Raw genomic sequence first — 144,179 nt, 5'->3', positions numbered from 1 at the left:
ATTTTTCATAAAAAAAATAAAACAACCGCAACTAAAGTGGAAAACCGCTACCCATAAGTAGTCTGAAAATGGGTAGATTTGCATATTTGCAGCGTTGCCTATTTTTAAATTTGTCCGTATTGGATGCCTAATGTTAGTCCCTTTCCCTCGCCTTTTTTTAAAAAGAAGAATGGGATAGGGGAAGTGCATTTATAGGAAGGGGTAATAATCTCTTTTTGTGCGTGTCCTATGGGCCACATCTATGGGCAGCGGTCGCTTCGCCATTTCGGTGGTATTACATGACCGCTTGCTCGTTTGCCACCTTGTGATATTAATAATAGGTACTAATGCTATAAATGCGAAAGTTTGGATGGATGGATGTTTGTTAGAGTTTGCAGCCTAAACAGCTGAACAGATCTGAATGTAATTTGTCATAGATGTAGAACGTAGTCTGAAAGAACATATAGGCTTACCTTTGTTTTTTTTTATTTCACACGGACAGTCGCGTGCAAAAGCTAGTATATATATAATCTCCTTACAGAGACACAGTCGTCACCGCGTGAACCCGGCTGAATGCTTGCGGTTCAGTGTGGAGGAGCGCGTGGTATGCGGCGCGTCCGGCGGCGTGCGCTACACGCGCCGCGCAGAGCACCACCTGCCGCTGCCCGTGCCGCTCGCCGCCGCGCGCAACGCGCCGCAAGTGCGCGACTACGAGCAACGCCGGGCCGCGGCCGAAGCTACGGGACAGAGACTGTTAGTGACACAGACGGCGCCAAACGAACTAATTCGCCTAAAATACGAAGTGACCAATGTCCCCAGACAGTAATAGTGGTGCCTACCCTTAATAGACTTGAAGATGATATAAAGATATATCCCCTCCCGATGCGTCTCCACAAACACAATCCACTTTCACAATGAAAAAAAGGTTGAGAAAAGGGTTTAAAATTGGGCGTCCAGAATGCATACTCATCAAACTGTACGCGGAATCGCTTCTACTTCACCTGTCTTCTGTGTGGTCGTGATATTTCGGGGGGGGGGGGGCGGACCGGCCCTACGATATAAAGATGTTAAACCAAGCACTACAATTGTTAAAGCAAAAAATACCCAAAATATATCGAAATTCTTAAATGTTCAAAAAAAACGGATAATAGAATTTCGTAACATTGGGCAAAATTTAACGCTTTCAAGATATTGTTAATTTACAAAATTGTCTACTACCATATGATCCTTGGTCTATACAACTGGCGTAATGTCAACATTAACTGGCACCAGTCGGCCTGAACTGTCCATACCTATTTACGTACGTGCATGAACACACGATCTTGAGCAATAAATAATAAAGTACATCTACTAAAAGTAATTGTGATACTTGTTTATGGTTGTCACATTAATGTCCATAATTTGAGCGGCGGTCAAAGGGTTAAAACGCCTATTTAACTAAATAGTATTTTTTTGCGATAACGATATATAATAAACTTGATTTTTATGTAAATTAAACGATTTTGTCTAATTTCCAGAGATCCATCGCAGTTAGTGCGGCCTGAGATCCCATTCAGCGCGTGTCTGGAGAGCTTTATGCGTGAAGAAACTCTCGAACAGTTCTTCAGTACCGCAGTCAATGAAAAAGTCACAGCGCAAAAGTAACTACAATGTTGTTATTTTACAAAACTACAGTAGAACAAGTTTTAACTATAAAATACTACTAATACTAGCTTTTCCATGCGACTTTGATCTACGTTGTTATTTTCCAAAAACACAATAGAACAGTTTTAGCTACAAAAAACTAGCTTTTGTATGCGACTTTGTTCGCACTGAATTAAAATAAAATCGAATTAGACATAGCTTATATCACTCTCTAATAATGTAGCTTTCTAATGGTGAAATAATATTTAAATTCGGTCCAGTAGTTTTGGAGTTTATTCGTTACATGCAAAAAATAGAAATCGTTGCTCTGTAATATAAAGCCCGCTGCAGACGCTAAGTTCGAACAGTTTTATCTGAATACCCGAACTGTTCAGTTAAAACTATGTTGTATTTGTGCAAAGTTTTAACTATAAGTTGAACTGTACAGTTAAAGTTGCCTACACACTGTTTTAACTAAATTCGACAGTTTAGTTAACAGAACTGCCCGTCTGTAGCGGCCTATAGTTTTAAATAAATAGACTAGTTATAAATAAATAATAACTAAAATAAAACACCATTTATTACCTAAAAAAAACGGAATTTACAAAATATATTAACTTGACAGAATAACTCGCCTGGCGACTTTCCCCGACTACCTGCTCATCCAGTTAAAGAAGTTTACCATCAAGGAGGACTGGACACCCGCCAAGCTGGACGTGGCCGTCGACATGCCTTGGGAGGTACACTAATCATATCTACTGTCTTGACACCATGCCAGCAAGCCAGCCCAAACTACCAAACGTCACTATACAGTACACTTACAGCCTTACAAATAAAATCTGTACTAATATTTTCTTATACTCAGTTTATTCCTAAGTTTAACTTTATACCGGGTTTTTTTTTCCGAGCCTGTTAGTCCTTTTGTATTTCTCTGGTTCTTACTAAATTGATATTTTCTAGTGACTCTTTACTATTACATTATTAGAAAATGTTCGTGCGATATCTGCATAGTAAAGTTTTTTTTATTTTTAAAATTGCGTAAACCTTTTTAAATATATTTCTAAGTAAATATCATAATTCAAAGATTCAAACGACAAAAGGCTCTTGCTATTAACTAAGGATTTAAATAAATATAGAAACCTTGATTCTTTGATGCTATTGGTCGAGAATTTAACTAACCATAACAATAATTTTAAATAACAAAATTATTACCCAGTAACACTTTTAAATTTTCTTTTATTGTTTTTGTTTAATATGTATACCCTAATTTTAATTAACGTGGTGGTTAGTTGATTCAATGTTGAATTGAAAAAGTAAAACATCATTTTCTTGTGAGCGCTGTGTACGCCTTTTCTGTATGTTCTTCTGCTTCTTTGTTTTTCATTTTCTACAGTATAATAATTAACTTTGAACATGCAGTTAGTGTAAAAAAAAAAATCAATAATTGTTTATTGGTATCGGCTTGTAATTTTTGTCCTTTTCTTATAAAGCAATCTTTATGTTAAGGTGGACCTAAGCTGTCTCCGCGGGCGCGGGCCGCAGCCCGAGGAGACTCAGCTGCCGGACTCCAGTCCGCAAGCCGCGCAGCCGCAGTACGACGAGGCGGTACTGGCGCAACTCGTGAGTATAAAACATTCATTTTTAGATACATAATTTGGTTTTATCACTAATCAAAGTAGACCAAAAAATATATATTTAGATCTGAACTGAATAATCTATATTGAATATTTTACTTTAAATTAGGGTAGATCTTTAGAACATGATCTATTTTATAGTACGATAGGTTTTTATCTGCATTCTCTATACAAAATATTACTTCTTAACCCCTTAATTCTACATGGTTTTAAAAAGTTCACTTTTTTGGTTATGTCTTCAAAAATGTTAGATTTTTTGGATATAAAATAAACTAGTTCATTAGATTTTTTAATCATTCTTGGTCGTCACACTGGACATTATGAATTAAGGGTTAAGAATTTCACCAGATTTTTTTGTTTACTTACTAATAATTATTACCTTTCTGAGCTACAGAACTAAAAGATATCCTTTATTAATATCTCTTTGTGGAAATTGTCTATACTTTTAGACAACTTATTTAATTGATACTGTCGCTTTAAACTCAGAGTAACACTTCTCGTCAGGACTCAGCATTCGCGCCAATCTATCCATACTTCTAGTGACATTGACAGCTGTCAGTTAGGGATGTGACATTTATGCCGATAATCTAGAGTTGCGCCAATTCTACAGCACAGTACTAATTTTGTTCTTAACAATACATATATAATTATTGTTGTGTAGTTGGACATGGGTTTCCCCGGGGAGGCGTGCAAGCGCGCGCTGTACTACACGGGCAACGCCGGCCTCGAGCCCGCCTCCAACTGGCTCATGGAGCACCTCACCGACTGGGACTTCGCCAACAAGTTCGACCCGCCCGGCGCCGCACCCGCAGGTACCACGTATCACATAAACTAATACCACGACCACACAGAAAATAGGCGTGAAGTGGAAGCAATTCCGCGTTTCGACTAATGAGTGTGGTGCCGGACGCCTAATTTTAGTCCCTTTCTCTTTCCACAATTTACTTAAGAGAAAAGAATAGCGAGCAAAAGTGTATTTGACGGTGGAGGAGATGCACAGGAAGGGAAAATGTCCTATTGATGTGCGTCTCCTCCTCCGTCGATTAAGATTAGGCATCTGTAACTGCGGATGTTTATGGGCAGTGGTCGCTTTCCATTTCGGCGGATTCAGGTGACCGCTTGCTCGTTTGCCATCTTATATCTTACTAATATTATAAATGCGAAAGTTTAGATGGATGAATGGATAGATAGATGGATGGATGTTTGTTAGGGTTTGTAGCCTAAACGGCTGAAGGAGTCTAGATGAAATCTGGCATAGATGTAGAGGATAGTCTGGAAGAACACATAGGCTACATGCTTTTGTTTTTTTTTAAATACGTGCGGACGGAGTCGCGGGCGAAAGCTAGTTATAAATAAAAATATATATGTGATGTGTCAGGTGGCAGCGTGGCATTGGAGGAGTCGAGCGTGGGCAGCATAGTGTCAATGGGGTTCACGCGCGCGCAGGCGGAGCGCGCGCTGCGGGCCACGCAGGGCGACGTGGGCCGCGCGCTCGACTGGATCTTCAGCCGCGCGGACCAACTCGACGAGGACCACCCGCCGCCGGAGGACCGCACGCTCGGCTGCAGGGATGGTCCAGAGAGTAAGACTACTGTACTTGCATCAATACTGACACGAATCTTACACTTTGTAGGCGCTGATAATCTGATAGACGATTTTAATGGATTTTTTTGTGACTGAATGGCCACTATCTGCCTTGAAGAAGCATTTACAGATACACCGGGCTTGAGGTGGTCGAGCGCAGATGGCGCTTAGCCTAAACCTCGTTTATGTGTAACTAAGCGCAAGGGCTCCCTCAGGAACCTAGGCACCAGCCGTTACTTCGTTATTATTACCGGATTGGTAGGCCACCGAGCTCTTAGATCGCTTCGGTGGACGCTCGATGAGGTGACTAGATACAAGGGCCCCCGAGAGGGAACTTCGGCTTGGACTGTCACTCAGTACGCGTTTAGCATTCCGATTCAAGGGTGCCCGAGGGGGCCGAACCTCGGCTTGATCGTTATCGCTGGTTTTTAATGGAATTTAATTATTATTAACACAATGTTACATATTTAATTGTTGTTTCAGTGTTAGGCCAGTCACTCTAATCCATTACTTTATTCGTTAACTTGCTCACAATTTTCTCCGCGTGAAATTAAAAAATAATAAAAAAATGTAGCATATGTTAATCACAGATAATGCAGCTTTTTATTAAGTTTTTAACATTAGTTTTTAAGTTATTTCAATACATACAAAAATACAATTTTTTCCCCTATGTTAGTATAGATATGAAAATAAACCAAATTCTAAGTTTCATTATATTAAAAATCACATTATGTAAAAAAAAATGTTTACATGTATGTTTTTATAGTAGTAAAGTATACTGAAAAAAAGTTTAGTTCAATTTAGCGTTCTATGCATATTGCCTATTATTATAGAAATATATTAAAAAATGTCAATATTTTAACATTACCGGTTAAAGTTCAAGATTCGTTTCAGTTCTTGGCTGATAACTTAAATGTTTTAATTGATTTGTGAAACATTGCACTGCAGCGGTTTAAAATATACATGTGCAGAATACAAGCTGGTGGCGTTCATCTCCCACATGGGCACGTCCACGATGGTGGGTCACTACGTGTGCCACGTGCTGCACGAGGGACGCTGGGTTATATTCAACGACAACAAGGTAACATCACTGTCCTTGCTTTCAAACAAACTTTAAATTTTTTTTTTTCAATTTAACTATTACGTAATCTTTTTGTAAAATTTGCACTGAAGTATTTTTGCTTTTATATCTCTAAATTTTACATAAACTGCCTATCCCTGTGCGTCTTAATCCGCTTGGCATTTAAAAAACTTTTTTAAAATAAAAAAATAAAATAATGTTTAATCCTTTGTCAACACTACAACTATGAAAAAAAAAAATATTAAACTCAAAATAATGAGAAACATAACTAATAAAAAGAAAAAGGAATATTTAAAATTAGTGTTGCAATGCTGACCGGATTGGGCCCTCGCTCAGCTATAAATGCTGGATGCTCCTATTGAAGTACTAAGTTTTATTGTCTATATTTTTAAAACTTTCATATGAAAATGTTAAAATTTATTGCACAAACGACAAAGGCCTTTGATATTGGATAATTACTAGTATCATGGCAATTTTGCATCTTTGCTATTTTTATTCCTCCCCACATGTTTTTTCCAATTTATTCGCGCTCTAAATTAAATAGCGTGTTAACATATAACCTATAATCGTAACTAGTTGTTAAAAAAACAAACAGACGAATTGAAAGCCTCCTCCTTTTTGAAGTTGGTTAAAAAGGGTTATTCAAAAAATTTGCTGTGAGTGCTGACATCTTTCCTAACAAAGTGTGTTTATTATTAATATTTTATGAAGTATATATTCACGATTTTCATTAAAAACAGGAACATAGTTTTCATGAATGTTTTTATTTTCAGGTTGCTCTCTCAGAAAATCCACCAAAGGATTTGGGATACTTATATCTCTATGAAAGGCTGTGATCTCATAACGACTGTAGCTTGTACTGTCTAAATGACTACTGCATAGGATGTTTAACATAACCTAAGAATTAATTAATATACCAGATAAAGTGTTTTAAACAAAGACTAGCTGTTGCTCGCGACACCCGCTATTTAAAAATGTTGCCTATATTACTCACAGATAAATTACCTTTCTAATGGTGAAAGAATTTTTAAAATCGGCCCAGTATTTTGTGTTAATATTAAATTAAAAATACATACAAAAATACAAATCTTTCCTCTTTAGAATACCAAGTATAGATGTAGATGGCAATTTTGCAGCATAAAGAATGTTAAATACACCGGGTAGGAAATTTATGTCCTTAACCGTAAATGCCATAAATGGCTGTTAATCTTAACCATTTATTTATGATTATTTACCTTTAAAAAATACATGAGTACTAAATTTCTTTGTTTAAAACATTTTATGTATTAAGTAGTCAAAATTTACTTAGTTAAAAAGCAAGAATAATAAAATTTGAGTAAGCATTCGTCTTAAGTAAGTTATATGTGAATTAAGATTCAATCGTTTTTTGATATATGAGTTAAAAAATATATGCAAATTTGGCAGTGCTCTTATTTTGTAGAAAATAGTTAATGCATTTTTCTCTTCTGGTTATTTTGCTCTTTTAATACAGCTTAAATAACATAATGAATTTAAATGTACAGAAGCTTCTAGCAGAATATACTGACATGAACACCATTAGACAACGAAATAAATTATAATAAAAATACCGGTCTTTTATTTAACATGTGTAACTAATATTTTATTTTTATTAATAATTTGTCTACAGATTATCGTTTAAATCTATCAGTGGGTTTAGGAATTCTCCACATGAAGATTGTTTTCTCATCAAAGTATGTGTTGAACTTTTTGTACAATCTCCGCTTCTTTGGATCCTTTTGGCAGTTGTCTGGAGTGAGATTGATCATGAGGCCTGCAACAATGTAACATTTATATAAGATTATTTATAGATAGAACTATACAAGAATAGAAAAATGGTGAGTGATCACTTAGTGAGCAAAAAAATGCAGTTGGTGATAATTAAAATTAATAATTCAGATAGAAATAACTTTCATAACAACCAAGTTGGAATTAAGCAAAAGCTGTCATATTAGACCAATTTTCTACAGTACTAAGTAGGAAATGCAAGCAGACATCTTCATGGGCTAAATAGCAAAACAACTGCTTCCTGGAGACAACTACATGCAGTCACACAAAAAAAGCCCTACTTATAGATATCTAGCAAATCCACATTACCTTCCCATCCTATCTTTATACGAAAAGGGAAGACAAACATTTAAATTTAACATTACCTGCTTTTTGGGCCATTGTCACTAGTTTGCCAATCTTTTTCTGTTGTCGCTTACAAAGTCCGGTAATACGACGCGGCAGCATGCAGCCATCAGATCGCACGAACTGACTGAGGATAAGCACATCTGTGTGCTTCACATCTAATCCTAATGAGCACATATAGCAAGGTTTTTCTGTCGCTCCTTCTTTTGGTTCGAAACCAGCTAAATTTTCAGCTCGAACAAGCAAATTTGTCCGGGGGGACGGCACAGTTACACCTTCAACAACTAATGTTGAACCCTCGGTATGTTCCCGCACTAAAACAGTTAAACATACCTGTTTTATGTTTGACGAAACAAATTTTAAGGTTATAACACAAAATAAATTGTAACCAAAACTTACGCTCTTTTAGATTTAACTGTCTTGTTGTAGTAATAGACCGAATAGATGATGATAGAACTGCATTTTTGGCAAATGAAAAACTTGCACGAATTAGCGAATTCATTTTACATAACTATAATAACAATCTTAAAACAACAAAAGAAATCTTGAAATTGATTTTATTTTTAACGTCAAAGTCAATTGAAATGTCAGGACGCTTCATAGAGTAAATGTACAGTGTAAAAATAATTTTTTAACTGCGAAACTTAAAAAATATTTAGGAAGTTTTTTTTCTTACACTTATTTTAAATACCCCAATAAAAATAATAAGAATTGTTTTTATTGTTAGTAATTTAGTATTGTATTACTAGTAATTTAGTATATTAAGAATTTGGTTTATTTATTATTAACTAATGAAAGTATTTATAAATATAACTAAGTAAAAATTGATCCTATTTCAAATTAAATTGAACACTTATCATTTTTATTTACAAACATGTCAGACTTTGGTCCTGAAATAAGATAAACGAAGGTGTTACGAAGGTTTTTTAGCCATGGGTGATCGAACCTAAGCGATTAATGATAATTTCATTAGAGAAACCGCACAAAGGCATCGCCAGCTGATGATCTGGCTGGGTTTCTAAAGTCGTGGTTCCAAAAAAAACAACAACATGGATGGCAATGCATTTATTAAATAACAAAACTTACAGAATTTTTGAAAAATAGCTTTCAACGACGTAGCACATGCCTACAACATAAAATTCACAACATTCTATAAAACCAATTATTTTGTGTAAAAATCCATGATTATACAATGTAAATATTTTTTAATCTATTGCATTGATATAATATATATATAAAATCGTATCACAAAATATAAAAAATATGTACTATTTATCTGCTTACAAACTGTATTATACAAGAATGAATTGAAATATATTTATGAATATAATAAATATTTGTGTAATTTTGCCTCAATAACATGTATAAATAAAACATTTTTCAGTGTCTATTTGAGTATTTCATAAATAAAGGCAATTTTTACGGACGGTTTAAGCCAAGCATGTTATAACAAACTGCAAGCCAAAATGCAATTTAAAAGAACATTTACCTTAACATAACTTATACTATTTACAACTAGACGAGTACATACATAGAGATTTAATAACTAAGCAAAATGTATACATTTAACATTGTATACATTTTAAGCAAACATTAAAATAATGTATACATAAATAATAGCAAATTTTACTTTGTATATAAGTAACAAATAATTGTACCTGAAATTGCATATTCATAGAAATGTGCACATATAATTAAATAAAATGAAAATAAAATGAACGGGAAATCCAACAGATTCGAACTATTAATTGTTATTAAATATAATAATTGAGTAACACGTTGTTTAAAAATTTCATATAACAATATTTATATATTTAGGATGTAACATTTTTTACAAATATGTTTACAATAAAATACAATACAATAATATATTTACAAAGCAGTCTGTTAGTTTCCCGGATGATTTTATGTTTTTATGAGACATTTAAGGAGTTTTTTGTTATAAAGTGTTTATTTGGGGAAGGTGGCCAGTCCCTTGCTGAGCAGTCCGGCGGCGCCCTGCGCGCCATCGTGCGCCGCGGACGAGATGTTTGTTACAAGCTGAAATAAAAAAAATCATGTAAATTCACTGTGAAAGGAAAGACAATCATAGATAAAGGTATATAAGAGTCCATCAGATAGACAGGGGCGTATACTAGAGAAGAAACATTACAGACATATGACAGAGTTTGATTTTATTTCACTTTTAAAAAAGGAATTGAATTTTAAAACATAAATACCGCATCACGCTTCTCGCTGAGGAATTTATCAGCGTCCTTGATCTTGGCGTCGACGACATTGCTGGCGTTCTTAAGACCCTGGTCAGCGGCGTCCTCCACGCGCTTCAGAGTGTTGTCGACAGTGCTGTGAACCGCATTGCTGGCGTCCGCCGCCGCTTTTTCCGCTGCCTTCTTAGATTCTTCCACTGCAGCGTCTATGAAGATGTTTTAAAATGTTCAATTACGGGTTAAAATCTCATTGTCATGGGCGATAATCGACGTCTATGAATCAATTCCAATTATATGAATATGTTTCTACAAAAACATTATTTTCAGTGCTTTTTAAAGCCTGCAATGATAACTGAAGATTAGACTTACTGGCGGCTCTCTTAGCCTCTTCCTTAGCAGCCTCAGCGGCAAGTCGCGCCTTCTCCTTGGCCTCCTCTGCAGCCTTCACAGCTTGCGCCTTCGCGTCTTCTGCTGCCTTCTTTGTTGTGTCTACAGTCGTGTTGATGGTGTCTGAGGAACAAAATTTCATTTCAACAAATCAAATATTAATATTTTTCGGGCACACTTCTAAAGCTAAAGCAAGATTTGGTCTATTATAAATAGGTTTTGGATTGTATTAGCGTTCCACACAGTTTAAAGTTACTTCTATATTAATCTTTGCATTGTTTTTTGTTGATCCAGCATTGGTAGATTCTAGGTTAACTTTTATGGTAAGTAACTATGATTGATATCGTATTATATATTCAAATATTAAATTAATCATTAAAATAGCTGAAAATATCACAAAACACGGTTATTATTGTTATCTTTCAATCACTATTGTACCAGTAGAATCTTCGGCCCAATCATCCCATACTGTTGGTACATCTTCTTTTGTAGCTCCAAATTTTGATTCAACCAAGCCTATAAATTGTAATTTAAATTACACAGAAGTTAAACACCCACATAAAAAACGTACCTTAGAAATACAGAAGCACAGGTATTATTAACACAGCATTACTAGGGGAACTTAGCACATCTATGACTAATAAGTAGGGAAAGTGTTAGTTTCCAAGAAAAGTATTAAAGAACCGCATGCATCCAGAAATATAAAGAGAATTACGAGTAGAACACCACAAAAGCATGTACCTATTAATTATTCAACAGTATCTTTTCACACCTGGGACTAAAACGATAAAAACAGATTTAATACCTTTAGCGCCTACTAAGAAAGATGACCCTTTGTCTACAACAGCACTAGCAACACCCTTCGTCGTGTCTACAGTGCTACTAATGGAACTTGAGAACGTATCTACAATAAACATAAATAATATCAAACTTAAAAATTAAAAAAAAAAGAGCACGTCTTTGAAAATTTGTGGACAAAATCAAATAAGAATACTATGATTTTTTTATTTCAAATGGATTATTGATTCTTGAAAAAATACCTTTAGCACTTCCTACAAAAGCTGCACTTTTGTCTACTGCAGATGCAGCTAGATTTTTAGTTGTATCAACTGTGCTCACTACTGTATCTACAAAGAAAGGAGATAATGAGAAAGTGCCTATATATATAAATATATATTACGTGTATTACCTTTAGCAGAACCAACAAAGGTTGCACCTTTATCTACTGCACTTGCAGCTACATTTTTAGTCGTATCTATTGTACTACCAACGGTGTTTACAACAGTATCTACGAATTAAAAGCAAATTATAGTGTCCAATAACTGTAATCCAATAACTACATCATGTATTCATGTACAGAATTTATCTATTACCTTTAGCACTTCCGGCAAAGCTAACACCTTTATCGAGTGCTGAAGCAGCGACGTTTTTTGTTGTATCTACTGTGCTGGTAACTGTATTAACTACCGTGTCTACAAAAGAAGACATTTCAAATAATAGATTTATACGTGAGTCGTTCAAATATTATGTAACTCTAATATTACCTTTGGCACCACCAACAATAGCTGCACTCTTTTCAACTGCCCCAGCAGCAGCATTTTTAGTCGCATCTATTGTGCTTCCAACTGTATTAACTACTGTGTCTACAAATGCAATGTTATTTTTAAAACATTTTCCGTAATGTTTTTTTCTATAATATATGGTGGCAAACGAGCAAGCGGTCATCTGAATCCACCGAAAGGTAAAGCGACCGCTGCCCATAAATATCCGTAATTGCAGATGCGTTGCCTACCCTTAATTGACGAAGGAGGAGAAGCACATAAAAAGGACTTTTCCCCTTTCTATGCCGCTCCTCCACCGTCAAATCCACTTTTCCTTCCCGTCCTTTCTTCTCAAGGGAAGGGTGGAAAGGGAAAGACACTAAAATCTATATAAAGACACTAGCTTTCTGTAATGTGTTCATAAGTTAAACTATACTTGGTTATATTACCTTTGGCAGTTCCAACAAAACCAACACCCTTATCTACTGCTGAAGCAGCAACGTTTTTAGTTGTGTCTACTGTACTGGTAACCGTATTAACTACTGTATCTACAAAAATAATGAGTTTCATCTTAAATACAAATATTACGTTTCTTTTCAAATACTGTCTACTAAGAACATCTAACATTACCTTTAGCGCTACCTACGATAGCTGCACCTTTGTCTACTGCTGAAGCAGCGACATTTTTAGTTGTGTCTACCGTGCTTGTGACTGTATTAACTACGGTATCTACAAATATATACAAATAAATCAATAAACAGATTCGTATGAGTACATAATTCATGATTTTCCCACCTAATTACCTTTGGCACTTCCAACAAAGCCTACACCTTTGTCTACTGCAGATGCGGCAACGTTTTTACTCATATCTACTGTGCTTGTGACAGTGTCTACAAAACAAAAGGATTTTACATTGAAGATCGTTATAACTCTACATGATGAAGACAATTTAAAACGTATACCTTTAGCAGTTCCTACTAAAGCTGTGCCTTTGTCTACTGCAGATGCAGCTGCGTTTTTAGTCGTATCTACAGTGCTACTGACAGCATTAACTACTGTGTCTACAAAAAAAAGAAACTTCAGTCTTCTAAAACAATCGTATGTAAATCTTTAAAGTCTTAAATTACCTTTAGCGGTTCCTACGATTGTTGAACCTTTGTCTACAGCAGATGCGGCTACATTTTTAGTTGTATCAACAGTGCTTTGAACTGTATTTACGACTGTATCTATCAGAGAATAATAAAAAATGTTAATAGAATTCGAATAATGTGTTTATTTTTTTTTATATTTTTAATAATACCTTTAGCGCTTCCTACTAATGCTGTACCCTTATCTACTGCTGAAGCCGCAACATTCTTGGTCGTGTCTACTGTGCTGGTAACTGTATTAACTACTGTGTCTACAGAAAGAATGTGATCAATGAAAAATTGTGCGATGTCTATACGAAGACATGTTGATACATGATGTTCAGAGTTGATACTCTGAGATAATAACGTTTCAGTGAATGAGCATAGTAATTCAAAATAAATGCTACATGGTCCTCACATAGCTGATTCTGTGCTAAATAAGCATTCGTTTTTGAACTTAAATAGAATTTACCGTTTTTTAGTCAGCTAGAATAAACAAAAATAGCAAAATTTTTATATAAGATATTTAAAGTCCTTTATTTCATTTTTTTATGCTTCTTAACAAAAAAACTATATACCTTTCGCAGCTCCGATATAGGAAATACCCGTGCCTACAGCGGTGGTGGCAGCTTTTTTGGTCGTGTCTACTGTACTGGCCACGGTATCTATCATACAAAAACTATTCGTAACGTATCATATAATAATATTCATAAAAAAGCCATCTAGTTTAATTTAATTACCTTTAGCGGTGTCAACGTAAGTCTTGCCTGTTTCAACTGCAGTTTGTGCAGCATTTTTTGTCGTATCTACCGTACTTTGGATTGTATTTTGTACTGTATCTAAAATGAAAGTATACTTTAAGGGTCCGTCCCACAATTCTTGTAAATTGTCAGATAATCAAACGTATAAAATGTATGATGGAAATATCGGATTTTACTCTGACGACACTAGCTAGTGGTGCGACAGTTTTTTAATGTTTATTTAATGATGCCTCAATAAATAATAGTAATTTCAGTCTATATTATATCTAATCTATGTCAAGTTTACAAATCGGATGGACATAGAATATTCCGTTACCTTTAGCCGAGTCGACGTAAGCCCTTCCTGTTTCGATTGTACTTTGGGCGGTTTTTTTAGTACTATCTACAGTACTTGCTACCGTATCTACAACATTTTACGTATTTAATTTCGATAAATACTTTCTAAAACATTAATAGCGATTCAATTAATGATAAGCTTGATTAAAAACAAACAAATAAGCTAGCATTTTTACCTTTAGCGGAGTCTAAATATGCTTTGCCTACATCAAGCATTGTGTTAACATAGCTCTTCGAAACATCGAAGGTGTTTTGCATCGTTAATTGTGATGATTCTAAACGAATGATTATTAAAAAAATATAAAAAAAAACAACAATTAATACTAATAAGAACATCGAACAGATAAACTAAGAAATTAGAAAAATATACTGGCAACTAAACAAATGACGATTGATATTACATTTAAAAAGAAAACATCAAATGGAAATTGTTAAAACACAAAATGTATTTGTTATTGAAAACAATAGGGATAAAGATTAAAATACCTTTAGCAGTATCTAAACAAGATTTCGACGTGTCGACAGCAGAATGTACTGCGTTTTTCGTTCCTTCAACAGTGGCGTTAACTGAACCAGTCACAGTGTCTATGTAAATAAAGTTATGGCCATAAATACGATGAACTAAACTAGTAACGACTCGCAAATGTCTTTAATATGAGTGCATTGCACAACAAGATACTTCGTTAGCTAAAGTAAAATCAAAATAAGTATTTTGATATTAACTAGTATACTTTTTTTATAACGTAGGTGACAAAAGAGCAAGCGACCACTTGAATCCACCGAAATGGCTGCCATAGACATCCACAATTGCAGATGCGTTGCCAACTCTTAATTGACAGAAGAGGAGATGCAAATATCTATACTCTATACTCTATACTATTATAATAAAGCGTAAACAATAGCCCTACACTTACGTCACGCTTTAGGCGATATATTTTCACGCCATTAAACTTAGAGGTAAATGTTTTGGATAAAAACCCTAATGTGGGAAAGAGACCATAAGTTGGTGCCAACATCAAGGAAGCAAGATTGCCAATGTTTGTACTGTCATGTCATTTTGACATTTGCTATTGATAATTTGACAAATGTAAACTAAATAAAATAAAATTTTCATAATTTCATGTGGATGAAGCCGCACGGGAACAGCTATTACAGGATATTTTCCCACCCTGTGCATCTCCTCCGCTGTCAAATCCACTAAATTCAGTATTACGTCTAACTTTTGTTTCAAAACAATAACGTGTTCAAGTCTGTGTAATCTTAGTTTAATCTTTAAAATAATTACCTTTTGCAGTAACCGCATATGCCTTTCCCGTATCAAAAGCGGACTGTGCTGTTTTTTGCGTTGTGTCAACAGTAGAATTTAATGTGTTTGATACTTTATCTAAAATTTTATAACATTTATGTAACGTACGTCATAAATTCCAAATAATCATACTAATATTATAAATGCGAAAGTTTAGATGGATGAGTGGATGTTTGTTAGAGTTTGTAGCAAGAGCGGATCCAAGGAGGAGGTAATGGGGGTCATGACCGCCGACTATGTGCCCCCCCCCCCACCTTGGCGCCAAAGCTGGATCCGCCCTTGGTTTGTAGCCTCAACGGCTGAACAGATTTTAAAGAAATTTGGCATAGATGTAGATGATAGACTGGAAGAACACATAGACTACCCACTTTTGTTTTTTTTTTTATTCCAGCGAACGGATTCGCGAGCGAAAGCTAGTGCTAAATAATTTTAATTACCTTGTGCAAAAACAGCGTAAGATTTTCCAGTATCTAAAGCGGATTGTGCAGTTTTTTGTGTGGAATCCACAGTACTACTTACAGCGGTAGAGACTTTGTCTAAAATTAAAATATAATTTCATATAATACTATATTCCTTTTTATAATGATTTAGATTGTGGATTGGAAGTTCATCGTCCATAGAAAGATACAAGAAGTGTAAGTTGGAAAAGAATATCCAGGCTCACAAACCTACGCTATTGATTCAAAAAGGTCAGAAGACAAAAGCAACGGTTCCCTTTTCAGAGCCACGGTGGCAATTGTAAGTAGTTCTAATGATCGTAGTCTTTCTAAGGAGGTGGCACTCTAAGATTTTTGTGTACCTTGAGCACTAGACGCGTAACTTTTTCCAGTATCAAAAGCGGACTGAGCAGTTTTTTGTGTTGTACCCACTGCCGCACTAATGTTTATGTCAAATTATATTTCTTTTACTTTAGTATCTTTGATTCAAAAGAAAATGATTACCTTTTGCACTTGTAGCGTACAATTTACCAGTTTCAAATGCGGACAGTGCAGTTTTCTGTGTAGTATCCGCGGCACTAGATACTGTATTAGCTACTGTATCTAAAATACAATCATATGCTTATTATAATAGAATTCACTTTTGTTTACATATATCTACTCTTGTATACCTTTTGCACTTGTTGCATACGTTTTTCCTGTCTCTAGAACTGATTGCGCGGCTCTTTGGGTCGTATCTACTGTACTACTGACGGTGTTTGCTATTGTATCTATTATCAGAACAAGATATATCAATTATTACAAGCCGATATTAATAGTAACCAGCTAAGGCGCATCGAGTAGATAAGTACTCTTATTGCCGACGTGCCAAGTCAAATGCCAGGTTAAAATATACTAAATGTACCTTTCGCACTAGCGGCATACGATTTTCCAGTTTCAAACGCCGAATAAGCGGTTTTTTGTGCTGTATCTACAGTGCTTTGTGCAACATTCGCTACGGTATCTACAAAAATATATATAATACCTTTAATAAACATACATAAATAAATAGAATTATTAGTACAATAAAAAATATACCAAATACCATAATAATAGAAATTTACATCTTTGGTTAAAAATCTCGTATAATAAAATTTGAATCATGCAAAATTCGTAAATGATTTTTCTTACCTTTTGCACTCCCAACATAACTCATGCTGGTGTCAACTGCAGATTGTGTTAAACTCTTAGTACCCTCAACCGTGCTACTTACAGTATCTATAGGAAATTAAAAAGAAATAAACTAAAAGAGGAAGGATAAGAGAAGAAAGATAAAATCAAGTAACAATAAGCACTCACCTTTAGTTGTATTGTACGCGGATTCTGCGGCTTTCTTCGTGTTGTCGACTGTTGTTGCGAGTGTGTCTAAAATCGCAAAAAAAATAATAAAGCAACTACAAAAATGCTTTTGATAAAAAGGTGTAAAATAAAAGGAAACAAAGCAGCAACTATTATACTTTAAAAAAAAAAATTCTAAATAATGCACTATTTACGTACTCGTTCTTCATTTGTTTTACGATCTTGTTCTACTCCTCCTTTTATTGTACCTAACCCTGATATTGGCAGTTCCTACATGATTAAAAAAAAACAATTCTTGTGCATATTATACCTTTAGTCGTGTCGATGACTTTCTTTCCATCAGCGACTGCCTTGTTGGCGGCGTCCACAGCCTCGCCGGCTGCCAGGGATACCTTCGACAGTTCCTTGTCTAAAGCATCGATAGCTGCATTCTTCGTGTTAGAAGCTGTTGACAAAATGATATTTGGATTTACGTATTCGTTTGTTAAAGAGAAGTATACAAGTCGTAAAACATTTGTAATGACTTGTATTTAATATATTTCTGCAAATATTAGATATTCTGTTACACAAATCAGAACCGATTTATATCACAACACAAAATTTTTGTTGTGTCAAGTAAAGAACGATCTCTTATTTGTCACTGTTAATTTAAAAAAAAAATAAACCTCACCGAAATTCAATAGATTACTAAAGAAAGACATGACGATTTAAAAATAGGTTTTAATTGAAAAAACACGACTGTCACTGTTGGTAACAGAGATGTACTAAAATACAAAAATCATAGATAATCCAACTGATAAAATGACCTTGTACGATAAACCAGTTTATTTACCCTGCACGTTGCGTGCTTGATCCTGTTTGAAATGAATCAGATTCAATTATTACGAAGAGCATAATTGTTTAATTTGAAAAAAAATCTAATGATTCTATTTCTCATAGACTAAGAGAACACTGAGACCACTTAAACGTCGCTCCTAGATTGATTATATAAGTTTTTTTAAACACGTATTTGTACAACAAACCTGCGTCAGCGGCTTGGTTAGCGTTCTGCTGAGCCCCGCCAATCATTTCTCCCGCCTTCTTTACTTGTTCTTCAACCACGTGGGCAGCCTCTTGTGCCTTCTCCGCTGCGATCTGCTCTGCATCCTTCTTCTTACGCTCGAATAGGGACGCGGTTTTCTCTCCGATGCTTCGGAAAGCGCCTGATGTAAAAATAGCGTTTAAACAATTGCTATAGTTAAATAAGAATTGTTTAGCACAGCCCTAGCAAGAGGTGTGTTATGGATGTTACAACTCGGCAGTCGGAACTTTAGGGTAAAAAATTTCATTTGGCACATCCCTAACAATGGGCATGCTAGGGCTGTACCAAATAGGACCTTAAGTCAGGCTTGATTATTGGCTTGATTTGCATGCTCATATTCTATGTAATAGTACATCTTAATAGTAGTATTGACGACCCTAACTGCTTCTTAATGTTAGTGTTTCCTTGAACATGAATAAAATACAGAAGAAGTCATTTGTTTCACATTTGCACAGATAATACAAAGTGTGTTTGTTGTCATTACTTGGTTTACTCGGGTTGAATGATGATCACATTGTGGACATATTGTGTTGTGTTTGTAAGGAAACGTACAGACAACGTAATCTTTATTTATAAAGGTTTTGTACCATTAAGAAAATATTATTAACACAAATTATGCTAGGCAGCTAAAATCAGTGAATCAAATTTCTCTTACTTAAATTATACGAAGGACGCCCTGAGTGCCTGTTAAAGCTAGCATAGTATTTTAAATTAGAGTAGGTACCGCATGTGTATTGAAATATATTTTCAGAAAGACACGAAATATTAAAAAGCAGATATTTCTTTCGAGCAAGAATTCAATGTTATACCATAAGAAACTCGTCGCAAAATGAGTAACAGCCTGTATAAGGATAGGACAGGTCCGTACCCGATGACCTTTATTACCGATACCAGGTGGTCGTCTAGCCGGTATCCTATACGAATATGTGAAAAAGAAACATTTAAATTCCCTTATTTTATTGAACGCGTACAGAAAAGTTCAATATAGTTGCTTGTTCCATTATACCTACATTAAAAAAGACAAAATAATTTACCACTGATACTACGAGATGGCGCTATTTTTACGCTTAAATAATTGTATTTCTGGCATTTAAAAAACTATTGATTTCGTTAACCAGTACTTATTTTTAATATCAAATCTCTATAAAGTATTTAATTATCTAAGCAAATGTTTTCATCATAAATATGTAAATGCAAGGTAATAAAATTAACGACCACTAACGCATGCTAGCGCTGCGGCGGCTGTAACTGTAAACTATAATAAGGTCACAGAACATTGTGGTCACTGGATGGATGTCCGTGAAAGCAGACTCTAACACTGTAAGTACAAGGAATTTCATTCTACCGGAATGATCAAGGATTTTTATTTATCTCTCAGATCAAATACACGTATAAAGTATTACAGAATAGTAGAATTTAGTAATTATAATTGAATGACATCTGTTTATAATTATTAAAAAAAAATACTGTCAAACTCAGCGTTTTTTGTTACTTTTGTAAAGTTGTTATGACGTTTGGTTTAAAAGCGCCTATGAAATTAAAGTTAGCAAATCATTAAATAACATTTTTCTATCGAAAATTAGTGCAATTCTTTTTAATGCAATTAAATTAATTAATATCATCGTTAATCTAATCTTGTGAGAGTTCCTGCGGTTAGAGCTCGACTATCTCTTATTACCTGACTGCATTGTCCCGTTGTTTCACCGCTTGTTACACCGAAACACATGGAAAACTATCTCCGTTTTCTCAAAGGAAATGAAAGGGACGACAGTATACAGTACATATGGAAACGCAATGGGGATGTTTCCTAATGTTACAAATCCAAATAAAGTTATGTTTAATATTTTAAAGACAGCATTTTATAACCTATAATAACATTTAGAGACCTTGAATGTTTGTCTCAAATTAAATATAAATTAAAAATGCTGCAATATTTTTTACCCTCCATTACTCGATCTCAAACACCAATGACGTCACTTTCTTGCATATAACATGGCAGTGTGACCAACTTCAACTTGATTGTAATAATTGAGTTTGCGTGTTTTATATTATGAGGACTCCATTATTGAGTGTTTTTATAATTACGACATAAGTTATGAGCAAAACATTTTATGAATATTACAAAAGAAAAATATATCAAAATTCATAAGAGTAGCTTATAGTACAATTTAATTTATACCTGGTCACACTGGTGTAGGACGCAGTCACTGTTTACACACAAACATAATCTTTCACGAGAAGCAACAAGTGTAATTAATACGTTAAAAGTATCACCTTCTGTTCATTTTGGTTTTTTCATTTTTATCTCCATTACTAAAAACAACTTTAGACAACAAAGATTTACGAGTATTATCAATCAATGGTTCTTTCAAATTGACAGTGACAGGCCGTGACGCGAGGTTCGTATGCAAAGAAGTGACGTCATGGGACGTTTTGGGGGGAAATGAAAGAGTTGTTTTTATTTACGTGTTTTTTTATTGAAATAATGAGTATTATATTTTATACTATTTTTTTTCGTGTTCATACATGGTTGATCTACAAAATAAAGGCTATTCCAAAAATTAGGAAACATCCCCATTACATCATCCCTTCAGGTCGCAGGCGACAGTAGTCTGTTTACGTAATTGTCCGCAGCGAGCTTTATTGATTTTCTTTTACTGCGGACAGGTCAAGGTGCTTCGATTTCTAGCATACATACATGTGTACCAGAATGTTCATATACTTATGTTACCTTCCCTTAGACCCGTTATATTCTGTTAGTTCCAGCTGAACCGGCGAACTCATCATACTAGTCATACTAGTATTATAAAGAGGAAAACTTTGTTTGTTTGAATGTAATGAAGTAACTCAAAAACTACTGGGCCGATTTCAAAAATTCTTTTACCATGAAAAAGCTACGTTGTCTGTGAGTAACATAGGTTATGTTTTAAATTAATTTTTTTTTTAATTTCACGCGAACAGAATCGCATGCGAAAGCTAGTGGTTTATAACTGTTTTTAGGCATAACTTTAACTTTACAGTTTTATTGACAAGCCATTTATTAAATACCAATTTTCATTACAAGCTGTCGGTTACATCTCAGCATCTGCTGGGAGCTTTATCTAAGTTACTTTAAACATTACGAAATTAAGTTTGAAAATTATTAAGTATCAATTCCTTGCGAAAAACGATAGAATTTGCATAAAATTTATCAGTCGTCTTGAATAATTGTTGTTTGCTCTTTATGGTCTATGACCGATTTTCCCGGAAGGATACAAATATAATAATTATTACATTTCCTCACATTTGATGGGAAATAACCTAATTATTTAGTCGCATTATCCGTTTATCACATATTCCCGCAACGTAATATATTTTGCCGCAACATGAGCGATGTCTAGACATAAAATAAATGTGTATATTAGAATCCAGTGCAAATAACATTATTACATAAGGCAGGGCAACAACCGGCCTTATAGACCCACGCCCACACCGCATTGTTATAATTTCATCGTGGGTGTGTTCCGTTATGTTCCATAAATCGCGAGTGTCACCCCGCATTGTCATTTCTCTAGGGGTTCGACACTACAGTGAAAGTAGGAATGTAACTTTAGCACTGAACGCGCTACTGTATTTCTTAGAGTACAGACTTTATAATAGCAACAAACAAGAGATTGTTGTAATGAATATAACTAGGCTTACAAATCGTACACTAAAATACATTTTTTGTTCCTTGTATTAGTTAGAACCTTCGAGAAAATAAGTGATCAATTAGAAATATATCTATACTATTATAATAAAGCGTAAACACACACTTCTTTGTTGCCTAAGATGTCAGCGATTACAGTATATTTTTAAATAATTATTTTTATTAATAAAAACCCTACACTTACGTCATGCTTTAGGCTATATATTTTCACGCCATTAAACTTAGGGGGTTAATATTTTGGATAGAAACCCTAATGTGGGAAAGAGATCATAAGTTGCTGCCAACATCAAGGAAGCAAGATTGCCAAGTTTTGTCATGTCATGGCTTTTGACATGTGTAATTGACAATTTGACACATGTTAACAATAAAATAATTTTATGCTGATGAAATCGCACAGGAACAGCTAGTCATAAATAAACATGTAGATGGTAAATAGTGTTTGAAAACATTCACAGTGTTCGTTATTGTTAACATATTGTGCTGTTAACGGTACAGGACAATTTAAAAATTAAAAATAAGAGATGAACTCACCGAGGTTCTTGTCTATCGGACAGCATGGAAATACAAACATTTACATTAATATAATTCTTTTAGTGTTGAATATATCTATTCCATGCTTCATATCAGGGGTCTTCAACTCTTGGTGTTACGGCCCGCAAGAAAATTAAACATCTCATGTCATACTTTAATATATTGGATTTAAAATATTAAAGTAATGAATCTGGACTAAGTGAGAAGACCCCTAGATAAATCTAGAATAAAACATTATGAATATAAAAATTCTAGGTATACTTATCAAAACTGTGGAATGTTTTAATGAACATACTTTATTAAAATGGGAGCTATTTCTACGTAGACTAATTGTAATAAACTAAAATGATTACTAGCTAATCGTGCAATATATTATAATACTACTACATATATAATTTTAAACTGTCGTGTTTTTTACAAATATATAGTATATATGAAATATCGGAAGCTAAAACAATTCAATCGTGGTAAGAAATCCGTATCTTACGAACATTATACTTCTACATATGTAAAAATTACTTATAAATATTGTAATGAAATTGAAGTAGAAATACCCATATAATGTATAATTTTGCAAACTGTATGGTACGTAGTTTAGCAGCCCTGTGACTTTAGGGTTGCTACTAAAACGGTTCGATTTTTTCAATATTTAGGCAATTTGTTTAGTAATGGGTTTATTAATTTATCTGCGACACATATATTGGTAGTAGTAATGTTAGGGATCATTGGTCTGTCGGGAACGTTTCGCAACGCCTTGAGTGATCGTCGACCTAAATAACTTTGAGAGCACTGGACTATACCATTCGGAAGTGCGCGCCGGTCATTTGCTTGTATGTAATTTATTGTTTTTTTTTATTACTATAAGTGACAAAGGCTGATAAGTTACCTTTAGCATTTAAATTTAATTGTTGTCCTGGTGAATTATTAACTATCTATTTACTTTATTAATCATATATTTGAAGACAGTTATGATATTATTGTAACGTTTTATGACAAAACAACCAAAAACTTCTGCCTATAAATTAACAGTGGAATTATTTACTAAAACAATGATTCCCGTATTAAGAAAACATATATTATGGAAATATGATTTGTATCAAAGACATTTTCTTAATACAGTTAGAGCGTGAACAACTGAAACTAAACTATCGCATAACTGTCTAGTCTCGCTTTGATCCCTATGAGCTTGTATGGAGGTGCGCATACTCGATTTCTTGTTGTGCAACTGAACAGTTGGATTGACTGCGAAACAATCGACAATCGCACAACATTTGTGCGATATTTCAATCAAAGGAGAGCCCGCTCTTACGAATTATGTTCTTCATATCATATTTACAATCAAATTGAATCTTGAACAGCCGTTTAAAATTCGTTGGCACATCTCCACAATGAGAACCAATGTAGTTATTTACGCGTCTTAAAAATATAGCACATTCGTTTCCACAATGTTGCCAAAGATATATTTAAAAAAATATATATTTGCAGAGCAACACTACTGACCGAATGAATGTAGTTCAAATAACTACTAACCCACATTTTTTAAAGGAGATACTCTTGCTTTTTAGGGTTATGTTACGAAGTTATTTCAATTTTTTTTATACATTTTGTCGCATGTTCAAATTATTTAGATCGTTGTCTTTTGCAGTTTTATTCTTTTGGTAGATATAAGTTTGGGACATATTGTAGAACAGCTTTCAATTAATTTTAATATTATTTTCCTAAACTAACTTAGGATTCCGCTTACAAATAAGTAAGATAAAATTCCAACTGTCATTAACTCAAGTGAAATGCACATGAAGATTTTTTAATTAGACGCTGGCATTGTGTGATGCGATGATATCTCGTAATAGTTTCTAGAGAAATTAAAAAGATAACTGTAGGAGTTAGTGTTGTAACATTGTAAAGAATTCATAGCGAATAGTCAAATTTAAAACTGATTTAGTACACAATCGGTCGATGACATGCTACAATCTAACAAAAAAAGTAAAAAAATACTATTTTCATGACAAAAGACGTAACTGTTGCTGGGTTGTATATTTTATAGGCGTTGGCTAAGTCTAGTCTACAATCTAGATCCAGGTATCGATCGCGCCTCGATGCCGGCTGTGCCCTCTGCGGAGCCATGACCTAACACGCTATACCACTTTGTTTTTATTTTACAACGGTTGGAAAAACATAAAATTAATGTAAACGTATAAATTTTGCTGCATTATGAGTATATTAATGATTATTGTCTACGTGAATTTAAGGTTAGAAAAATGTTATATTCTTTCTAGTAACTAAATTAGGATATAAGTAGCATTCCTAACCCTTTTGCTATTTTTCCAAATTGACTGTATATAACCTACTAACTAACTAAAATATAGATATTTCTTTGAATAGCAAACAAAAATCTTAATATTGTTAAGGAAAACTACGACGTATCGTACAAATTAATATTCCATTAAAAAGCTATCGAAATCGAATCGAGGAAAAAACCTTTAAAGTCGTCTATAATAAAAAGATTCTCGTTTTACCAGTTACGTTTAAATATACGTTAAAAAGGAAACATCGCATAGGCCCACATATTCAAGTCAATCTGTACCAAGCAAGTGCTTGTTTCCAAACGCAATTTACTAATTACGTGGGTATAACTGGTTATTTAGTGAAGCGAGTCGCTGGGAACAATAATTCATATCTTACGCCACAAGATTCCTAGTGTTAAGAAAATCGGTACCACGCTGGAGAACGGGGCAACACTAGATCATTGGTATAGACGTCCCATCCCTATATGACATCTGTCAATGTCATTCAGGAATAATCGCGCTGTTCTGGCGGGAGTTATTGGTCTGAGTGTTAACGTTAATTACGCTGTTACAATTATTTTAATATCTAAAATTAGCAATAAACTCTCTTAATCAGAGAGGGACACTACAGGACTTAAAGCTTTCTAGCCCAAGTAAGACCACGAAAGACTTGGAGGTGTACGTTGTTGAAGAAACGAACCAGAAACTTTAATTCTGAATAGTAGAAAATCCTACTCTTTATTAACATATTTATTTATAATATAACTAAAAACTGTCAAAGAATAAAATAAAAATTGATTTAATATATCCACGCGGTCGTCTAATAAACAAACAGTTGCAATTTTACTAATTTATGAGTCGCAGTTGTTGACGCATTGTACCATGCGCATACTACGTGCTAGGCGACCGCTGGACTGCACGTTCGTGTCATAGGTTAGTAAGAGATAAAGGTAAACTGCTAACCATCTATACATAACTGCTATAACTCAAACACGTACTATCTAGGACAATTTATATTACTTATACATTTTTACTACTTATTTTAAAGTGCAAGTATTAAAAGACCACAGAACGAAATTTATAAAATATTTAATTAGTTTCATAGTATAAAACATTTTACAAATCATTAAATAAATTGAATGTAAATTGCTTCCAAGAATTTTATCTTAATAGACGGACCCATTATTTCATTTTATCTTGCGTAGGAATGGCGTCATTTTTGTTCATATTTTCGTAAATAATACCACAACAGTGACTTCCTGGTATATTCAAGAAGTTGACGAATAGTAGATTCTTGCTATTAAGAAAAATCTAAACTGTATTCTATTTACACTTTCCTAGTGCAATTTCCATAACGCATCATAGGCACAAAAGAGACCTATCATAGAGTAAAGATGGTGTTGATAGAGTAGAATAGTAGATGTACCAGCTTTATTCGTACAAAATGTATCGGTTAAAAGTTTTTCTTTAGACTTAGGTATAGTTACAGGTGAGCAAAAATTCACGCTCCGAAAATTCATATGAGGAATTTGTTTTAAAAAAATTGAGACGAGCAAATGACTGAGTTTGCCTCTCTCGCACTGCACAAACAGGTATGTGTTGGAAGGAGACGCAGGAGACAGGTTCGGAGGCATGTCTAACACCGGGCGACCTTGATGACGTCATTTCAGCACGCTGATAATGTTTTCTTTTAGTTTTTAGTTTTAACAGTCTTTGGATAAACATTTTATTACGAAACTTTAAGGATTTCCGTACGGATTTTACTAAATCAAGTAATATGTATATTGGTATTTATTGGCATCAGGTAAATGACTTTTTTAACTCGTTTCTTTATGTTAAGACTGTTTGAAATTCGAACTTCTAACGGTCTTAATCTTCGACCAGTTTCTGGTTGTGTATATTTGACATTTAGGCATCCAGTGACGTAGAACAATGGCGTGTCCAAAAGGAGATCCTTTGGCATAACACATTCTTAGCACAATTACCGCGCAGCGTGCGAATGAATCATAAATTTTAATTCAATCACAATGTACCGCTGTTCGCTGTAAGCCCGCGATTCTCTGGTGCAGGGTTGCCAGTTTTTGTAAAGTGTTACCAAAGCAAAAAAATAAACCAAAATATAAATCGAAATTATCAATATAGGCTTCTTCACGGCTTGTTTTTCGTTACTTTCTTTACTAAGGTATGGTACAAAAAAATCCAGAAAAAAATCCGTAATGTTCTCTAGATTTCTAACCATAATACCAGCCAACTTATATTTAAAAAAAAATGCTCTGCCATGTCTACAATATTATAACCCTATGTTCAGCCAGTGTTACCGGGCTGACCTCGCTTCGGTCAGTACAGACGCACTCGGCAAACCCGCGTGTGCCTCGACTGGTCAGGCACACGCCCACGATGGCCGGCGTTCTCTTATTTACTGTAGCCAATACCACGGATAATAAACAAAATCATGGATAAAACTATTAACAATATCATAAAAATAAGGGATGTACCTAATACTTTTTACATAATAACCGCATCATTTATCAATAATGTGGATTAGCTTCGAACAAGACAAAGTAATATCAAACTTCACAATGACATTGTGTGAGGTTATCACATTTTCGGGCTTAGGTGTTTGAGCGTATCCATATGTTTAAGTTACTAATAACCTGTCCCACCACTGGCTTAAAAATGACGTGACTGTCAGATAAGGTAACAAAATCCGATTGTTATCAGACAATTTACAATTTGGTGGGACAGGCTCTAACTGTAATATAGTTACAATAAAAGTTCACCACACAATATTTCTATCTATCTCTTACTGTTTGAGAAAACAGAGATAGCAATAACGATCTTACAAAGCAGTTGAATTACCCCATCAACCTGCACATCTTCATCTTTGACATTTACAGTCATTTGTCTTTTTAACGCTATCATAAATTGAGAAACAACAACAAATTCTGCCACAGGAATTATTTCCCATTATTTAGTCTATAAACATCTATAATTATCAACATCCACAGCAATATGTGACTAACAATTTGTTGGTTTCACTCGCGTCAAATAAAACGCATATAGCACGTTGCCTAAAATAAAGATTTCTACGACGCAAATGCGCTGGATCTATAAACATGAAAGTACCTACTGCCCAGATATTTCTTGATATTTTAAATAAGGAATTGGATATGTGTATTTCGTAAAGAAACTCAATAATCACATTGTCTAAATATTTTTCTTACTACTTCCGTAAGGTCAGCGCACCAGATTTTTCTTCTAGGTTAATTCTTCCGTCATCTATTTCATTACGTCATCTATCTCTTTCTAGATGTACCTCTACTGGTGTACCCTTCACACTGTCTTTTATTTTGTCAGTTGCATTTTTAGCCAATTGGTAATATTCATGGATGTCGAGTTTCCACTTTTATTCACAACAATTAAAATTTTAAAAATATATTTCTTTGAAACAGACGACGATCCGCACGGCCTCGTTTAAATGCCCTTTGACCGACCTTGCAGAGAATCGTAGGTATGTATAGAGGCGTATTGTATATTAAATTATGCATTCCTTGTAATGAGTCATGAGTCAAATTGAATGTATGACATTTCCGGTATAATTATAACCGGTGCGTGCAAGATAATCTATTAGGTCCTTGTCTTTTGAGTTTATTATTTGGCCTAGTCCTTGCATAATAAATACACTCTTAGCGCACACCAAACAAAAATGAAAACGCACAAAGCAGTAGTGAAAAAGTCAGATTTAATTTTTGCATGTTATTGTCTTTGTGTGTGCGATTACCGGAAGTTCAGTAACAATGGTAGATTGTAACAAGACACGTACAGTCGCAACGCTTGCTAACAAGGCCTATTCTTTGAATCGAAATTATTGTCTACTTTATTGAGATAATAGTCATCGCAAGTGACTCCGACCGCTCGACATTAAAAAACCTTAGACTAATCTCTACACCTACACCAAATTTCATTGAAATCCGTTCAGCAGTTTAGGCTACAAACTCTAACAAACATCCATCCATCCACATAAAATTTCTCAATTATATAACATTAGCTTTCGCCCGCGACTCCGCCCGCATGGAATTATCAAAGCAATAGGCTATATATGTGTTCTTCCAGTCTCTACATCTGTGCTAAATTTCATTGAAATCCGTTCAGCAGTTTAGGCTACAAACTCCAACGTCCATCCAAAGGAAGTTTTTAATTTGTGCTAGATATTAAACATTCCTTCTGGTAGAATACAAGACGCGATGATACTACGTAGTTATCTAATACAAACATACGAAGAAATGTCGAGGTCAAAATTAGTATAGCCCTTACGTCACTGATCGCTGAATCATTTATGTTTATAACCAGGAAGGCATTCTGTTTGATACTTGTGGTCTATCTTGGTTCAAGAGTACTAGTGCATATATGTTAATAGCAACTAAGTATACGATGCTTATTGTAGACTAGCTTTCGCCCGCGACACCGTCCGCTAGGAATTAAAAAAAAACTAATGTCTGTAGCCTATGTGTTCTTCCAGACTACCAACTACATCTGTACCAAATTTTATCAAAATATATTCAGCCGTTTAGGCTACAAACTCTAACAAACATCCATCCATCCACCATCCATCTAAACTTTCGCATTTATAATATTAGCAAGAGATATAATTTCTACAATTAGCACCTTGGACTTTAGAATTAATTTACCTTAAAGGTAGGGCAACAATGGGCAGGTAAAGGCTGATGGTGATGATGAGATGGTTGCCTACTCAAGATTTTTATTGGTGTATTTTTGAATAGAATTATGTGATTTGTACCTTAAATTCCAAGTAACGTAATTTTTAAAATAGTTTTTTTACGTCGTCATTGTTTGAGTTGTGTGGCAATATGACCGATGGCATTGTCACGATAGATAAAATGATATAAAAAAAATTACAAGTTGCAAGTGCGTTACCACTTTCAACTAGATTGCTTTAACATTTTGCTTGATAATTTTAAGAGTTTATCCAGGATTGTCTAAGTTATTTTAAGTTATTGGGATTATTCGTTTTTTTTTTAATTATTTTTTGCTTTTCAATCTTTTTGTATGAACTCGGATTATATGAAAGTAACTTCATTTATGCCTACCCTTCGATGAACAATACAATATAGTGGTCTGTTTGTTGTAGCTTCCGGCATAAAGAACACATTAATTATGAACATAGACTTCTCTTGTTGTCGCAACATACTATGTATATACGTATGTTGTAATGAAACGTCGATTAAAACGTGCCGGAATGTTCGTTATTTTAAATAGATTTACATTCAAACACCACTAAATATTTGTACAACAAATACCGGTCAGAAATCTCAGCGCCTTTAGTAAACAAGCACGTACTAATTTAACATATTTATGTAATCACTTTGAATTTTAAGAGACAGGATCTGTCTACCATGCGCATTATCCTCTGTCTAATAAATATAAGGTTGCTGTGCTCGTCTTATTTAAGTGCGTCTTTGAGCCAATATACGTAAAGTCGTTTTAATTTTACTTGTGAGACAGTACATAAGTGATTGTCTTATTTTTTTGAACCCGGCGAAATAAAGTGTCATTTTGCCTAGTCCGTTTCTCTTCAAAGTTTAACATATTAACACATTCGTACTTGGCTAGAATATCAGACGTTAATGGAGCGTGACTCGTTCCGTTGCGTTATTTTAGTTGACACAATCAAATGACTTGGTCCAAATTAATGAGTACATCTACATATTGCGTTGTTACTTCGTACACTGACAAATTCGTAATAAAATTAATATATACAGAATTGATTTTAATACGATTTGTAATGGTGATGATGTGTCAACGAAAAAAAAAAATTACTACATCATTAAAGTTATCATATAAATTGGCTGAAAGTGGATGGCCAGCATTAACGTACATAGTTATAGTAAGACAGAAAATGAAAAAAAAACTGTCTATTCTATTCTATTTCTTGTTTATGGCTCTCCCTCAGCGGATTGGGCCAGTGTCAAATAAAAATCTGTCTTTATATATTTCAATTAATTTAATCTGTGAAAACGATTAAAGGTATAACTCAAAGTAAATAACAAGTATTGTTTATTTACATTATTATTTTATTATGAGTCATTGCGATAAAATTTATTTGCTTGCGTTAAACATAAAACAAAAGAAAACAAAGACTTATCTTGCTTGCTTTGTAATTATTCGAGGTCAAAACTGTAAGGGCCAGACCTAATAAATCTGTAAATGTGTAAAGAAAATCTAGATTTTGTTAAAATAATGTTAAACAAATGAATATAAAGAAAAATCTTGTATTTCTCCTGGACTAATTTAACGCATTTCAATATTAATGATCTTCGAGAGTCAAAGTACATCTCTGTAAGAAAACTCCTTAGAAATAAAGATATTGATTCTTATAAGACTATGTCGTCTCAACCGAGCTTCACAATCTCAGTACTTTATCGACGACCGCGCAGGCGTTGAAGCTTTTTCTACGAGTATAAACAAACGCATTGCAGTGCTATACTATTGATTTTTCTTATTAGATCTCTTTTCAACAACAATTATTAAAGTACCCTACTGGTTCTCTTATAATTTTCTCCCTGGACTTATTCCAGTCACGATGTTTTATAAACCTCAAGGTTCAGACAGTATCGCGGGCGATGGCTAGTAACTTATATACCTATGACGTAATTGCTGAGTTTATGTTATAAATATGCAAAGAAATAAATGAATCACTCGATCATTGAGATGAATGGTGCGAAAATTCAGCTCTAAAGTATATAACATTTATTTAACTATTTACTACATTTACATGCACATTACTTTATATAGGTACATGCTAAGTAAATGTGTACTGTATATATTTAGAGATACAAATAACTACTCTAGCATTACAATAAATATGGGTTTTTAAATAATTTTAAAGCATTACTCTACGATATTGATTGTTTCATATTTTATTTTTACCGTATGAAATTGTGTAATAACATGAAAATTGATTTTTACACTATTTTATATAACACAAGTGCAAACGTGGTTTATATTCAAATTTTGATAAATGTGCGAAAAATAACAATATTAAATACTTTTACACATGCCAATAAAGTTGAAGTAACTATATTATAATATAATTTAGCTTACCTGCAATTCCGCTGAACATGTTGCGGTATTTATATTGACCACAAAAACAAACACAAATTTATTTTAAAATAATGATTTCTCACTAATACGGAGATTAAACGCGCAAATACGCAATACGCCCCTTAGCGAGTCGCTAAACCTTCGTCCAAAAGAGTACGCACTGAACTGAACCGAAATACAGTATAGCAAAAAGTTCAAGTATAACAACACTTTGCTTTCCGCATTCAAGTACTGAATGACATAAAAGCCAACTGCGGCGATGATCAAATAATCGACCGTATTTTTATCCATGACGTCATAGCGCTGGGACGTTTAGATCTTGCAAAGGTAACTGCCACAGAGGATATAACTGCATGCTAACATCTTAGTAACTAACTTTTTGTTCCTCGGAACAATGTACATAATTCTTTAAAAACATTAATAAAACTGTTTTGAATATTATTTAGCATTATACCACTTTTAAAAAGGCAATTATAATATAAAAAAATCATTAGTTAATAAAATTCTGATGTTTGATAATCTGTGGCACGAAACGCTGTTGCGTAGCAACGGTAACTTGCTACAAAACAAACAATTTGATTTTAGGATGTCGATTCTGTTTGCTTGCATTAAAGTATGAAAGAACTAAATCCTACAAATTGTTATGTTATAAATATTTATTGAAATGTCGAAGGAAAACACTAACTTGCGTCTTCTAGGTTCTCCAGTAAATCTTTCATATAGAAGTAAGAAAAAGGACGATAAAAAGAACATACGAAATCGACCCCGTTCTGCTCTTCAAAGTTCTTGTGTCACACCGGTAACATATTTAAACAAAAATTACATGAAATACATTATGACGTTCACGATAACTTCGGTTTTTAAAACATTGAGTTAGATTGAGTTCTGTTGTTCACACTTAATGATCTAAAATTTTCAAGCAATATAGTCAGATTTATATGTTATGTTTTACAAAACCAAATGGAATATAACATTTATTTTAATTAAAGTAGGTCTGCTAGGTTTATACAGTTACAGTTGCACAAATATTAAACAGTAAAAAGGTGAAGGATTTCCAAATTTAAATGTGGTTTAGTTAACAAATCCTACTTATTTAAATTATTTTACAAACTAAAACTATCTAGACCTAACTCCAATCATTACAAATGATTTAACAGCAACTATATATAATGTAGTAAATTTTAACAGTCAAGAGAAAATTATATTCTAACTCTGCTAGTTTAAACCATGATTGCATATTTCTTTACAAAGAACATTTAATGAAAAATTTTATGACAGTTCAATCTATAAAACAACAAATCTGTGCTTATCTATTTAAGATTGCCGGACCCTTAACCTTAAAACTTAAACCTTATTTTGCTTTTCAATATTAAATAGCATTCCAAAACTAAAAGTAAAACATCATTTTCAGGAAAATCCAGAAAGATTCAAGCGGCCTTTTTCTGCAGACACTAAAGAGCGGGCAGGGACTACTAGATCTTTCTTAAAATCATTCAGTGCTGATTTACTTCAATCTTATAACAGTAAAGATTATTATAATACATATATGTTATTGTTTTTAGATATGTTAAAGGAAGAGGAAGACTGAAGAAACTATGAATGGATTGTGTGAAAGAGGATATGCTTAAAAAGGAGTGGTTTCAGATATGACGGCTGATAGAGATGTGTGGAAGAGCAGCACATACTGTGCCGACCCTCCGTAAGGGATAAGGGCAAGTTGATGATGACATATGTTATTGTTTTTAAACTGATGTACTAATTAAATTACTTATTTCAGATGCTTCAAATAATTTAAAAATAGTTCCACCGACAACAGTCTTACTTGGTGATACTAAACCATATGAAAATCTGAAAGTTAAAGGCAATAAAGAAACTTGTAGTAACGCCTCAGACTATGGCTCAGAAGATACATTTATTAGTTTAGGTACTAAGATAAAAACTAAAGCTCAAACACCTAAAAAAAATACAAACACAAAAGCATTGAAATACAGAAACATAGCTAAGAAGGGACGTAAAATGGAACAACCAACAGATGATGATAAAGGAAGTGAACATTATGGTTTAGAAGTCACTATTAAGGAAAGAGCAAAGTCTCAGTCCCCATGTAGGGATATTGATGCATTTTTTCACCGTAGTTCATCACCTTTCAAGAAAAGAGCCTTCGAATCATATTTCGTACCTCTTGAGGATATAAAAACTAACCATACTAATTTAAATGAACGTCAATCCCTCGATACTAATGTTCCATTAGACATAGAGAAGACAGATACATACTCAAGACGATTACCTTTAACTAAACAACAATTATCTTTAGTAGAGGAAGAGTCTACACAAGATCTTGACAGTAATCTACCAAGTTTATCACCAGAAACGTCATTTAATGATAAACACCGAAATCCAAAACAAGATTTTACTCTCCTTAATGTTAAGAAGCATACAGAGAAAGGCGAAGAGTACACAAGAAATACACAGAACTTCTCTAATGAATCAAAAACATATAGAAGCTTTTATGAAGACTTCAATAACCATGAAAACCCGTTTAGAAATAATTTTTCAAGTACTATTATTAATACAGACTCATCATCTAAGGATTCTGGCTACCCTGAAAGTGTTATGAAAGATGATAAAACTTGTGTACAAAACTATTCACTACCACCTGCAACAATACTTAGAAAAGCTAATTCTGATAACAACTTACACAATCAACCTAAAAGTTTAGATAGTGCATCTAGTGAAAGTCATGAAAAAAATTATCAGAACACCTATCCGCCTGATAAAAAGTGGTCGGAGACTCTAAATCATAGCCGTTTGCTGTACAAAGACTTCTTTTTAAAGAAGGAGGGACACTTAGCAGTCCCACCACAGAATTCACCAGATAGACCCGGCTTAATAAATAAAAAGAGTGAAGCAAATTATGCAAATACAAATTTAAATGATAATGTTGAGCGAGAGATTAGTGAATACCCAAAATATTTACTAAATAGTAGCACAAAAGCTTACACGTCTAAAGTAATTGAAGATTATAAAAGAGAAATAGAAGCAATTAACAATTTACATGAACTTACACTAAAAGACATAAAAACAGAGACAATATCACCTACACCTCTACACATTGAAACGATGTACGAACAATCTAATAATCATTATGAAGATAAACATAATTCCATTGAAAGTTCTCAAAATAGTTACGAAACGAAGGAGTCGCCCGTCGAAGACAAAACAAATAACCAAACGGATATTTCAAAAGTAACCACAAGAGAACTGATCAATAATTATTTTAAAATAAAACACGATTATCCTAAGGGGACTAAAGAAAACGTGTTAAAAAATCTAAAGAAATTTGAGAAGAAACTAAACAACCTGAAATCTGATAACAAAAGTTCTAAGTTAGATTGGAAAAACAATAAAAGTAATATTAGACCCGGGCAAGAAGCAGTCAAACATCAATCACCAAAAAACATTTTCACAACAAAAATTCCTCTAAGCTCTAGAATAGAGAGTGTACAAAATGACAAAGATGTGGAATCATGGATTTCTCTATCAGTTCCAACGCCGAGAACTATGGATGCCGTAGATAATGTAGAAACTTTAGCAGAAGTGCCTAAAGAACACTCGAGAACTGCGACACCAGAAGAAGTAACAGTACCAGTTCCAGTAACAATTGAAGAAAAACCTACAACTAACATTACGCCAAGAGAAGAAATCAAAGCAAAAGAATTGGATTCCAAAGCAACAGTACTAGATATTTATTCTATGTTGAAAGAAATTGAAAGTTACGGTGATAATCCTGTTACGACAGTTACAAATGTCGAGGAAAATAAAGAAGAGGTGCCTAAAGAAGAAAATAGAGCTTCAACGCCGAAAGATAATTTCATGTACGCGTTCAAGCATTATAGAATTTTAATTAAAACATATTGGCCTCTAGATTTATATCTCTTTATTTTGCAGGGAAATTTTCGAATTCTTAGAAAAAGTTGAACAGAGTGCAAACGATGCTTTATCTGTAGTTACGAATTCAGCACCACAAAATACACCAAAGTAAGTAAATATATCAACTTTTATAACCAAACGGGTATCAAGTGAGGTAGGATCCATAGAATCTGGTATTCAAGTCAAGTGAGAAGGTGGGACCATAGAAATAAGAGAGACCAATTTCAGTAGTACCGTCTGGGCTTTTTTTACAGAGGAGGTCCTCTAAAAAAAGTTTAGATCTTTTAAAAGCAGAGATTATTTTAGGTTAGAGGTACTTCTGAAGCTGCCACACACGGAGTTGGCACAGCGAGTAGTGACCTCGGCTTTGCAACTTGAGGAGCGATCTTGTTGCATCGCATTGCTGCAGGAAAGCCTGGCTAATCACAAGCAACAGGTATGAATTAGGTAAAAAAGGAAACTCATCACAAAAGAATCAATAAATAAACACCTATTACACGAAAGTTGATGGAAATTGCATTATGCACCCGACAAACAATCACAATTTAGTCAATTTCTCTATTTCATCTTGTTATCTACTTTTAACAGGTCTACATTTTGACACATTTCTAATTTTGCAGATGATTACAAAAGTGAGCAATCTGGAAAAGCAATCTCAACGGAATATAATGAAAGTGAAACAAGAGTGTGATGAAACTATAAAACGGCATCAGAATTTTATAGACCAGGTACCTTTGGAATAAAAGATCCAAAATTGGCGACTGTTGACTAAATAAAAAGTTCAAAGTAATAAAGAAAAAAATGTATTCCAGCTGATTAACGACAAGAAGACGTTAAACCACCGGATAGAGCAGCTTGTGGATGAGCGGCGGTCGCTGGAGGAGCGCTGGAAGAGGTCCGTGCAGACGTTGGAGGAGCGCTACAAGTTGGAGCTACGCAACCAGCACGACAAGATGGCTGCCGCGCAGCAGGTAACCCCTTACCACTAATGTGAGGACTTTGCCAGCCGATAATCAAGGTGGAACTGCCTCCTACCCGGAGAAGACCATACATTAATGTCAATTACACCCAATACAGAGCAGTGAAGCAGTTCAGTACTGCAATATGTTTTCTCAGCGTGAATGTTAACAATAGCAGTACCGCACTGTCTGCTCTGCCACGTTATTATGAACCGTGCACAAAAATTTCATACGCACGAATACAATTTGTATGACCAATGCATTTTCTCTATTTAGCTGTAATTGCAACAGAATTAGTCACATGGTCATCATTGCTTTTTATATAATTACATTGCAAATATTACCACTGTATCTAACTTGCACCTCGTTAATACACATTCCAGGTTGCTAGGCAACGATGGGTTCGACAGAAAGCTGAGAAAATAAAGGTTGGTTGTATCCAAAATGTTGAATTCTTTCATTCATTAATTAGTAGCAAAAATATTACATTTTAGTTCCACTCATTCACAATAACTTCTTTATCATACTGTACCTATCAATAGTTCCTCTCCTTTTTCTTCCATCAGCAAAAAAAATAGAACCGCAAGTAGAGAGTCTTTTGTTAAAATAATTGAGAATGTAAAGAAAATCTAATATGGAATTCCAGGAGTTAACGGTAAAAGGTCTAGAAGGAGAACTAAGAGAGATGGCAGAACGCCAGCAGAAGGAGTTATCCGACGTGAAGATGGCGCACGCGGAGCAGCTCGGCAAGATGCAGGCGAAGCACGCCGCGGACATGGAGATGCTGCGGAGGACATTGGAGGAGGAGAAGGAAGACGCCCTCGTGAAGGAGAGACAGCTGGCCAGCTCCAGGTTTTTATTACCTTGGACTTTATTTTCAACTAGCTGTCATAATTTAAAAATGTTATTGTCCTATATGTTCTTACAGAGATCAACCAGATCCGTTGAGCCGTTCTAGATATTGTAGTAAGAAATATCCATCCATCTAAACTGTCGTAAGAAGTAGAAATAACTGCGTATAAGTTTGCCGCTTTACGCTTTTAAAAACTCACCAGACGAGGCGAGAACTATAAAATCAATAGTTAAAAAATATTTTAACGCGAATTGAGGTCTTCAAGTGTTACTTAAATTGGCTAGTTTGGTTCTTATGCAGATGAATTTGACGAATTCTATGATAATATTAAAGAAAACAGCTACCTCTATGTACAAATTTCAGACTAGAGAAGCAGATGTTGGAGGTAGAGCTGACGTACCAGGAGCAGCGCTCGCGGCTGGTGGCGGAGCTGCGCGCGGAAGGGGAGCGCAACGCCACGCTCCTCGCGGACAGGGAACGACAACAGAGGGAAGACATCGGTGAAGAGACATATCTGATATCTATAGTTAACAGAGATCCATTAAACAAATATTCTTCTCTTCCATTTCTCTACGCCATTTGCAATAAGGTTGAAGGAATTAGCATATGGGCATTTTGCCCATATAGATTTGTTCGTATCAATTAATGATTTTGTATACCAAAGCAACTCTAAACGATTTTTTATGGTAGGTTTGTAAATAAGTTAATTTGATAGCCATAATAGTAAATTCAGTGGTTGACCATTTCAGAGAAATGGAAAGAAGAACAAGAGAATTTGTTGCAAAAGAAACGCGAGGATTTGGATGAAGAGATCACCGAAGAGAAATCGAGAATTGAGGTAGACGTTTGTGTTTGACAATATATTTTCAAACAGCAGGTTTCATCAAGTTATTTAGAATCACAATTTTATTTGTTAACAAAATTATTTACTTGTGAAAAATATAATTTTCAGGAACTATTAACACAAAAACGCGTTGAACTGGAAGAAGAGTTCGAGCGATACAAGAAGGACTTTGAAGCTGAGCAGCAGGTTGTGTTAAAAAAGAAGGTGACGGAGATATCCGCGCAGCACAAGTTAGAGCGGGACAAGGAGATAGAGAAGGCAATAGAGAGCATGGAGGCCGAGGCGCAAGCGGGAAGGAGAGAGCTGCAAGAAGCTCTAAGGTTTGTTTTAAGTCATGTACTCCTGGTATTTCAAGTAATTGCAAAAAAATTATGAAGATACGCTTGATTAAATAATTTTATTCATCTTGAATTATTATAACAAACTACACTTACGGTAATTAATCAATCCTTTAGTGTATTTAAGCGATAAATTAACTTTCAAGTTAGTCAAATTCATGCATGGATTATAATAAGCCAGTACAGTTGTACAGTAGCACAGGCCTGGCATGGACTATATGGGCTTACTGGCGCCAGATAGTTTCAATCCAGTAGTATGCCAGCCACAAGCTTACTGGAATAATGTAAACCAGCCATTATTAATTTCCCACAAAGTACTAGGAGATCAGAAGCACGCGTGAGTAAAATAATCTCCGTAAATTTATTATGCATCACCATTATTAATTTTCCATAAAGTACTAGGCGACCAGTAGTACGCGAGAGTAAAATAATTCCCGTATATAGAAGGAACAAGGAGCAGTACGAGACGGAGTTGAAGGAGCTCGGGCAGACGGAGCAGGCAACACTGCGCCGGTACCAGGAGGCGCAGGCGCGTGTGCGACACACAGAGGATAGATGTCAGTTACAAACTATCATTGGGTTATTGCACACATTTTAGAGCGCGCGTACACCTTTGACTAAACTATCGCACAACTGTTTTGTCTCGCTTTGATTCCTATGAGCTTACGGAGGTGCGCACACTACACGATTTTTAGTACTGACAACTAAACAGTTTACTGCGAAACAATCGACAACTGACAATCGCAAAACAGTTGTGCGATAGTTTAGTTTCAGGTGTGCACGCGCTCTACTTGTCACTGTAATGTTTATATTTTATTGTAGGCGCTGAATTAGAAGTGACCATCGGCCAGTTGGAAGCAAGGAATAAAGTACTTACAGAGGTATTCAATGTACAACTAAATAATGATAAAATCAAAAATATCTAACAAAGACATAAATCAATTTAGACATGACATAAAAAATTACCACTTATGATGAATATTTTTGTAATGTGACTACTATTTGAATATCTTCGGTTTACACTTTAGTAAAGCATCTTAAAGCGACATATTTGTCGTCACAGAGCGGGATTCCGACGTCTAAAAAGTTTCCTTGTCGCTAGAGGAGAGTTTCCTTGTCACCGGAGGCATGTTTCCATTCGTGGCAAAGTGTGTAACGCGTGATAGTCACTAGAAGTGAGCCGCGCGCCGCTCTCTTGGCCCTTTTAATACGCTGACTACGCCTACACGCGGCTTTGGCGTTACGTAGTACTCTTTACCCTAATAATTAAGCTATATGTTACTTGAGTGCGAAGGAGCCAGCTGAAAATCAGCGCAGGAGCGGCTTGGTCCGTCCTGCATACGCTGAGCTGGCTACCTTTTGCCACGATTGTGTTTCCTTTAGAATAAGTCTAATTATTCTCTATTTTGTGGCAATAAATACATATTCATTCATTCATTCATTCATTCAGTCATTCAATCATTTATTCATTCATTCCTTTATTCATTCATTCAGTCATTCATTCATTAATTAATTAATTCATTCATTCATTCAGTCATTCATTCATTTATTCATTCATTCATTCATTCAGTCATTCATTCATTCATTCAGTCATTCATTCATTCAGTCATTCATTCATTCATTCATTTACTGCCGCAATGTCGCTAGTATTGCAATGCTGGCGCTAGTGTTGCATCGTTTCCGACATCGATGTTTTTAATAGAAAAACATCCAACTGGACACGCAAGCGGAGGCGGTGCGCGCGAGCTGCGAGGCGGCGTGGCGCGCGCGGCTCGACGCACTTACCAGGGACGCAGAAGACACGCGGAACAAACACGACGAACAGATGCATCAGTTGTATGCCAAGTTAGTTATTTTATTATTCAACTAGCTTTCGCCCGCGACTTCGTCCGCGTGGAATTAAAAAATAACAAAAGTTAGTATCATTTGTGTTCTTCCAGACTATTCGCCATATCTATACCAAATTTCATCGAAATCCGTTTATCCGTTTAGGCTACAAACTAACAAACATCCATCCACCTAAACTTTCACATTTATAATATTAGTGTCTACTAGTGTCTTCTTATTTTCAGTAGGATATTTAGTAGGTATTTTTCTAATTTTTTTTACAGATCAAGATTATGATATGTCGAGTATATGTTTTTTTTTTGTCATGTATGTATGTATTTGAATCGTATCTAAATAGCATGGTTTACAATTGGAGATAAGACGGATGGATGGATGTTTGTTAGTTTGTAGCCTAAACGGGTGAACGGATCTAGATGAAACTTGTGGCATTGTTGTAGTACTAGTTACTTTTGTTTTTCTTAAATTCTATGCGAACGGAGTCGCGGGCGAAAGCTAGTAGTTATTATATGTATAATGTATGAATATTAATATTTTGTTTAATTAATGTAAGCATTGAATAGATATATAAAAGGTAAATATTATAGGGTGAAAGTGGCAGTGGCGAAAAAGGATTCCACAATCCAGGCGTTGACGCGAGAGACCGCAAAGTACCAGGAGAAGATAACTTTACTGGAGCAAAAACTGCAGCAGCAGAGGAAAGACTTTCTCAAACAGAAATGATTTATGAATTTCATAATTTTTATAAGCGTTTTCTAAGTGCAAAGAATCTGTCGATTGTTTATTTTGATTTTGTGATAATTCGAGGAATGTTTGTTTTTTGTTTCTATTTTGTTCATATTTTAATCTTAATTATTCCTTTTATACTAAAGGTGAAAGTTTGCGGGCCACATAATGTTCGAATATCGAAATGACCGCAACAAATAACTAATAATTTTTCTACCTTTAATGGTAGAAGGAAGTACGGAAAAATAGATGTTCCCTTTTTGCTAGTTATCTCCGTCCCCTAAATATACTTTCCCTTTCTATCCGTTCATATTAGAAACTCGCGGAATAGATTCTACCAATGAATTTGGTATTTATTTTATAGGTTTTTGGTATGTTCTTATTGTTTTTATTTATAATTTTGTATGTTATTTTATATGTGTTCACGTTAAATTATGCTGTGTTTATTTATTTAGCTTAATAATTTATTGTCTCCAATGTATACATTTTAATTTAAACTAATTGTCCTTAATGTTATGAATATAGCAATAAAAAGTACTTTTTCCTGTGTAGTATTTTTTTAAATCACTAGAGATTTTATATTTTAGTAAAAAGGGTACGATGGAGGTTTGAAAGTAATCTATTTTTAACCTTAGGTTTACTGAATGTTTAAAGTATGAGGAACAGAAATCTATACTAATATTATAAAGAGGAAAGATTTGTATTTTTATATTTTTGTATGTATTAAAATAACTCAAAAACTACTGAGTTGATTTTAAAAATTCTTTCATCGTTAGAAAGGTAATTTATCTGCGAGTGACATAGGCTACATTTTTTTTAAATTCACGCTTGCGAAGTCGCGAGAAACAGCTAGTAAATAAATAAGGAGAAACACAAGTAAAGATAAAAATCATCTTTTAATAAAACGTTATACCGAACAGGTAAAAAATTAAAGCTTCAATATTTGCTGCAGCAACAATTAACACTATTAATCTAAACTTATGACTATTTAAAGCTACAATATTTGTAAACGAGACCAAAATCTTTAAAGTATCACTTCTAGGGTTAAAGTGCAAGGTAATAAACAATTATTGAACAAGTTACCAACATTGAATTAATGAAAAATATATTTTTTTTGTAATATTAGGTAGCAAACGAGCAACCGTCCACGTGAATCCACTGAAATGGAATGCGACCGCTGCTCATAAACATCCGCAATTACATATGCGTTGCCTATCCTTAACTGACGGAGGAGACGCACATTATTATCAAAATTCGAAAAATATAGCACCAAGTTATTCATACTAACTGTTGAAGGTAGTAGAAGTAATTTCTGATATTTGTATTAGAATTGTCGTAAAAATATTTTATAGAATGGATCGTTAGGACAAAACTATTTTCTTAACGGCAAGAAAAGTACGAACAAGCGAACCTCAATCTACATAATATACGAGTTTCTATTGAATGATGATGTTCTTTGTAAAGTTCTTCATAAATTCTTATATAATTTGCTATTCCTAGATTTCTCTGTTGTCACCAGGGCCGCCACATTTCAGAACTACTCGACGTTCCCTGTTCAGGTGATTTGGGACGGTTGCTAGGTTCAGATTCTTTTGTTTCCTGTTTGACAACCCTGGATGTACTCGACTGTGCTAGGGATTCCGCAGTATGGCTTATCACAGATCTTTGCAAAGGGTTTAGCACAAGAGAAGGTCTTTCAACTACCGCCGGTATACTAACAGGCAGCGTTAACTTCCTCTCGTGGGCTGCTGGTATTCTTCTAAACGCGGATATTTTTTCAGGTCTGTCTAAAACAACTATCCTATCGATCTGTGTCCTCTCAGGGCTAGGAACTTTGCGTTCAGGATCCAACCGAATCAATTTCGGTACCGGTCCTATTGTTTCGGACGGTCTTTTTAATTTCTGTCTGATTGAATAGTCTACTGCGCGTTTCGGAGACGCATCTATACCGATTTTATAGTTTTCTACGTCTATCACTATCGATAATGGCTCCATAAACTTTTTAGTTCTGGAACCTTCTTGCTGTAGACTCTCCGGGGATATCGTCGTGGAGGATACGGTTGGCTTCTGTTCTGGGCTCGAGTCTTGATCGGAAGCCGATCTACTCGGTGGTGTAGGGAAGGGGAATTTCTGTACAGGTCTCGGTGGTGTTTCTAGTTCGGTTGACGAATCGCACGCGGAGTCACAGGATAACGGACTCAACGGTGGACTGGTTGGCTTCGTTGATTTGACGAAATGGAATGCGCTGGGTCTTTCGTCTTCGAGTCTGAGCGGGTCGGGTACGAGAGGCGGGTAGTCCGCAGGATGGAGGCGTTCGATGCCGGAGAGGCAGGAGTTGAGATGGTCGCCGAGGCGGTAGCGCAGGCCGGTGGGCACACTGGCTAGGCGCGACAAGTAGCGGCGCACCTCAAGCGCGCAGTCTCCGAAGCCGGACTTGAAGCGGTGCAGCACAGCGGGGTCCGCAGCGATGGCGGCTGCCAGTTGCTGTCGCTGCAACCGCTGCAGGTGCTTTACCGTCAGCTCTAGGATATCCGCCTTTTCTAACTTTGAGTGGCGAGCTGGCTGGAAATAAATAAAATAAACAGTTAGATTCAGGCGCACTTCATTATTTTAAAAATTCATTTTTTTGAGAGTAAAACAATTGCCTACTCTATTGTACTATTGTTAGCTCAGCTATGGAGACATTGTTAGAGGACCTAAAAGAGAGCTAAGGTAAGGTAGAGGTTCTCTTAATAGGGTATTACAATATCACTGAAGTACTTACGTCTTTGTCCATAGAGTCAGTGAGTAGCTCTTTCAGTTCATTGAGGCAGTGGTTGATGCGAGCTCGTCGCTTCTTCTCCATTATGGGCTTATTGGTCTAAAACAACAATAAATCCTTTAAACATAATTACACAATCACAACACATTTAAATATTTTTAAGTCACAATATGTGAAAACAAAATTCACCGTGAAATTGCACAATACATTTTTTTTATTCACTGAAATACACTTTTTAAACAATAGACACAAGCTATTCACCTTTCGAAGTTCAGCCTTCGACATTCCCTGACTCGGTTCAGACATGAACCCGGTTTGGGAATCATCATCTTCACTGCACGGCATTTTTGTTTACTTTCGAAGTCCTGTGAGGTTCAAGGGACGCTACGTGCGTCCCCGGTGACGTCCGAAGGAGTTATGAGAATTCCCGTACACGACCCGTAGTATAAAAATTATAATTCGCCCTCCTTCCCGTTTGATCCCGTTGTTAAAGCGCTCCCACAAAGTGTTTCTATCTCTTTCTGACTTAGGGATACAAAGCGGTGGGAACTGTATCGGAATGTTTTGTTTTCGTTCCGTCTCCCTCTTGTGTGCAACCAGTTGTGAATGGCGCCTATAGTTCAAATGCAAAAGGTGTGCTGTTTTTGGGTTCGATTTATGAAAAAAACGAAGATAATAATTTCAAACATTTACATACTGCAATGTTATCTAAAATGTTATACTTTTTTTGTAATCTTAAATGATGACCATTGTAAAATTAGTTACTTTTATTTGCGAAATTGTTTTTTTTTTACTTAAAGCTATAAATAGTATGTAAAATATTTATTTATGTAATTATAACGTTTTCAATTTAATTTTTTCGTGTCTTAACAATTATATTTTTTATCAATTTAAAACACAAATAAGAGTGAAGCTACACGGGTCCTCCCTTATCCTGCCCGTGTATGGGAATGTGCGACCATGCACATCAAATACAACAATTATTTAAACCCCATGCTTTAACCGTCATTGCGACAAACACCTTGATTCATCAGCATAATAACGGGAATATTATTAATTTGCAAAAATGTTACCAAAGTACAGTAGGCGGAATATTTTTTGTATAAATTGACTGAAGGTACGTAGGTTATTGCGCCCGGTGTACGCGGCGTGTTCTCACGATGTGTGGGAATGCGCAAGGGTGAGGTGAACCTGTATGTATACGTGTTTTTACACGCTATTAAATACAATAGCTCTTATTGCAAAATAAATATAATACTTAAAAAATTAATCGACGAGAATATTCGTTGATTCCTCTTAATATTATGGATAATTCATTAAAAAAAACTCTATGAAGTAAGAAGGAGTGAAATCATACATTTTATATTGCGACATTATTATTGTAACTGATAAAAGATTAAAAAATAATTAAAACAAAAGAACCACCCGATTACAAATGTAAAATGTTAATTCTTTTCCATAAATAATAATGGCCGCAACCGCGTGAAAAAAATAGACAATCCAGGTGTACCAGTGACCTTTAAACGGCGTCCCTAGTCCTTCATACCTTGAATACGTAGTTAATATTTAATTAGGTCTTCACTTTCTCCCACGGTGGTTATAATAAAATACCCATAACCAAAAATAACTATATTACAAAACGTTTTAAAGTGTACCTTATGTCCATTACGATAAGGTCTACAAATTTATTTTATTCATGCATTTATAAATTTGTATAAACTTTTGAACCACATTACTAATCTATTTGCGGTTAATATTTGCAATTTAATCTCTTATTACAATGTGGTAAGGTTTATAATTGCATTACGTTTAGTTGTGTGATGACGTAGACATGATGGCGGTCAAGCCCGTTCATATGCAACGATACTGCATGCGATCGCGTGACGACGCTAATGAATGGTGAATAATCGCTGTCAGATGTCGTTGATGTGTTAAACAGTGTAGGGTGGGCAGTGAGAACTACTTTTTTTAATTAGCTCTCCGTTATATCATCACATACTAACGATGAATGAAAATACGCGCGTGTGAAGAAGCCTTACATAAATTTGAGTAAAAAATATTTTTTATCTTCATGTTTTACGTCATTAATAAAGAGTATAGATAAAAAATAATTCGTGGATCTAATCACGACAATTAGATACAAGTACAATTAGTATCAAGTCAAGAGCTTGACAAAATATGTAAATATATTTTGTCAAGTTTTTGACCAACCAGCTCAGGGGGGGTCATGAACCCCATGACCCCCCCTTGATCTGCCTTTGTCTTCTCATGCTATATTTTAGTTAGTTTAAGTACCTACATTATGATAATATCATGATTACAGTACTTTACAGAAGTTACATGTATATAAGAGAAGAGAGAGTTGAGCGAAGACCGCGTCAATCGGATCTCTGCCTACCCTTTTGTGTTATAAGCTTAAATTATATTGTTTTGTATCTAACAATGAGTATTTATTTTGAGTACTATTTTAAATACTTATAAAATGAAAATTAAATCGAAAGTGAATCGTTTTTCATAAGAAATAAATAAAAAGAAGCTTCGTTGGCGCGCGCAGGGCGTGAGAATGCGCCTCTCATTGTATCCACGGACTTCCTTCCTGCCGGATTAAGGATATAATCTATTACAATAAGGTGACCATACTTGTAAGAAAGTGCAACGATATCTTCTAACTGTACTAAAATTATACATAACTTAAGATTGTAAGAATTTTTGGTAAAACCGTACCCTGAATGCGTTGCAGTTCAACGTACACAATTAAAAAAAAAAAACATTTTTAGAATTTGGTGTTCACCGACAGAACATATTGCAATAGCATCATTAAAACTGAATTTATAACAAAGTAACGTAGGTAATAAAACTAAAGAATGTTAGTTCAATTTCTATTCGCGTGATGTTTTAAGGAATTGTTTCAATTCCGATATTGTCACCCTATCGTAATAAAAATTTAGGGTCCATTGGCGATTAAAGTTTAGAATGAAGTCGCGTCCCACGACGAGGCTTATATGTAAAAACATAATGACTTTGCAATACCTCGTTATTTACGTCTTTTTTCAATCACGGTCACTTTGAATTATTAACTACAAATTGTTAAATTGTTATTAAAATCTAAAAACAGCTAGGCAATGATTTAGTCCGTAATATTATGTAATGGTATACTAAAAAAATATAGTAAAATCCTAGTTTTGAATTAACGATAATGTATGAATTAATCCCCTTAAAAAAACATGATGCGGTTTCGAAGATAAGCATGTAAAGAAATTTGTTGTTTTTTCGCTTTCCCACACGAATTCCCACGGAGACAGGTGCCTATAAAAACTAGTCGCCTTTTGACTATAACAGCCCTTTTTTGTGGGTTGAAAAAAATAAAATCTCAGTATCCGGCGCTGGGTTTCCGGGTCGCGGGAACCATAGACAAAAAATATCATGTGATTGATGAACTAATGTTTGTAAATATACTTCATAGATAAGAGGTTTTTTTTTGTACGGTGTATTGGCGTTTGTGGTTTGGACTTTAAATCGATATTGAATTCTTATCTTTTTAAGGTATTTTGTTGAGGGGTGTAAACTTTTGTAAGCATTTAATGCCTAGTAACATAAACACATTTTTTAAACCATCTTTTAGTAGTTAGTCATTAACAGCCTCAAATAAACTGCGTTTAGTTTTCAGGTTGTAGGTGAATTAACAATCAATCTCTTTTTACTAAAATAAACTATCCTATTTTATATTAACCATATTAGATCTTGATTTTCACACCAATTGTATTTTTATAAACAATCAAATTACACGCAAAAAGTAACTTTTATTTAAAATAAAAACCGTTTAGTTATTAAGAGGTTTAATACTTGAAGAAATATTTGTACATATTCAATTACGCACAAACCCTCTTTTTAACATTTACCTTGTTCAATATGAGAGGCTCTGTCCCTTCGTCCCTAATTCCCACGGCCGTATGTGACAGGTGTGAGCCCTGAACTTCCCTTGAAATTCTTGTACTATTTTACATTTTAAAACGATAGCTGTAAGGTTGATATTTATTTGAAGCGAATATAAATTTTGTAATATGAAGTACGGGTCAATGTAAAGAATTTGAAATAACGACACTATGGGAAAGGTTTGAGTGAAGTTATGTCTGTACTAAATTATTAATATTTTATGGGTATTTAAAGTTTAGGAATTTATAGTAAAATGAAAAAATATGTAACATTTATTTGAGGTTATATTCATAGATAATGTTAAAAAATTAGGCCATTTTCTGTAAATGGTAAATGTAATATGTTCTTTAATAAGATAAGATACGTCGCCTAATCATTTATTACATTAAATCAAAATGCCAGAGACTTTTCTTCATAAAACTTGTTCTAAAAAATAACCAATTAGAAAAACTTTTTAATCTACATTTGATCTTTTCGCCGGACATTATAAAGGGCTGTTGCAAAAAAAGCCAAGTTGTGGGAAGTATTTGCAAGGAGATTTCTCAGTGGCTCGATACTTCTTTGTTAGGTAACACCTTGACTGGGGCTTTGTATAGATTTTATGAAAAGAAAATTGCGGGTTCCTTTTGTCAATGGATACTCGAATTATGTTATGGTGGGAGTTCGCATCAATGCGCGTTACATAATTAAATGTTTTAGAGTGGTTTAATTCTATTGACACAAACTTATAAATGTCTAAAAAACATAAATCGTTTAATTTTAAGTTGTTTTAATTTTTCAAGTCTGAGTTTTCTTTAATTATATATCCTTGGTGCCTTTGCTAGATTGATCCCTTGTATTAAAGGAGCTAACGACTTCTCTTACTTTGTTTTATGTTAATACAAAATTCACAAAAACAAAATAAATATAGTATTTTACCATTATTTTTGTTTTGTTTTAATTTTCATAGACAATTAGTCGTTGTTGTTTATGATTATCATTCTAGAAATCCAAGTGATTCATTAAATTTAAAATAAAAATCATTGCAAATTGTAAAATGTAATCTTAGAGCCTGCACTACATTTGATAATGAACGCTAAAATGTTTTTATGATAAGATACGAAATGAGTATATTAGAGAAAGTTTGAGAGTACCAGTAGTAGAGAAAGTAAGGAGTAAAAGGTTAGCATCGCATGGGCGTGTTATGAGGGATGAATTGCATGTTACAAGGAGAACGTGAGTTATGAGTGTGGAAGGGTACATCGGTAGAGGTAGACCTAGAAAGAGATGGATGGATTGCGTAAAAGGTGACATGGTCAAAAAGGGAGTGATGACTGAGATGACGTATGATAGAGTTATGTGGAGGACAAAAACCCTACGGGATTAGAATAAGGAGGAAGATAATGAAAATGTTTTTAGGGGTAACTTGATTACACAGTTGGTTTTAGCCTAACGTAAGGACATAAGAATCTGGGGGCGCTTCAATCGACTTTTTTGTTCATAAATGTGTAAATAAATTATTTTCATATTTTCACAATATGCAGAGGATTTTCATATTCCTGTTCAAGTTATAGAATAAATGGGATGTAAAAAAAACGAAATCATTATTTATGTACTTTATTCAATTATAACTAGCTAATTATACTAAAAGTTGCACAATACGAGGATTCGTTTCCTAACAAAACCTCTACCATTTGTTAACGAAATAAAAATAACTCTAAACTACATATTTAATGTAACATTAGCACTGGTTTAATAAGACAAAAAAACTTAAAAATAAACTCGTATAGTGAATAAATGCACCGTTAAATGCTTTAAACGCACAACTTATATAAACGCTAACAATAATAAGAAAAATCCAAATTATGTCACCAAAGAAATTACAAATCACAAGTTAATGACAAATTGTGCGTTAATAAACATACATTATGTGGTTTTAATAAAAGACATAAAAACGCAAGTACTGACCGTAGTCAGGGAATTAAATTAGCTACCCATCAAAAAAATTATACAAATATTTTGTACGCGTGCCAAGAAACTTAGCCAAAAATGTCTATTTTACTATACGTAATAATTTTTGGTCTCAAAAGTCAATTTAGTTGCTAATAATTTGAGATTCGTAAACGATGAATTTGTATACATCTCAAGTATAATTAATAGTATACAAATATCAAATTTTGTATAATTTTCATGAATCATATTAAAAATTATCTACTGGCACTAATCTATCACAGAATTACAACTATTTGTTAATAAAAGAAAAGTAATAAATGCATGCATTATTAATAATAGTTATATTAATAAGATAATCAAGGCAAGGTATTTGTTACTATAGATAAAAAAATAACAATAGAATTAAAACAAGAATTAAGATATTGAAAAATACAATACTTATTACAAGAATTGGGGTTATTAATAATTGTTATATTTTATACTATTAGAGAGAGAAAATATGTTATTTTTGCTTGTAATCAAAAACTACTGGGTCTATTTAAAAAATTTGAAAACTACATTATTTGTATGTGACATTTATTCTAATTTTGCTCAGAAGTCGCGAGCTAAATCTATTTTTTAATAAAATAGTAAAAAATCATCTGTTTCTAGAAATTTCAGTGAATTCCAACTTACATATTCAACTTAGAAATACTTAAGTTTCGTCAATATGTTAAAAAACGTGACAAAACTTTGTCGAAATGACACTTGTATTATTTTTCTTTTTTTTTTATGGTTTATGAAAAAACATTTCAGTACAAAATGAAGCACCATAGAATCATACATCCTAACAAGTTTTGTTTTATTATATTTAGGACCTGTCCCACCAAACTGTAAATTCCAACATGTAAAATATGTGATGAAAATATCAGATTTTGTTACCTTCTCTGACAGTGACGTCATTTTTATCTGAGTCTATCAGTGGTGGGATAGGTCCTTAGTATTAATAGTATTTAAAAATTAAACCTACTATTTGGCATTTAACGGAAGCTCGTTACTTTAATTTGTTAAAGTTTAATTAGAAATGTTCCCTTCATTCGATAGTTTCTAGTAAATCGAACAACCAATTAAAAATAATCTATTTCAATTATATTCATATATGAAATAATATCCAAAAATATGAATACAAAAAAAATCAGTTTCCTTTGCTACTAAAAACTCCATCGAATCGAGGTTTAAAAGTTTTTCAATCTTTAGTCTTTACTTTTCAACATTTGTATTTATTGAATTGAATTTGACAACATTAATATTAAAAACAAAAACATTGAACATTTAAAAGTATAAAAACCCTTGTCTGTAAACGTAATCTATTTTGGTGTTATATGACATCATTAGGCCAAAATAACAAATATACGGTCCGTTTCTCCCCAATTTAATAACAAAAAAACCTTATTCTTTACATTGTAATTACAAATCAAATTGAATAGAAATCAATTTGTTTACAAGTCATTTATTGTGTATAAAATTATTTTATTTCAATTGACAATTTAAAAAGTTTTAATATGACTGTTATCAGACTTATAAAGGTAAATTTTAGATTTAATTTCATACTGTCATTTATGTCAACTTGGCCAGCAAAATAGGACAGTAGTGACTGGCTTCCAGTGGAATACTGTCCAAATGCAGACATTAGTAACACTTCACATAGGCACATCGGCAACATACTCTATCCTGAGCAGTAGGTCCAGTATGTCCTGTGCGTGGAGCCATCTCCATGGCAACGGGTCCCTGCAGCGCGCGCCCGCGCGGCTCACGTTGTACAGCGCGCACACCGCGCACACGAAACACAGCACAGCGAACACTTGCAACAGGCATTTCATAGGCTCCCTGGAATCACATACTGTGGAATTTGAATTCGGTTTGTAAAATTGCAAATGTATGGACATTATTGGAACGGGAAGGGGGCAGCTGCCATTAGTCAAAAATGTTACTAGTTTTAAACAATTCATATAACTGTTACTAGCGATATTAATTTAACACTGCACTAGAGATCTCGTCAGGAATGCGCGCGAATATTCCAATCCTTCTAATGACATTGACAGCTGTCAGCTGTCAGCTAGGGACGTGACGTTTATGCCGACAATCTAGTGTTGCATCAATTTTAGAGCACGGTACTAATTTTCTTCTTAACAGTAGTAAATTATTTAACGGCTAGAACTGACGTTCAATATGTTTATATAATAAATGAGGGTTTTTATTAATTTAATCTTACTAATGTTATAAATGCGAAAGTTTGGATGGATGGATGTTTGTTTTTGTAGCGTAAATGGCTGAAGGGATTTGGTGAAATTTGGCATAGATGTAGAGGATAGTCTGGAAGAACACACAGGCTCTTTTTTTTTAATTACGCGCGGTTGGGGTCGGGGGCGAAAGCGAGATTTTAAATAATCAAGAAATACCCACCAAAAGTATCTCCTGAGACTTCTATGCTGTAGATCAGAGTTCCGCAGCTCGCAGTCGCGGCACGGCGCCTGCGCCTGCGTCGATACTGAACAATATGCTGGAAATAACAATACTAATTTTAAAAAAAATCTTTATAAACATTGTGAAAAATGTCATTTCATTTAAAAATACATAAATACAGTAACTAAATACAATCTACTCTAATAAACAATACAATTTAATTGCTACTTAATTTTATGGTATACTAGCTTACACCCGCGACTCAGTCCGCGAGGACATAAAAAAAAAAGTGAGTAGCCTATGTGTTCTTCCAGACTATGCTCTACATCTATGACAAATTTCATCGAGATCCGTTCAGCCGTTTAGGCTACAAACTCTAACAAACATCCATCCATCCCAATAAACTTAAAATGTCCTAAGGATTTTTAACGAATTTTTTACGGAAAAGAGTATATCTTAATAAATAAAGCTACATACTTACCACAAATAGTAAATTAAAAAAATCTAATAATTAACAAATAGAAGACAATTACAAAACTACTTAAAAATACCAACACCATTATAACTACCTACATGAAGACAGTATGAAAAGCTTAAAATAAAATTTAATAGAGATGAAAAATTATAATAATTTTATTTTTTTAAAGTAAAAAACAAACCATAGATAATAAATTGTCATAGTATAAATAAAATTTTCTATTTCTATTAAATTCGAATACACATGCAGTTACCTAAAAAATCTACACATAGAAAATTATTTCATAGATTACCAGGTTCTGTTCTGTTCGAGAACAATCTATCCGACGCGTCCAATTCTACGGAACATTTCGATGCAATCTTATTTATATTACTTTGTAAACCATCAATATAAGCCTGAGATATCATATTCGCTTTATTATCCTCTTCTTCTAACTTCTGTAGATTATTCAAATATTCCTCATATCTGACAATATTCGATTGCATATCTGATACTGTCAAATTCAATTTCTTAACATCACTTTCTAATTTAGTCGCGTAATCTCTTAGTTTGTCGCATTCAATACATTTAGTGCAGTCGTAGCAAGTTTGGACTATATTATTATTACCGTAAGGTTCATTTTCTATAAGAGAATCAGTTTGTGTCTCAACATTTATATTTTGTGCTTTATTTGTATTACCACAAGGTTGATTATCATCAGTTTGTGTGGATGTTGTTTGTAGTTTGATACTGGTGTCGAAGTTTCCAGAACAATTTAATGTGTTACGTCTTGACATGTTACAGAAACTCAGTCTTATTTCGTCGAATAACGACATATTTGTGGCTCTCCCTTGATCTTCTTGCAATGCTTTTGTAAACGATTCTTCGTCTAAGAGATGGTTTTCTATTAAAAAGGTTAAGATAAGCATGTTATAAGCAGAAATGTTATACACAGAAATAAGCGTGCTGATAGAGAGAAAAGGACAAATATATACGAGTATCTCTGTCCTTTTCTCTCCTATGCAAATATATTGAAAGCTATAATAGATCTTTTAAACAGTATTTTTAGGTTATTTAATATTAAACATGAAAAGAAAACCGAAAGCGTGTAGCAAACACAGTATAGAATTGTGCAATATTTTTAAATACACAGCGAAACCCAAGCTTTAGTTAAGTTGCACAACAAGGGACTTTTCCATTTGAGAGTGCAAATATTTGTCATATCCTGAAACTACAAACTAAGCATGACATAAATTGTTTTATAGAGAATTAAGGAATTCAATGGCTCCTACGTAAAATATGGTATGTTTAAAATGCAAATTTTGAAAGGGAAAGTTTAAACATTAACACGATTTTTTACAACACATCAAACGTAAACATACTGTAGACAACGAAAATTTGATTCTTCCTAGCGTAACTTTTAAATTAACACAGAAATGAGTACAAAGGTAAAAAAAATAAATAGATGTAAACGCAAAAATGTTCTTACAATAGTTTACTTAGGAGCCGATAACTCGGATTATTCAATCAATTAAGCTAGATTTATATAGTTTTGATTGTTTGATTGGTGAGGGCAGGCGGTCGGCCGCAAAAAGGTAAGGTAGGCTAGGGTAGTAGGTAGTACGTAGGGTTTTGCCTACTGGAGTAGAATAAGAAGGAAGATGATGGTATTAACAGTGGTAGAGCCCGCTTTAATATCTCCGCACTGCAGGGCCGGCTCGCCCGGTGTAATACCACGACCACACAGAAAACAGGCGTGAAGTGGAAGCAAATCCGCGTACAGTCTGATGAGTGTGGTGCCGGAGGCCTAATTTTGGTCCCCTTCCCTTTCCACCCTTTTCTTAAGAGGAAAGGACGGGAAGGAAAGGTGGATTTGATGATGGAGGAGACGCATAGGAAGGGGAAATGTCCTTTTAATGTGATGAAATGTCCTCCGTCGACTAGGCATTTCATTTCGGTGGATTCAGGTGGCCGCTTGCTCGTTTGTCACCTTATATTATAAAAAAAATGTATTAAACAGCTTTTTACCTTGTGAGAAATGCGTGTCCAGATTGAGAGTGTCGAGTGCCGTGAGCATCTGGTCGTCAGTGTAGCTGACGTCGATGGAGCGCTCCATGCGCAGCTGCGTGCCGTTGGATTTGTTGAATACATCCTTCAACTCCATCTCCAGTAGCACCTGAAATATACAAAAAAATTATATATTAGCTGTTGGCTGCGACTTAGTCTATAGTGTTATGTTAACTACGAAAAACAATAAACTAGGTATCTCTTGGGAACTTGAATTATTTAGTGATGACATAAATCTCATGTGTTACTCAAGACATTTATGTCTGAGCAAAATTTCAATAAGATATGTAGAACCGTTGTAAAATTATTGATTAAACATTAAAAAATATAACTTACAAATATTATAAATGCGTTTAGTTTAGAGGGATGGATGAATCGATGGATGTTTGTTAGAATTCGTAGCCTAAACGGCTAAACGGATCTCTGAAATTTCGTATAGACGTAGAGTATAGTCTGAAAGAACACATAGACTACTAACTTCTATTATACTGAATCCACGGGAACGAAGTCGCGTGCGAAAACTAGTATACATATAATTCCCACAGGAAACACAGTTATTTCCGGTATCAAAAGTAGCCTATGTGTTCTTCTAGACTATTCTCTACATCATTTAGCAGTTTTGACTATAAACACTAACAAACATCCATCCATCTAAACATCTGCATTTATAGGATTAGTAAGATTGGTGTCAGCGTTTGATGCAGACGGGGAGGGGAACTAATAGTAAAAATACATTTTTCTGTCCCCCCCTCCCCCTCTGATCCTCCCCGGTGACACCCATCTTCACAAGTGGATACCTTCTCCTTGATGAGCTGCTGCATGTAGTGGTCGTGGTCGTGCATCCTGGCTGCCAGGTCGGCGTGCTGGCCGCGCAGCGTCTCGCACTCCTCCAGCAGCGCGCTCTGCCGGCTCGCGTACATCTCGTTGATACGGTGACATTCCTCTTTAGACTTCTTCAGCAACTCTTGTAATATTAGTTTCTGAAATAATTTAAGAAGGATACATCAGCATCAGCACATTAAAGTTCACAAACGCTCAAAGCCTTACTGAACTTGGGCGTGAGTAGGACATAGTGAACTATACTAGCCCACTGCGGGTTGACTTCACATTTACATTTGAATTTCCTTCAAGGTAACTTATAAACGAAATTATTTCTTACACCATCAATATACATAATTAAAAATACATTAATATATGGCGGGATACCTTGAACTACCGACGCTCTTAGCTTAAGAAATATGGTATAACGCGAAATTGTTTATATAACGGAATTACCCCAAAAGTTTAATAACTAAAGTAATTTTCAATAAACAACCACACAAAAACACACCAGGTATCAAGGTCAACTCACCTCAGATTCCAGCGCTGCGACCTGTTCCACGAGCACCCTGGCGCGTTTCCTGGTGACGTCCAGGTCGCGCGAGGCCTCGTCCAGCGCGCGCTCGCTGCAGCACAGCCGGTCACACGCATCCTCGTAGTCACGCTTCACGTGGCTCAGGGTTATGTTCTCCTCGCGCAACCTGAACGGAATCGATTATTAAAAATCGATTTGAGTCATTATTTCAGAAGTAACTACCCGAATAGATTATCAAAATCGATTAACTGAATCTGCTGCAATCGCTACATTTTCGAATAACTACATTACAACAACGATTTATGAGGTGAAGTAGCTTTAAATGACAGAAAAATGGTTCTAAAACCACTAAAAACTGACCCAGCTCTTTAAATAAAGCTAAATTTACCATAATAAATTTTTAAAAAGACCAAAGAACCTATTTACTGTGTAGAACACACAAATATACTAAAAAAAAATTAAATGCATGGTGAAAAAAGGAGGTACCGATAACCCAGGAGAAAAATACCAAATACTCAGTCTCATAAAGCTAAAACTTGGTAGACTAACATATTAAGATGTACAACTAGTGAGTCCCGCTCCGCAGTGACAGTGGCCAGTTGTTCCTCATGCTGTCTGTCGGTGAAGTCAAGCTGGCTGCGCAGCTGCTGCGCCAGGTGTGCCTTCTCCTTCAGCTCGCACTGCAACTCCTCCAGCAGTTGGAAACCTGGAGGGGTATTTATATTACAGTAGGTTATATTATACTTAATATTATATGCTTTTTGTATTTAACGAATAAACTCAAACTACAAGACAGTCAAATATTATTTTACCATTAGATAGCTATATGATCTGAGCATATAAAGGAGCGTCAGTGGCTCAGTGGTTTGAGCAAGTCTTGGGTTTGAATCCCGGCAAGTACCAATGTGATTTTTGATTATTTGAATTTTCATATGTACATAATTTACCCGATGTTCTTACGGTGATGGAAAACTTCGTAAGGAAACCTGCACATATTGGTGAAGAAATTTAAAGATATGTGAGAAGTCAACCAACCCACAGTGGGCCAGTGTGGTTGACTATGGCCTTGTCAACCTAACTTAGGGTATGCTCTGAGCCCCTCGGTGAGGACTCTAGTGGGACTCTAGTGATGAGCTATGTCATCACTACATTTATTACTAGACTTTTTTTTTAATTCTCGCCTAAAAGATAGTTCTAGAATTATATTTGGAACTACATCAATCGTTAAAAATTTTCATGAACTAGAAACTAGTCAGTCTTTGTACTTGTTATCTCTTGAGTTCAACAATTGTTTACTTTGATAAGATCCAATTATAAGTGACAAAAACCGTTATTCATTTTGAATAATCATTACTTTGTATTTACTAAGTGGATTTTTAATTTGTTGCTTTACCTTCAGTTGAAATACCGGAATCTGAGTCATGTGGGCCTTGTCCATTTTTTAAATTATAGCTGAAAAAAAAAATTGTTATCCTTATATTCAAACAACAAGTAAATGTTACAACACTATAGGTTACTGGCATCATCAAGATTATAAAAAAAATATATCTACAGAAAAACTTAACAAAACTCTTCAAAGTTTTTAAGCCTGTAATTTTGGATCTTCAACAGGAAGGCTCTACGATAACATTATACCATACAAAATAGCTAACTTAGAAACAGCTAGAGAGAATCTAGTAAGGTTTGAAAGTTTATACACATTTTCATAGTCTTAAATAGGAAAGGGCTGAAGTATTTTGAACCATCTGACTAAAACAACATACATATTAACACTTAAAAAGAATCTCTTATCATTGTAAGTACCTTTCATCTAAATCAACCTTTATCTTCTGGTTTTCACTGTATTTGTTTAACACTGATGCTAAAGTTTCAACTGACACCTCAGGATTACATTCTTCTGGATCCAGCAGTGATTTTAAATAACTATATTCAGCCCTGGAAATTACTATTAATATGAAAATTGTTTATAGCCGTTTAAAAAAGCAAAATTTGCAGTCTCTTGTCATATAGTGTTAAACAAGTTTAATAACAAGACAATCATAAAGTCAAATTATTTTTTTATACATAAAAAGAGTGCTTACTTGTTTGTTTTGATAAAAGGCGCAAACTTGTCCATTAACGCATCAACTCGTAAAGTCTCGGTGCTTTCAGCACCGCAGTATTTGAAAATATGAACGGCTGTGTCAAAATAATCTACAAACCCAAAAATAAACCCTATTAATCAAAGTTACCTACGCGATGTTTTAATTTTAACAGCAAAATACATATTTTACGTACCGTCCGTGTTTAGGTCTTCATTTAAATTCATTTTTGTTTTCAATTTTAATAAATTGATATTAACTCAATAAAACTATATGTTCATCTAGTTTAAATACAACGTGCACGTTTACAGCCGGGATTGTTTATTTTCATTAACCTAAATAAATTCGTTACGCTACAGGGAAATACGAAAATAGTTTTGTAATAAAAACGGTTCAACTTCAACTACCATAGTGAATAGTGACGAGCAATGCATCAAACAAGCGAATAGAGCTATCGAGCACAGATATCGAATCTTTCTCGATTAAATCAATGATAAGAAAATTAATTAAACAGTCTATTTAATATTCTATTATTTTTAAACCGTCTATTTAATAATATAAAACCTATGAACGACAGTAGATATAAGATAAGCTTATTTCAGTTTTTTTTAAACCTTCGTTCAATTTTTTATTTTACATCCAAGTGCTTGAATTTAAATACTGAACTGGAGAGTAGAGTACAAACAATTAATTTTTCGTGATATCAAGCTTTAATCACTTTTATAAAACATTAACGTATTCTTATAACATTTAATACTTCCATGAGGCCATTATGTACTTTCAATGTAGCCAGTTTAGTTTCTATCATTGTGAAGTCGCTTAATTCCATCTGAAACAAGATTGGTTTTATTTATTAAAAAAAATATCTGTCATAAAACATAGAATCGATTTATCGAGAATCGAGTTCCTAATAAAATTGAAAACATTGTTGTCACAACCCTCAAATACGTTCGGTGACAGCTGTCAATTTAACCTCGTCTTTTTAATTTTAAATTATGAGGATGAGGAATTGATGTTTAGGTCTACTGCTACCTATACAAAAATTCTATACTCCAATTATAGTTTTCAATTCGCGACAACACACAAATAAATTATTTTCCTTAAATTCTAGATTAACTGAATTATGTCAGAGGTTAAGATACAGCCGTATATTCGTGGAAAAACTGAGTTAAAAAACGTTTATTTTCAAATTATTTGTGTACGTAGTAAAACAGTATTGATATATTTACTCCATCCGGGGGATCCTTTTCTCTCGGTGGATATCTTCCGTACATTCGTTCACATATCGCACACAATCCGCACCACGTGCGATATTTCAAAGTATTCGAGTCGTCCTGGAAAAGTAAATCAAGTAAATTACACTGCTAATAATAACTTAATTTTAATACAATTTTATACACAAACTTCTAAATCAGTGTCCTCTGAAGCAAATTGAGCTTTATATCGCTCATCCAACTGGTTTAATTTTATTTCATCTGGAAGGCTGTTCTCTTCCCCGTATGAGTCCCACTTCATGATGTCTCTAAAGTGGTCCGCTTGTTCCATGTCCATTATCCCGCCCATCATTAAAATGAGACCTTCTTCAATGTTCTACAAAAAGAACACAGTACATGTACATTCGGGAACATAAGTGTTGTTCTTAAAGTAGTAAAGCTGTTTGTGTTCGATTACTTTAGTGTCACCTATAAAGAAAACTTAAGTAGGATTTTACTTTTATTGGAATCCTGTATCCATTCGGCCTAAACTTCCTGATGACCGTGAGATAAAGAAGTTGCTTCGACTTTTTGATCGTCACAAACCTCGCGGCGTATGACATTGGTGATAGAGCTGTCAAAATACGTATAAAAATTGTTACCTCTCATATAAAGTACATTGATGTAAGTAAGCGGATATATGGTAGTAATATTTGGTCGTACTCTCCAGCTCGGTGTAGTCTATGGGCAGCGCGAAGGTGGCATTGGTGCGTGAGAAGACGCGCGGCACGTGCAGCCAGTCGGCCAGGCTGCAGGCGGCCGGCAGCGCGCGCACCACGTTCTGCAGCTCCGGCCCCGCCGGCCGCGACCCTCGCGTCCTGAGTGCTTCTTTCAGCACGTAACGACGCTACATAGTACACTTTATTGTAGTTGAATAAATAAACATGTAATCGTCGTACTATAAATGTACAAATTCGCAAACTACAAGTGGAAGTCGCTCAAGGAATTACAGTAGCTCCTTCCATCCTAAAATAATTCGCCCTAAGAGCGCACGCACACCTTACACTAAACTGGAGGTGCGCACATTACTCCTTTTTTGTGCAACTACCATAAACAGTTGAACTTGCTGAGAAACAATCAAAAATCTCACAACAGCTGTGCGATAGTTTAGTCATAGGTGTACGCCCGCTCTAAGAATATTCCAAATCTTTACACTAATCAAGTTTTGTAATACCTGATGTCGAAGTTTTCTTTAACATTTGTCATAATCACATCGAGAATGTCACTTACCTTAGTATCAAACTCAGTTTCAATAGCTTCCTCATCAACTTCTCTATGCAAGTACTTGAGAATGTCGTCATCTAAGAAGGAATCAGTGGTGGATGCTGGCGTGGGCTTGATCACAAGTGGTAGCGGTATATCCTCAGCGGCTGCTATGGAGCCTCGCGAGCTCGCGTTATGGGAATCTGTACCTATACCGGCTATCTAAAAACAAATCTACGTATCACCAATTTACTCCTTACCGTGATTCCGTGAAACTTGATATCCAATAGTTATACGTATGCACAGCTACCTAAGATATAATAAACTTACCTGAGTTTCAGGATCTTGCTGCGCTTGAGCAGCGAGGCCAGCGGACGCCAGACGGTCACTTCCAGCGCCGCGAGCTTTGCGCCGACGTTTGCCGCGCCGGCGGACCTCAACTGACATATCATAGTGAACATTAACACCACTTAGAGTCCTTTCAGAAACCAGAAAATCAGTTTCTTACACGAAAATAATATTTTTTTTATAAATAACCGTTTCTCACCAGTGTCTTCAGTGTTGCCAGCTTCATTAGAATCATTGCTTTCCTTGTCGCCTTTCGACCTTTCAGACGCAGGAGTTTCCACTTTAGTCTTGCTTTTCGTCGCCTTCCCCAAGTTCAGAGCTTTTAGTTGATTCTGTAAAGAAAAAATATTAAATACTAATAAGTATATGATTCTTTACATTAATGTAGCGGTACACATATCGTGGAATTCCTTTAGTTCCTATGGTTTAAAATTTATTTATTCACCTCCAAGTTATGAAAGAACTCATCGCTTTCAATAGCCACAGATTTTGCTTTCTTTGTAACTTTTCTTTTCACCTGTACTTTAGGAAACTTTACCCTCTCGTTGGCTTCTATGTTCCATGAAACACGATTCAAAGTAATTCGTTGGCGCTTCTTAGGCCTATAACCGATGACTATTTTTGACAAATGTAACGAGGTACAGTCGCATAGACATTTGCATAAAACGGGTAGTTCTTTTTTATGTCTCCCTTTTAGTTTTACAGTATTACTACCGGAAGATTTCTCTCTTTTGTTTTCTTCGGTTGTAACACTGTTTTGTATCACTTTTGTTTTCAAAATTACATGCGGTAACATTGTTTTTACCACTCGTAATTGTTAGATTTGCCTTACTGTGGCACTTATCTTTTCAGTATAAATCATCAGTTTTGCGTCAAAATAATTATTGATTATTTTTTATCATCTAATCGTCTGTTATACTGTTATACGCCATGTGGGCTTTGCTATCTACTCCTGTACACGAACACTGATAACATAGCTTTTAATAGATTACATTCGCTTGTAGCTTTATGATAAAAGCGTCGGGTTTCGACGCTGTGTGATCTGATTCAATTCTGAGGACAAGAAACAAGAGTTACCTTTCTAGCATTTCGCTCGCTCAGCAGATCTTTGACTGGAAGGTTCCTCTTCGCTAGAACCAATGGTGAAGCTAAGGGAGGTAATTGTTCACATTGGCCAGTTAGCAGACGGCCGTGAGCGCTGTCAATATTCGAGGGTAGAGTAGACCGCTCCGCCGCACTGTGACCAGCTGTCAGCTCTGATGTACCATACCCATGGTAATACAAGGTTTCCTAGAAATGTAAAAACTTCTTATTAATTATGCTGCTGCGTTACAGTTACAAGACACGATTACCACGCGAGAAGCTGAAATGTTCATATATGATTCTAATAATAACATTGTGCAATATCCAAAGATTAACAAATTTAGATATAGAAAATACACAGGGAAATAAGTAAAAATTACTGTCTAATTTATATTTTTATTATTAATGAAGGACACCAGGAGCGCTGTCTATCCTTGAATAATAGAATTTAATGGATATTTATTGTGCATAATGTATTTGTTTCTTCGAACAATATTATTGTTCCAATCGTACAAAAGTGTTAATAAGTAATGGCTAGTTAATAAAACGTGCGTAATCCCGACTGCGGAATAGTAAACAATTTCCCTTATCTTAGACTGTTAACCTACATATGTACCTACGTAGTGTGTTATTTTACTGTTGGTGTGAAAAATAACTAAATCTTGAATTATGTTCTTATATTATCGAAAAGTGAGGTTAGTTTAATTAAAAAAATGTCAGATATAAAAAAGATTATATTCAATTTGTTCTGATAATAATCACTCGCGATAGAGAGGTGTATGTTATTATCGATATTATGATTATGTGTATTATGATATTAAAGCAATTATTACATTGATTAATTTAATACGTCTTTTTTAATCTACAATCTGTTTAGTGGCATATTCACGGAAATATAAACAATTTATCGATACTTATGATATATCGATATAATTGAAATTAAACTCAGACAGATAGTTATGTTTTTAATAGGGCTAGATCATAGGCTTATTTGTCGCGTTTACCTAAAGTTACTTCATTAGTTCCTTGTTACCTGACTATGACTTCTTCTCAAATCAAGAACTATTGCTGTTCTTTGTCGCGGCTGATCCGGGGTCAAACATCTTCTAGATCCTCTAGACTTGCCACTGGCGAGCGTTGGTGCTGGAGTAAGCGGCCTCGAATCTGTTTCCGTATACCTAAATACCAACGGAAGGAGTCATATAGACGGAGAGTATATTATGTGTTTCAGTAATTACTTGGGTATCCGGCACGCAACGTACCGTTCCTCAGATTCAGAAAAGATTGTCATTTGAACTATTGCTGGTTACTTTGGAGCCGTCAGCTCTAATCGTAACACTCTTGAAAATGTCTCAAAAGACTGTTTCGCATCTATGTTTTTACAGTAAAAAATAATGGTTACGAGATATTATTAAATAAGCATATTGTTTTTCTTTAATTCACAGACAATATCATAATCTGCCAACTGTGTTTTGAATTTTTTAAAAATAATTTTATTGCTCACCATTCTTTGGTGTGGATTTAAAGATTTATTTTCGGAATGCATTAATCTCTATATCTTATCTATGTAATCGTTTTATTTAAGCGATATAACAATCGCAGTCAAAATTTATTTGCCTTGCATGTATGATGTAAATAAATTTATACACCTTTCAAACCTTACTAGATTAGACAGCATTAGTAAATATAGCTTGTGATGCTCAGATTTAATAACAAAGGTTACTTTACTGGGACCAATTAGATAAAATATTTTAAGACTTGATAATTGATATACTTATTGTTAATTTGTTATTCTTACACGTAACAACAAAATGCAAAGCACTCTAAACTAATAGCCTACGATCAAAGATCAAAAAGGTGAACAGAATAGATTGTTTAAGATTGATGGATCTATTATCTGTTTAAACATCAGCTTTTACAATCAAAATGTTGGATATTTGCCAAGATTCAATAACAAGAACATCAGTTACAAATTAATAAAAATTATTGTAACACGTTAACGAATAATTATTTGTATATTTCCACGAATTAAAAATTATTTTCTTTTAAAATTTGCATCAAAATGTTATTTTAATGTGTTCAATATTTAAAATGCAAAGATTGCATTAAGAGATATGATTACTAAACTTCAAACTAGATTCTCCAAATTAATAGTTTTTGTTTGTTTATAATAAATTGTAATAAATGTGCTATTAAAAGAATTTATGATCATAGATAATGATCGCAAATTTATAGAAAGTGCACATTTAAAAGTAGATAATGGAATAAAAATATGCTTTATGCTTTTTTAATTTTCAACCAACGAAAATAATTTCGGTGCTCTTTCTGAAGAACGTACAATTTTAAATTAACACTAAGACTGTTTCGACTGAGGAAATAAAATACTACATAAGTTATAGCTGTTTTTCTGAATGTAAGTAATTATTACCTTCTAAACATGTCCTCAGTGACGATATCATGCGGAGTTCTGTTTTTCTCCTTTTCATATTGATCTTGAATCTTACTTAAATCCTCTTGGAAATAATGTATTTTACCTTCCAAGGCCTAGAAACAAAAATCATAAACGCAAAAGTCGTTACAAAAAACCTTATACTTCTACAAATACCGAAGTAAATATCGGAGGATATGTGTAAGAAGGGAATTCAGATATGATAGTTGTTAGAGACGTATGGCAGAGCAGTAGAAACTGTCCTGACCCTCTATAGGGATAAGGTCAAGAAAATGATCAACAATGATCTTTGTATTTGATAAATTATTGAATTAAATATGAATACAGTAAAGATTTACCCATGCGTCTTTAGCTCTTCTAACAAATTCCTTAGCTTCAGGTTCGGCTGGATGGTTGCACAAAACAGAGCAGCCGTGCGGGAAGGGATTGTACAGGCCGGCGAATGGTCGCAAGATGAACGGCGCAGGGCTCACCTCACACCGAAGCTCTATCGCACTCTGTAATCATATCTTAATATTGTTAAACTCCAAGGAGGCTAACGATCCTTATGAATTCAAATATTAATGGCTTGATTTCAAAAGTTATTCATCATTAAATGCTACGTTATTCCTGGTTAAACAGTTGTTTAAATTAACTTTTCTACAGCATCAATAATTATGTAACTTCTTTAATAATTAAAAGCCAAACAAAATTAAATGCATTAGTTAGATGTTGGTATTATATTGAGTCCTAATTTATTACAAAGAAATCGATATCTATCTGCGAAGTGATACATCACTAAAATTAATCAGAACACGTGTGCGACGCTCGTCATAAAATTGTCATTTAATGAACCCAATTGAACGCGATATTAACTTGCAGTGGAGAGAAAAATTTGTATCATATCTATTTTCTACGATATTCCGCAACTTAGTAAAAGTAGATACTTTCTCCGAGCTTACAAGGATATATGGAAGACCCCGAAGTTGCGATCCAGCGAAAAACGTTAATTTTTTGACTATTATACTCACCTTTGTCTTCACCAGTGCTGGTTTTTGTGGAGCGCTTGATAACAAACCTGTGTTGCTTGTTAATCTCATTTTACAATCTTTCCTTTTAATTATAACTTTTACTCGTTACTACCATCAAACATGTCTGTGTATTGATCAATCAAAAACTAAGAGTCAAGGAACACCGACGAAAAGTACGTTCAACAACCGTATTTTATATAAAAAAAAAACTATATTTCGTACGTTTAGGAAAAATAGGTAATTGTAAAAAACTTCATGTGCATTATCATTTATTTCTAATAGCCTAACATCTGTATAAAATAGTGTTCTCTCTGTTTTATCAAACAGTATGAGAAGGACAAAACATTTACGTGCAAGTTTTAACATCGGAAACTCAGGGGAAGTAGAGAAGTAAATAGTAGTTATTTTGCTTTAGCTTTATATACTAGTTGTGGCTCGCGACTTCGTTAGCGTAAAATTAAATTTATAGAAATCGACGTAGTAGTTTTTGAGTTATTCCAATACATACAAATCTTTCCTCATTATAATATTAGTATAGAGTATAGACTACTCCATTTAGATGTTAATAAGTCTAGTAAGAGGCTATAGTATTTCATTTTCCAAATTCATGGTTTTCAGGTTAGGTGTAACTAAAAGTCAAAAGAGTTTTTCACATATATTATTCAAAAAAATTTACACAAAAGCACTAAGACATCCATTTAACCTTATTGTCTAAATAAATGAAGTTTTAAATCGACACTCAACCTCTTAATTAAAAGATATAATTTGTCTCTAAAAATAATACTCATTTCTCTTCTCGTATCGGAAAGTTATGGCATTATCAAAGTAACACCTACCAAGCGACATCGTGAAATATATTTATAATCTAGAATATTCTATATTATCTTTTCAAATCTAACAGGGCTCTATTTGTTACGAGTGAAACTATAATACAAGTTACAGTGCAATACAATAATTTGAATTGAAGTGTACATTTTGTGAAAATTACTAGAATTTAAAAGATTTCATATATAGCATAACTAAGAATATAAAAACCCTTGGCCTGGGGACAACGGGAAAAACATTAGATTACTTTTTAATGCACGCTAAAAATGGTTGCATATTTTGCAATATGGGTTTTTATATTTCTGGTTAGGCTATATACCTCGAATACCTTAGCAGAGCAAAACAAGAGTTTTCACTTCTAGCTAAAATCGTCATATGATTTCCCTCGATTTTTTGTGTCTAAAAAATATTAAATTATTCATTAGGGTTGCCAACATTTCGATGAGTCTGGTTATTAAAATGCATTATTCATTTTCTAGAAATAAATAAATAGTGCATTTTAAAAATGTAATTTAATATCACTTGCAATAGATTGATGTTCTAGAATTGCATTTCATGAACATATTTTCTATCATAATGTTGGCAACACTTACAAATTACAGACATATTAGATAAACATTTTTAATAAAGAATTGTACTACCATAGTACTCTTAATATAATCAAATATTTTATAACAACCATGTATATGTTAAGTTACTATGTGACATAATTATTGCTGTTAAAATTATTACATTATCTTGATAAGAAATCATATCATAGCAACAGATAATCTGTTATACTTTATTAAAATAAAACAGCTATTAAATATACTGCTATGTTTAGACAATTGTTAAAAAATACATATAGCCAAAATCGATGTTATATAAGCTATATTACAAATATCATTAACAAATAAACATTAAAAACCATTATCTTTTTCAGACAATAGTTAAGACACAATGACTTGAATTATTGCTTTATAAAATCAAATTACAACATTTGATTATCAAAATTATATCTTTTATTGAATACATTATAACATAATGATAAATTTAAAAGATAAATTAAGTATAGAGGTTTTAGACCTCGAAATTTTTTACATTAAGTAATCTCAGAATTGGCCAAATTGATAAGGCAAGGAGTTGAGTAAGGCAAGTCACTGACACACTGGGTTAAAGTTTATTCTAATCTCAGACTACTTAACATACAGAGACTTTGTCACATGTTAATTATATCCATATTGGTGTATACAAAATACCTTTAAGAAGCCACTGAGCTTGTGTACGGAACACAACTATTGGTTTTAAATCGCAATCAGATCAAATACTTTTGAGAATTTTGATACATTACAAAAATGCTCATTTGAAAGTGAAACAAATTTGCAAGCATGACTAGCTATGAGGTCATCTGTATTTATTAGTCCGAGTTACTAATATTATGTTTTTAATGTCATGAATCAATGCAAGTAGATACATTAACTAAATTGTTGAAATTTGAAACATAAAAAATTACCAGCACCCTTATTCTGAAATATGTAAATTCAAACAATAATTTAGACTAAATTACTGATGAAAACTGAGTGACCGATTTTTTCATTACTCACAAATAATCTTTTATTATGACTAGGAGTTAAGAAATAAATTTGAGCATGGAAAATAAGCAAACTACATACCATGCAGCTATAAAAATATTATAAAACTTAAATAAGTTATAAATATAAATTACAGGTAGTGGTCACACACAAAAAACCTCTGTTCTTTTTTCAATATCCGTAACACTAGATTGTGAACACTTTCAAATATATTACAAATGCTTTTGTAACTGATTTTGATCACTGTCACTTGACGCGTGTCCTTACCGTCACTCCACAAGCACAATGACGTCGTCGGCGGGCACCGGGGCGGGGCGCGGGGAAGGGCGCGTGGCGGCGCACTACGGGCGCGAGGCGCGCGCCGCCTCCTCCAACGCGCGCACCTTGAGCTCGCGCTCGCGCTGCTGGCGCAGGAAGTCCTCGTGGTGCGCGGGGTGCAGGAAGCCACGCTCTCGCTCCAGCAACAGCTGTCGCTGCAGCTGCTCGTGCGCCGCCGCCTGCTGTGCTAGTTGCTCCGCGTACGGCCGCCCCAGCAGGTCCGGGTGGGGTAGCGGCCGGTACGGCGCCCCCGCGCCCAGCCCCAGGCTCAGAGCATCCTGCTGTGCCTGTGCAGCCGCCTGTTGGCCAGGATGGAGATGGAGGTGAGTATGTGAATGCGCGTGTGTGTGCGCGTGAGTGTGCGCGTGGTATTCAGGGTTGATGCCCGCCATTTGTAGTCGCACCATTGGATCCGCGGCCAGGGCTAGCCTCTCCGCCGCCTCCAGTTGCGCGGCCGCGACGCCGGGGTGCGGATGGTGCGGGTGATGCGGCGGCGCTCCAGACACGGGCACGCTGGGCGGCGGCCCGCCGGCGCCGCCTGGCGGGATGCCCAGACGTTCCAGCCGCTCCCGCTCCAAGTGAGACAGAGAAGCCGGTCCGTGTCCAGGGGGATAAAGCCCGAATTGTACGGGTATCGCACCTTGGGGAGGAGGTGGGGGCATACCATATCTTCTGTGCATTTCCAACCAGTGTGGATCGAGACCTCGCGGACCAACATTATTTTTAAGAAGTTCCTCTTTTAATCTATCGTTTAGCTCGCGCTCCCGCAGTTCCCTTATTTCTCTATCTCTTTTCTCCCTTTCAAGGTGTTCCAATTCTAGGCGTTCCCTGGCACCAGCGGCGCCATACATTGAACTGAGCTGATATTGAAGCATAGGGTCCATACAATGTCGAGGTAAATTGCCGGGACTAAACCCTGCATGTGGTCGTGCATATTCCGATAATTGCCGTAGAGCAGGGGTGTCAGGATATCCCGGTGGTCTAGGAAACCTATCATACGGAGACGTTATAGTTTCAATAGCACCCCTTGACGGCGGCTTTGTTTCTGGTTTTTCTGGAGTGGCTATTTTCCTATGCGCTTGTTGGGCAATCTTCTCTCTTTCCTCTCTATCTCGCTCGGCTTGTTTTCGCAATCGTTCTTCGCGTTTTCGTGCAAGTTTTGATTCTGGAACAGGCTTGAATATGAGGTCAGTTCGCGTACACGAATTATAATCGCCTCTATTCCAATGTCTTAAGAATATTGCCGACTGTGATCTATGGCACTCTGTATCTTCGATTTTCGGTTCGGGGCTTGGTCCATGAGGAATGTGCGCCGGACTTGGAATTTCTTCTTCTTCGGGCTGTGACTGAGTCTCAAGTTTCAATTCAACATTTTCGTCGGGCATAGGTCGCTGAGGGCCTCGCATATGCGGATGACCGTGAGGAATTTGATGTGGTGAACCGGATCTTGCATGTGATGCTTGTAAGCCAGCTGCAGCTTGGGCGTGTAAACGTAAACTCTCAATAGAACTCGGTCCCGGCCCCGGCGGTAATCCTAATGCCATCGGATGACCCATCGATGGAGGTTGAATCATAAGGTGATTTGGATTCCCAGGTAACATTTTTGGATGATGGCGTAGTAGCATTGAATCTGCCGGTGATAACCTTTCTGGGTGATGGGCAAGATGGTGTGAGTGATGATGGGTATGATTATTAGATACATTAACACTGGATGATGTGCTGGTACTTTGAGATACACTAGCTGACAAGTGATGCGGAGAACTAGAATGTGAACTAGATTTTTGTTGCGTATTTATTTTGTGTTGAATAGACTGAGACGAACTGCTTGACGTTGAGTGAGAAATAGATAATGTATGATTTGTGCCACCACCAACGTGATTTGGCTGTTTTTCGGTACTCGTATGAACAGCGCTATGATGACTTGTCGAATGGTGGTGCGTCATAGTAGTTTCGTGCAACTGATGCCTTTCCGTTGTCGCATTGGGATTTCTGGGGTCTTCGGTACTCTCAGAAATCTCTCTTAGTGATCTTGTTGTAACCGATGAACTTGTGCTATGATGAGCACTTAGCATTGTCGTCGACTCTATTGTAGATTGCTTTCCTTGATCATGCCTGCCTGGCGTACTTGAAGCAGGATGCATTGGTGGTATTGGATGGGGTTGTGGTAATGGTCCATATGGATATGGGTAAGGCATAGAATAGCCAGGATGCGGATGAGTATAATAAGGATGCATAGCATGCGCAGCAGCTGCAGCTGACAATTGAAAAATAGAAGAAGGGTGTAATAGTGGATGATGGGGATGATGTAACGGGGAAGCAAATGGATGGGATGGATGTGGTCCATGTTGTTGTCCGGAATGCATTACTGGGCCAGGTATAGTAGATGGTATTGACAATGGTGAGGGATTCATTAAATTGAGTGCAGAATGAGATACAGGTATGTTTGGTTGAACTGGGGAAGCAGAAATTTGTCTGGGCTGTGATGGACTTGTTAAATGCCTCGAGAAAGGGGATGTTGTTGCAGATGGATGTGGCCCATGGCTAGAAGCACTCATGTGAGATGGTTGACTTTTTATTGGTGTTGGAGTATGAGGACTTTTCACTGGAGGTATAGTGTGCATAGACTCAGACACATTTACTTGGTTAGATGATACTGGAGTTATATGAGGTTGATGCATGAAGTCCGGTTCCTTTTTAATGCTTTCTATTCTTGGCCCCAGGAATGCACTTGACATATTAGTATTTTCATTTGTAGGTTGGCTTGGAGGTCTACTATTATTTTCAACACTTGACATTGATTCTCTATCTCTTTCAGAGCTTAAATGTTGTGCTATAGCACTACCAATTGGATATCCTGGTACTTTTACTTCTTTCAAAGATTGTAGTGGATCTGACATATTTTGAGTTGAAAGGTTTGCTGGCATATCTGGTAACTCTTGCTTAATTTTTAAATCTTGAGGCATTGATGAATCATTTTGATTTGAAGATGGAGGCATCAAATTGGTAGCTTGAAGATTATGACTTTGAGGTACTTGTTGCATTATTTGTGGTATAGAGTTTGGTTTATCCAAGCCAGGATGCCCAGGGTGTCCATACAATGGTGAAGGCATGAAACCATATGGTCCAACATTTGAACCACTTCCCACAGATATTAATGGTCCTGGAGGCATTAAGCCAGTAATAGATGACTGGCTGTGGGGTGGAGGAAGCATACTCTGTACAGACCCAGGGGTATTTGATGTTTCAGTTGATCTAATTCCAAGGTTTTCAGGCCTTACAGGTGTTGGGAACATGGGTGGTCTCAAGCCTGTATTCTGAATATCTTGTTTTTGTTGTATTGGCTGTGTCTTTAAATCAGTTGGTTGTTTCTCTTCAATATCTGTTTCATGTGATTTAATCTCTTGTGAGTGAGCAGGTGACACAGGTTCATTGCTAGCAGTAGTTGAGTGTTCAAGGTGGGCTGGAGAAGGTGGACCTCTAGCATTTGTAGGGGATGGACTTATTCTTTGTAAGTTTTCTAGCCTTGGTGTGCTTGGTGAGTCCATTTTGTTTCCAGTTGAAATAGTAGCAGTAAAAATCTCAGGTGTATTTTGGCTTTTCATTTCATTGGTATCATCTCTCGGCTCCAACTTGATAACTGTTTTCAATGGATTCATAAGTGAATGTTGTTTATTATGTTCACTGGGAAAATTCATATTAGGATATGAAAAGGGTGGCATCCCACCAACAAAATCTTTTGCATTTCTGATTATTGAATTTTCTTTAGAGATATTAACTGGATTGAATATGTTATTTGGCACTCCTTCAATTTTGATACTGTGACTAAGTTTAGGATTATAAATATGACTGTCTTTAACAAAGAAATTGGTGTTTTCTAAATTCAAAGGCTTGTTCTGTTGATTAATTGGGTGGCCCGTAAAACTGTGTGACAATGGGTCCTTCTGAAATTCATCTTTTTGTAAATTAATTGTTTGGTCATCAATATCAATTTCTTCTTTAATCTTGATTTTCTCCAAAACTTCTGTAGACATTGGAGTAACTTTAGGAATAATAAGCTCAGTTTTGGGAAAGATTGTATGAGGTCGGGGTTCAACATTTTCTATACTCTTGGGGCAATTCGGTTCAGTTTTCAAATCAAGTACATTTCTATCATCCTTTTCAGGTATCACTTTAAATACAGGAGGTAAAGGATCCTTTTCAACTCTACTTGGAAGCTCATTGACCAAATCCGATTTACTGGTTTCTGTCCCTTTTTCCAATTCTGTTTCTTTATTTTGTTCAGGATTTTCTTTCTCAGATTTATTGAAGCTAAAGTCACATGCTTCAGGTTCTGGTTCTACAGTTTCGGTTTCATCCATTGCAGAAAAACTATCATTTGTCAGACTTTCTGATGGGCTCTCAGGAGGATCACTGGCCTTCTTCTTTTTCATTTGTACATCACCATCCAAAATCTCTGGTTTAGTGTCATCTGGCAATCTTTTCTTAACCTTAGACACATCAACTTTCCCATTAGTGACTTTCTTTTTGTTATCTTTATCTTTGCTAACTGGCGAAGATAAAACTTTTTCTGTTATATTATTATTTGTACTTTGTGCATTAGGTTTACTAGGTTTCTTAGACTTAGTATCAGTATCACTTTCATCTTGTCCTTTTCTTCCATTAGGTGTTGTTTGTTCTTTAGATTTGTTTCTTGTGCGCATTCTACTTGGTGAATCTTCTGGGTTGTCTCCAGTTCTGCCATTGTCAACTTTAGCCAAATCACCTGCTTCTCTTGAGTCACTATCTTCCTCAGAATTTTCATCTTCTGTTACAGAACTCATTTCCCCAGCTTCCTTAGGGTTAGGGGAAGGCCTTGACCCATTAGTATCAGGTACAGGTGTTATTTCCGGTGTTTGTTCTTTAGGTGTTCCTGCTCTAGAATTCCTTGTATTACGAACACGCCTCAATGATGCTTGTCTCCGCCTTCTATGAGGTCTGTTACTACTAGCACCAGGGGTCTTTTTCCATAGGTAATAAAATTCCACCAGCTCAGCAGTGTCTTTGTGGGGTAGTAAGTCTTTTTTAATTTTAAAAAAATTCTTACCAAACTGACGGATACCTTTGACAAATCTTTTTGTCTCCTCCTCTGTCCACTTCTTCTCTATGCCTTTTGGGACAGGGCACTTGACTAAGGCCTGAAGAGCTCGTCCTGGATCGTAACCCGAATCATGGAGTACATCTAGTGCATTAATTGTGGTGTCATCACGGCTAGCAGCTACACACCCGTCGTCGGGAGAACCACCATCACACATTCCAGCAAATGCAGCCATTGATCGTGCAGCTCGTAAGTACATAACAAGATCTCGATCTGTCGCTTGCGCTGGGAGCCAACGTAATTCTTCCCCACCTGGACACGCTTCGTCAGGTCCTAATGGACCGTTCACTCTTATATCAGGCAAACAAGCATAAATATCTTTGTCTTTGACGGGTTGATTCGGTGTGCCCACTTGAACCTCCCCCTGATTTTGGGCCATGGTAATGAAATGGGCTATTTACACTGGCCAATATTTTTTCACTCACATATCACAAACAATTTGATCGCTTACATTATGTCAAGTATCAATTTTGAACGAACGTGTTACAGTCTCGTTTTAGATGTGTTTTTATGGTCCGTAAAGAAGTAAGTATGCCAATATACATAATTATTACTCCTAATGGCCACCATTACACGATGCATTGTGGTTCATTCTTATAACTTGTAGTATTCACACATATCACATATTTAAATTTCACTTATTTTTAACACATACATAGATCTAATAAGTCGGTTATTAAGTATATTTTATTTATTTATAATTTAATAAACGCTATCTACATGCTACCCTTTTGTTTAGCTTCACCTTTCTTTGGCTCTTTCCATAGACAACTTCGATTCTATAAAATGGCTGCCACGAGACCATTTGTGATCTGTTTCTCAACTCAAGTTGTTATTAAAATAACAAAAGAACTTTTCATTAGAACACGACTTTAAATTTATTAATATTTGAAGTGAAAAATACACTCATGAACGATTTATGTGACATGGCCATCTAACTGGATTTCAAAATGACCATAAAAAGCAACTTTCAGATTATCAAATAAAAAATCATTATTACTTTACTTTACCAGTTAAAATAACACAATATATTTTGTTCATAATTTTACAAATTGTAGAACTGATATACGAACAAAACAGATAAATACTTTTTATCTTCAGTTTATGGTTTTTTAACTCTTAATCAGTTTACAGCTGGCAATACATATATGTCAACTTTTTGTCAACAATCAACCAATAAACAATGACAATTTCAACGTTTAACAAACAATTATAAGGAATCAAATAACTTGTGATTAAATTGTTGAATCAATTCTATTTAACAAGTTTCTTTATAAAGTTTTAGTAATATAGACCATTTCCGGAAGTTTTTACAATAGCAAAATGGTATCCGATGACTCCGATGATGAGCCCCTGTCAATTTTAGCTGCAGAGAAAAGATTACACCCAGAAAAATTCCCAGAACCCGAACATGAAGGCGCAAGTACCAGCATCGTTCCCAAAAAGAGACAGAGAAAATCACTGACGCCAAAAAAACTGGGAATCACAATTAAAATAAGAAAACAAAGGACATTTCCACTTCCTCCTGTGATAGAAAGACCAGCTGATGTTTGGCTCTATCTTAAAGACTTGAATCCTGCTGGTCCTTACAGCTGTTTACTATGTCCTGATTGGTTTATAAATCGATCAAAAATGATCATGCATTATGTGTTAAATCACAAAAAAGATTTTTGTGGTATTTGTAGGTAAGATGTTTGTTTATAGTATAAAACATGAATGTCAATACTTAAATTGACAAGAATTAATTTTGACATCACACATAAAATTATCTTTCAAAGATGCAAAATGCCAAGCCAGTAACGTAAGTGTATTTATTTTCACATATCTTGTGACCTAAGGTCACACTGTTCAGCCCATCAGAGTAATCACAGCTACACCCAGAATATGCATACTTGTGTGATATTTAAACCCACCAAGATATTTGACAACTCTACAAAGTATTTGTGTAAACATTTATCACTTTATTCCAGATATTTTGTACCAAACAGGGAGTTGTGGCATGAACATGTAAAATTTCATACACCTTGGCCGTGCTCCCAATGCATCGCAAACTTTCCCAACCAAGTTACATTACGCCATCATCTAAGCAGCGCTCACAAATTAGTACACTGTCGCTTATGTCACTTCCGTCTCCCTGACGATGACCAATACAATTGTCATCTGTTCCAAAAACACAGTGTTATAAATGTACTTAGTAAAGATGAAGAAGTGCTCTGGGATTTTGACTATGATGGTACTACGAAATTTTTATGTTTACTCTGTTCGAAGGGCAATAATCTAAGTTCTATGTTTTTCAAGCATTACATGGGTTACCATCATTTTACTATCAAGTGTTTAACCAGTTTACTTTCTGGTAGAGATTCACCGTTCACTGTTAATGGTGCTGATGTAAGTGCTCACTTTATTGATGGACAATTGCAAGGGCAAATTCGTTACGGTTATGTTGATTTGGATAAAATATCTTTCAATGGAATTCAATTAGATGAACAAAATAACGAGAAATATAAATACTTAAAAGCAGAAGTAAAACATGAAGATGCTACAGATGGTGAAGTAAGACAGAGTAGTAATAAAGAAACTAAAACTGAAGACGTAAATCAGAATTATAAAGGAGATGAAGATTTTGATGTAACTCATACAGAACTTTTAGTTTTAGAGAAGAGTTTTTTTGATTATGTAAAACGTACACTACATGATATAAATAATAATCAAATGCCTTTAAATTCTTTGATACAATATGAAGATGGTAAATCTGATATAACAAAGGAAATAGAATGTCCATTATGCAAATCGAAGTATGAAAATGTTCAAGCATTTTCATTGCATATGAATAAAATGCATTGCATTAAGTTCATCCCATCATATTCATGCAGAGTTTGTGCGACCACATTTGATACACTTAGTGAGCTAGAAACTCACACAGCTCTTGAAATGGAGAACTTCGAAGATCTTTGGATCTGTCAGTTTTGTGACAAAGAGTTTGACAACCGAGATGCGACAAGAAAGCATTTAACGGAGCACTGGCAGGTTATGGAATATGACAATTGTTTCAGCCCACACTTGGGTTTTAAATGCAGATTTTGTCCGATGCTGTTTTGGAACGAAACGGACCGTGAAGAACACCAAGTTAGAGAACATTTAGAGAAATATCGGGATCAGTTTTATAAATGTATTAACTGTTTAGAACTGTTCAGTGAAAAAGTGAGTATAATGTGATTAATTTTTAATAGGTAATTAAAAAAATCATAGAGCTGTTTTGTTTGGGTTTTTTTACAAGGTGGCTAACAAGCAAGCGGTTACCTAGTCTGGAACCTTTAACTGGAACAGCAAATTGATCACTGACCATTTATCTCCTTCATTGCAGTAATGTGTTCAAAATATTTTACAACTATGTAATTTCAGGTGTGGTTTATACATCATCATTTGGAGAAACACTCTGCTGATAAAATGGAAACATATCTAATAAAGTGCTGTTTATGCTGCATTGTCTTACCAAGCATTGAGGAGATGAGGAACCATTTCACTGAAGACCATCCGGAGGCTCGGAAAGTGTACTGTTCATTGGGTTCATGTCAATACAAACCTTTGAGTCATAGGAAGTCATTTAAACTGCATGTTAAGGTAAGTTATTAAAATATACTTATGTATAATTTAAGTTAGTACCAGTTTTGGACGTTTTAGCACCCTCGGCGAGATTTCTATTGCATCCTTTTTTATTAGGTTTTGGTGGGTAAACATTTGTATATACGGTCATACAACCACTCACAAAGCAAGCGTTTATTTAGCAAATTTTGCACCGGATTTATACTCTTCATTGATCAATTTAAATACTTATTAGCTATCTAGTAGTTAATCTCTAATGGTGTGAAAAAATATTTAAAAATAGTTCAGTAGTTTTAGAGTTTATTTTATAAAAACATTAAAAACGAAACATGCCTATTTTATTTTAGTACACTTAACCTGTAAATACTTGATTTTTTTTCAAAATACCCTAAATTGAAATGGGTAGTAAATTGAACATAGACCAAGAGAAAAATAAAGACATTTTTTTTTTAAATCTATTAGTTGTGTAAGAGAAGACTGATGTATAAATACATCATAATGCATTTAAGGTATAATAGGAGGTCGTAAAATTTTTGTCAACAAGAAGCAATTACTTTGTGATAAAGTCTTTAACACAAGATATAGGACAGAAGATGAACAAAGAATAAAGAATCTATTATATTAGAAGACATTGGTTTTAATTTCCATGTTAGGCGATCCACAGTCCGTGCGCGCGGGCGGAGCGCGACGTGAAGTGCGCGGTGTGCGGGCGCGAGTTCGCGAGCGCGCGGGCGTGCGGCGCGCACGTGGCGCAGGTGCACGGCCCCGGCAAGTTCAAGTGCAAGCTGTGCCGCGACACGCTGCACACCACTGACGAGAGGTACAGACACTAGTAATACTCACATATATACTCACATCGCGCATCGATGGCATCATCGAAGAAGCAGGCTAGAATAGGCGCTGGAGTGGATGCCCGATGGCGATGGTGTTCATGTTTCGTCATGCCCATTAGGGGGAGAGTGACTCAACACTAAGGAACGGACGAAATAACTTGTAGGGCGTCAAGAAGGTGCGTGCGAACCCGAAACCGGCCAAACCGCGCGCCCCTCCCGAGATTCGGCCCGTATGACCCGAGGGTAGGTGGGGCCATGGGTGGTGGTGGGCTATCGTAAATTTACTCACATATGGGGTAAACCACCCAATTGTTGACCATTTTACACATATATCTATACTAATGTTATAAAGAGGAAACAATTGTATTTGTATTTATTGCAAAAGATTGCAAAAGATTTGTATTTTTGGATTTTTGTATGTAAATAACTCAAAAACTACTGGGTCAATTTCAGAAATTCTTTCACTATTAAAAAGCTATGTTATGTGTGAGTAACATAAGTTAAGTCTTTTTATTATTTTAAAATTTTACGCGGGCGAAGTCGCGAGCAACAGGTAGCGTATACTCATTAGTATAGTAGTATTACCTTAGGATTACGTTTATTAGAGCGTGAAGACTTTTCTTTATTTGTTGGCTATCACAGTATTTATTATTTAATTGATTTTGTTAATATTGACAAAAAACGCGAGAAAGGGATAAAAAGTGCAAATCAATATGCAGTACCAATACACAATACAGCAAAGAAGCAAAATTGCCATGATAACGGTGATTGTTAGCCATTGGCAAATTTAGTCATTTGAATTTTACAACTAGCAATTAAAATTTTACAAATGTAAACAATAAGATAAAGCTTTTATAATTTCATACAGATGAAGTCTTGAACGGTAAGTAAAATACAAGTGTTTCAATGTATATATTGCAGGAAGCTTCACTACCTACTACGTCATCCTGGACGCCACCCGTACGAGTGCGCGGACTGCGGCAAGTCGTTTCAGTACAAGTCCTCGTTGTACATGCACCGACAGGACCATATACCTAACAAGCAGACGTACACATGTAGTTACTGCTCGAAAGTTTTCATGGTGAGTTCAATAATTAACAAAAACAAAGAACAAAATAATTTTTGTTGATGTACACTGACTTCTATAAATGGATAGGCTATTTGGTGCTGATGGTTTGAGGACGTTTTTTTCAACTGGTAATAGATATAGACTTAACTGTGATTAACATCAAAAGCGCGTTTTGTCGAAACCAAAGATGTAATTTTAAAAATCGCCTATCTGTCTATATTTATCTATAGTAATATACTTGAGATGTGTTATTCCAGACTATCCTCTACAATGCCAAATTTTGAGATACATTCAGCAGTTTAAGCTTTAACGTTCATCTATCTAAAAATTCTTATTTATATTATTAGGATTTATTTACATTTTGTTTGTAATTTTCGATATTACGCGTAGAAAAAGGATTCGTTCCGCGAGCACGTGCAGATCCACGAGGGTCCGCGACACGCGTGCTCGTACTGCCCCATGCGCTTCGTGCAGCGCTCCAACATGCTGCGCCACGAGCGCAGGCACACCGGCGAGCGCCCCTACGCCTGCCCGCACTGCGCGCGCACCTTCGCCGACAAGGGCGCCTGCAACTCGCACGTCAGGTAATACTCTGTGCAACTGCACTGCGCGCGCACCTTCGCCGACAAGGGCGCCTGCAACTCGCACGTCAGGTAATTTTAACTTAAGTTTTGGGTTTCATAGGATTCTTGATCCTGTTTACTAGATTATTTATTTCTTATTTATTTATTTATTCATTTAATTTATTTACAGAACACATTCCAAAGAAACATCATTCGCGTGCCTCTACTGCGGTCAGACATTTGTACAAAAGTCCAAACTAACCTATCATATAAGAAAACATACGGGAGAGAGTAAGTTATCAAATTACACTATTTATTTAAATCGATTACTCTATTAAATATATATTTAGCCACAATTTTGCGATCTACACCTTATTTTATGTTTTTTTTCACTTTATGAATAATTTCTGTGTAAATTTAAGTGACGTCATAAAAAACTGTAGAATTTGGTTGTCTATGGTATGTTTCTTTTAACGGTTTAATTTTCGTTACAAACGTACCAAAGTTTACTTAGGAGTGTTCGAAATATAGACAATTGTATTTTTTCATTTCAGATCTGGAAACATGTCCTGTTTGTTCCAAATTATTTACCAGCGGATGCTCGTTACGTGAACATATGAAGATACATGTGGCCAAGAAATATTTAATTAAATGTCCAATGTGTGGTAAGACCTATATTGATTTTGTATATTTAAATGTACTGGAATATTTACAAATTTAATTTTTTGCTTGTCATTATAATTATACTAACTTTCTCCCGATATTCCTCCGCGTGAAATTGAAATAACAAAAGTAAGCAGCCTATGTGTTCTTCCAGACTGCGCTCTATATTTATACCCAATTACACGGAGATCCGTTCAGCAGTTTAGACTACTCTAACAAACATCCATCCATCTAAACATCATAGTAAGAAAAACTTGATTATTGTTTGCTGTGCGATGGGTATCAAATTAATATCCCTGATTATGTCTGTTAGATAAAAAGTACCAGGACGAGCGGTACATGCTGCGACACCTACGCACGCGGCACGCGGGGGCGCAGCACGCCTGCCCGCTCTGCCACAAGCTGCTCACCAGCGCGCCCGGCCTGCGCCGCCATCTGCTCACACACAGCGCGCTGGACATCTTCCACGTGAGACAACATCATAACTATCGTCATTATAACCATCATCATCATCATCGTTATAACCATTATCATCATCATCATAACCACCACCACCATAATCATCAAAGCCATTATCATCATCATAACCACCATCATAATCATAATCACCATCATCATCATAACCACCATCATCATCATAACCACAATCATTATCATAACCTCCATCATCATCATAACCACCATCCTCATCATAACTACCATCATCATCATAACCACCATTATCATCATAACTACCATCATCATCATACCCACCATCATCATCATAACCACCATTATCATCATAACTACCATCATCATCATACCCACCATCATCATCATCGTTATAACCATTATCATCATCATCATACCCACCATCATCATCATTACCATTATCATCATAACTATCACTTCACTATGCGTCCCCACTAAGGCACTCGGAACTTATAATGCATGGTTCACACTTGAGCAGTTGGACACTAGTCAGATTAAAAAAATGTATAGAGAAAGCACATTTGACACTTCGTTTGAGACATTTTACACGCCATTTTATCGGTTATTTCATTGTATCGTTCGGGTAAAAATATTATTTTCGAAAATTCAAAACCACATTGGTATATGAGTTCGAACCCAAGACCTGTAGATTCCAAGTCTAGTGTTTAACCCCTGAGCCACCGAACTTCATCTATTTCTGTTATGGCTTTACAGTTATTTGCTAATAATTCATCCTAATATTGAAACATCCATCTATCTTAACGCTGACGTTTATAAGAGGTGATTTTCAAAGAAACGAAATTGTTAAGAGATCAGTATTGAGCCTTTCATATCTATACAATCAATCCACCCAAGGTGAAGAAATTCCCAATATCGATCGATTGAACCAACAGAAAACACCCTATAGTAATTTTTATATCTGTTTCTAGTGCAAATGTTGTCCAAAATCCTACGCGATTCAGAGAACTATGATAAAACATCTACGCAGGCGCCACGGACTGAACGGCACTGAGATTAATATTAAAGATTTCTTTAGAAGACTGGACCCTAGAGAGTGTCAACTGGGATTAGACGAAGAAACCATGGTCAATATATTCGGACCACCCAAGAAGGTTACATCAGTCTTAGGAGCGGATTTCGTGAATTTAGCTAATCTTTATAAGAAAGATGATGGAGGGAAAGAAGAACAAACAGACGATGATGATTCAGATGAAGCATCTTTACAAACACTTAGAAAGGAATATATGAATCGTGAAGGAGAAAGTAACAGAACGTTAGAGAATGTTACAATTAAACTGGAAACTATAACAACTGATGTATTGGAGCCAACTGATTTTGTCAGTGTTAAAATTGAACCATACGATGAAAACGAACATCAATAGAAAATGTTCAATTTAATACATTTTAAACCCACTCTTATAGTTTGTCTAAATAAGATTAGTTTGATAAATGACGCATATAAAGTATCGAATTCAATTTGTATGAAGTCAAATGCCGTACTTAATAGACAGGTATCGTAGTGACGAAACAAACACGCAGCGAACAATTATGAACTATCGATATTCGGTTTAAATAATTATCGAACTCAACTAAAGTTATTATTTTCTTATTAACTAATTTAGAGGATAATTCTATTATTGATTATAGTGTAGAGAATTTAGCGATGACAGAAATAATAGCGAAATCCAATTAGATTGTGTACGGCTGTAGTAGTAATAAACATTTATTTACTCTCATTTTCTGTTGTGGTCATTATTAATTTGAGAAAACAGTGTTTTTTTTTTATTTTATAAGTTATGACTATAAATCTATCGATTCCAACTTCTATATTATATGAATAAAAATCGAAAATCGGTAAGATTCATGACTAATTTTACACAACCCATCCCTACTAAATTTGAAGTGATTTGTCAAACTAATCTAACATAGAAATCATTGAATATTAATGTAGTAAAATATATGAAAGTCGTAATTATCTATGATAAATGTTAGTTGTAAGATTAACATTTCACATTATTTTAATTGAATTAAGTATCTTTAAAACAATGTTTTCTTTTTCGATATTTATCTTGGTGTTATATTGTTATTATTTTAGGGAATGAGTTAATGGTCAAGTAGTGAAAGAAAATGTAACTCAAATCATAAGACACCAAAAACCTCTGTATCAATGTGTTGTTGAATGTTTCATAATCTTAACTGTGGTTTAGGTTAGGACGTTTTTTGTAATATCCTGTTTGTTTTTGTAACGAGATCATGGTCAGTTTAGTAAAATTAAAATATGATAGTAAATGTAAGTGTTTTCTTCTGCTCCTCTTATCCCTACTTTGAATCGATTATTGGAACCTTTATCATAAAAAAGAACGATATATAAAATTACAAAAAATACCTCAGATAAATAAATTGGTTTACGAACGAAACTCCAAACTCGCGAATTTATGAACAGCTGAGTAACGCCATTGTCATTTTGACAGTAAAGTTTTAGACTTTGAACTTTTAAAAAAGTTAGTTTTGTACATATTTTAACTTAAGATTATATTTATAATTAATGTAACTGAAATATGTGTACATAAAAGATATTAGACCAGTTACAAGACCAATTATCATAAGAATTTAGTCATGTATAAACCCGCTAGTACAGTGCGACGTATCGATGTTCTTATTCGTATTTTAGGAGGTCATAAAAAGTTTATACAAGTGAATAATGTTAGGGCATATTCTAGTGAAGGTAAAGTGACTATTGGAGATGTTACCAAAGATGTGACAACGCCAAAAAAGATTGAATATGTGCCGCGAAAATACAGTAAGTGTCTACAACTTTGGTTAAACAAATATTCATTAGAAAAGTCCTTTAAAAGTATAAAGAAGAGTTTCTCGTGGTAATCATGACTTATTTTAATTACTTATTCTGTTTTCAGTATCTGTAGAGGGTTCGGAATTAAAGTATCTGTCTCAAAGTACACTTAGAAATTTAAGATGGATGATGCAAAAAGATTCGCTTGGTCAAGACATGTTTCTGCTTGGAAGACCAGGTCCCAGCAGGTGAGGATGAATATAGACCTTTACGTAACTAATTTGCATAAAGCTTGAATGATGTAGTTAATTATTTGTTTTCAAAAGTACTAGTGTCAATTTCAAATTTCAAAAACCATAGATTATATTTTGAATTCATAAAAACAATTATGGAACATTAGTGTTTATTTTAGTAATTGTACAGTATTTTCTATTCAGCAATGTTTTTTTTTTCATGTGATATTAACTTTTAGGAGGAAAGTAGCATTGCAATATTTAGAGTTGACACAAAGAGAGTTGGAATATGTTGCTCTGTCTCGTGACACTACAGAAGCTGACCTAAAGCAGAGAAGAGAGATTCAAAATTCTACCGCCAAGTATTTTGATCAGGTACATTATCTATACTATACTAGCTTCCGCCCATGACCCTGTCTGAGTGAAACTAAAAAGAAACAAAAGTGAGTAGTGTTCCTTCAGACTATCCTATCCTCTATGTTTATACCAAATTTCACCGAGGTCCATTCAGCCATTTACAGTACAAACACTAACAAACAACCATCTAAAGATGTGTACTTTTATTGCATAAAATCACTTAAATCTATAGCAATGTTGTAAATAGGAAAGATATGTATTGGAATAACTAAAAACTATCCAATTGCAAAAATTCTTTCACCATTAAAAAGTTATATTATAACTGAGTAACATAGGCTATATTTTTTTATGCCAAGCAAACTATGACTAGTATAGTAAAATGTTTAAAAAAATTAGGTCTCTTGCTTTATTTCAGAGTGCAGTCAGGGCAGCGATAGAAGGACGAATTCTTGTTATAGAAGGAATAGAAAAGGCTGAACGCAATGTGTTGCCAGTATTAAATAATTTGCTGGAAAATAGGGAAATGCATTTAGAAGATGGTAGATTTTTAGTACCAGCTGCAAGATATGACAAGTTGTTACAGGTAATATTAAGATATTCCTTTTAATTTTTTATAAATTTATTTCTAATTTTTTTTATTAACTTGGATTTTTTTCAGGAACATGGTGCGGAAGAAGTGTCGAAATGGCGCCTAGTCCGTGTTGACGAGAACTTCCGTGTGATAGCTCTAGGTCTGCCCGTGCCGCGATATCAGGGCCAGCCGTTGGACCCACCTCTGCGTTCCCGATTTCAAGCTAGAGATGTTGCTACTGTTGGCTATGGGGTAAGAATATTTATTTTATAATCTCTATAATATAAATAAATAATATATATATATATAATATAAATAAAAAATATAATATAAATAAATATAAATAAATAAATATAAATCTTGGATGTATGGGTTTTAGTTACCATGTAACTTTAGAACTGCTACTTGGGTGTTGAGGCGCGGAGACAGTTAAAAATAAAAATGTCATCAATTCGTACCAAATTTTTATTTTAAAAGTTGAAATTATTGCGCAGAAAATAATTAAAAGAAAATATTTGCGAGATTACCGCAATTGTTGGTGGCTTGTATTTTAATTTGAAATGAATCAACAAGGGTTAAGATTTAGATTTATGTGATAGCAAACTGCCAGTTGTATTACTCGCAACTTTATTTGGTATCGCTTCTGGCATGAAGATATGAACTTGCTTCTTAGTTTTAGCTAAATTTGGTATAATCTTCTTGTTGACTAACTCGGCATATTGTTTCTCCATCGCGCTCCTTTCAGCTATCATTTTCTGTCTCGCTTCAGCGACGTTTTGTCGTATGTCTTTGACCTTTTTGTTTTCTTTTATTTTCGCGTGACTATCACGTGACGTTGTCCTGTTACGTGACTGTCGCGCGTAATTTTCGATCGTGGTAGCCGATGTTGGCATGTAAACCTCCTCTCGATCGATCGTATCATTCGTTTTAGAATCGCTCGCCGTTAATTTGCACTCCCTCACTCTCAGATCGGTCACGGTACGGGACTTACCCAAATTCCGCTTTTGTATTTCCGGCCAGCTGTGCCTCGGCTGTGATATGCGTTCTGCATTTTCGTTTGCTAGTAAATCGACTTTACCAGCTAAATCGAGCCATTGGAGTACTCGATCGGATAGATCATTATTTTCTCTTACGTCTATTCTTGCTGTTCTATTACTTTTCACAACCCTCATGTCTATAGATTCGAATTTCGATTTTAAATTTTCGAAATCACAAACGGGCAAGGGAGAGGTTGATAATATGGATTCGTCTTCAGTTTCGATTTCAGCGAAATTTAGTTTTTCTATATCTGTTTCGTGTGAGATTCTTATTTTATCGCTTCTGATGACTAGGTCTAGATTTCGTAAGTTATTGCAATCACTTCGATGACTTAGACGTGATCCTTGTGATTTGCGTTTGGGATTGAAACTGGCTGATGAATGAGGTCTGCGTCTTTTTGAGTTTAGTTCAATGTAATGTGGGTCGTCGTGGGTGAGGATCGCGTGTCGGAATCCGTCTATCCACACTGTTCTGATGTACATGGGTCGCTGAGAAGCCTGCCAAAGCGCGGGCATATTAGCCTAATCCAAACATCAATGGATGTATTAATTGTTCGGTCCTAAAGTGGGAAAGATTTGTTCTTCATATTTACCTACGGCTTGTTTGATATTTTGAAGTTGAAAGTTCTGTAAAAAAATTATGTAATTAGTACAATTAGTGTGTGGAGTGAGATTTCTCAAACAATTTATATACGGAGAATTATAATCGCCTCCTGTAGACGTGTAAAGTAATGAATTTCAATTCGAACGCAATAACTGTATCAGATTACTAACAACACTCGTGTACCTTAGTCCTGAAAATACGCGGGATCTATACGTAATTGTACAGTCGGCTGCATAAATATGAATCTATACATTTACAAAGATTTAGATACATCAGCCTTCGGTTTCAAAAATATGTATGACTAGCTGTTGCTCGCGACTTCGTCTCAGAGACATTAAAAAAATAACCCATGTTATTCACTGATGCCGTAGCATTTTAACAACGAAAGATTTTTTGAAATCGACTTAGTTGTTTTTGAGTTATTTCAATACATACAATACAGATTTTTCTTCTTTATGATATCTTCATTATGACTATAAACATATATCACGATGTTAATTCCTTGCGACTCCAGTAGGTAGTGATTAATTGAATACGGTTCCTGATAGCGTGACGTCACGTAGTCATTGTAACCGTTACAGCTCCTTTCATTCCTACGATAAGGAATTGTATGGAAATTCATTGGATTGTATTGTTGTTTCCCCTTTTGGATTTATTATGTCTGCTTGTTCCACCCCAACGTAATAGAAACGGTAATCGGAATTAAATTTTGTATCATTTTTAATAATATGAATACGTTTTAGTGCTTTTAATAGATTTTGTTTATAATCGTTAAAGGTTTAAAACGACTTCATATTATAAATTGTTAATTAGAAATAGGTTTTAATAACAAATAATTATCGGAAAATTACACCACCATTTAACTATTTTTTTGTTGACTAAGGGCTTGTCCCACCAATGGCTGATAGAGGCCCAGATAGCTTAAAATGACATCACTGTCAGATAAGGGAACAAAATCCGATATTTCCATCACATATTTTACACGTTGGTTTGCTATCATAAAATTTGGAAGCTCTTAAAATTTTGTTACAAAAGAAATTAGGGTAATAATAAACTAAACAATTTTATCATTTATGCTGTAAACAAGTGTAAAGTAACAGAAATTATTTTAAGGAAAAAATTATGAGATAAATCGTCGTATAAAAACAGCTGTTTTACTTACTTCGTAGTAAAATTTTAAAATCAAATTATCAGTGGCCGTACTTTCGAACACAAAACACTAAATTTCGTTTTAAATTTTACAAAAATTGAGATACATACGAGGTTTTTTGGGTTTCCTATGCAACAAACGTTAACATTCATACTACGACTTAGATAAGGCAGGTAACGTCTGAACAAGTTTCAGTTTCGTGTGTAACTGCGGCCGGGACTTCGGTTTGCGACTTTCCTAACTTCTATAGTATTGTAAAGGTTAGTTCACATTTGTGAAAAAATATGAACAAACCTACTTATTTTTACATTTTGCATATGTTAACAAAGGTGAATATCAAAGAGGATTTTTTGAGTACTATAGAAATTTTGTTATGACGGATTTATATGAAGTATATGAGACGTGACATTAGTACTATTAGAAAGAGAGAGCATTAAAACATCTAAAACATTAAGTTTTCTTGCTTCTCAAACACAAGCTGTAAATGTTGTGAATTAAATAAAAAATGTGAGAGAGAAATAATGTTAACTTTTTAATCGTGTTGGTGTTGTGGCCAAAGCTTTATTGAATGCCGGCGGTTTAACGACATCATGCAACCGCCCTCCAAACTTTACTGTTCGAAGTTCAAAAATAAGAAGGAAATTATAAGTTTCCAGACTGTTTGTCGATGGGCATTTTGTTTTGTTTTTAAATAAACTTGTTTCACATCGTGTTTTGAAATTAAAACATTGTCCATAAATTACTTTGTTCTGTAAGTTTGATAAAGCAATTTCAAGGCAAGTTTTTCAGTATTTAGAATTAAAAAAAAAACAAAAGTGAGTAGCCTCTGTGTTCTTCCAAATGATCCTTTACGTCTATGCCGAATTTCATAGAGATCCGTTTCGGTTACAAACTCTAACAAACATCCATCCATCTAAACTATCATATTTATAGTAGTAAGATGGAATAGTTTACCTTTTTTAAGACTTTTGCGCCTAACTAAATAAGTAAACTAGTTAGCTACAGCTTTTTATTGCTTCCGGGCTACGCACGCTCCTTGATAACATGACCTGTGCATAATTTTGAAAACTCATTCGAATAGTTTGCACGGAACCGTGAATTTGTCTTAGGGTTGTCAAAACGACATGAAAATTCATCATTTTTGTCTACTTTTGTTTGCTATTAAAAACAAACAAGGGTTTAAGTAAACACTACATTATTATACTTGGAAAAACCATTTGATTTTTATGGATGTATGGGTTTGTTAGACAGCCCTATATTAAATTACTAGTTTCAAAGTTCACGAAGTTGATTGTAAGTTAGGAGCGATATAATCTATGATGGCTGTTCTGCAAATAGAACTTTGGTAGTGCTAAAACATTTATGTTTTTCGCTGTTTTTTAATCAAAGTTTAGCAATTTCTCAATTATAATTAGGACCTGTCCCACCTAATTGTAAATTGTCTGATAACAATCCAACTTGTAATAATGTGATGGAAATGTCGGCTTTAGTTATCTGACAGTGATGTAATTTTTAAGCTATCTGAGCCTCTATCAGTGATGGGACAGGCCCTTAGACGTTTGACATAGTTAGATAAGGGTTTTTAAGAAAGTTTTTTTGTGTGCAATTATTGAAATTATGTTCTGAAAGATCAAAGCTTACGATATTAACTTTTTATCAAAGTTGGTGTTAACATCACAGCAAGTAATTTTTTGAAAGATTTTTATATTGAAATAATTTCTTGATTGTTAATTCGACAAGAAATCTGATTGTTTGCTGTTTTAGGTTAATAATCTATTTAAACATTTAATCTAAATTGTTGTTTAATCAATTTCTTAACTGAAAATGTTTAAATTTCATACAAAATTTGTTATTTTAATGAGTGACAGTTGAAGCAGGGTAATGGCACTCGCTGCCGCAGGGGAGAGATGCAAATTCGAGAATTAGCATAATCCTAGAATGGTTTGAATAATTAATAAGCGGTTTCATTGTATCAGTTTTATTATAATCTTGTTAAATCAAACAGAAATTAGCATGGATTTGGAAGCTTATTACATTGAAACAATGTTTCTTTGGTTTATTTATTAGTTTATTATTAGTAAATGTCCTTTCCTGTGTTACAAGATTTATCTTTATAAATAACGGACGGTTGATACGAGAGACTGTCAACTATCATCCACATCTCGATGGCTGTTATTCCACACCATGGTTTTCGTGAAACTTCTTCGCACAGCCGCGTTTAAGAATGTCTTTGTTATTTCTAAACTAATACGATTTATAGTCATAAGAAGCGAGTGTACTATTTCCTCAAATATCAGCAACGCATCTGTAATTCTTCAAGTTCCTCGGCGTTCTCTCCGCGACTCCGTCCGTATGGCATTGATAAACGAAACTGAGTAGCCTATGTGTTCTTCCAGACTATGCCAAATTTAATATCTTTATCTAAACTTTCGCATTTATAATATTAGTAACATTAGTAGAAATGTTTGAGTAGACATTAAATGCCTATGTTAAAATCCACCGGAATCAGCCTGTTAGCAGACATTTACCCAGTGTAATAAGTTGTCGGAATTAATAACCCCTAGGCCTAATTGCGGATGAATTGTTTCCCCAACGCAAGTGCTAATGGCAGGCTGACATGCTACCATTTGTATAAAAACGTAGCTACTGTTTCAACACTAATTTATTAACTCTGTATTTGTACTGTTAGCAAATCTAATAGTTAATAATATTAGGTGACTAAAGACTTACGACAGACCATATATGGACGAGGAACAATGAATATGTGTACATTCTGAATATAATTTTATAGTCTGCAAAGTTCGAGACCTAAGTATACATTTAGTCTTCTATGGGTTTATTGCGTGTGTGACATTCGCTGCCTGTAAACTAAACAGACGTTGATATATTAAATACTAGTTTATCATATTTTTGTGACTTAAAGGGCAAAAGAAAAGTATTTAACATAATGTTTTACTGAAGCCCATTGCTGTGGATATTTACAAGCGCTGATGTATGTTCAAAGTTTAAACCAAGGGCGTATAATCAGCTACTGACTGTAAGACTAATGTATGTTTCAGTTTTTATATGAAATACATTACATTTGCGTATTCGTTGAATCTTAGTTTGTAATATACAAGTAACAGCTATAAAACACATTCCAAATAACTTCCAGTGCCTCGTTTCGCGTGTTTCACTTTGAAGAACAACGCAAATAAATCAGCAACTTTACCGCCTTACAATGTATACTTACAATTTAGATATGGTGACTATTTCATTTTATATAATATCTAAAATAAACGATTTATATAAACTTTAAAGTTTCCATATGTACGGTGTGTAAGGTGACAAACGAGTAAGTAGCGAAATTTCGCTGAAATTGCAAAGCGACCACAGCCAGTAGACACATTTGCAGATGCGTTGCCCACCTATAAATAACTGAGGAAGAGACGCACAGAAAGAAGATATTTTACATTACTCCCGACTGTCACCACGCTCTGTCCCCACGTAAGAATAAAAAGTTTCTTTCCCACCTTTTAGTCCCACCAGCACCAATAAGGTGACAGATGGAACAGTTATGAAATAAAATAAGTTCCAACCGTCCCCTCGTCGCAAATGTGGGACGCATCAAACTTTTTATTTTCATCTGTCTCCACATGGGGACTCAGCGGGGTGACTGTTGGGGATAATCCGATATTTTCCCTGATGCGGCCCATCTCCCACAAAATCTTTTTGCGATAGTGTCATTGTTTTTTTTTATTTAGTGTCTTTTTCGTGCTCAAAGTAAACCATTTCGTGGTTCGCGTGACGAAACTACTTTGCAACTATGCATAATTGTCAAGTCAGTAGCCGAAATTAATTCCGCGCAATAAATTGCCAGAGTTTGCTTCAACACAGCTTTATTGCTGTGATTAAGCTAAGAACATTATGCTATGAATTATTAATAAGTTCTGACAGTTTACTTTGCGAAAGGAACATTACTATTTTCCTGCAAATGTTTGTGTATTTTTTTCCGTCGTCATTTCTGTAAAACCCTTATTCCAAAAAGCGTCTAGCAGCGCGTGAATGGTCTGTCTATACCATGTAATTGTTCAGATCATAATAACTTAGTGGAAAAGGGTCTAAATTAACAATAGATAGATAAGTATTTTTCTCCTTTTATTGGCCGGTTTACTTTCAACCTAGTAAATGTTGTTTTGTCTGTCAATTGTTTTATCATATTCTACCAGGATGTCATAACGTCTGTAGTATAGTGTACTTATTGTTTGTTTACAGGAGCACATGAACGCATTGCGAGAGGAAGCTTTCCAGGTGGATTCTAGCAAGTTGGAACAGCTGCTATCAGCTGCGTACGCGCTCGTCAGCCCTGAGTTGCAGCAGATCAGCTTACCCGACTTCCCTATAGACAGTTTGCACGCCGCTGCACTTATCTTGGTACTTGCATTGTCTACAATTGTTTTTTTATGTTTGTTAAGCTAGTGCTTGACCACTATTCTACCTGATAAAAGTGATGATGTTGTCGAAAGATGGTTTAACAAACAGTTCTTTTGAAGCCCCCCCCCTCACGACTTATTTGGACAGAAAAAGTGACGCCGTCAACTTGTTTCAATCCCTTGCAGTACACACAAGGAATCTATACTATTATAATAAAGCGTAAACACACACTTCTTTGTTGCCTGAGATGTTAGCAATTACAGCATATTTTTGAATAATTATTTCTTTAATGAAAAGCCCTACACTTACGTCACGCTTTAGGCTATATATTTTCACGCCATTAAACTTAGGGGGTAAATATTTTGGATAAAAACCCTAATGTGGGAAAGAGACCATAAGTTGCTGCCGACATCAAGGAAGCAAGATTGCCAAGTCATGTCATGTCATTTTTACATTACATTTACAAATGTAAAAAAAAAAAAAATTATGCAGATGAAATCGCACGGAAACAGCTAGTAATGTATATTTATGTAGCGCCTTTCACTGTTAGTTTTTAAAATGCCTTCATAATTTCAAGACATGTCTAGACTCAAACAAAGCAAGGTTTGAATTTATAGGACTCGTGTATCGATTTGTCATTACCATATTTTGACAGTTTTTTATGATCGTATGTAGTGCGTGGTCGTATGTTTGTCTATAGTGATATGTGTCTCACGCAACCTCATCCAAAAAAGTCAGGGTCAAGGTGTCCTATAGTACTGGCAAATTGTTACATTTAAGATGTTAGTTTCAAAAAAAATATATTTTAATTTAAACATTAATGTAATTCTTGTTTATTTTACAGGAAAGGAACCCGAATATTCCAATACATAAATTAATTTACCTACTTTATCCATACAATACTTTTCTATCCAAAGATCACGTAAAGAATGTACACGGAGTCTTACAAAATCTGAACATAGATATAAAACCACAATGTAATATTATTGTTTCTGGAATGGAGTTCTCGGATAAGCAAGCTAATGTGACCCTTGATGTTAACGGTGTTAAGTCACAATTTGGCGTGCCGTGCGGCGAGAGTCAGTACAGACGAGAAGAAAAGGGCTTTGTAAAGACGGACTACCAAAGCGAGTTGCTAAACGAATTACTACTAAGTCATAGTGTTGGAGATTTCTGTATTGTTGGTAAGTTATCTACACTTCTGTACTATTATAAAGAGAAACGATTTGTATTTTTGGATTTTTGTATGTATTGAAATAACTTAAAAACTGCTATGCCAATTTAAAAGATTCTTTCACCATTAAAAAGCTACGTTATTAGTGAGTAACATAGTCTATACTTTTTTTTTTAATTTCACCCAGACGAAGTCGCGAACAACAGCTAGTATTATATAGAGGAATTATTTGTATTTTTGTATGTATTTGTTTCAAATAAAAATAACTTGGCCGTTTTTTAAATTTCTTTCACCATTCCAAATGTAATTGATCTGTGAGTAACATAGGTTGAATTTTTTATTATTTTTTTAATTTCACGTCGACGAAGTCGCGAGCAACAGCTAGTATTTGATATAGTACCATTGCAACATATTGTCATCTCTTTCATTCTCGTTAAGAAAATATAGACAACAATATCAATATCCTTGTGTGTCTGCGTTCTGTTTAATGTTTTATTTCCATCACCAAGGACCAAAAGGTTGCGGGAAGAGTCTCTTAGTTGCGCAACTAGCATCCTTATTGCACTACACGATAGAGCCCATCGTCCTGTACCAGGATATGACGGCTAGAGACTTGGTACAGCAGCGAACAACACTGAACAATGGGGACACGGTTTGGAGGAACTCGGCATTGGTGGATGCAGCTTTGAAAGGTCATATGGCGGTATTAGACGGCTTGCATAGGATTCACGGCAGTACTTTAGCAGTGTTACATAGGTATGATACGTTTCAATTTATTTGGTTAATTTTTATGTGTAACAATGGTAGTGCCCGCTTTAACATCTTAGCACTGCAGGGCCGGCACGCTCCCAGTAATACCACGACCACTCAGAAGACAGGCGTCAAATGGAAGCAATTCCGTGTTTCGTCTGATGAGTGTGGTGCCGGAGGCCTAATTTAAGTCCCTTTCTCTTTACCAAACTTTTCTTATAAGGAGAGGATGGGAAGGAGAAGTGGATTTGACGGTGGAGGAGATGCATAGGAAGGGGAAATATCCTCCTTATGTGCATCTCCTCCTCCGTCGGATAAGGGTAGGCAACGCATCTGCAATTGCGGATGTCTTTGGGCAGCGGTCGCTTCGCCATTTTGGCGGATTAGGTGGCCGCTTGCTCGTTTGCCACCTTATGTTATAAATAATAAAATATGTTTGTGAAGCTAGAGCTTGACCACAATCCCACCTGAAGAAAGTGATGATGCAGTCGAAAGATGGTACGCGCTTATAGGTAGCTGTTTACTCTTCTTTTGAAGGCGGCGGGTACGGAAAAACTGACGCCGACAACTTGTTCCAATCCCTTGCAGTACGCACAAGGAACGATGATCTCAACTTTGATGAACAAGGTCCAGCGTACTGTCCAGTGTCCTACATCTCAGAAATTTGTTCTCGTATGCTGAAAAAACTTAGTAAAATAATGATGAAATTTAATAGCAATAGTTAAATTTGCAGTAACAGTTAATAATGGTAGGGGGCTCAGCTATTGACGAAGTCTTTTAGTTTTTTATTCGTACCAGGTTAGTGCACGACAGAGAGCTGCAACTTCACGACGGTACGAGACTATTACGTCACGACAGGTACGACGAGCTCTTGACAACTGGTATCACTAAAGAGGAACTAGAAGAGAGCGGCGTCAAGAGAATACATCCAGCTTTCAGGTAAAGCATTTGTACCTTGGTTTCTCGTATTTTTTACTATCGAATTGCAGAGAGATTCCTGTTATCAGGCCCCATAGTCCTATACTAGCTTTCGCCCGCGATTCCCTCCGCGTGGATTTAAAAAAACAAAAGTAAATAGGCCATGTGTTCTTCCAGAATATGGACTTCATCTATGCTTAATTTCATAGTGATCCGTTCGATTGTTTGGACTACAAACTTTAACATCCATTCATCTATCTAAACTTTACCGCACCCGTGGACAAAACAATGATATAGTTTTGACGGGGATTTATTTGTCTTAATTTTTAAATTGTGTTCTGTGTAAAATTTCAAGACATAAATAAAAAAAAAACTTATGCATTTATTAGTAAGTTCTTTTTTTTTGAATTTGAATTTGAATAATTATATTTCTTTTAGTCGAAAACTACTAAGACTATGTTTGTTTTAAGAATCGTAGCGTTAGCAGAGCCGCCGTCGCTGGAGCGCGGCGCGGCGTGGCTCTCGCCGGAGATGCTTAGCCTCTTCGTCTTCCATGAGATGCGGAACTTAAGCAAAAACGAGGAAATATTCATTATAAATTCATTGGTAAGTTTATAAACTACCATTTAAGTGAATAGACATTAAATTTTTCTTTTTAATTTCGAATTGTACAGTAATTTTTTGAGTATATGCCAGCAATATCTTGTCATTTTGCAACTTCTTACTAATGGATGCGGTGATTTGGATGGATGGATGAATGTTTATTATTCCATATCTCCAAAACTGTATCGGATTTCGATGAAATTTGCCACAAATTTAAATCAATATCTCTAAGAACACTCATGCCATTTACTTAGTTCTTAGACAAGGTAGCTGTATAAAATAAAATTATGACATTTCAGTACGGAAACATATCCTCTCCGTTACACTCAATAATAGATTTGGCGGACCAACTACGGAAATCAGAAGACAGCACGTTGAAGAATCTCGCATCTTCTCTCTCAACACGTCAGTTGCTAAGAATAGCAAACAGAATGTCCAAATACCCGACTGACTCTGCGTACGAGACAGTGCAACGGACTTTCTTAGCAAAATTCTTACCTAATTTAGCAAGACGAGCGTTAGATGGTGCTAGTCAAAAAATAGGAATAGACCGACCCACACGTTTTGGTCTTTTCAACAACAATGAGAAGAAATTACCTTGTAATGTACAGAATGGTGTACTAACTATTGGGAATACGACCACAGAAGTGTTCAAAACAGACGCTTTAACTAAAGTCCCCGATATACTGTTTTATGATGTACCACAGCATATAAAACTTCTAGAATGGCTACTCCAAGACTTTTTATTAGGAAATCATTTACTATTAGTGGGAAATCAAGGTGTTGGGAAGAATAAAATCGCTGATAGATTATTACAATTGCTAAATCGTCCCCGAGAATATATACAGTTGCACAGAGACACTACGGTCCAGTCTTTGACAGTTCAGCCAACTGTCAAAGATGGTGTTGTCATATACGAAGATTCTCCATTAGTGAAAGCTGTCAAATACGGTCATGTTTTGGTAGTAGACGAGGCTGATAAAGCACCGACGCATGTGACATGTATTTTGAAGACTTTGGTGGAGAATGGAGAGATGATCCTTAGTGACGGAAGAAGGATAGTGCCAAGAGATATGATGGAGAGTTCTGGAGGAGATGTGACGTCATTTATACCAGTGCACGATAACTTCAGAATGATCGTTTTAGCAAATAGACCAGGGTTCCCCTTTTTGGGGAATGATTTCTTCGCTTCTTTAGGCAAGTTTTATTCTTTGATGTTTTTGTTTTGATTGGTATTTTATATTTTGTGTGAGATTTCTAGTGATTTTTGAATTCCAGGTGACTTGTTCTCGTGTCACGCGGTAGACAATCCGTCGATAGAGTCAGAGTTGGAGCTGCTGCGGTCGTACGGGCCCAACGTACCTGGAGACGTGATGAAGAAGCTCGTAGAGGCGTTCGCGGTTTTACGCAACATGGCCGATCAGGGACAGCTGACCTATCCCTATTCTACAAGGGAGCTTGTTAATATCGTTAAACATTTGCAGGTATATACGATCTTAGCGATTTTCAGTTAACCTTCATACATGTTTCATTATATAAATACGAAATTTTGTATGGATGGATAAATGTATGGAAGCTAGTTATTACATATCCCCAAAAAGGTCTAGCGGAATTCGATTAAAATTTGGCACAGATGTGGAGAAAAGTCTACAATTACATATATTTACATAGTTTTTTTTAAATTACGCGTATGAAGTCTCTGGCAAAATCTACTTCAATACTTGAGAGTTGTTCAATAGATGAATGATGTATGGAGTTCAGGGGTGGCGAACCACTGGCTCGAGTGCCATAAATTGTACAATCATAATATTTTATATACGTCGTCATTCATAAAAACGCTACGAAAAAATATGAAATAGGTGCACTATGGAATTAACATAATAATCGCAGTTAAAATTATCGAGTCGAAAGCACACTAAGATAACATTTAAAAAAAATTTCGACACCCCTGGTAGTTGAATGTCAAATATAAGTTCAGGCTACTACTCCTGTATTACTATTCTAGAAATATCCAGAAGAAGATTTGGCGAGTGCTATCGGCAACGTGTTCGACTTCGACCGCTACAGCAAGGAGCTGGCGGACACGCTGCTGGAGGTGCTGCACGCCAGCGGCCTGCCGACCGCTGGCGTGCTGGGAGGACGCTCCCCACACGCCAAGAAGTTGCAGATGACCATAGAAAGGAAAAGCGGGTATGCTTCTCTACTATTGCTCGCGAATTCGTTCCGAAATTTAAAAAAAATTAACCTATGTTACTCACAGATAAATTACCTTTTTAACAGTGATGTAGTTTTTTAAATCCCAGTAGTTTTTGAGTTCTTGAAAATACAAAATATCCTGTTTAAAAATAAAGCGTAAACACATGCTACTTTGTGGTGTAGGAAGTCAGCAATAAAGGCATATTTTGGAATAATTCTTCCTTTAATAAAAAGCCCTACACTTACGTCACGCCTTAGGCTATATTTTTTGACTAATAAACTTAGAGGTTAAATAAATTGGACAATAGCCTTCATGTGGGAAACGGACCATAACCGCCTATAGAAATAGGATAAGGTAGGGGGAGAATGTATTTAATATTTTTATATATATTTGATATGTTTGTGTAGACTGGATGTGTCCTCTCCGAAGTACGGCAAAGACGACCCGGAGAACAAGCCGCACGTGGGGGGCAACACGTGGGCGGGCGGCAGCGGGGGGCGCGACACTGCGGGCCTGGGCGGCAAGGGCGGCCCCTACCGCCTCGACAAGGGACACGATGTGCATCAGGTAACACATACACTAAACATAGCTGTTGCCTGTTACTGTCTGCGTGAAATTAAAAAAATATATACATGCTACTCACAGTTAAATTAACTTTTCTAATGGTAAATTTGTAAGATGTTATTTCATCAGTTTTAGCAGTATCAGCTCCCTGGGCGAGATTTTTATGACGCCCCTTTTTGCAGTGTTTTAAGAGGGAGCGTTTTACGCTTACGGCACTGTTATTTCTGACTTTGACCCCTTTTGACAACCGCCCTGGGCGGATGACCAATCTCGCCCTTTCTAATTTACATTTTTCGATTCTCTAGGAGGGCTATGTCCATAGCTTCATACACATTTAAATTACTTTTTAATGTTAAATTTCACATTGATCCGTTCGCACAATTTCCTTAAAAATGGATACAAATACATATTGCATCATTTTTTTTTGTATAGAAAATGGACCTTAAATTTGATTTCTTAATATTACTTTGGTTTTTAATGTTTTAAATAATATTAGCTATCCGACGAAGAAAAGAACGACATCCCGGAGCACGTGAAGGAGGCGGCGCGCGCTATGAACAGGAAAGCGTTTGAGGAAAGACTAAAGGAGATCAAAATGAGTGAATACGACGCCAAATTGTATGGACAGTTTTTACGAGCTGTACAACCACAGGTATATAATTTTACTTAATAATAATATTAAAATCATATAAATATTATAAATGCGAAAGTTTAGATGGATGGATGTTTGTTAGCGTTTGTAGCCCAAACGGCTGAACGGATCTCCATGAAGTTTGGCACAGGTTTAGAGCATAGTCTGGAAGAACACATAAGCTTTCTTTTTGATTCCACGTGGACGGAGTCGCGGGGGAAAGCTAGTTAAAAATAAATGCTTTATTTTCTCTTTCGTGTAAACTTCACGGAAGCCTTGTTTCCCATCAGTTCATTGTAAAACATTTAATGTACAAAGAAAACATAGATATACTACAATTAGATAGTGCTTTTCAAAGTGACAGAAGAAAAAAGAAATAAATATATCCATAAACAATATTTGTTAGTTAGAAACCTAAAAATCCAGCTGACTATGATTTTTATTAATATAAATAGGAACGAATTAATTTACTAAATCAACTAATAAATTTACTAAAAACTCGAGTAGAATCCATAGAGCATATATAATGTCAGTTTAACATTTCTCTCTTCCAAATAAATAGGTATTTATCAACACAATCTATATTAAATAGTTTTTTACTGGGGAAAATTGTGTTTTTTTTTATCTCCCGTGTAGATAGGCGCACTCCGCGGGGTGTTAGCAGAGCTGCAAGCGAAGAAGAAGGAACGCCAGTGGAGTCGACACCAGACCAGCGGAGAACTGGACGATGGAAAAATCATAGAAGGTATTGAATATTAAGCTAAAATATCAATTTATCAAAACACATCAATTTACTTCTAATTGTATATCGTTGTACGTTTAAAAAAAACGTATGAAATTTTGAGTATAGTAGAATTACATTTGGACTCCACTTTCTATTGAACTAGCTGTTCCCGTGCGACTTTATCCTCATAAAATTACGAAAAATTTTATTTTATTGTTTACATATGTCAAATAATCAATTGCAAATGTCAAAATGACGTGATATGATTACAATCTTGGTTCCTTGATGTTGGCAGCAACTTATGGTCTCTTTCCCACATTAGAGTTTTCATCCAAAATATTTACCCTCTAAGTTTACTGGCGTTGAAATATATAGCCTAAAGCGTGACGTAAGTGTAGGGCTTTTTATTAAAAAAAGAGTTATTCAAGAATATGGTGTAATTGCTGACATCTTAGGCAACAAAGTGTGTGTTTACGCTTTATTATAATAGTATGGATATCATAAGAGAAGGGAATAATTTCTTAAGAACTAACATATAGCATTTAAGTATGTATACTTTTCGATCTTTACTGTTTTAAGTGAAATGACTTCGTAATAGGTAGAAAAGTGACATTTGAGTATATTGTGATTGAGAGTGTCGGTAGCTCAGTGGTTTAAGCTTGTAATCACAGGTCTTGGGTTCGCATCCCGCTATGTACCAATGTGATTTTCGATTTTTCGAATTTACATATCTACATGATTTACTCGACATTACGGTGAAGGAAAATATCGTGATGTCTGCACATATCGGTGTAGAAATTCAAAGATATGTGTGAAGTCAACCAACCCGCAGTTGGCCAGCGTGGTTGACTATGCCCTATGACTAGAGGTGACCCCCTTGTTAGGGTAGGCTCCGAGCCCCTCGGTGGGGACGTATAGTGAGCTGGTGATGATATTGTGTAAGGTCTGACCGGCGAGCGGGCGATATTCCGGCGCCGCATGCAGCAGGAGCCGCCGCCCGGCGCGCCGCCGCACACGCCCAAGCGGCTGCGACTGGTGCTGGACGTCTCCGGCAGCATGTACAGGTAACACTTTCATTATTGCCTAAAAAACAACGTTAATTCAATATGCTTCTACTTCTTGACAGTGGTAGTGCCCGATTTAACATCATCGCAAGAATGGGCCGGCTCGCCCCCAGTAATACCACGACCACACAGAAAACAGCCGTCAAGTGGGAGCAATTCCGCATACAGTCTGATTAGTGAGGTGCCGGAGACCCAATTTTAGTCCCTTTCTCTTTCCAACCTTTTTCTTAAGAGAAAAGGATGGCAAGGAAAACTGCATTTGAGTGTGGAGGAGACGCATAGGAAGGGGAAATGTCCTCTTTATGTGCGCCTCCTCCGTCAATTAAGGGTAGGCAACGCATCTGTAATTGCGGATGTCTATGGGCAGCGGTCGCTTTTTGGTGGATTCAGGACGATTGCTCGTTTGCCACCTTATCATTAAATGATGAATGATTTCCATTGGTCGTTCATTAAGATTCAATTCGTACGACGGCCGACTGGAGCGGTCGATGGAGGCGGTGGTTTTGGTGACGGAGGCGCTGCGCGGGCACGAGGCGCGGATACGGTACGACGTGTTCGCGCACTCCGGGGAGGAGAGCGCGCTCGAACTCGTCAAAGTCGATAGACCTCCGGAAAACGAGAAACAAAGGTTACAGGTAAGCTATCGCCAGAATCAAGAGCGTGGCAAGTTGTTATAAGCCGCACTTGAATGTTATTAAATGAATGTATTCGAATGTATAGATAATCCGCACAATGCACGCGCACGCGCAGTTCTGCTGGTCGGGCGACAACACGCTGCCGGCCGCGAAGCACGCCATAGCCGCACTCGCTGATGAAGATGCAGACGAAGCTATCGTTATTATACTCTCAGATGCTAATCTAAGAAGGTATATCTTTAAAAAAATAGTTTTAAAAAAAAAACCTTTCGCCCGCGACTCCGTCTCCGTGATATTAAAAAAAGTGAGTAGTCTATGTGTTCCAGACTAGCAGTTTAGGCTGAAAACGCTAACAAACATTCATCCATCCATCTGTCCATTCATCCATCCATCCATCCATCCATCCATCCATCCATCCATCCATCCATCCATCCATCCATCCATCCATCCATCCATCCATCCATCCATCCAACCAACCATCCATCCATCCATCCATCCATCCATACATTTAAACATTTGCATTTATAATATTAATATCATCAACTTGCCCTTATCCCTTACGGAGGGTCTTCCATACATCTCTATCAGCCGTCATATCTGAATCCACTCCCTTAAGCATCTCACATAATCCATACTTTCTTCTATCTTCCTCTACTTTTGTAGCCACATTCATTCTTAACATTTTCTGGTTTGTTTATTATAATTTTAGATACGGCATTCCTCCGGAGTCGTTGGGCGCCATACTGACGTCAGAGCCACGTGTACAAGCACACGTCATATTCATAGGCAGCTTGGGAGATGAAGCTAATACGTACGTTATTTCTTCATTATTTTACCGACCATAAATCTCATCTATACTCTAAACTAATATAAAAAACCACACATGTAGTTACGTAGGATGTCAGCAATCACAGTCTATTTTTGAATATTTATTTCATTAATAAAAAGCCCTACACTTACACACTTTAAGCTATATATTTTCTCCCTATTAAACTTAGGGAGTAAAAAAATTGTAAAAACCGTCATACGGGAAAGGGGAAATAACTACAAGCTGATATCAAGGAAGCAAGGTTGCCATTATAACAGTAATTGTTATCCAATCTCAAAGGCTTTCGTTGTCATTTCTTCATTTCACAAATGTAAACAATAAAGTAAAGATTTAAAATAAAACAATTTCATGCGGATGAAGCTGCACGGGAACAGTACTCTAATAGGAATTAAAAAAAAAAAATTGTCTGTCTCTCCACAATGTTTTTTGCGAGTGTGTAAATTTATTTTTATACATATGAGTTTGTTAACATATATTCCATTGTGACGGTTTACACAAAAGTTATATTAAAATTGAAAATTAAAAATTTATAAAATCACTGAAAAGTACAAGCACTCATCATTTCGCATTTCTAAGTATTTTTCGATGTTTTCCTGTATTATCTTAATAGATAGAGTAAACTACACCTTTTATTTGGGGGGAGGGAATCTTCAAAAGACACCTTGTCGTCTGTGGGAAGGCAGGGTTATGTAGGATTTGACCTACTAAAACCCCCTCGGTGGTCATCCTTTAGTGACATAGAAGTAGGTTCCGGGATCTTCAAGGAACAGACCAGAACCTTCGGCACTCAGAGTACACTACACCTACACTAATGTGTAAAGACAGTCGTGTATATGTTTTTTTTTTTTTTTAGTTAAGGTAATTTATTGATACGTCCCCTTATAGGTTACTCCGCCGCCTGCCGTCGGGGCACGCGCACGTGTGTATGGAAGTGGCCTCGCTGCCGCACATTTTGCAGCAAATATTCGCCTCCTCCTTGCTACAGACCGATCATTAATCTATACATTTTTTCCGATATAAAAATAAATTTAAAACAAAACCGGAAAAATATGCGAAAAGTCACTGTAATAAATTTTTTTGTACAATCAAGTATTTCCGCGGTGTTTCATTTACAGAAAAATTACCTTGTTAAAGGCAAACTCCGCCTCTTACCATTAGGTATCAGTGAGTTGGGCAATGATGTGATAACATAATAACAAAGCAGTCGCGTATTGATTTTTTTTATTGATATTTAAAAGCTACGTTCATCTCAATGTGTATGAAATTTTAAACCTTTTAAAGTAAAACACCGCTGAGTTCCCTGATTGTATATTTTTATACAGACAAAAGTAATTATTATTTCCAGTGCTTTATAAATAACTATAATTTTAAGTGTAGGTTGACAGGATACGGGTTCAATTATAGTAAGTAATACCTAAGTAATATGTGATATCAAGTTATTTTTGAGATTTTTTTTTATATGTCGAGAATGATAATCGAATGAGTACGATTAGAATCGATTCTTTGCCAACAGTGAATATTCTATGTCATTCTTGTTAAAGAATCGATTCCAATCGTACTCATTCGATTATCATTTCCGATGTATTAATAAACGTATGGTGAAGCAATATTTTGTTATTTTTACCTGATTGATAAGCGGGTTATTCCCGTGTTTGTTTTTTATGTATATGAATTCAAATGTTACGGCCTAGAGCCTGAAAGAAACGATTTTGATGAATGAGGTATCATTTTGTATTTCCCAGAGTGTTATTGTGATTATGGGCACAAAACACATAATTTGTATGTGAGAAATGAAATATTAAAATAATTGTAGAATATAAACGAGTTCAAATAACACACGAAAAATTTATTTCAATTATAAAACTTTTTACGATGTTTTCTAATGTATTTTAAAATATTCAGTTAGTGTTTTTTTTGGTATTTATGAATTTTTTGATTTTGAACATTATGTGAATTGGAATTGTTTGTTTTGTTAAAAAAATAAAGAGTTTATCGCATTTTAGTGTCTTTTATTACTTCGATTCTATAATAACTACTAAACGAATGTATGTATCCACAGCTTGAAGGATCTGGATGAAAGGTACAGATGTAGAATGTAGTCTGAAAAAACACATGCTACGGATATTTTTTTAATTCCACGCGGATTCCACTTGTAAAAGTTAGTTAATAACTCTTTCCTGGCGACATCCATGCCATAAAGTACACAAGAGTCTTAAAACATAAGAAACTAGCCGTTACTCGCGACTTCGTTCCAGTGAAATTAAAGAAAAATAAAAAAACAGTCTATGTCAATGATAACGCAGTTTTTTAATGGTGAAAGAATTTTCAAAATCGGCACAGTAGTTTTTTCAATTCGTACAAAAACACAAATCTTTCCTCTTTACCATATAATATTAGTATATGATATATAAAATGATATATGTTTTCCCGCTTTAGAGAAAAAAGTATGGATGGATTGTGTGAAAGAGAACTTGGGATAATTCTTGCTATGAAGCTCTCAAGAACAATGTGCATAGGACATTAAATTTAGACTTGACAGACTTTTTAATGAATAGAATACAAGGGTTATTCGTACCATATGTGTATATGCATCAAACTCATTTTTTTTAAACATTACTCACAATTGTGGTGAACGATATTTCCTCTTTAATCAGTTTCGTACATGGTTGGGTTTTGACGTGTTCTTTAAAATGTTAGTTGCAAATAAAAATATTTTTGAAATTATTTCATTATTGTGTGCATGTTATGTCGGCAAGATTTTATGTGAAGGTAATGTTACGTTGGAAAAAGGAGATAAACCGATAATTTATAAATGCTGTGCTTTAGACATGGGAATGGTGGCAGAGAATGATACCTTTCGATGTAACGATTCATTTTCTGGATCGCCTAGTTTTACGTACGTCTTCGATGCAAATTTAAAAATTACGAACAAATCTATTGAGGATGTATTTGATATTAAAATTTTTGGTGCGGATTTTAACGGCATGAAACCTTGGCAGCAAAACCTTATGCCATTAGAGGTACGTATAAGCTATACTTATAATATAAAGTGAGATTTGTATTTTTGTGTGTATTGAAATAACTCAAAAACTACTGGGCAGATTTTAAAATTCATTCACAGTCAGAAAGGTAATTTAAAACTCACATATTAAAATATTGCCTATGTTAGTCTGTGAGTGACATAGGATATATTTTTCATTTTTTTTTAATTGCACACGGACGAAGTCGCAAGCAACAGCTAGTAAAATATACAGTAGTGACTAAAAATTGGAAATTTGATTGAAATTTCCGCTGTCTCTAAAATATATAATTTATATATATTTTAGAGACAGGATTATAATTTTATATTAACAGTGGTAGAGCCCGCTTTAACATCTTCGCATAAATGGGCCGGCTCGCCCGGTGTAATACCACGACCACACAGAAGACAGGCGTGAAGTGGAAGCAATTCCGCGTTTCGTCTGATGAGTGTGGTGCCGGAGGCCTAATTTTAGCCCCTTTCCCTTTCGACCCTTTTCTTAAAAGGAGAGGATGGGAAGGAAAAGTGGATTTGACGGTGGAGAGGAGGCATAGAAGGGGAAATATCCTCATTATGTGCGTCTCCTCCTCCGTCAATTAAGGGTAGGCAACGCATCTGCAATTGCGGATGTTTATGGGCAGCGGTCGCTTTCCATTTCGGTGGATTCAGATGGTCGCTTGCTCGTTTGCCACCTTATATTATAAAAAAAATATATATGCAGATACATTTGAAGATGCACTTTAACGAACGTAATATCGGGTAAGTTATGTATATATCAAATTTAAAAATCGTAAATCACATTGATACATGTCGGGATTCGAACCCAGGACCTAGTATAGATTACAGTGCATAAACACACTGAGCCCTGAGCCACATACGCTTATACTTCTGAGCAACCGACGCTCAAATTCGAATTCATTTACGATGTATTTTTACAACAGTTTTATAATTTTACAAAAACGTAACAATCAGATACATGGATATACATACTACAGTAAGCTTGACTACCTACTGAAAATTTGATTAACTAACTATTTATTAATTAAATATTATATTAATTATCGGTTATTATTAATAACTGGTATGAAATTTGGTAAACACGAATATAACATTGAAATTGGCTAATGTTAGCCATTTCTTATACATCTTACTTATTCTCGTTTTTGCGAGGTCAACAGCTAAGTCTAGAAACTTCGCATTAATGTAATAATAGCATACATAAGGAAAATAATTAAGGAAATGTATGGCGTGAAAGTGAGTAGCAGTGTTGGTCGGGGTCCACCCAGTCAGATTAATAGTCATGTAAATATATTTGTGTGCGTTCTTTCCTCTATCGGTTGAAGCGAACGAATCTGCAGGTTGTTTTCTCATTTTGACGATTATATTAATGAAAAATGATTGGTTTCAACTTCCAGCAAATACATCTAAGGTTTTTTGAGCAAAAGTAATTTAGTTAGTTTCGTATCGTTCGTAAGCGGGTAAAGGTCGTAATTTAATCTCTCGGATGCTTTTCTTTCGACAGACTGGCGAATTCCTGTACAAAGTATACTACCAGAATTCCTTTACACGATCGACATATCTTGATAAGGAAGACTATTGTTTTGAGTATCTGATGCAGGATGATGAATTTCTTATCTTACTTATTCTGGTCAAACTCAAGAATGAAGCCGATGATACAAAAATTTATTTTAGTGCTGTAGGTAAGTGGAATTGAATTATTTGTTACTTATTTAATGTTTCTCTTATTTTATAAGGTGGCAAACGAGCAAACGGCCGTCAAAATTCGCCATAATGGGGAAGCGACTGCTGTCCATATAGCCTTGCCAATGTAGAGATATCGGCAATCGCGAATGCGTTGCCTACTCATAGTCGACGGAGGATGAAATGCACATAAAGTGAATATTCACCATTCCTAATTGTCTCCTCCACCGTCAAACCCTCTTTTCCTTCCCATCCTTACCTTATAGAAACGGTTGGAGAGGGAAGGGGAATGAAATTAGGTTCCGGCACGCACACTCGTCGGAGGATACGCGGAATTGCTCCCACTTAATGCCTTTCTTCTGTGTGGTCGTGGTATTGCACCAGGCTAGTCGGCCCTACGGTGCGAAGATGTTAAAGCGGGCTCCACCAATGTTACACTCTTACATACTAGCGACCGGTTCAGGCTTCTACCATCTACCAGTATAATATATTTTTTATTAAACTGACTGCCAACCAACAATAATCGAAAAGGCACTTTAGTCAGAAGAAGAAAAACATTACAATTTTAATACACAACATTTTTAATTTGGTTAAGGCAGGCTTTACGGATTAATATTTCTGTTTAACTTTCTCCGAACAATTATTGCAAGAAATCAGATAAATTTATGACACATTGTAATGTTAAAATTGTAACATCTAATTTCAGGCTTTCTGGTATCCAGTTTTTTCTTGGCATTGGTCCTTGTGGTGTACGCGATGTTTTCCGAGCTGCGCACGCTGGGTGGCAAAGTGGCTATGACTTGTGCTGCAAATCTACTCGGTTCTTACAGCTTACTCGGTTCCTACTGTTTTCTCATGTTCTATTCATCGTTATCATACGGATCGTGTGTCACGCTTGGTAAGTACAATTTTTTTATATAATACTAGGTGGCAAACGAGCAAGCGGCCACCTTAATGGAATCCACCGAAATGGAAAGCGACCGCTGCCCATAAACATCTGCAATTATGAAGCGTTGCCTACCTACAATAACATTCTATAGGTACAGTCGGGGAAACTGTCGGTGTCCCACCATAAAAGCCACATCGCTTGGACATTTTAAAACGAGACGCGAAACTATAACCAATACAATTAGGCCACCCAACCGCGCCCTACAATGCCTGGACAGGTTATTGTTCAAAATGTGTTTAAGCTATATGTGAAGGTTTTGTAATAATGAAACTAGAAACTAACCATTAAATTAGGTAAATGGCCAGTGAACATTTGTCTGCTTATTTACAGTTATAAGCACTAATAAGCTCAAGGGAAGCGTGCGCTTGCATTGTTAATATATAAATTAACTTATGTGTCTACTTAATGATGTTTATTATTTCCAGCAACTTTGGTATATTTCTTTTTCCTGGCAACTTTCTTTTGGATGAATGTAATGTCATTCGATTTGTGGTGGACGTTTAGGTGAGTCGATTTTGCTTTGTTATTAAAAATCAAATATAACCTGCCATTATCCTGTCTGTTTACAGGAAAGGTAATAGAAACACGCTTATGGTCAAACAAGGATATCTGTCCTGTTGTAGAGGCGATGCTATCGTGGTTAATTCTGACTGAAAATATTTTAAACTGACTTTTATATAGGAAATTGCATCAAATAAAGAATATGTAAGATACCTACAGTACATCAAAACTTGTGAAACTTTGCACATTGACAGGGTGGCGCTAGTGAGACAGTAATTTTTTGGATGGCCTTTTGCCGCCCCGTCGTTCTCCCCCAGGCGTGGTGTATCCAAGGGCTTTGTTTTCTTCAAATAAAATCAATTTAAACTTTGAAATTATGGCTGGTTAAAATACAATATCTATAGCTACCTCACAGCGAAAACACACATACACCACAAAAATGGACGACATTCCGTATCAAATAGGGGAATGACGTCTAAAAAAAAAGGATCAGCGATACACTCCACACCTTTTTGATCTAATTAAGTTAAAAAAAAAAATTATCTATAGTTAAAGTTTAAAATACAATTATTAGTACATTATTAAAAAAGATAAATTACTATTACAATTATTAAAATATGTTCAGTTTTTACATTTTGTTTATTTTTATTGCTTTCGTCGCTATCTCTTTACTTTTACAAAAATCTCTCTCGTTTAGGCTATCAATATTTGGTTTAACTAATTTCCATCTTGTCGGTTTACACGGCGTGTTGTAAATATTCCAGAGGGCTGGCTAAATGTCGTAAAATCAATCGTCGCGGCGAAGCATACAAGTACTGTATGTATAGTATCTACGGTTGGGGTATGCCATTATGTTTAACGATATTCATGGTGTTAATGAACGAGTACCCGCCGCCAGAAACTGTCAGTCCCAGCATCGGGGTCTTCAAATGTTACTTTGGAGGTAACCATCTATTATTCATAGTGCCAAATTATTAAACTTAAGAGAGTATAAAATGCCAATTCTCACTTCGTAGTTACTTCAGCTACATATTTTATGAGAGCCCATGTAAAACTTAATCAACTTACGAATACTGCAACGAATCCTTAACACTTCGCTTCGTAAGCGTCATTTACAATCTGACAGACGACAAAATTTTAATAGAATTTGGAAAAGCGTAGTATTTAAGTGTTGGTACAAATTCAAATGTCGTTTCAGTAATCGGCTGTGTCTGCCTTATTAATATAATACAGAAACTAAATTACTATTACACAAAACTTTTTTAAAGTGTTCTATACGTTCCATTGCCATTTAAAAAAAATTACATTTCGAAATGAATTATTTTAATTAAGAGACGGGATTAAATATGTCGGTAGCTAGCTAATTCGCTTGGCAGTAACTGGCATGAAATTAGCTAGCACTGTGTTTATTTGAGAGCTACTTGTATGTAAGATGAGGCTTGAGACTTGACAGTGATCTCTCACGCGACATTGACAGTCTCTTATACGATCTCGTGTTCATTCTACTGGCACGTGTAAGCATTGTAGTAGCTGGCATACCAGCTAAAATCTGCTGCTTTAGCCAACGCCTGCGTTGTTTTTTTTTATCATAGGAGGTGGCAAACGAGCAAGCGGCCACCTGAATCCACCAAAATGGAAAGCGACCGCTGCCCATAAACATCCGCAATTGCAGATGCGTTGCCGACCCTAATTGACGGAGGAGGAGACGCACATAAAGAGGACATTTCTCCTTCCTATGCGTCTCCTCCACCGTCAAATCCACTTTTCCCTCCCATCCTTTCCCCTTAAGAAAAGGGTGGAAAGGAAAAGGGACTAAAATTAGGTCTCCGGCACAACACTCATCAGACGAAACGCGGAATTGCTGCACTTCACGCCTGTTTTCTGTGTGGTCGTGGTATTACACCGGGCGAGCCGGCCCTACAGTGCGAAGATGTTAAAGCAGGCTCTACCACTGTTGTGTTGTTTTGTTTTTAGATTTGGAGAAGGAAATTTATATGTACGTGCCGATGTTGATATTACTGATCTGTAATTGCATATTATTCTTGATGACGGTGTTCAATATTTGGAGATCGAATAAGTCCAGTGATATGCTCCGATTAAAATCTTCGGCTTCGGTGAAAAACAGCATCAACATGTATGTATTGATGAATATTAGTTTAGTTATATACTAGACAAGCAAAGTTAAGTTAACACGTTAACTGCGGCAAGTAAAGTCATAATTCTTCAACTGATGCGGCGGCGGGCCAAAATGCGCCCCCAGTGATATTTCCGCCAGTGCATGGTAGGTCTTTCTAGACCCACCAGCACTAGGATAGATTAAATAGCTATAACTTTGTGAAAACATAATTAAATAAAAAAAAAAACATTTTATGTAATGTATACACCAGAGATCATCGTTTCGCACTAACGATAGGGACATAGTTTTCCTAGTCCGCACTAGATTATGAAACGCGTCAGGCATATATCGGCATGTTACGCAGTGAGCGTATTAAATTATGAAATAAAATAAATTTAATCAGGGCAAGCGAGTCCTTCGGTATTTCACAATGTTACAGTTTAGTGATTCATTTTACAAAATAAATGTAATTATTTATGATTTGTGCTTTGGCAGTAATATCAATTTATTTATATATGTGTTATCCATAGTAAAAAGTCTACTTAGAACTGAAAAAAAAAAGATTTTACTTATTTTATTAGAACATTGTGGTTTATTTAAATGTAAGGTTTATATATCATGTCCCGTTTTTTTTAGGTTTTATATCTTCCTCAAGATGTCAGTAATAATGGGTATCAGTTTTGTAATGGAAGTAGTTAGTACCCGTATGCCTTATATGAAATTATGGTACATAACCGACGCATACAATGTACTTATAGGAGTCGCGTTTTTTGTTATTTTTGTTTGCAAGAGAAGAGTTTTACGCTTATTAAAAAAGAAGTGAGTATTATTTTAAACACATTATCTTATACTATGACTAGCTTTTGCCCGCGACTCTTCCGCGTGATTTTAAAAAATTAAACAAATGTATGTAGCCTATATTTCCTTCCAGAATATCTTTTACATCTATACCAAATTTCATATCGATCAGTTCATCTATTTAGGCTACAAACTTTAACAAACATCCATCCTTACATCCATCCATCTAAACTTTCGCATTTATAATATTAGTATGATAACTATAATGTATCTTAATAAGTAAAAAATGTCGTGACTATCAAATAAAACATTTGCCGTAACAGATGCATTAGAAAAATTCTTTGTTTTTCTAAATGAAGTATGTGTGTTGTGATGTGTTAAGGAACGTTCTCAACGATATTAGATATCATTACCAAATTAAATGTAATAATTACTGTACAGAATAAAATTGTATAATATTTTACTATTATTACAGGTTCAAAGGAGAAGAGCAAACCAAATATTCTATAGGAAGTACGAGCAAACATGGATCTTCACAACAATAGCGGCGTTAGAGGGCACTTTGACATTTTCGAAATTCAAAATGGCGGATTTTGATTGTTATTTTCCCCATTTGGTGTTTTCACGGATACAAAAACAAATGCTATTACTACGCTTTTAGCTATTTTAATCCATTTAATGCAATATCTGTAGTCACTGTGTCTTACAAAATATATTTTTAGCAAATCAAAGTTTAGCAATATATCTGCTGGCACAGTACCCTTTGACTGAACATAAGATCTCATAACATTTTATAGTAAAACGAGCGGTCGCTCGCAAACTTCTTTAGCGTGGAATTTTAAAAAATGGTCTTCTATAACATTCCCGTCAAGTCTAAGTCAAGTCAATTCAAGTCCCGTCCAAATCGGTCCGCCCGTTCCAGAGATAGCGGTCCGGTCGCCAATTTGACAGCGCGGAATTAAAAAAAAAAGTAGCTTATAACATGCCCATCCATGTCAGCTTCCCTCCAGTGAAAGTCCAGTCGAAATTGGCCCGGCCGTTTCGGAGCTTGCCGGAACAAACGCGGCTTGCGGACAGACAGATATACATATTTCATTTTTTTATCATAAGGTGACAAACCATCTAGCGGCCACCTGAATACATCAAACCTCCGCTATTGCAGAAGCGTTGTCATTAAACGCACATAAAGAGGATATTTCCCTTTCCTGTGCTTCTTCTCTACCGTCAAATCCATTTTACTTCCGAACCTTTCCTTAAGGAATTTTCCTTCATCCTCCTTCCTTCCCTTTCCACCATTCCTTTTCCCTTTCCACCATTTGGTGGAAAGGGAAAAGGATTAAAATTATGCCTCCGGCACGCACACACTGTACGCGTTGATCCTATTTTACGCGTCTTCGGTGTGGTCATAATATTGCATTGCAGAGTGGGACAATTCGTGCGAAATTGTTAAAGCGGGCTCTACCACCGTTCTAAATTATCTTAACTAACTATTGTATTTTAATATTATTTATAGTATTTTTATACAAATATTAAGAAGGTTCAACAAGTCACATGTCAAATATATCGTCTTCTGCACCACAAATAAGAACATAATAATCATATCAGACGGTTATTAAAAAGCATCTTGTAAAAAAAACAAAGGCCACTATTTAATGTGACCCATTCCTTATGTATGGCAGTAAATTTGTATTCACGATGCAGTGCTCGACTTACGTGACTGTGGTTGTTTTATATGAACTTTTGTATGTAATGTCATGTCAAGGACTTTGAAGGTCAATGCTATATTTGTTAAATGGTAAAACTATGTTAAGGGCCTGTCCCACCAAATTTAAAGGTCTGATAACAATCCAACGTGTAAAAGATGTGATACAACATCGGATTGTTACCTTATCTGACAGTGACGTCATTATTAAGCTATCTGAGCCTCTATCAGCCAGTAGTGGGACTGGCCTACGTTTTGAAATTGCATTTGTTACGTTATGGCCATAATTTAATAGCTTGGTCTGTAGTTTAAATAAATGTGCGTGGAGTATTTTCCAATTTGAAATCTATTATATCGTTGTATAAAGCTGGATAAATTCTTATTCTATAATAATTATATTTACTTAGAGAAGTATGGATGACTTGTGCTGTTCTACGAATTGTAAGAAAGTCTTCTTTTGATGGTTAATTAAGTGTAGATTTGTCTGACACAATATAGTGACAGTATCGTAATTTTAAAATGTTTACTTACACGTATAAATTGAAGTTATAGATAGGTTAACATTACGATGTAAATTGAAAGATATTAAACAGTGATAGAGCCCGCTTTAACATCTTCGCATGCATGGGCCGGCTCGCCCGGTGTAACACCACGACCACATAGAAGACAGGCGTGAAATTGAAGCAATTTCGTGTTTCGTCTGATGAGTGTGGTGCCGGTGACCTAATTTTAGTCCCTTTACCTTTCCACCCTTTTCTTAGCACAAAAAGATGGCAAGAAAAAGTGGATTTGACGGTGGAGGAGACGCATGTCTTTTTATGTGCGTCTCCTCCTCCGTCGAGTAAGGGTAGAAAACGCATCTGAAATTGCGGATGTTTATGGGCTGCGGTCGCTTTCCATTTCGGTGGATCCAGGTGGCTGCTTTTTCGTTTGCCACCTTATATTATATAAAAAAAGATTCAATCATTATCCTCAAGACGAAGACTTAGCGGAGCTGATACAAAGCAAATCGATAATCCTTTGCCGCTGTCCTCCGTCGTAAAAATGTACGGCTCGCGATAAAATTCCTTTTTCACTCAACGTCTTGAGATAAAATTTAGATAATGTTATTTGTATACTATTTTACACACGAACAGATCGTGTTAAAGGAAAATAAAACATCTTTATATAACAATGTACTAAAAATGTTTATATTAAGTGATTATTTCATACATTACTCTTTTAAGGATACCATTTTTTGCAATATATATCTATACATGTAATAAAATTGGAGTGTCTTTTTGTAATATCAGAGAAAAAATCCAGTTATCGAGAAGATGATGTATTTGTTTTGCTGATAACGAAAATCGCATTTAAAATTTCCCCTACCGTACTTACTCCTGTAGGGTCGGCGCACCGGGGTTTCTTACGTCACTCTTCTCCTTCACTCCCTTCTTGATCATGTCACATTTCACGCTGTCCATTCATCTCTTTCTAGGTCTACCTCTACCAGTGTACCCCTCCACACTCGGTTAGACTAGTATTTGCTCCGATATATGTAAAAAAATAATACATCTCAATAGCATATACTTGGCATAGACGGAATACTGCAACTAATGTTAAAAATATCGCTTCGGAAGCGAATCCGAAGTTTAAGTTTCGTTTCAGTATTGGGCCTTTATAGACAGAGCTTATTTTTACATTTAAAGCCCTTGTACAGAACTCACACTCAATAAACAAAATCCTCACACTTTGTGAGTAATAAGGATTTTGGATCTTAACCTTTGACGTTAGAGTGCAAATTAGTGTTACCGCCTTTACTTCTAAGCATCACCAGTAGGTATTCACCCGAGATATTTGCCTGCGGGAGGACTTGTAGGCGTAAAGGAATTTTTATAGCGGTTGTACGTGACTGAGAATTCGAGGTCGGGAGGGTATTAAGGCTGCAGGGACGGGCAATATACATCTATTAAAGTGTTTCATAAACCTTGAGAGGGTAGAGCTACTGTACGTTTGTTTGTTTTTGCTCTGTTTATTATATTAAACAGTTTTATAAGTTTAACTAGCCTCGATAAATGTTTCATGCTTAGAGTTAGTTCTGTTTCTAGATTTACTCTTTGAGTATGTCACATGGAGAATAGTACTACCTTTGTAGATATCCGAAGACGTTAATAGGATATTACAGCATTTGTTTCGTTCCGATTTAAAATCGTCTACTGGACTTCTTAAAGCTTTGCAGCCTCTTGTAGGCCCTGGTAGTAAAATTAGGTCTAATTTCCACTACTAATCAAAATCAGTCCAAAGCTGTTACTAATCATTACCGGTAGTGAAAGTATGATGAAAATCGAATCGGCACAAAATACCACGGTTTATAGCCTATCCAGATAAATGACGACTTTCGTGAAAATCCATTGTTTGTTCGATTTGATTCATCGTTTATCTGGAATTTTTCAAATATGTTCAATATTCTAGAATGTTCTCCGATTGTCATACACTTTATACAAGACTAAGTAAGACTGTAAGCGTCTAGAATTGATGTTTGAGATTGATGAATTACTCAAAATTTGTGTGTGTTTGCGCTTTATTGTATTAGTATAGATATAGATGTAAAAGAAGAGAGAGAGAGAGAGAGAGAGAGAGTCGAAACCCCTCTCTGCGTTACGGGTGTGAGTTATGTTGCATAAACGATGAGGAAAGTGAGTATTGGTATGATGTACTTAATAATACAGTACATAATGATTAATACATTATATTGATAGATACGAGTATACATTATAATTATTTCCCTATTAATATCCTTATTAACAAGATAACCTCGAATTAAATTATGACATTGGTTAAATTTCCTCGAGGCCTTTGCTCGGAGAATTAGCAAATTGAATTATCTTGTGTTAAAACAATTTCATTATCACCTCAAAAAAACGTAACATACTTGACTGATTAAAATTGATTCATAACATCATAAAGTATACCGAAACGCCGTAAGCGTAGGTTTTTAGTAATTAATGTATAAAAAGATTTTTCCTGCTGTTTTCGATGCCCACGATACAGACATTGCCTAGTGTGGGCATCACCAGATTAATCATATATTAACCACAATTTGCATTTATCTTTTAATTGGTATAACTGTAATTGTAATTGTATATGTCTTATTTTTCAATAAATTATTTCTATTTCTATTTCTATTTCTATTATAAAAGCGAAAGTTTAGATGGATGGCTTGTTACGGGTTTGTAGCCTAAATGTCTGGACGAACTCGATCAAAGGCATAGATGTAGAGCATAATCTGAATGGACAAATAGACCACTTACTTTTGTCTTTTTTTTTAATTCCACACGGACTATTATTATTATTTTCGCCATTGCAATTGGTAACTTGACATAAATAAAGATTAAGTGATTAAAGAATGGTTAAGAGGAAGAATGTATGCATGGATTATATTTTATTTGAAAGTAGACATGAAGAAGAGAGTTGACTATGAAAATATTTATTGTGCTATCTAATTAAAATAGTGCGTATTTACGCATAGTCAAATAAAAAAAATGAAAATTGGTTCTTAGTTGCGTGTAAATAAAAAAAAAATCGAATGACATTTTCGTATTCGTCAGACGATCCGCGGGCGTTCACATAAAAAGAAAACGAGCTAGAAAAATGCAAGTCACCGTGTCGAGGTCAGATACGGTCCCAGCATAAATTTAAAGCTAACTGATTTGCTTTTATAACATACCATGATTAGGTTCTTTGGATATTATTATTAGACGATGTTTAGAAACTCTGCTTACATTGATAAGATGGATGGATGTTTGTTAGAGATTGTAGCCTAAACGGCTGAACGGATTTCGATGAAATTTGGCACAGTTGTATAGAATAATATAGGAAAACATATAGGCTATTTACTTTTGTTTTATTTAAATGCACGCGGACGGAGTCGCGGGCAAATATATACGTAATAAATAATGTCCAATGTAAAGCAAGTGAAACTATTATATTATTCAAATATGTTATAACATATTATTATTTCTATATTCCCGAGAAAAAATCAGAATTTTACCACAATCAGTTTAATAATTGAGAATTAAAAAGACAAGCACATCGATATTGATTTTTATTATATTAACACAGCCGCCTTATATTATTTCCCAAAGGTACAAAGGAATGAAGTTAATTCAAAATAATGGTTCTATTTCAAATAGCTAAAGGAATTCACAAACAAGTCAAATAGTATATGGATTTTATTGCGTCGCGTCTTCAATGAATTTTAAAGCATCGAATCTAAAGCGTGTGACACACTAAAGAGCAATTTTTTTTTATATAGAAAAAGCGGGTAAACGAGCAGCGGATCGGTTGGCATTTTATTGAATTTTTTTAGAACTTTTAAAACCATACTTTGATAATACATTGTTTAATATAGATTATAGAATTAGCGATTCTTTAATTTTTCTGAAGTAAATCTGACGAACCTAATTTCTTTAGTGTCCGCGCAGCGACAGCAAAAATTCCACTCCTAATCCAGTCCTAATTTCATGTATTACATTTTGTACAGTAAGAGCGTGCGTACACTTGAAACTAAACTATCGCAGAACTGTTTAGTCTCGCTTATAAAGGTGCGCACACAACTCGATTTTTAGTTGTGCTAAAAAGTTGGATGGGCTGTGAAACAATAGACAGTTGCACAATATTTGTGCGATAGTTCAGTCAGAGGTGTGCGCCCGCTCTAAATCTGAGGTTTTAGCTCACCTGCACAGGGTTATGTCTGTCAAGCAAACCCCGTCCCGACGTTTCGAAGCGATTTATTTTGTCGTTACCTATTTCTGTATTCACCTTTCTACGAAGCGGCGACTGAAGAAGGTTTTCCTGCTTTAAATTCTAATAAGTTGAGGGAAATATAAATACAAATGGAATTTAAAATAAGTCTTATATAAAGTACATTTTTGCAATAACTTTTTTAATGCATTAGTAATTGAATAGATCTTTTTTTATTTCACTAGAAATAATTACGTAAGTGTAAATAATTGCCTTTTACTATCATCAAATTATATGTTAAAACACTCTTATTTAAAAATAGAAACATAGATAATAATGAATTTTCGAAACTGATAATTCCGCAGAACTGCATGAGTCGACAGGAAACCGTATTCATTAGAAATTCTGCAAGACTAATTTTGGGTACAGCGGCAATGAATGGAATACATGACTAGGGAAAACACTTAATAACACTTGTATATCTAATAACCGCAAATACATATAACATTAGAAACTAGATTATTGTACAAGAACAACGTATAAATAATTATTTCCTTTGAATGTAGTCATGGAAACGTCAAACGAAATATAACCGTAAACTCAAATAAATTCTAAAGAAACCTCATAAGGGAAAATCGACAAGATCCTTTGCGAATTTTCTCAACGTAGCAGAATTATTAAGAAGGGAACGATATTCGTGAGTGCGGAGCTGCATTATGTTCCTAAAGACTCGTATTAAAGCTTAACTACGCTTCAAAGTATTTCGAGTTACAGAAATGTTATTAAACGTTTCGGAACGCGATTGCGTCAGAATTTTGCAAATGTAACAATTACTTTGAATGTAAAAATTACGTCATAGATTGATTTGGTTTTGTCATTTTTTTACAAAAAATTTCAGTTAATCTATTAAAATATTAACTATTTAAACTTTTATTACTCATTTATATCGTAAATGTAGTTTTTTCACCGAATTACGATTTTGGTAGGTAATAGTTATCTACAAATCGAAAGATTTTTTGGCCCTTTCATTTTGTTTCTATTTTAGGTTGATACAAGTATAGATAATATTCAGAATTGTGAGTGTAAAATAATAGTCTTTAGAATGCAACTGCTACATATGAGAGAATTAAGCTTACTGGTGCTTAGAACTGGGATTACGAACTTTCTGTGTATTAGACATACGCTATTACAAGGTTATTTGGATATGAGGCGAAACTTTTGTTTCTTGAATCATCATCAGCCTTTGTTTGTCCACTGCTGGGCATAGGCCTTCCCCAATGTCTTCCACAGAATGCGGTCCTCCGCCTTCCGCATCCAACGACTTCCCGCCGTGCGCACTAAGTCCATCTGGAAGGAGGATGCCCCACGTTCTTGGTCCCTGTCCGTGGCCTCCATTCTAGGAATGTTTATGGTGGCCTACCGACCGGGGATTCTTCGCACCCCCTGCCCTACCGTTACCATGACCGCCACCTTGGCCAGGAATAGTAGAGCTGCCGGGTACTGGGGGCCGTGGCATTCTGTGTCCTCTCATTGGGAAGTTTGTGCCCTTAAGTCGCCACGCTGGGCATGCGGGTTGGCGACTAGGAAGTTTAACGTCGTACCCAGGACGAATGTTCCTTGAATGATCATGCAAAAATTGAGATTATACAGTCAGAAAGTTTAAATTTCACACATTATTTTAATTAGAGCCTTGTATAGTAAAAATTAATTTAAATAAAAAAACTCCGCTTTGTCAAAACAAACAAAATATGTATACGGATGGTATATTAGGTGTTCGTGGAGCTGAAAGTGGGACATTTCCTAACGAGTTCCAACTCCGGGATTAAAACAGCTTACGCAAACGTAAACAAGGTTATATTTTACTGTAAATTTTTAGGACTTTCTAATGTTATATGCACTTATGGTTATTAGACATACAATAGATATAAAGTGTTATCACTAGTGTTGTATTCCATTCACCGCTGTACCCAAAATTAGTATTGCAGAATTGTAATGAATACGGTTGCTTTATTGACTCAGAAATCAAGTTTTAGGGATTTGATTAACACGCTTGGATTAATTGGAATAATAAAGTGAGAATATCCCTATAGATAAATTATACTCGTTCATTTTACAGGAAATTTGGAATAAAGTAAACGTACTCTGTTATGTTCAATCTATACTAACATTATAAAGTGAAATTATTTATATTTTTGTATGTATTGAAATAACTTAAAAACTACTGGTCCGATTTCAAAAACTCTTTCACCGTTAAAAAGCCATGTTATCAGGGAGTTATATCGGCTGTATTTTTAAATTTTACGTGGACGAAGTCACGAGCAACAGCTAGTAAATAGGTAAATAACAATTCTCACGAAGATAGTTGCCTTTTGTGTTCTTGTAAATCATATTTACAGTACAATATGTTATAGTTAGAATTAGTTTTAGTATAATTTTACTTAGTTTTGGTTTATTATTATAAGTCCTGCAGTTAGAATTCTCATCATTTGAATACTAAAATTTCTCTTGGTACCCTGGAAATATTCTATTTTACAACCGTAAAACCACAGTAAACTGGGTAAATGTTGGGAAAAACACAGGCGCTCGTACGTCTTGTGTCCCGGCGGAAAATTCGGCAAAACGAAGTACAACAAATTTATGTGTTGCGCAAATGTTTTTTTTAGCTAACCCTAGAATATATGACTCGAGTTAGAAATACAGTTCTGTTTTAATTAATCAAACCTAGAGTATGTTTAATAAAACATCATACTAATATTATAAATGCGAAAGTATAGATGGATGGATGTTAGAGTTTGTAGCCTAAACGGCTGAATTTGGCATAGATTTAGAGCATAGTCTGGAAGAATTCATAGGCTACTTACTTTTAATTGGAGTCGCGGGCAAAAGCTTATTATAAAATAAACCACGAATGAAGTATTAAATAAAATATTACAACTTTATCTTAACATTTCAAAGTTAAGATTGGAGTTATGGGTCCATAATTCTCTTAAACTTTAGTAATTACATTTTCACTTAACCGCGTCGACGCTTCGGCTATTTGAATATGAAATAAACCGAGAATACAACATAATTTTGGCATCCTTAGCCAACAGTTCGGTTAAATTATATTTTAGACAATCATTAATACTAATATTATAATTGCGAAAGTTTAGATGGATGGATGTTTGTTAGAGTTTGTACCCTAAACGGCTGAAAAGATTTCGATGAAGTTTGGTATAGATGTAGAGAATAGTGCGGAAGAACACATAGGCACACTTTTGTTTTTATTAATTCCACGCAAACGTAGTCGCAGGCGAAAGCTAGTAATTATTATAATATTAATCAGTATTTTTTTTTTTATTAAAAATTGAATGTAGAGTCGAAATACCGATTTTACGATTTATTTGGCTAATAATAGAATATTTTAACAGAGAAATCAAACTATAATTAAAAAGTAAAGAAACGTGTAGTACTATAACAGTGGTAGAGCCCGCTTTAACATCTCGCACGAATGGGCCGGCTCGCCCCAAGCAATACCACGACCACACAGAAAACAGGCGTGAAGTGGAAGCAATTCCGCGTACAGACTGATGAGTGTGGTGCTGGAGGCCTTATTTTAGCCCCTTTCTCTTTCCATGGGAAAGAAAAGTGGATTTGACGGTGGAGGAGACGCATAGGAAGGGGAAATGTCCTCTTTATGTGCGTCTCCTCCTCCGTCAATTAAGGGTAGGCAGCGCATCTGCAACTGGGTAGCGCTCGTTTGCCACCTAATATTATAAAAAAAAGTTAACAACTCTCACAAGGGTCAACAAAAAATTCCACGCAGTAGTGATTGTTACTTGTAATAGAAACAAAGGTTTAGTTCCACTTCCCAGTGGCTTACGACATTCGGTTAATGAATTAAATGACGTGCACACATCGGTAATGACAACCGTGACTCAACTCATTTATAGGGTGTTTTTTTCAAGATATCCATTACGTGTAACGTCTCCGGGGAGCTGCCAACATTACAAATATAACACGCCTCCTAATTAAAATTAGTGGTGTCAAATAAAACAACTAATGACAGCTTTGTCCTTGTAAAGTACACGCTCGTAAAAGGTAACTGTAACATCAAAATGTAGTTAGACACTGTTTAGTTAGTTAAAGATACAGACTAGACATAATGAACAATTTTTTTTCACTGGTACTTTATACATATATCTTCTTTATGTGCGTCTCTTCCTCTGTCGGATAAGGGTAGGCAATGCATATGCAATTGCGGATGTCTATAGGCTGCGGTCGCTTCACCATTTTGGCGGAATCAGGTGGCCGCTTGCTCGTTTGCCACCTTATGTTATAAAAAAAAAGCATTTTACATTTACAAAAGAAAACATTACATTAACAAAAGATTTAAGATAGAAGAAAGAAAAAGAAAAACATTTTTTTTTGTTGGAGATAGTATTACAAGAATAAAAGTTTATGTTACATAAAATATATGCAGTTACGTCCGTCTGAGGTAAAGAATAAAATTTTCAAGATTTCCAGAAAACTTTTTCCTATTCCGAATCCTTCTGAATAAATTCAGCATAAAAACTTTCATTTTCAAGTTATTTTACAGTGATTCATTAAAAATGTTACAAAAATATAAAAATTCATTAAATACAAAGCTACAACGAGAAGTTCATTAGCGGCGTGTTCAGTTGCGAGTCGCGAATGCTTAATTTGTGATAATTGGCATCTGTTTGAGTTAACGCCCCGCTTGCTGCCTCTCTTTATGTGTGCTACGTGGATTTTATTGACTGGTTGCATTCCCAAAGGTCACAGGTAGCTCCTATTGAACTGGCTCTATTTGTCAGTAAGCAAAATCACAAATTCGTTAAATTGAATAACTTGAAATTGTACCAACTTTATACAGGTCAAATAAGGCAGACTTCAACTGCTTTTCATTTAGCGAGTAACTTGTACTCATTATATCAAGACATTTGGTCGATCTATATCGAACAATAGATGGTGCTTAATGATTTACGAATTACATTTTGAAAAATAAAAACAACATTAATTTAAAATAGCATTGTAATTTTTAAGAACAAGATGTTAACACTGGCCACCGACAAGCTATCCGAGACAAGAGAAATTGAAAAGGTAATAAAAAAGTAAAGATGATTTTAGGCGAAAACAAATGATTGCAAGAGTTGATACGAATGAAGTAACAACGTAAATGTGAGCTCTTGTAATAAATTGTACATATTGTGTATAAATATGAATAAAGAAGTTATAAAGATAACCGAAACGCGCAATCAAACAAAAATCAAAAGTTAACCCAAACCGTGAATGTCGTGTGTCGACAAGCGATGTGAAATTTAATGGCTAACCGCTGAATCTGCCCACGTCGCCACAATTTCTATTAAATTCGCGGAAGCAATCGCATTGTGGCCTTCCCATCAATGATTGTTCTGCATAAATCGACGTAGGCGAACTCTACGAAGCTATGCATCTATTGTGCTACGTATATACATACTCGTATAGAATAAAATATTTCGCAAACGATGCGGACAAAAACAAATTATATGGATGTCTTTCAAATTATTAACAACATTCGATTATTTAAAATCTCGAATTATTCGATTTGCACTACCCTTGTAGTCGTAGTTATAGTTAACGTAATTCGTAGCAACGTAGCTACGATGCTACGAGGTTGCGAGGTTTCGTAACCGTTCTACAGAGGAATGGGTATACAAAGAATACAAATGAGATTTACCAAATTAGATAACACTATATTTCTTCAGATAATAGTATCCAGCAATAAGTATACAGGTATACAATTTCATTTCTAAGGCTTCATTTCAACAATAGGCGAAAGCCATGAAAATTCTTATCAAGAAACAGTTTTATTTCGTATATACGTAGTTACGTCTAGATCATTATCATTTCAAAATATCGGTCATATTGTATCAGGAATGGATTCAACAGCAAGGAAAATTCCCTTACCGATACCAGCCGGGGTGCGGTACACTGGTGAGCGTGCAAATTCAATTCATCCTGTATCTGTGTTCCATCCAACCGGATGAAGGCGAAAACGAGACCACGCTACACATCCTTCAAACATTTACAATTTTCTATATTCAAATATAATTCTTATAAACTAGTGTTAGAGTTGACTTTTGATTGTATACTTTTGCATATACGACTTTCGTATTGCGAGTATACAGTATGTCCTTTTCGCCCTGTATCTACGTCGGGGTGAGTGCAGAGTAATCAGTCGCCAATATACCGTCCCGAGCATCGCTCGTCTCCGCCGACGACTACAAATATCAAATATAAAAATCCCTTTAATAATAATCGAGAACTATTTTTTGTACATCATTATCCATCGAATATATTGTATATTTATTTATATTTTGTACTCATAAGTTCCATTGTGCAGTGATTAATATATTTGTGTACGCGTTTGCAATTCAATATAGTAATAAGTAAATACTAAATTATTTTATTAAGATAACTACTGTATTACAAAGGCGGCGACCTCGGTTTTTACGTGTGTAAATAAATAAAGAAAAAATAAACATGAAGACATCATCGTTTTCTTTACGCGTTATGCGAAGGGTGAGTATTATTATTATTATTAAATTTGAGATTATATTATATTTATTATTAAATATAAATTTCTAATAATGAAATGTATTATTAAAATATAATTTAGAGCGCGTAACAGGTTGAGCCCTCCCACGCAGGTAAACTCCACAGGTTGGGCATTCCAGTCTGAAGTCAGTAACGCTTCCGCATCCGAACCACACCCTTAACACCTTTTATATAAATTACGTTTTAATTTTATTATAATAAAAACAATTATTAAATGAATTCTCATAGATATTCTTTGGTATTCTATAAATATATCGTGTTTTTGCAATATACTGCAAGAACATCTAATAGGTCGACAAATACGCTTCGGTAACTTTTTTAAATGATCACAATTACGTTATATGAGTAACGTAACTATATATTTTACTGAAAATCATTACCACCTCACTATAAATCATAGAGTTTTTATTTAACTATAATACTTATTTAAACTTTTATTGTAAGAAACGTCATACTCGTATTAACTGCTAGTTTCATACGTCAATAATTATTATTTGCAGATAGAGAGCTTTATTTTTATTGCGTGTTCATGGGAGGCTGACAACTCTGATAATGACAACGATATCAATTAATTACTTATTGTTTGTTTGCGTTTAAATAAAGATAGTGAGTTGCAGGTAAATTTGCTAAAGGAAGGACGAATAGGAAGTGGAAATATCCTCTTTGTCTGAGTCTCTTCTGTAGATTATTAGTACGTACGCATCTACAATTACAGAAGCCTATGGGTAGCGGTGTACTTACTTGCAACCTAATATTACTGAAAAAAATGAATCGATCATTCACTCGAAGGTTTTTAGCAAAAAGATTTTTTTTTATCAAATTTTAGTTCGGCTAAACGACTTGAGAGACTTCGAGACTTCCAACGTTTATTTTATAATTCTTGATTTTATTATGAAATCAAAGGAAAACGTTTAAAGGGCAGACGTCTAACCTTTTAAGAATACTGAGGTTTATTCAAGTATTTTTTACAGAATAAAATAATTCTTTTTAAACCTTTACCCACGTTTATGTTATACAAGTATAATGACTACGCTAAAGATGTAAAAAAAAAAAGAATTTGCTAAGTCCTTTTTTCTGCTTGGCTTTTGTTTTGCACTAACGAGACGATATTTTTTTTAGTTGCTGGTATAACGAGTTGGCGGTTAACAAGCAGGCGTTCTTATAAAACTATAATATGCAACCTTGGTTATAAACATTTAAAGCTAGCACACTTATAACTAAACTATCAAACCACTGTTGTGCGATTGTCGATTGTTTCGCAACCAGTCCTTAGTAAATAACAGAACGCATTATTTATTAAGATAGCTTTCGCCCGCGACAATGTCCGCGTAGAATTAAAAAAAACAAAAGTGTGTAGCCTTTGTGTTCTTCCGGACTATCTTCCACATCTATAATAAATTTAATTGAAATCCGTTCAGCCGTTTAAGCTACAAACTCTAACAAACATCCATCTATCTGTACATATAAACTTTCGCATTTATAATATTAGTAAGGTAAAGTTTTATTATTTTACTGATCAATTTTAGTTCATACTTTTCTCGAATTTAAATCTCGACTAAATCTTATTTAAGTGTATTTGATGGATTTAACTTTTGATTAAGAGAAATTTAATTCGTGAAATTCTATATATCTGTACTTCCATACGTGTTTTAATTTTTATGTAAGGAAAAAGATACAAAGATTCAATTTGCGGATAGTTATGCATTCCGAACTTTACGGACCATCTGCACAGATGTTGGAATATTTTTCTCGGAACAGGAAAAACTTTTGTTATTTTCCAACAATGTTACGAGGCGGTAAGAAATATTTGAATTGTAGATGCGTGTCCTGGAAGAAGAGCGTCAGTGGCTCAGGGGTTAAACACTTGACTTGTAATCTGCAAGTCCTGGGTTCGACCCCACGACGAATAAATGTGTTTTTTGATTGTCAATTGTTTTATGTTGAAATTAAAAAAAAAATGACTTCGAATTCGAATCCCGTTAAACTTTTTTAACTTGTTTAGGACCTGTTCTGGTTAGTAACAAAGTACGTTGTCCATAAATGTTTTTTAACCATTTCAATTTTATTTAAAATAATAAGACGCGCTAGCAAATTCAAGTGAATAATTATCCTTTGTTATTACAAGTTTGTAAAACTTACGCAGACACAACATTAACTTGTGCTTAATAAGCGAATTCAAGAGACCAAGTCTAGAAAGTTTTGCTTTGACAAAATTCAATTTTGTAAAATTTAGATATATAGTTATACGACTTACGTTACATTTAAAAATTATCTCATTAATAAACGAAATGTTTTGGTCATATAATAATTAATGCAGATATAATACTACAGTTTTTAGAGAAATGTCAAACGAGCAAGCGGCTGCATTCCTCAGACTGCTGCCCGTTGACATCTGCATTTGCGTACGTTGCCTACGTTAAACCAACACAGGCTGGTGCGCATAGAAAGAGGATATTTCCCCTACCTATTTATCCCACTAACCGACAGTTCCCTTTCCCATAATTCCCTTATAAGTATAGGAATGTAGACTAAAATGAAGGAACGCGTAATTAATTCTATTTGATGTGTAGGTCGAAATATCCAGCCTAAGAATTTATCCACTGGTTTGCGAAGAACACATACTCGCTTTTCATAGTCTTGTTCTATGGTTACCTATTCAACAATGTTACACTAAGGGAGGTTTTAGTTCTGGCTGGGTCGCGGAAGATTGCGCAAGCGTTCCCGTGACCCAGCCACTGGCGGATAGAAGGAACACCGCTGGGTTTTTAGTGGATATTCCGGCCATTTTCCATCTTCTTGGCCGGCGATTCCCACATACTCTTCCTGGTAACGGGGGGGGGGGTGCGTAAATGCATTTTCCCAGCGAAAAACAAGGGTGGTTTTAGTACTTTTTAATGTAACAAGGTTATAGCGGCGTGTTAACAGCAAAATGTTTCAACAACGAGCGGACATTATGTAAATCGACAATGTTCCCATTACACGCACGAAGGACGAGACCTTATCTTTATGTTTACTTTATTAAATTTTATTAACTTTACAACAAGATAATAAAATCACAAATAATTTTATACAATACGAAGTGGACGACACGTCGAGTTTGTACATATAGCTAATATGTAAAAGAACTGTGTATAGAAAAAACATGGGTAATAATTATTAACAATTAAGGTAATCTTGGGTTCGAATCCCGCCATGTACCAATTTGAATTTCGATTTTTCGAATTTTCATACGTACATAATTTACCCGACGTTCTTACTGTGAAGGAAAACATCGTGATGCAACCTGCACATATCGGCGAAGAAATTCAAAGATATGTGTGAAGTCAACCAATCCGCAGTGGGCCAGCGTGGTTGACTATAGCCTAATCACCCTAATCACCCTGATTAGGGTAGGCTCCGAGCCCCTCGGTGGGGACATATAGTGAGCTGGTAATTTTTGATTCCGTAAAATGAAAGGAGTTAACTTAAGAGATAAAAGTACTGAAAGTTGTTACACGTATTTTCAAACGTTCATTTCCAATTATAAATACATAGACCGTGTAAGGTGTGTTGTGTGATTTTAAATCTTTTTTTAGTCCAAATAGATCTAAAAAAAATTTTCATATACTTTCGTATTACAAGACATCCTGTACATCCTGTATATTTGCGAACTATTCATAGATTCAAATAGACTTTGCAAATTCGTATTGAAGGTAAAATATTTATTCAGCTACGTCCAGATGGTATGCTAATCGAATTGCGTAAATGCAATAAGCTTATGAATGTTAAACAACAAAGTTATATAACAATATTGATTATCTTATTTAGAGCGGTCGCACACATTTGACTAAACTATCGCACAACTATTGTACGATTGTCGATTGTTTCGCAGTCAATTCAACTGTTAAATTGCACAAAAAAAAATCGAGTAGTGTGCGCACCTCCATGTAAGCTCATGGGAATCAAAGCGAGACTCTACAGTTGTGCGATAATTTAGTTCCAGGTATGTGCACACTCTTACTTTACGAGTTACTTAACACTGATAGTAGATATGTACATCTATACTAATATTACAAAGAGGAAAAATTTGTATTTTTGTATGTATTAAAATAACTCAAAAACTACTTTGCCGATTTTAAAAATTCTTTCACCAATAGAAAGGTAATTTATCTGTGACTAACATAGGGTACATTTTTTAATTTCACGCGGGCGAAGTCGCGAGCAACAGCTAATCATTAAATAAATATAGTTTAATTTACTCGAAATCCCACTTAATTATTCACATTATTTCATCGTTGAAACGTCGGTGCGCATTAAATTCTCTTAATTGCTTCGAATTAAGTCGCAAAAGGTCACTGTTGATGTTAATTACTGTCAACTGCGAAACTTTTTGTAAATATATTTAAAATTTATTGGAGGACGGGCTTAGAAGATACCGCGCTATCAGTGGTGGCTTAATTAATGAAAATTTAAACAAGTAAATTATACCGCATTTGAACTTTGAAGCGCCAATCGCCTAATGGTTAGGGGTATGGATTTCCGATCTGGAGGTCGAGGGTTCGAATCCCGCCATTCGACTATTGTCGTAAACCATATCCTAGAACAAGTCTAAAGCTTACTTGGTATAAGAAATTTTAGTAAATTAATAAAAATCTACTAATATTAAAAAAAAAAAAACTATAACTGTCACTTTTATTAATTTGTCGCTTATGTACTCCCTGAATGTAATTTTAGTGTGGGAAATATATATTAAGGGACTGCTGAGAATTCACAAACTGTCTCAAAGTTTAAAAAAAATTGAAGTTGATACGTATAAATTCTTGAGATATTCTATTTCTTTACTGAAACTGTAACTTATAAGTTTCAACTCAACTTAGATTAAGTTTCCGGAAAATAAAGTTATGTTAGTTTAGTTGTATGAAAAAGAAAAGTTTTAACAGAATTTTCTCTACAGAGTGATGTAAATATTTGTTAATGCTTTAAAGAAACTTTGAAAGATAAATGATTAAGGAATACAAAATGTAAATTACCTTATTACTTAGAAAAGTCACGATTATTCTACGATTTACTTGACAAAAACTCGAATTTATTGTGACTCAATAAAAACTAACAACTGTTATTGGAAATGTAATTTAAAAAAAATAATAAAAATGGGCAGCATTTTTTTATAAGTGTTTATATTTCTCCTCAAGCAGATTATTTTCGCCCTCGGCGGCCATAGTTTATTTATTTAGGACACTTCGCTTTAGCTGTGAAACTCTTTACGAAGACACTAAATTTGATTTGATAAGTAAGTGACGTGTGCTACTGTAGAACAGAATTGTTAATTGGTCGCTAAGGGAGTACCTAAGTGATGAGTTCTGTACAGAATATACGCTAAAGAAGGCCAAGTAACGCCTCTGTGTTCGAGTCGTGTGAAAGAGAGACTCGATTTTTTTTTGTAAAATATTTAAGATTTCCGTAGTTCTCAAAATTAAGCCTATTATTTCACATCCTCATATAAATATTATAAATGCGAAAGGTTAGATGGAAGGATGTTTGTTAGTTTGTAGCATTAACCGCTTAACGGAGCTTGATAAAATTTGAACATAGACGTAAAGGATAGTCTGGAAGAACACATACTTTAGTTTTTTTAGTGCCATGCTGACAGAGTCGCGACTGAATGCTAATACAAAATACTATTTTCTTTCAACCAATCACCTGATTAAGATAATGTATGGTCAAGAGCATTGCTTTACAAAGTGGAATTTTCAAAGGTTAAAATGTTTTGGTAAGTGTTGGCGGCCGGGCGGCGACCATGTTGTAATTAACCCCTAGTGCATTCGATCGACGTCAAAATAACCGCAGCTCGTGTAATGGATTGCTCTTGCATGCCTTCAAATAAATGATAAATCGATATCAATCGATCATTTAAAAAATTCATTTGCTTTTTCCAACGAATGATATTTAATTTTACTTAGTGCGAAATGAAAATAACATGAAATATTTGGTAAATCCAATTATATTAAAAATCTTTTTAAATAATTAAGCAGTTGCTTGCAATCTCGTATTGTGAAAATATATATTTCTTTTTAATGGCCTTTAAGTTAAATTAAAGTTAATAAAATTACTATTATTTCAATAATATTTATGACCATTTTCTCCAACCATTCCTTAAAATTATTCCCTTGAGAACTTATTGCCTTTCTCAGAATACGGGACTTCGGCTTCCGTAACCAACGAACGGCGAACTAAACCATCTCCTAACTGGAAAATCGATAATTCTAGTATGTGTGAGAAATCTTACCGTATAATTCGCCAGACCACTCAGTATAACGCAAGCGGCCTTTAATGATGACCATAAAATAAAACCTTATTATTACTTAGTTAATGACTTCGATAGTTACGAATAGCGCGACTTCCACAAGAGAATATTAAACGTAGTTAGTTTTATAGCCATAGTTCTCTCGATAGAACTAAAATTATATCGTAAAATCTTATCATTACGTCTGAGCGATCTTATTGCTGTAACTTTCGAATTTAGGTCGAGCTTCTCGTTACATTTTGACATTTAATAAAACCATGCTAATTAAAATATTTTACTACTAGCTTTCGCCCGCGACTTCGTCCGCGTGGAATTAAAAAAAAAAACAAAGTAAGTACCCTATGTTCTTCCAGAATGTCCTCTACATGTCTACCAAATTTCATAGAAATCTGTTCAGCCTTTTAGACTATATATAAACTCTAACAAACATCCATCTAAACTTTCGCATTTATAATATTAGTATTAGTATGATTTAACAAGATTTTGCGAGCGATTTTCGCGCGTAATTAAAAACCTCAAGCCTTCTATGTGTTTGTTCATACTATGTTTTTTATTTATGTTTAGGAGATATGTAGTAACAAACATTCATTCATCCATCAAAATTGTGGTATTTATTGTATTGGCATGACTAAAAAACCCAGCTATTACTTTGCGACCGGGTTTTCATTTGTTAATTTCTTTTTTTTTTCAATCTGCCGTTGATCGTATTACTGTGAAGGTTATTAGTCGATGATACATTTATTTCTATTGAATATTTGCATTTTTTCATTTACGAAAAATATCTACATCTTTCTCATTCCTCTGAAGAGTAAGGCTACATGTTTTCATTCAAGTGTTTTAACAGTGGAAACTCACGATCAGAGGTAACAATGCACGTATCTAGTTTCGTAGTGATCCGATTTGTACACGTTTACCGCACGTGAATGATTAAACTGAAATTGCTCTAATCTTCCGAGCGAGTTTGCAATTGAATTGTTAAGCTTTTCATCTAGATTTTAAGCTGCAGCAGTCTCTGGGAGACAGTAACTAGTAGGGACATAGTAATCTCTGGATTTTTGTTGTTTAAATCTACAGCAAGAATCTCATTACCAGCTCACTATAGGTCCCCGTCGAGGGGCTCGGAGCCTACCCTAAAATTAGGGTGACTAGGCCATAGTCAAACACGCTGGCCCAATGCGGGTAGGTAGAACTTATCTAAACTGGTTTAAATATTTTGTATGCGGTATTACAAATTATTAGATTAATTAAGTGGATGAAAAAAGGTTTAATTTTAACTACTTATTTAAAGTACTGCATATTCTATTACTGGAAACAAAAATAAATATTTATTAAGTTATTTCTTTTAATTAAAAATCAGACACGGCCGAATACTGAAATGAATTTCAAACACATTTCTTCGTAAGTATTTACAACCTGATAGATGTCAACATTTTAATGTTTGGAGTTTAAACGTGACTATCATTTAGACTCTGGAACATACTTGAAAATCGTTTGAGTGTTCGGCCAATAAACTCTAAAGTAATTAAATTTAATACTTGTCGCTTTAAATGTATAGTATAAATGAAATCTTTTAATTTATTTCATCGGCGTCATTCCAAATTAATTGCTTAACTGTTTGCTGAGTGCTCGCCGCGGCCATGTTGTGTTTAAGCTTCAAAGAACTTGATTGACGCTATAGTGGGAGCGACATTTTAATGGATATTTCTTAACCAATTTACTTTTAATTTATAATAAAATGAATATGACATATACACTGTAAAATAATCTAAATTCTACATTTTTTTTCTTATACAAATTAGCCCTAAATATGTATTTTATAATTGCAATTTATCAACTGCGTCTTATGAAGGAGATGAGTTAATTCAACTTTACATTAACGTCAGCGGGAAAAATCCCTTCCCACTAAAAGATCTCTACTTCCAGGTAACTATCGAACCATGTCGGCATGTAACTAACTAGTGTGGTATATTAACTAAAAATGAGCCTTGGCTTCTAACAATTAGAGTCACCTTTCCTCTAATATGTTATCTCAGGTATCACTGAAAGCATGGAGACAAGTCCAAGACAAGACTTTTGATTTGCAATATCGCTAGTAAAATCAACAAAATGTGTCAAAAAGTATGCAATTTAATACGTGACAAGTACGTGATGTATACGAATTTAGATTTTTGAATTTCATATGTTTACAATTTACCCTACGTTCTTACGGTGAAGGAAAACATCGTGATGAAACCCTCACACAGGGCGGAGAAATTCAAATATAGCGTGATTGCTTAGTCCTAATCACCCCTTACATAGGGTAGGCTCCGAGCCTCTTAGTGGGGACGTATAGTGAGCTGGTGATGAAACACGTGACTTATCCAAAGTTGTCAGTTCCATACATTTTTAACGTTTTCATCAGCGATAATAATCGAATATTACATTGTCTCAAAGGCTATTCGAGCTTTAAGTCTCCTGGAATTTGTTTTAGCAGTTTTTTCTTCTTCAACTAGTAAATTCCAAAGCACATGTTATTTACTTGAGATGTGCTCATCACAGAAAAGCATTTACGTAGCAACGTAAACGCTTTTCTGTGTAAATTTGTAGCAAATTGGATTCGCGCTCCCAATTTTGGACTCAGACGTTGTGATTTATCTTATAAAACTGGATACTTTACAATATGTCAATGAAACTATGGCTGGATTGGATGACGTCATTTAATTTATTTTAAAGCTACGTACAACTTTTTAAAATGTACAATTTCAAAATGTCGAATTTATTATAGCAATAGTTTATTAAAAAAAAACTAATCTACACATATAATAAAATTGGAGTGTCTGTAATATCAAAAGAAAAAAATCCAGATTTCGGGAAGATGATGTATTTGCGTTGCTTATAAGTTATACTTGAAAATCGCATTTAAAAAAAATTTGTCTGTCTGTCTGCAAGCCGCGTTTATTCCGGGTAATCTCCGAAACAGCTGGACCGATTTCGACAGAACTTTCACTGAAGGGTAGCTGACATAGACGGGCATATTATAGGCTACTTTTTAACTTAATTTTGGGTGGACGAACCCGTGGGAACAGTTAGTTAGAAATAATATTTTTTAAATCGTTGTCGTATTATTGACAACAATGTATTTTACCACAAAATTCCACTATAAAAGATTTATTACTTTGACCTGAATTGGATGAACGTAGAAAGATGGCTGACTGCACTTAGTAAGCACTCTAACATTTTAACCTTTATGAAAGAAAATAAAATATGAAACATACTTGTGTTAAATCCGCTTATTCTTATGGTCAAAGTTTTTTTCTACTTCACTGCTAAATCATTTAATCCAGGGTTAAATTTTAATGGACATAAAATTCGATTAACAATGAAGTGTTTTTTTCTCTAAGTTACGAAAGTTTCACGCATAGCACAAATACTTTTATTCTTTATTTATAACTAGCTTTCGCCCGCGACTCCGTCTGTGTGTAATTAAAAAAAAAACAAAAGTGAGTAGCCTATGTGTTCTTCCCGACTATCCTCTACATCTATGCCAAATTTTATCGAGATCCGTTCAGCCGTTTATGCTACAAACTTTAACAAACATCCATCCATCCCTCCATCCATCAATCCATCAATCCATCAATCCATCCATCCATCCATCCATCCATTCATCCATCCATCCATCCATCTAAACGTTCACATTTATAATATTAGTAAGATTTTATTCGTATTTCATTCCTAAGTAAGCAGTTCTGAGAACGAAAATATTACATTATTTGCACAAGAAACGATTCTTTTGTGACGAAATTGATAGGAAATGAAAGTATCCTGAATCGCAAATATATAAGAGAGCTTAAATCGAATTTCAAAATATACGCAGAAGTAATTTAGCTAGATAGTAAATTGTAGAAGCAATACATTACCTTATCAGTAATTCCTCTTAATTTATTTTAAGCTAGCTTTTGCTCGCAGCTTCGTCCCCATGAATTTAAAAAATAATGAAAATCTTAGTCTATTTTACTCACTGATTGCATAGTTTTTTGATGGTGGAAAAAATTTCGAAATCGGCCGAGTATTTTTTGAGTTACATGAATACATACAAAAATACAAATCATTTCTTATTTATAATTTCATATCTTTATTCTCTTATTTTTATATATAATACATTTCACATGATTTTCTTAAAAAAATAACAAAATAAAACATATTATATAAAAAAATAGTAAGTCCACCGGCTGCGGAATCCGATGACTCAAGCAACCAGTGGTCAGGGCTGCAGAGACAGGAACCTCCTCACTAGTCGTGCGGTTTCTAAAATAACCGCCTTTTGAATCGGGCCCTTAATCCAACTGTTATTAATATGAATATAGATTATTAATTAAAAACAATAAATTCAGTTGTTCTAGAGCGATTTAGTAAACGATAAACAAATCGTTTATAACGATTGCTGGAAAAGTTAAAGCGGTCGAACTATTTATATCAAATAATACGTTATTTACGACAAACCCTGAACGTACTGAACGATCGTATCTGGCGTAATAGAGCGAACTTCCGATAGAAACTACATTTTATAATTTTAAATAAACTATTTTATTCCGTGAAATAATTTCAGACACTATGTGGAATACTTTGGTTTTCTTTTGCCTTCTGTATTCAATTTTTCCTTACCTGCCATAGTGTATAAAAGCTCTTCGTTACATTTTATGCATTGCCGCAAAACGAACCCTATTTTGATAATATCCTGGCTGAAATTTGAGCTAAAACAATTGAGCTTGGTTTCCAACCCGAATCTAATTGCGTTCTAATTTCGCTTGGTTGTGATGTATTGAGCTATAAAAGAACAAGCTTTTGCGAGCTTTTGGCGTTATGTACTAACTTAAAAATAAAAGAAACCTACCTAATTTAAATTCTGATTGTTCCTTTTTGCCTAAAAATAATATGAAAATTAAAATTGTATTGATTCCTTACCTTGTTATAAATTCCTATAACATTATCTGTACTAATGTAACAAAGAGGAAAGATATTTTTAGATTTTTGTATGTATTGAAATAACTCAACCACTACTGGACTGATTTCAAAAATTCTTTCACCGTTTTAGCTACGTTATCAGTAAGTAACATAGGCTATGTTTTTAGTATTTTTTTCAAAACCACGTGGAGGAAGTCGCGAGCAACAGCTAATAGTTATATAAAAAGCAACTTATCGCTCTGTAAATGTTTCGTATCGAGGTTTATACAATAATAATGATGTGGAACGAACATCCAATCGTCGAGTACGTTATGCGGTTAGTTTAAAGTGCACGCCACCTACACTCGCTTTATTTTTTAACGAGAGCAATTTGCCTGCCTGCTGTTCGATCGTTAAAATTTCATGTCACTATCACGGTAAACATTGACTATAGGAAATGTTTAAAAGAGGATTTTTGTTTTTTGACCGTGCGCACACGTTTGGTTAAACTATCGCGCAATTGTTGTGCGATTGTCGATTGTTTGCAGCTTATTCAACTGTTTTGTTGCACAGCTAAAATCGAGTAGTGTGACCTCTATATAAGCTCAAAGAAATCAAAGCGCGACTAAACAGTTGTGCGATATTTAGTCAGAGGTGCGTGCGCACTCTTAACACACATTTTTAGCCAAACAATGTCTGTGACTTTTGACGTAATACAGTTACCTTAAAATTGGATTTAAAGTATTTCACATTTGCAAATATTAGACGTTTTCAACAAATCGGATATGATGACATAAGCCGTGCGAGGTCAACGCTAAAATAGGATATATTTTAGCGGTTGCGATATTTTACGAGGTAATTTGCATATGCGTTTCATATAACGTAATAGAAGCATCAATCATATGTCGTGTGACCTCCAACAATATTACATGAACCTAATTAATTTTAAATGATTACGTAATGTAACCCAGAGGGATAGACAAACAAGGATATAAATTAAAAAGGAAATTCCACGAAAGCTCTATCATGTTACTTTGTAAGGTTATTCAGATAATGTACGTTATCCATTATATAGAAGGGATGTAATTAAAATTATTATAGACTAGCTTTCGCCGGCGACTCCGTCTTCGTGAAATTATAAAAAACAAAAGTAAGTAACCTAGGTGTTCTTCCAGATTATCCTCTACAATTATGCCAAATTTCATAGCGATCCGTTTAAGAGTTTAGGCTACAAACTCTAACAAACATCCATTCTTCCATCTCTCCATCTAAACATTCGCATTTATAATATTAGTAAGATATCGATTTAAAATAATATGTAATTTTAATGAAATACAAGTAGAATGGATTAATCTCATGCTTGTGTAAAAGTGTTTTGAAAGCATTGTTGCATTTACATGTAATAACATTTCTTCGGTTTGAGGTATTTAATACATAGAGCGGGCGCACAACTTTGTAAACTATCGCACAATTGTTATGCGATTGTCGATTGTTTTACAGCCAATTCAACTGTTTAGTTGGACTTTTAAAAGTAAGTGCGCACTTCCATATAAGCTCATAAGAATCAAAGCCAGACTAAACAGTTGTTTGATAGTTAAGTTTCAGGTGTACGGACGCTCTTAAACTCACTTTAGAATAATAAAATGTGTAATGCGAGATTGCTATAGTTTTAGTATGTCACGGTATTTTTGGTTTTAAAATTCAGAAAGTAATATCAATGTTTTGCGCTAGTTTTGTGAATTTACTTAAAGCTCGGATTTACATTTAAATAGTCTTAGAGTTATGAGTTTATTTTCCAATCGAAGTGTTTATTAGGTGTAGGTATTGGTCGATTTCATCCTCGAGTTATTAAAATGATTGATAATTATGTTTTTAATAAACAAATAATTTAACAATTTACATAATAATAACTGATTGTTTCCATCATAATAATGACAGATTATCAGGTATTCTAAAGGAAGTTAATTCTTTTCTTAAGATAAGAAGTTTCTTAAAATTCCATCTTATTGAAGGCAGTGGTTATTTATCAAAATTGTTTGATTTTCTATATTTGTAAATTTTTTATTTAATGCAATTATATTTCAAAAGTCATCTTGATTGTGGTATATTTATACGATAGAAGATAACTATTACGATTTTAGAACTAATGTGTTGCAAATTCTTGACATAAAAATTCTGTATCGAAAATTATTTAGACTCAAGCTTATTTAATAACGGAGTCAACAGCGCGGGTGTTGACGAGTATTGTTTTCTTCGCAACATCGCGCCGGCGATGGATCTAAAAGTGATTGGTGTGAAACTCAGAGATGTTTATACTTGTTTTGTTGTTTTCGTATTTTTTTACTCTTGTAGTACTGAATTTCAGACTCCTTAAGTGTGTGCTTCGAATTGATGGATTTATTTGTTTGTTTTTAATTTTGTTTTCTTTTACGCTTTCTTTTTTGGTAATAGAATACATGGGATTTTTAAAAACTGGACAATATTTGATATCTATTCTTACATTAGAAAGATTTGTATTTTTGTATATATTGGAATAACTCAAAAAAAAACTGGACTGATTTTAATAATTTATTCACCGTTAGATAGGTAATTTATCTGTGAGCAACATAGGCTGAACTTTTTACTATTTTTTAATTTACACACGCGGAAGAAGTCGCTAGAATTAGCTAGAAATGTATAATCTAATTTGAATCTTTAAACCGAACAGGTTGGTTCTACAGATTAGCTACGCTGCTACGAACCTCTACGCAATCTACATCATTGCAATGACTACATAATAACACTTAGTTTAATTGTATTCAGTACATTATCAATATGTTAGGGTATTTAAATATCCTTTCAAGCATTTCTGTTTTGTTTCGCATCCGAGACAGTAAGTGGTCGTTTCCTTTAAACGTTTCCCGTCACTCGCTGTAGTGAAAAGCTATTTCCCTTCGACTGCTTACTTAAGTGTCTTTTGCGATGCAGTTTTAGAGTAAATATACAAGAATATAAAGCTCAGAAAGCTTAACTAAAGATATAAACTGTATATACTTTCAGATAATGTACATCTCGAAGTTCAGAAGAAAAGATTCTTTTTCGGAAAATTACAAGTATTTTGAACTAAAGTTATTTTCGTGTGCAAACAAGAGATGTTAAGTATTATATAAATAATGATACTTGTTTATGAAAAGTAAATTAAACGACACTAGAACAATAGGCTCAAGACCTGTCATATTTTAGACAAAATAAACCCGTTTGTTATAATTTAGAGATTTTTCTTTGTTCATAATGCCTTTGTTAAAATGTTTATCCTCTATAAAATTGTATATGTATGAAAATATATAGCTTCCAATTTAAATTGCACACATTTTCTAAACAATTCCGTCTTTCTTAATGTCAATTACGGTTTGGTGTAGTTAACCGAGCGACGCCTCAAAGAACCCTTTGATTACCCGCTTTCGTGTCTTATTTCCGTTCTAAAAGTAGACGTCATTAGTTTCACCAGTTTTATTTCTTTGTCTACTTGCAAAGGATATTTCTAATTGTTTTTGAATACTCATTTGGTATATATTCATTCGTGTGTGTGACTACAAAGGAAGAGGAAGACCGAGGAAAGTATGGATAGATTGTGTGAAAGAGGATATGCTTAAGAAAGGAGTGGATTCAGATATGACGGTTGATAGAAATGTATGGAAGAGCAGCACATACCGTGCCGACCCTCTTTAGGAATAAGGGCAAGTTGTTGATATACTTTTTCATCTTACAACTGTCGGTGTTTACACTTGTAATTTGCCGGTCTAGGTTTCGAATTCCTCTCTGTACCAATGTATTTATTGATATTGATTTTCGAATTTCAAATGTATGAACGTTGGGTAAATGTTTACTCGACGTCCTTTGGGTGCAGAAAAACATCGAAAACTTCGTCGAAGGAAAACAACTTATACATATCTGAGACGAAATACAAACATGTGTGAAGTCAAACCGCAGGGGGCCAGTGTGGTTAACTATAGCTTTGTCATCCCTAACTTAGGGTAGGCTCCGACCCTTAGGGGACGTATAGTGGCGATGATCTTCAGATTTTTTTTATATTATATGAAAGAAACTTGACAAATAAAGTTGGAAAGAAAACTGTCGGAGTTCGCAAGAGTTTAGTTACGTGAATAAGATTAGAAAGAACAACAAGTTCGTCCGTGACTCAGCACAAATAATTCCGAGTACCAAGGTACTGAGAAAGTTTTCCTGTTCATTCCGAAACGTATGTACGAGTATAAGGTATAAAACTGTATCTACCTTTGAAAGATCAGAGTGGACATTACATTAATGAATTCAAATTCAACAATAAAATGGATGATTAAAGTTAAAATTCACCATCATCATTACGGAGGGTCGGCACAGTATGTACTACTTCCATACATTTCTATCAGCCGTCATAATTGAATTCACTTCCTTCTTAAGCATGTCCTCTTTCACACAATCCATCCATACTTTCTTCGGTCTTCCTCATCCTTTGTAGCGACATTCAATATTAACGCTTTCTGGTTTATGACCCAATCGTCAGATCACGTAACATGTCGATACCACGCTAACCTTCGCTTCTCAATTTCTTCACCACCTTACACAGTGCAAATTAACCTTAAGTAGAAAAAATAGATCAGTTTTATAGAAAAAAATCTTAAAATGAATTAAAGGGGAAGTTCCACTAAAACTGTTCCATGCAGCTTCCCTCGCATTTCCGACAGCGCCCGCAGCGCTCCACTATTTATCTTCAACTTGCTTTAGTTTCATTTTCAAATAACTTATATTCATTTATTATACTTTTAAATGGTTGGATGAATTTAGTATTTCTTGTTGTTCTCAGTTTTTGCATCTTATGATATAACTAGTTTAATATAAGCAACCAGTTAAAACTTTTTTTTTATACAATAAAATGGCAAACGAGCAAGCGGACACCTAAATCCGCCAAAATGGCAAAGCGACCGCTGCCCATAGACATCCGCAATTGCAGATGCGTTACCCTAAATCGATGGAGGAGGAGCGCACATGAAAAGGTTATTTCCCCTTCCTATGCGTCTCCTCCACCGTCAAAACCACTTTCCCATCCAAACCTTTCCATATAAGAAAAGGGTGAAGCAGGAAAGGAACTAAAATGTGGGCCGGCACCACACTCATCAGACAAAACGTGAAATTGCTTCTACTTCACGCCTGTCTTCTGCGTGGTCGTGGTATTATACCGGGCGTGCCGACCCATTCGTGCGAAGATGTCAAAGCGGACTCTACCACTGTAGAAAAACTTAATGTGTTTTACAATTGTTTATTAAGAGCGCGCTCTGATTAAACTATCGTATGCGGTGGATACACTACTCGATTTTTAGTTGTGCGACTAAACAGTTGAATGGATTGCGAAACAATCGACAATCGCACATCAATTGTACGATAGCTTAGTCAAAGGTGTGCGCTCGCTCCTACTCCATTATAATAGAAACAATAAAAACTATGTCTTAGTTATCAGACGTATACTTCTGTTATTAATTTTCGACTTTGTTGTAAAAGTTTTTTCATTACATTACTCACAGTCGAAAACTTATTCTGATGATGTGAATGTGTGAAACTGTATATTGGATGTCTGTTTTAGTTTATTGTGTAACAAACCAACTTTTATAAGAAAAATAGTTTTAAAATCATAAATTACTTGCTTTTTACCATATTTTTAGATCTCGACGAAAATTGGCACAGATGTAGAACATAATCTGGATGAACACGTAGGCTACTTACTAGTTTTTTTTAGTTCCTCACGGACGAACTCACAAACGAAAGCTAATCTATACTATTATAATAAAGCGTAAACACACACATCTTTGTTGCCTAAGATGTCAGCAATTATGATGTCAGCAAGTACAGCAAATTTTCGAATAACTCTTTTTTTAATAAAAAGCCCTGCACTTACGTCACGGCTACATATTTTCACGCAATTAAACTTAGGGGTAAATATTTTTGAAAAAAACCCTAATATGTGAAAGTGACCTTAATTTGTTACCAACATCAAGGAAGCAAGGTTGCCATGGTTTGACATCAAGTCATGTCATTTTGACATTTGCAATTGATAATTTGACAAATGTGAACAATAAAATGAAATTTTTATAGTTTTATGCGGATGAAGTCGGATGGGAACAGCTAGTGTACATATAAAATTAGGTATCGGTACAACCCTTAAACATTTATGATGGGAAACATAGCTGCGGTAAGCATTTATCTCTCTGACGTGAGAGATATATGCTTGAAACGGAGAACCTAAGTCCTTGAGGAACATTGAAAGGAATTTATTACAACGCTATTATGCTCACATTGTGTCTCATAACCTCATCTGTCAGAGATGTATGACTAGCATTGAATCACAATTTACCGTGGGTTTCCACTGTCGTAAGACGGAAATGTGATACTTCCTCTTTTATAAAGATAGGTTCATATATTTGTGTTGCGGCAGGACAATCTCGGTTGGTGTATGACAGTGGCCAACTTGATACCTTTTTAAAATTTAATTGAAACAGCATACTATCTGTTTCAATTAAATTTTACCTATCGTATAGTATTTATTTAGTCTACGAATTTATATAGCCTTGCCATGGTAGACTGGACTAATAGTTGCTATCGACCGATTGGTCACCCTTGTTACATACCCTAGTCTCTTTTAGTAATCTAATATTGAAATATGCATTTTACTAATGCACTGTTGTTAAGATTATTCTAATAAGTTTGACAAATCTACACTCTCTCACTTATAACTCTGTGTACAACAATAGATAGTGTATTACGCATTCGAAACGTATACCGATTTATCGCAAGTCCCCTTAACCATTAGGCTAGTCACATAAAGACAGGGTTGTGGGAACGGGTTATTGTAACAAATTGGCTACGTCACTAACAAGCTCGTTTAGGTTCCATTTCGCGATACAAAGGGTCCGTTCCTCGTTTTAGTACCGAGTTCAGAGAATAAATGATGTTGCCAGTATACACAGTATATATGCAGAACTGTATACTTGCATACAATATTATACACCATAATCCATAAGCATGTAATTTTATAAACAAATATAAATAAATAAATAATTTTTATTATTAAATCAAGTAAGTTACAAATCAATCAGTTGTAGGGACTTCCTTTTAAGTAACCAATAGGCACTTGTGTTAGGAAGTCCCGCTCTTACGTGTAACACATAATGTAAGATATTCTTGCACAATCTATGCTATGATAAATAAAGCGTAAAAACACACCAACCTGTGGTACATATTTAGGACAATTCTTTCTTTAACAAAAAGCACTACTATACTATACATATGTGTAACAAAACAAAATTGCATCGAAAACTTAAATTTGAAAATCTCTATCACAATGCTGCATTTGTTTCGGGTAATGTACAAATGTTTATACTATTGTGAGACATTATCTTAAGTGAAAATTGAAGACGGCACAACTCAGTACTAGGCGTGACGTGACCGCGGACAAAGCTAAATAATACTCGCCCTGAAGAAGGATCCCCGAAGGATCTGAAACTAGTCGGTGCCGTCTCCGGAGGGTAAAACCGTCTTTGATTTTCGCTTAAAATTTGAAAAGATATGGCTAATGGCTGCGGGAATATAGACTTTTTTTGCTCTGACAAAGATTCGGGCATCCGCTAGTAAACAATATTTTTGTTGTTCGTTTACATTTGGTGACATTTAACGTCTGAGATTTTTTAACTATATACTTATACACAACTATAAAGAGGAAAAAGCGGGATGAAGCCATCTTCTTAATCTATAAGAGAGTACTAAAACTATGATACATGTAATTTTATATACAAATAAGTTTGTATATTAAACTTTCATACTCAGTCACAAATCGTTTTGCTTTCTATAAATGTGCGCGGTTAATATTTCTAAGTAGGAAATTGGTCTATGGGGAAATAAGTTCGATATAAGTGCTTGTGATCGCTTAATCTGTGAAAACCTTTCTTAATCAGACTTATAAATTGGCTGATTACTCCGGGGAATAAATTGTTTTAATTTAAACAAATGTTCTTAACTTTCTCTATTGATATTTCTTGAGAAGAGAACTTTAAAATCATCGAAGTATTAGATAAAAATTTTAACGAAAAATTCTTAATTCGTAACACCTGACGTCTCAATATTGGACGCTGAAGCAAATTTTTTGTACCTGAGCTTTTTTCACAAAGGACGGCTTTAAATTTTACCTTTAACCTAGCTTTTAAATTATTCAGCAAGAGCTTTTACCAAAATAAATTAATTTCGTGGTGAAAGGTTTTTACAGTCATATTTTTTTAAGAGAAAAGAACTTTCAACGTAAATGACTCAACTATTTATGTGTGATTATTATGAAACGCACTTGTACCAACTTGGCTATTAAAATCGTGCGGAAAAATGACAAGCGCCATCTATTATCATTAAATAATAACTTTATTATTCCATTTTTTTTCGTTACTTGATATAATTTTGTAACGAAAATGGCTTTTAATTTTGCTATCTAAAT

At 35.0% G+C, this 144,179-nt stretch overlaps 11 protein-coding genes and 1 pseudogene across 28 annotated transcripts in view; 5 read left to right on the top strand and 7 right to left on the bottom strand.

The window, feature by feature from the left end:
• LOC106108605 (ubiquitin carboxyl-terminal hydrolase 5) overlaps window positions 1-7,487 on the top strand; it is a 14,046-nt gene extending 6,559 nt beyond the window's left edge. Inside the window, exons 10-17 of the mRNA XM_013289850.1 lie at window positions 521-732; window positions 1,497-1,619; window positions 2,228-2,342; window positions 3,109-3,222; window positions 3,898-4,048; window positions 4,615-4,818; window positions 5,792-5,901; window positions 6,675-7,487. Coding sequence (XP_013145304.1) covers window positions 521-732; window positions 1,497-1,619; window positions 2,228-2,342; window positions 3,109-3,222; window positions 3,898-4,048; window positions 4,615-4,818; window positions 5,792-5,901; window positions 6,675-6,737 — 1,092 coding nt within the window. The 3' untranslated portion in view covers window positions 6,738-7,487. The remainder of the gene's footprint in view (window positions 1-520; window positions 733-1,496; window positions 1,620-2,227; window positions 2,343-3,108; window positions 3,223-3,897; window positions 4,049-4,614; window positions 4,819-5,791; window positions 5,902-6,674) is intronic.
• LOC106108606 (28S ribosomal protein S18a, mitochondrial) lies at window positions 7,479-8,599 on the bottom strand. The gene is made up of 3 exons (XM_013289852.1): window positions 8,452-8,599; window positions 8,073-8,366; window positions 7,479-7,693 (listed from the first exon to the last, which is right to left on the bottom strand). The coding sequence occupies exons 1-3, from the start codon at window positions 8,552-8,554 to the stop codon at window positions 7,551-7,553; spliced, it is 540 nt and encodes a 179-aa protein (XP_013145306.1). The 5' UTR covers window positions 8,555-8,599; the 3' UTR covers window positions 7,479-7,550.
• A 503-nt stretch (window positions 8,600-9,102) lies between these two features.
• LOC106108592 (perilipin-4) lies at window positions 9,103-32,447 on the bottom strand. Of its 14 annotated transcripts, XM_013289816.1 has the most exons (30): window positions 32,200-32,447; window positions 18,515-18,694; window positions 17,803-17,937; window positions 17,493-17,558; window positions 17,325-17,411; window positions 17,059-17,157; window positions 16,826-16,924; window positions 16,659-16,757; window positions 16,155-16,253; window positions 15,697-15,795; window positions 14,898-14,996; window positions 14,588-14,686; window positions 14,392-14,478; window positions 14,055-14,153; window positions 13,893-13,979; window positions 13,488-13,586; window positions 13,315-13,413; window positions 13,150-13,248; window positions 12,991-13,077; window positions 12,818-12,916; window positions 12,637-12,735; window positions 12,191-12,289; window positions 12,020-12,118; window positions 11,836-11,934; window positions 11,687-11,773; window positions 11,452-11,550; window positions 11,085-11,162; window positions 10,629-10,769; window positions 10,272-10,465; window positions 9,103-10,092 (listed from the first exon to the last, which is right to left on the bottom strand). In XM_013289816.1, the coding sequence occupies exons 1-30, from the start codon at window positions 32,216-32,218 to the stop codon at window positions 10,003-10,005; spliced, it is 3,021 nt and encodes a 1,006-aa protein (XP_013145270.1). In that variant the 5' UTR covers window positions 32,219-32,447; the 3' UTR covers window positions 9,103-10,002. The 14 variants fall into 14 exon arrangements, with proteins under 14 accessions (XP_013145270.1, XP_013145271.1, XP_013145272.1 ...); XM_013289817.1 differs by lacking the exon at window positions 11,085-11,162 and having other exon boundaries at window positions 32,200-32,446; XM_013289818.1 differs by lacking the exon at window positions 11,687-11,773 and having other exon boundaries at window positions 32,200-32,446.
• A 318-nt stretch (window positions 32,448-32,765) lies between these two features.
• LOC106108637 (centrosomal protein of 131 kDa-like) lies at window positions 32,766-42,115 on the top strand. Its single transcript, XM_013289893.1, has 16 exons — window positions 32,766-32,998; window positions 33,611-33,722; window positions 33,977-36,074; window positions 36,148-36,237; window positions 36,436-36,565; window positions 36,750-36,857; window positions 36,942-37,100; window positions 37,472-37,516; window positions 37,735-37,940; window positions 38,305-38,441; window positions 38,691-38,779; window positions 38,894-39,105; window positions 39,568-39,680; window positions 39,946-40,004; window positions 40,826-40,968; window positions 41,556-42,115. The coding sequence occupies exons 1-16, from the start codon at window positions 32,864-32,866 to the stop codon at window positions 41,689-41,691; spliced, it is 3,972 nt and encodes a 1,323-aa protein (XP_013145347.1). The 5' UTR covers window positions 32,766-32,863; the 3' UTR covers window positions 41,692-42,115.
• An 854-nt stretch (window positions 42,116-42,969) lies between these two features.
• Window positions 42,970-44,894, bottom strand: LOC106108482 (protein deadpan-like). Its single transcript, XM_013289656.1, has 3 exons — window positions 44,717-44,894; window positions 44,459-44,554; window positions 42,970-44,256 (listed from the first exon to the last, which is right to left on the bottom strand). Exons 1-3 carry the CDS (start codon window positions 44,798-44,800, stop codon window positions 43,207-43,209), a joined length of 1,230 nt encoding a protein of 409 aa, XP_013145110.1. The 5' UTR covers window positions 44,801-44,894; the 3' UTR covers window positions 42,970-43,206.
• Window positions 44,895-50,890: 5,996 nt separating this feature from the next.
• On the bottom strand, window positions 50,891-59,147 carry LOC106108644 (annotated as a pseudogene).
• A 204-nt stretch (window positions 59,148-59,351) lies between these two features.
• LOC106108643 lies at window positions 59,352-66,355 on the bottom strand. Its single transcript, XM_013289898.1, has 13 exons — window positions 66,068-66,355; window positions 65,396-65,554; window positions 65,037-65,152; window positions 63,642-63,786; window positions 62,603-62,815; window positions 61,725-61,857; window positions 61,508-61,617; window positions 61,205-61,399; window positions 60,638-60,821; window positions 60,433-60,548; window positions 60,126-60,311; window positions 59,951-60,055; window positions 59,352-59,550 (listed from the first exon to the last, which is right to left on the bottom strand). The coding sequence occupies exons 1-13, from the start codon at window positions 66,134-66,136 to the stop codon at window positions 59,452-59,454; spliced, it is 1,830 nt and encodes a 609-aa protein (XP_013145352.1). The 5' UTR covers window positions 66,137-66,355; the 3' UTR covers window positions 59,352-59,451.
• A 354-nt stretch (window positions 66,356-66,709) lies between these two features.
• Window positions 66,710-74,694, bottom strand: LOC106108544 (arginine-glutamic acid dipeptide repeats protein). 2 transcript variants are annotated; one of them, XM_013289738.1, is made up of 2 exons: window positions 69,186-74,694; window positions 66,710-69,080 (listed from the first exon to the last, which is right to left on the bottom strand). In XM_013289738.1, the coding sequence occupies exons 1-2, from the start codon at window positions 74,292-74,294 to the stop codon at window positions 68,805-68,807; spliced, it is 5,385 nt and encodes a 1,794-aa protein (XP_013145192.1). In that variant the 5' UTR covers window positions 74,295-74,694; the 3' UTR covers window positions 66,710-68,804. The 2 variants fall into 2 exon arrangements, with proteins under 2 accessions (XP_013145192.1, XP_013145191.1); XM_013289737.1 differs by having other exon boundaries at window positions 66,710-74,693.
• Window positions 74,695-75,084: 390 nt separating this feature from the next.
• Window positions 75,085-82,582, top strand: LOC106108622 (zinc finger protein Xfin-like). The gene is made up of 10 exons (XM_013289874.1): window positions 75,085-75,600; window positions 75,886-77,116; window positions 77,318-77,536; window positions 78,172-78,338; window positions 79,273-79,432; window positions 79,811-80,004; window positions 80,174-80,274; window positions 80,538-80,648; window positions 80,960-81,114; window positions 82,047-82,582. The coding sequence occupies exons 1-10, from the start codon at window positions 75,239-75,241 to the stop codon at window positions 82,497-82,499; spliced, it is 3,153 nt and encodes a 1,050-aa protein (XP_013145328.1). The 5' UTR covers window positions 75,085-75,238; the 3' UTR covers window positions 82,500-82,582.
• Window positions 82,583-83,606: 1,024 nt separating this feature from the next.
• LOC106108595 (von Willebrand factor A domain-containing protein 8) lies at window positions 83,607-103,648 on the top strand. The gene is made up of 21 exons (XM_013289832.1): window positions 83,607-83,917; window positions 84,033-84,156; window positions 84,381-84,516; window positions 84,914-85,081; window positions 85,157-85,321; window positions 92,115-92,273; window positions 93,118-93,457; window positions 93,957-94,203; window positions 94,996-95,136; window positions 95,586-95,721; window positions 96,018-96,915; window positions 96,997-97,202; window positions 97,724-97,908; window positions 98,323-98,482; window positions 98,976-99,131; window positions 99,747-99,855; window positions 100,778-100,898; window positions 101,353-101,533; window positions 101,619-101,764; window positions 102,243-102,344; window positions 103,248-103,648. The coding sequence occupies exons 1-21, from the start codon at window positions 83,734-83,736 to the stop codon at window positions 103,357-103,359; spliced, it is 4,176 nt and encodes a 1,391-aa protein (XP_013145286.1). The 5' UTR covers window positions 83,607-83,733; the 3' UTR covers window positions 103,360-103,648.
• Window positions 85,602-88,055, bottom strand: LOC106108596. 3 transcript variants are annotated; one of them, XM_013289835.1, is made up of 2 exons: window positions 87,971-88,055; window positions 85,602-86,733 (listed from the first exon to the last, which is right to left on the bottom strand). In XM_013289835.1, exon 2 carries the CDS (start codon window positions 86,620-86,622, stop codon window positions 85,645-85,647), a length of 978 nt encoding a protein of 325 aa, XP_013145289.1. In that variant the 5' UTR covers window positions 86,623-86,733; window positions 87,971-88,055; the 3' UTR covers window positions 85,602-85,644. The 3 variants fall into 3 exon arrangements, with proteins under 3 accessions (XP_013145289.1, XP_013145288.1, XP_013145290.1); XM_013289834.1 differs by having other exon boundaries at window positions 87,873-88,049; XM_013289836.1 differs by lacking the exon at window positions 87,971-88,055 and adding an exon at window positions 86,894-86,974.
• Window positions 103,649-105,039: 1,391 nt separating the features above from the next.
• On the top strand, window positions 105,040-113,481 carry LOC106108490 (probable G-protein coupled receptor Mth-like 3). Of its 2 annotated transcripts, none has more exons than XM_013289664.1 (8): window positions 105,040-105,382; window positions 106,904-107,081; window positions 107,789-107,980; window positions 108,457-108,535; window positions 109,297-109,475; window positions 110,507-110,666; window positions 111,285-111,467; window positions 111,922-113,481. In XM_013289664.1, the coding sequence occupies exons 1-8, from the start codon at window positions 105,053-105,055 to the stop codon at window positions 111,989-111,991; spliced, it is 1,371 nt and encodes a 456-aa protein (XP_013145118.1). In that variant the 5' UTR covers window positions 105,040-105,052; the 3' UTR covers window positions 111,992-113,481. The 2 variants fall into 2 exon arrangements, with proteins under 2 accessions (XP_013145118.1, XP_013145120.1); XM_013289666.1 differs by lacking the exon at window positions 105,040-105,382 and adding an exon at window positions 106,052-106,140.
• Window positions 113,482-144,179: the final 30,698 nt, after the last annotated feature.

This window comes from Papilio polytes, unplaced genomic scaffold, assembly GCF_000836215.1.
Source record: "Papilio polytes unplaced genomic scaffold, Ppol_1.0 DF821511.1, whole genome shotgun sequence".
Taxonomy (NCBI): domain Eukaryota; kingdom Metazoa; phylum Arthropoda; class Insecta; order Lepidoptera; family Papilionidae; genus Papilio; species Papilio polytes.
The sequence above is the reverse complement of the archived record's forward strand: the minus strand, read 5'-3'. Positions and strand labels throughout refer to the sequence as shown.

Coding starts and splice junctions, on each gene's coding strand:
- LOC106108592 (XM_013289816.1), bottom strand. Junction 12,736..12,817: donor TATCGTAGGTAGCGCTAAAG/GTAATGTTAGAT, acceptor TTATTTTTGTAG/ATACAGTAGTTAATACGGTT. Junction 11,935..12,019: donor CTTTGCCGGAAGTGCTAAAG/GTAATAGATAAA, acceptor TTTAATTCGTAG/ATACTGTTGTAAACACCGTT.
- LOC106108595 (XM_013289832.1), top strand. CDS start 83,734: ATGTATAAACCCGCTAGTACAGTGCGACGTATCGATGTTCTTATTCGT. Junction 92,274..93,117: donor ACGCCGCTGCACTTATCTTG/GTACTTGCATTG, acceptor TTTATTTTACAG/GAAAGGAACCCGAATATTCC. Junction 98,483..98,975: donor AGGGACACGATGTGCATCAG/GTAACACATACA, acceptor AAATAATATTAG/CTATCCGACGAAGAAAAGAA.
- LOC106108544 (XM_013289737.1), bottom strand. CDS start 74,294: ATGGCCCAAAATCAGGGGGAGGTTCAAGTGGGCACACCGAATCAACCC.
- LOC106108482 (XM_013289656.1), bottom strand. CDS start 44,800: ATGCCGTGCAGTGAAGATGATGATTCCCAAACCGGGTTCATGTCTGAA. Junction 44,555..44,716: donor CGAAGGCTGAACTTCGAAAG/GTGAATAGCTTG, acceptor TTGTTGTTTTAG/ACCAATAAGCCCATAATGGA. Junction 44,257..44,458: donor CTGACTCTATGGACAAAGAC/GTAAGTACTTCA, acceptor ATTTATTTCCAG/CCAGCTCGCCACTCAAAGTT.
- LOC106108596 (XM_013289835.1), bottom strand. CDS start 86,622: ATGCCCGCGCTTTGGCAGGCTTCTCAGCGACCCATGTACATCAGAACA.
- LOC106108490 (XM_013289664.1), top strand. CDS start 105,053: ATGTTAGTTGCAAATAAAAATATTTTTGAAATTATTTCATTATTGTGT. Junction 108,536..109,296: donor GATTTGTGGTGGACGTTTAG/GTGAGTCGATTT, acceptor TAAATATTCCAG/AGGGCTGGCTAAATGTCGTA. Junction 109,476..110,506: donor CTTCAAATGTTACTTTGGAG/GTAACCATCTAT, acceptor TTTTGTTTTTAG/ATTTGGAGAAGGAAATTTAT.
- LOC106108637 (XM_013289893.1), top strand. CDS start 32,864: ATGTCGAAGGAAAACACTAACTTGCGTCTTCTAGGTTCTCCAGTAAAT. Junction 37,517..37,734: donor AGAAAGCTGAGAAAATAAAG/GTTGGTTGTATC, acceptor ATGGAATTCCAG/GAGTTAACGGTAAAAGGTCT. Junction 40,969..41,555: donor ATGCATCAGTTGTATGCCAA/GTTAGTTATTTT, acceptor TAAATATTATAG/GGTGAAAGTGGCAGTGGCGA.
- LOC106108606 (XM_013289852.1), bottom strand. CDS start 8,554: ATGAATTCGCTAATTCGTGCAAGTTTTTCATTTGCCAAAAATGCAGTT. Junction 8,367..8,451: donor ACAGTTAAATCTAAAAGAGC/GTAAGTTTTGGT, acceptor TAACTGTTTTAG/TGCGGGAACATACCGAGGGT. Junction 7,694..8,072: donor GACAATGGCCCAAAAAGCAG/GTAATGTTAAAT, acceptor ACATTGTTGCAG/GCCTCATGATCAATCTCACT.
- LOC106108622 (XM_013289874.1), top strand. CDS start 75,239: ATGGTATCCGATGACTCCGATGATGAGCCCCTGTCAATTTTAGCTGCA. Junction 75,601..75,885: donor GATTTTTGTGGTATTTGTAG/GTAAGATGTTTG, acceptor ACTTTATTCCAG/ATATTTTGTACCAAACAGGG. Junction 77,537..78,171: donor CATTTAAACTGCATGTTAAG/GTAAGTTATTAA, acceptor TTTCCATGTTAG/GCGATCCACAGTCCGTGCGC.
- LOC106108643 (XM_013289898.1), bottom strand. CDS start 66,136: ATGAGATTAACAAGCAACACAGGTTTGTTATCAAGCGCTCCACAAAAA. Junction 65,153..65,395: donor GAAGAGCTAAAGACGCATGG/GTAAATCTTTAC, acceptor TTTTGTTTCTAG/GCCTTGGAAGGTAAAATACA. Junction 60,549..60,637: donor AGACTACACCGAGCTGGAGA/GTACGACCAAAT, acceptor GTATTTTGACAG/CTCTATCACCAATGTCATAC.